Genomic DNA, 144179 nt, shown 5'->3' on the forward strand with positions numbered 1-144179 from the left:
CAGAAGGCGAGCGCTGTACTCGGTCTGCCTGACTGAAACGAGAAAGAGAAGACGGTTTAAGCCGTACATGGAGCGGCGGTTCTGGGTGAGACCTGGCCGAACAGCTAGCTGGTGGGACAATTTTGAAACCCAAATTGTATTGCCCGAGGAGTGGAGAGATAATTTTAGGATGTTGAGAGGGAGCCTAATACGATTGAGTAACATCTTACGCCCTCATATCGAAGGACTGACTACGCGGCCTGTACGTTGTACTACCTGAGCGACGAAGGCAGGATGCGCAAAACGGCAAACTCGTTTGGCTTGGCCCGTCAAACGGTCTCGAAAGTTGTCAGGGAGGTATGTACAGCGATCACGTACCACCTGGGTCCAGAGTACATCGCCCTGCCACTCACCGAGCCTGCAGTAGCGGACCTAACAAGTCATTTTTACCTCAACTACGGGATACCTCAGTGCATAGGAGCTGTCGATGGCACACACATAGACATTCAACAACCACGTTCAAATTCCTCTGATTTTATAAATAGAAAACACAGATACTCACTGAATGTCCAAGCTGTGTGTGATTATAAGTACCAATTCATTGATGTGGTGGTGAAATGGCCCGGCAGTGTCCACGACGCTCGCGTGTTTGCGAACTCCAACATCAGCAAACACCTGAGAGATGGCACCATTCCTCCGTGTCCAAAGGCTATTGTGGAGGGAGAAAACCCAGTCCCTGTGTTTTTGTTGGGTGATCCAGCCTATCCCTTGATGCCATACCTCATGAAGGAGTATGCAAGCGGTGGACTGACACCCCAGGAGCAGTACTTTGGACTGTCAATTTGTAAAGCAAGAATGGTCATTGAATGCGCCTTTGGGCGCTTGAAGGCGCGCTTTGGTGCACTCCGGAGACCTATGGATTTACATTTGGATTATTTGCCTGTGGTCATAATGTCATGTTTTGTTTTACACAACTTTTGTGAACTGCAAAACGAAGCAGTCGCGCAACCAAACGTTGACGCAGCTGTTCGCTACGAGCGAGAATTTCAGCCTCCAACTCAGCGCAGGCCCACTGAGTGCAACGAGTCAGAGGGGCGACGAATCAGAAGTGTGCTAACAAAATATCTGGATCCATGAAATTCAGTGCTTGTTTATGTTCCAATTGTTATTTCAAATAAATTACTATGTCGTTCTAACTGACTTAATGGGCTTGTCTAAATGTGTTTCATTATTTTGATGTTTAATAGCCTAAACAGTTAAGCTTTTACCCGTTACTGCTTAGGCCACTATTAACTCAAAACTCATTGAGCACCGTATTTTGTGCTGTAGTGGTTGGGGAATGTTATCTCTGTCCTGTTCAGAAATACGCCCTAGGTGGCAGCATAAGTAGCTAAGTGTTGTCTGAGTTGAATTGCACGGAGACTCTGGCTTGGAACTTTTCGTCGAATCACTTGAATTTAGCAATATCCGTAATGATGTGCGAAGTCGTCCTTTAATCCTTGCAATCGTATATGTCCTGAGAATTTTGTTTCCCACAGCTCACAATACTTTTTCATCTCCGTCGAAAACGGCTGCTGCTCGATCTGTCCATCATTTCCTCCTGCTAGCCATCTTTTCCTATGCTAACATTTCAGAAAAATTCTGGGCCCATAACCTGTTGTCAGAGTTGCATTGCACGGAGACTTGTAAATACCCAGTTACCGGTATAAACTATAGAGGGGAAAAATAAACGGAGGAATAAACTACTCTAAGACATATGCTGGTAGTGGGAACTCCATCCTAACGGACACCAAACAGAATGTATTTATGCGCACACACGATCATATATGACTCGTGTGTGGGATAGCAGACGTTTGCTTAAGACCGCTTTAGAGAAGATTGTTGGAGACTGGAAATAGGGATGTGCATGACCTACAACGGCGACCGAAAACGTCTTCCATTTGGGGTCTCCTCCAGCCGGAACCAGGTGTTCACTGATATCACATTACATTAGCCTAAACCCGTTGAAACAGTAAATGTAAGAAATGTGGACAGACAATGGGATTTGATCGAATGTATTCAATGACAGTAACACAAAAACATGACTTGAACTGATTTGAGACAGACAGACAGATATGAAAACATAACAAGAACTGATTTGAGACAGATATGAAAACATGACAAGAACTGATTTGATACAGACAGACAGGCTCAGATTGCCTGCTCACTCCTCATAATATTGGGGGAAAGGGTTCGGTTGTGCTGACGTGGAGGGGCTGGGAGATGGGTTCGTTGGAATTGGAGGGGGGATTGGAGGGGGCATTGCGGGGGTGTGCCCATATGGATGGCTGGAGTACTGGGGATATTGAGGCGGCTGGAACATAGATTGTCGCATCATTGCGAAACCGTCCACAATTGCATTGGTAAGCCTCTCTACAGTCCCTGTTAATTGTGTCATATTGGCAGAGAAACTCATTTCGGTGTCCTCCATTCGCTGGAGCAGCTGCCTTTTTAACGCCATCTCCTCCTGTGCATTCCGGGCCTCTTGCTCTCCGGCTGGAATGCGTCTCTTGAGCCTCTCGTACCTATGTGCTGATAGATATGCCGTGAGCCTATTTCTCCGACCCTGTGACTCCCCATCCAGAGGGTCCTCTCGGGTCTCAGGAGGAGAAGGGCCATTCTCCTATAAAACATCAGAGGTTAATCGTTAGGCCAATTAGGTCGTAAGATTTGTTACCAAAAAATCAGCCTTGGTTGCACATACAGCTCACAAATGTATGCTCGCGAGAAAAGAGCGGGAGCCGCAGCACATAGATGCGCAACAGATGTAACGTCAACTGATTTTTAACGGGTTCATGTTAACATACATGGAATAAGTATGCCCTCAATTGTATACAGTGGCGGCTGGTGATTTATTTTTTTGGGGGGGCGCAATCATAGACATATATAGACTATAGGCGCAGTTGGGCAGTGCGATTTAAATAGCACTCCACAATGAGAAAACAAAAACACAAGAGAGGTTTTGAGTAGAATATATTAAAAAACAAAAGATTTATTTCATGAAAACACAGTGCTCAACACTGTCCACTAACAACTCTCAACAAACTGTAAAATTGGGCATGTTAGGTTTAGAGCAGAATGGAAGAAACATTGGGTTGGGTTCCAGAGGTTTAAATATTGGGTAGTAGAGGTTTAGAGTAGACTAGATTCAGAAACATTGTGTACAAGTTCAAAACAGAGTAGATAAAATTTTTTTTTTAAAAACACAGGGTGTAGAGGTTTAGAGCAGAATATAGTGAGAAAGACTGAATGATACCAGTAGTTTAGAGCAGAATAGATTCAGAAATACTGGATTATACTAGAGGTTTAGAGCAGAATAGATTCAGAAACACTGGATGATACTACATGTTTTCGAATGCCAATTTGGTACCCTTCGTCCAACTGCTCTGCAATACTCAGTCTTCCAAAGAGGCTTAGCTTCAGGCTGTTAGTTAGATGGCTGCGGCAAGATTCGTGCTTCTTACATTTATCGTTAAAGTGCTTTAGATCCCTCATCCCCGTTGCAGTCCAGATTGTTTCAGTCCCATGACTTTGGAACAACAGGCAGGGAAAACAAAAAAACGCATCACTCACTGAACAACCAGCTAACCAGCTCCGGTTAGCATACAGGCTTGAGGAGAAGCTACGGGTGTACGTCCTCCCGCGGTCGATGCTCTGCTGCTGCATTTTTAAATCCGGACGTTCGGGTCCCATGTCTTTCAGTCTCTTCTTATCGACGTCTGATCGTCGATTCGAAAGTTTTCAGTCGGCATACTCACAGAATCAAAGTCTCTGCTAGCTATGTTGCTCTCGTAGATACGTGAGATGTATATGGGATGTGAGGGAATGATAAAGGTCTCTGATTCGACGAATAGTCCAGTCGCGTTGAAATAAAAAACGATGTCATTGGTCAGGGCGCAAAATTTTGCGCCCCAGGATCGAACTTTCATCCGCCAATGAGAAGATGTCCTTGCTCAAATGTTGCAGAAAAGTATGAGAGCTCCCATTGACTTCCATTTGGCCGGCGAGGAGGGGCTTATCTCAGTGATAACGAATGGCAATATATTATATTTGGTCACATTTAAGTGGTTGTTGGCAGGGGCTTACGGTCTCCCACACACATGTAACGCGTTAACACAGTACAGTTCCTATTTTAATTGTTTGGTATATAATGTTTTTTACTTTTTTTTTTTTTTTCATCTCAAAATTTTAGGAGGGGCGGCGCCCTTGCGTCCTGTATTGACGCACCGCCACTGATTGTATAACATGTATATAACCTTGTGTATTTATCAATAAATTGTCTTTGGCTCGCGTTATGGATGAAGTTTATTCCTCGTGTATATTTCCCTCTCTAGGTTATATCAGTAACTGGGTGTGTACAAGTCTCCGTGCGATTAAACTCTGACAGTTAATCATCAGTTCATCAACAGCTCATCATCATTAGGTAAAAGTCGTTTAAATGATAATCAGTGGTTTAACTTACCGCCGTGTCGGGATCCATGATGTCAGTTGTCTCAATGCCAGAGCCAAGTGCTCTTGTCGCCGGAGATCCTCCCCATATTTTTTCACAAAAATCGAAAATAAAGGAGAACAACTCGCCCATGGCCACGTTTTCTCCCGGAGTCTACCGCATGCCTGTATTTGACTCTAACTGCCTTCAATTTAGTCGTTAAAGCTGTTTTCGTCAGTTCCTCCAGCTTGTGAGGGAAGCCCTTCTCATTTCCAGCACTAGCTGCAGGATACTCGGCTGAAAAAAGTTGTAGTATGTCACTGTACTTTGTGACACAACTCTCCCAGTCTACGTTGTCCATGGCTTTCTGGGCTTTATAGTGTATGGTTAATCTGAGTAGACATTCCATCTCTTCGTCCGTCCATGTGAAGAAAGTCGCCTTTGATGCTGCCATTGTATACTCAGACTGTACTGAATTACCAATATGTATTTCTTTACCTCAGAAGTGTCAGTATCAGCTGATCGCGCGCATGTAAACAGAGCAGCGTGGCGGGAGGGAGTGGCAGGAGTGGCGTAACCATGACAACGATTGTCATGTACCCGTGTTAGTGTGGACGCAAACATTTTGGAAAACGATATGAAAACGCTAGTGTGGACGGAGATCGTTTTCATTGCGAATACGCGTTTTTGTATTTACCCGGGCTAGTGTGGACGCACCCTGAACTAATAAACTAAAAACGATATGTGGTGTCAGTACCCAGTTCAACCACTAGATGTCACTCATGTCATACCCATCTACAGCTACAGTTAAACAAAACATACAGTAGAATAGACATAATAATACACAAACATTCTCTTGTCAGAATACCAAGGATATGATTTAGAAATTCCAGGAATTGCAAACATTTGCAAACTCTGTCTGAAGCCCTTTAACAACCAAAGTAAATTCCTTGATTGCATTTGATTGACTACTGTGTGTTCTAACCGACGCCCCAAGAATACACCCTTTAAAAATATAGCATGGCAAATACAGTCCAACTATTTATAACCACTGCATCACCCATTCAACACTGGTCCTCCAAGACAGATATGGTGTTTTTCCTGGATTGAGGATTGGCCTTTCAACATGCAGCCGGATCCATCTCAGTCAGAGGCCGTCAGGTCACAACGCCAAATTCATCCACCTGCCTATCTTCAAGACTATGATCGGAGTGTAGGCCAGGGAAGGTTTACCTGGCGCTTGTCTTTTTCTTTTTTTTTCTTTTTTTTAAGGGAGATCGGCATTGGTAGGTTGGGGAGGTATATCTACCTAGATATTACGATTTGTTTTCTTACTTTTTATTATTCTTTATATAGCCTATATGTATGTGTTTTGTTTGTCTAAATGTGCTTTGGTAATATTGTTTCCCCTGGTCATGTCAATAAAGCAAATCTATTTGAACTTAACTGAACAGAGAGAGAGAGAGAGAAACCTTCACTTGACAGACTTGGTCAGTTCACCATTGCCCTTTTTTGGCATCAATATAATTCGATACATTGCGTTATACCCACACTTATTTATTTTAGTTGTATTCTTAAAATAACCAAGAAGGACAGTTTGTTATTGTTTTTTTTTTTTTTTTTTGGTAAATTAGCTTTTCATCTGCGTGCGCACGTTTTCCAAATTAGTGTGCACTGTACAGAGCTTGATTAATACCCCCTACTAGAGCCACAACATCAGGTTTCTGGCCTTCATTTTTAGGGATAATTGTTGGAAAATGAATCCTTAATTTTTTAAGAGGAAAAGTTCAAAATATTCTATAATCATACAACAAGATGAAAATGTTGTTATGATGGCCAAAGAATAAAATAAAACGTCAACTACAAATGAACTTTGCATGGAGTTTGGTCCTGGCTCAAAGGTCCAAAGATCCAAACAATAGGTGGCAGCACTGGCGTTACAGGGGGGGGAAGCCTGGGTTGTTCTCAAATTCCGTGGAAGCAGCGACAGTAGGCGACAATATGGCGGTGAAAATTGTCAAAATAAAAGGTCGCTACAAAGTTTCGTTTGAACAAAGAGTAAATTGTAACTTTTGCAGGGAAGGTCAGGTGGCAGTATCTGTATATCTACATTACCGTGTAATGTCATTCACATGTAAAAAGACATGTAATGCTAAAAGATACAGAGACAAAAAAACAAAACAGATAACTGTGTTGCCTACAAAGGCGATTCAGGACTAAATAACTATATAGTTCCTTGCAGTACTTGTTACCAGGATTTCCTTTCATCGACATATCAAGGATGCACAATTTGTTGTTTTGTCAGCCACACAATTTGAATGACTTCAATAGCCCATCACTGTATTACTACTTCTACTTCTCCTCCAAGACCATCACCTCAGTCACCCACTCTACTCTCACCACCTGTCTCCCTGATATAAAATCATGGATGCAACAGAACTTTCTCAAACTTAACTGCAATAAATCTGAAATACTCATCATGGCCCTAACTCTCTCACCCGCTCAGCCCAGACCTTTTCTCTCAACATTGAGGGCTCCATCGTCACACCCTCCACCCAGGTCCGCAACCTTGGTATCATCCTCCAACCCACCCTCTCTTTCCTACCCCACGCCAACCACATCACCAAAGCTGCTTTCTTTCACCTCAGGAACATTGCACGCCTCCGGCCCTCCCTGTCCTCTGTCGCCACCCTATCATCATTCAAACAAGCCCTCAAAACCCACCTCTTAAACTCGCCTTCACCTGCTAACCCCTGCTCCCTACCCTCCACTACATGACTCATTCCGCACAGCTTCTCCAGTTTTCTTTCTTACTAAACTGTTCTGTTTGTTTGTTTTGTTTGCTCCTCTGTCTTTCTTTTTTTGTGTCTTGTTTTGTTTGTCTTCACCCTATGTAAAGCGTCTTTGAGTACCTAGAAAAGCGCTATATAAAATTAAAGTATTATTATTATTATTATTATTATAACTGTAGGCTTACTGTATGTGATTCGGCTGGGGCTAACCATGCCCTGGTACCTACATAGGCGATCCAGGTGTCAATATCTATATATTTCCGTAAAGTTGTCATACAGATTTCATTTCATCCCCATATCAAGGATGCACAATTTGTTGTTCTTCAGTAGGCAGTTATTGTAGGCCAATTCTATGCCTACCTATGAACTCTCCGTCTCAGGCAGGTGGATTGACTCATGTACAGTATATGTTCAAAAACCTTTTCTCTTGTAGATACATTTTTGGATTTGTCATTTCCCAGAATTTGTTTGGAGAAACAAATCACTTTTTTTTCAGCTCAACAACACTTGAAGACTCTTTGTATTTAAAAAAAGGCATTTCAAGCTTTTTTTCATTTTGGTTTGTATTATATATTTATTGTACCTTTGGTAGCATATACAGTTTGATAGATTAGCATTTTTAATTCATTTTTCGTCCTTGTATAATGTAAAACGAATACATACGTTTTTACTTTTATTTGGAAAAAAATTACGAATGGCGGCGATATAGACATTTTCGTTATTGTCGCTGGCTACACGTTGCTTAGCAATGGTCAACATGTCAAAATAAACGTCCGGTCTAAAACTGTTACTACAAGACGCTCGTGAGTGTTGGAAATGAACGTAATTAATAAGGCAATCATAATTTGCATGTTTGACTGTCGCATGTGGTCTATTGACCCCTACAGGCATAATTGACATACACTGATCCTGCAAAAGTTATTAGGCTGAGAAAACTACCAATTGTACCCCCTCAATATAGGGGTCAAATCTCTTTTTTTTTAAGAGGGTGTAGAACAAGATTCTGAAATAAAAAGTGGGGACTTGTCGTTTGCCATCCACAGCCTGTCAAACGTGTGGCCTTTTGATCTCTGTAGGCCGAAGTGACATACAGTTATACTGCAAAAGTTGTTATAATGGGAAAACTAAAAATTGTACCCCCTCAATATAGGTGTCAAATCTCTTTATTAGAGGGTATAGAACATGATTCTGAAACAAAAAGTGGGGTATCAATATCAGTGTGTGTCAATTCGGCCTATAGAGGTCAATAGGCCCCGCCGCGCTCGAAAGATTGTGTAGTTTGTAGTTTTCCCAGCCTGATCCCAACTTTTGCAATATCGGTCTATACTCTATAGTACTACTGATCTACTAACTATTATCCCATGCTATTGGGAATGAAAATCCGTGAGATGTAGTGAGTATTTAGTTTTTACTTCATTGTGCAGTGACACAAGTGTCAAAGTAAGGTCGTTTCGTTCGTGCTGTTACACCGCAGTATTCTTGAGCTTTTACTTTGAATTTGACCGTCTCCCATCCAGAAATCGAGACCGGAAGCGACCTGCACTAATTTGGCTAGTTTCACGCTGCTAGAGCTACCAGTGCGCTACGACTAGCCACTGAGTGTGAGAGAGCGGTGCTGATTCAGGGAATACAATTTGTTTCATTGTTTGGAGAAAGCTCCTCGGTCATTCTTTGGAAGCTGGAGGAACGTTAGATTGGCACCGAGCTAAACGTTGGATTTGTCAAGAACACCTGTGAGAGTCGGCGCAGCAACCGTTTCGTCAAGTCAAGAGGCTTGCGAGCCAGTGAAGTTCTATTTCTTGACCCAACCCGTTAGTTTGCTAACGTTAGCGGTAGCCAAGCTAATTAGACTGCTAGTTTTGTACCAGATCCAAGAGGAGAGGTGCATCACATTTAAGCTTTTCGGTTAACAGTAGCATCATCTTCGGAATATAGACAGTAAATATTTCTCAATAGGCATGTGTTTGTTGCTGTACACTTTTAAAGTGTTTTGTAACAATTAGGGCAACTAGCTAACTGTTACTTGTTCCAGACATGCAGGTAACGTTACCGTTAGCTAAAGGTGGCTATAGAGCTTGTTAGCTCGTTCTGCAAATCTGTGTAGTGTTAGTTTTTAATATGAAAAACGCCACCAATGTCATAATGTTCATACAGCCTGTATGAGATTTTGTAGTCTCACAATATGACAAAGAAACTTGTTGCCATCCATAAATATATAATAAGCCGCGCTGTTTCAGAGCGTTATCCATGGTCCGGTGTTAGATTTAATGTTAGTCTGAGTGGAGACAAGCGTACAGGCTATTATTTGATGCTGGCTCCCCAGAAACGTTAGTTTGCAAGGTAGAAACCCATAGGCTTCGACTAATTGTTGCAGGTAAATTGGGGAAATTAGCTTGTTGGGTAACCGAATATTTTGTGTTGCCGAATGGATCGTATTTTTCCTAGTAATAACCCAAACCCCAGAAAGTCTTCAGCCAGAGCAATGTTATGTTTAGAACAGGAAAGTTAACGTTATTTTACTAAACGATTTCGTTAAGTTGGGCGCTAGGAGCACAGTTAACGTTTTTTTCCGCTGGTGTAGGTGCGTTAACACCATTGTTATTTATTTCATTGGATCCATCGAGGACGACATCTCAGCGGGAATATGTTATTTGGTTATGCCTCGAACCATTTGAAATAGCTAAAGCCAAATACTGAGCTTTTGGGAAGGACAATGGCCGCCAGACTTGGTCACAATCTATATCTGAATGGATTCTAACGTGTCTTTGACCTGCATATCTTGGACTCAAGTAAAAGCAGCCTGTTGGGTTTAATTTAAGCCACAATACCACGGAAACGGACAGTCGGACACCATGGGCGAGAGCAGCCTGAGCGACTCGAATGTGAAGGTCGCTGTAAGGGTCCGACCTATGAACAGGAGAGGTGAGTGATTGAACTTTGGAAGTCATTGTCTAAACATCCCGAACAGACATCGGTTACCCAGCTAATACACGATATCTAGTGCTTTTCTGTTTCCTGATAGCGTGTTCAAGTCTTGCGCGTCAGTTGGTGTTTATTGGTGCACATGTGCTAACGTTACCCTTCAGAAGAGTTGAAAATATATCGATCAGGGCTAGGTGAGGGTCACCCTGCCTCGTATTACTTTGAACCTGACATATCAGCAGCAGCAGCAGTTTGACGTTAACTCTATAAATAAGTGTTTGGGATGTTATGTGCAACACTTTGGGTGGGGCGTTATGTCTGTTAAAGTAAGATTTAAATCATTGTCAAAATTGTGAAGCCTACAGAGATTAAGGGAGCGTGTATTGCCTTGCCTATACAATTATACAACTGTACACCCTTTGCTTGACCCACTGTATTGAAAAACAGTGATGGTCATCCTACTACGGCGTTAAATCCTTTTCACCACGTCAGAAGAATCGTCTATTTTTTTGCCATTAATTAGACGGTATTAAAACCGATGTGATTTGTGAGTCTTTGCCGTGGGATAACATGTGCCTTGGAAAGGGTGCCTGCGAAGCGGAAAATATTGGCCTCAGTGTAGCCAAGGGAGTCACGTGTCGGACTTGAGCGTAAAATTCGGTCACAAGACCGCCACGCAGAGGTTTGTGCTGTCACCCATGTTCTTTCATCTGTCAGAGTGAGCTCTTGCCGGTTACTCTACCACGGTGTAAACCCAAACCTCTCCCCCCTCACCAGCCCTTCAAAACAAAGACTTGTATGAACAGAAGAAGAAACCATTCTTGATGGGTGAATTTGTTCATCCTTACAAAAACTGCTTCACTGTCAACTGTCAAAGCAAATGACTGCTAATCCCATGTAAGGTAGTGTATTCATTTGAACCACATAAATTCTTCTATTCACCACGGAGCACTCGCATTACCATGTTTAACGTGGGTCAGCCCTGTTGAGTTTAAATTTGCTTTCTCTTGCCTGTGGTTCTGCTCCCTCGGTCTTTTCGCCAGCCCTCGGTGTGTGCATTGCTGTAGACAAAGGCAGGAAGAGGGACTGAATGGACTATTTGCCAACGTTGCATAACCGAACATGTTCCCAGGGTTCGCCAGAGCCGGTGAACCTTCGAAGAAACACGGACAGATGTGTTCCCCAGCTACTGAGATTAATACGTCTGGCCAACTTGGAAAGTGTTTTGGAAAGTGAAAACACTTATTTTTGTTCCCCGCTCTCTCTCACACAGCTTCACTTTACTGACATTACAGAAATGTGTTGCAGTGCCTCCAAAATGAAAGCTACCACTAAGTAGGCCCAAGCTTAATCACACTTGATATAAAGTAAAGCACAGGCCTACTCTGTTCAGTTTGACAGTTATTCACACAGTACATTGGGATGGCTGTAGGAAAAGTTATTGTTGATGTTTAATCTCGCATAACACCATGATGTCATGTTTGGCTTCCTCATAAGCATTCAATTACACGGCCTTAATTCCCACAGTAGCTTGCAAAGTGTAGCCTTTGTATTTTGACTCTAACTACATTGTAAAACCACATTTAGGCTAACATGAAGCCACAGTAATTATGGGCTTTTCAGAGCCTTTGCTGCTCTCAAGACACTGTGGTGTGGTGTGGTGTGGTGTCTCTGAAGGTGGCATGTAAGTTATGTAATGAGCTGAGGGACAGTTGACGTGTTGACTACAAGGATCTCGCCTGCGTGCCATAGAGACGCTTATCCTGTTACCATGGTGATCAGGGACAGTTTCGTGTTGGCCTCCTCCCCTCTTATCATTCTGCCAAGGCCTGGCAGGAAACCACTGGCTTCTTATTGTGGCTTATTCACACTTTCGCACGTTGAGGTTTGATGCACACAGGGCTTGCCCTCTGCAGATCCTAGCGGTGGAGTCACGTAGGAGGCAGCAGGAAGCTTGTGTTTCCTCCCAGCCCATGTGGCTGGTCCTGCGTTCCGTGCTAGCAGGATGCACCCTCTTAAAGGGTTAACTCACTCAGCTGGCCTTCTCTCTCTCGCTTTTTCTGTGGCTTGGGTTGTGGGGAAGCTGCTGTGTGAAGTTGGAGATGATGGGCAAGTGGTTTTGAAAGTGTGAGAAGGAGGAGCCGAGCATTTCCTTTTCTTTTATTAATGTGATGGTGTAAACCTTCTTGGTTGGAGGTTGTAATGTTTTATGTGTTTTAGTGGTGTAATTGTGTGGCGAAGTTAGTCAATGGTTTAATAAAGGAAAAACCTCTCTTTCACTCTCTCTCTCTTTCTGTCTGTTTTAAGAATTATTTCATTCCACTTTCTCCAGCTCTCCCAGCCTCTGTCTTTCCTTCTCTGTAACTGCAGTTAGCACTCCCTATTCTTCTCTCTTTGTCATAATCTCTCCCCATCCATCTGCCCCCTTTCCCAGCCTCCTTCTTTCTGTATCTCTTTTGCCCCTCTCCTTCTCCCTCTCTATTGCTCTCTGTTTCACTCTGTTTTTTTTCTTGTCATGAACCCTGCTTTCTCTCTGTCACATCCTTTCTCCTTCTTGTCCCAGCCCCTCTCTCTTCCTCCCTCTCTCTCTCCCCCCTGTCTCTCTTCCTCCCCCTTTCTCTCTCTCTCCCTCTCCCCTCTCTCTCTCTCTCTCTTCCTCTCCCCTCTTCCTCTCCCTCCCCCATCAGTTTGTCAATTGCTAAGCTCATGGCAAGACTTGTTTTTCTGCTCCACACATCTGTGCTCCAGGGTGAAGTGTCTGCTTTACTCCAGTGGCATTTCTTTAGTTTCCTCCCACTCTGGCCCAATTAGTGCACCCTGTCACAATGACTAGTTAATGGGCTTTACAGTGGAACCACAACAATTACCCCCTCAAATGCCACTGAGGCGCTGTCCGTTTCTCTTGCTCATATAAAATCCCCTTGTGATTGCTCAGAGGAAGGGCTGATGAGATGGAGCCATATTTAGTTGTGCAGCTGGACACAACAATGATTAATGCTGCTATTATTAGAGCCTCCATATGGTGGAAGTCGCTCTGCAACGTGCAGATGGGTCCGGAGACAAGGCGATGCTTTCACCTGCTCCAATTAGGAAGATTTGGTAAATTAATCAAGATGGCTTAATCTGTCTGCCCTTGTCTTCACTAGTTCACTGAATGATGAGACACAACATTTTGCATTTAGAGCAAAAGAGTACTGATCATTGGTATTTCTAAACACAGATTCACCAAATGCTTGAAATCCCAAGGCTTACATGTCGTGTCATGTGAGAGGATGTTCTGTCATAATGTCAGTTTTGCTTCTAATATGCATACACAAGGGCCAGAGTGAGTCAAGTATGAATATTTTACTCCAGCTGAGAGCTTCCTAATCACTGCCGAAATCTGGGCAGAAAGCTGACGGTCCAATAAAACCTATATTTCTCTCTGAACTAAGTGACCGTATCTTGCGCAAGTCTAATACATTTCAGTTTAAACTAGAAGAAAAAACTTTGCTTAGAAGTCAGGAAAATGCTTTAAGGTTTGATTTGTGTTTTCAATGCTCTCTCTCTCTTTCTCTCCCTCCCTTTCTCTCTCTCTTCCCCTCTCCTCTCCTCTTTCAGAAAAGGACCTAAACACAAAATGTGTGGTGGAGATGGAGGGCAACCAGACAGTCCTGAACCCCGCCAACATGAACCTGGGGAAAACAGACAGCAGGTAGGTTTTCTGGAACAGCAGAGACCTGGGGGAATTCACCCTTCAGGTAGGCTGGTTGATAAAGCACATATCTGGGTAATTCAGACTCCAGCTAGATGTTCCTGCACTCAGGTACCCAGCGGGTAGACTTTCTAGGGCAGTGCAGACCTAGAAAACAGACTTCAGGTAGGCTGAGGGAAGCAGCACAAACCTTAGTTCAACACAGTCCGCAGGTAGGGTGTTTTTGGAGGTGTGGACTCTCTGTTCCTGCCCGTTCCTTCCATTTGAGCTCAGGTTTCATATCCCCATGTCCTGTGTGGAGAGCGCCCTGATTCTCAGAATACTGTGTCAGGGAAAGAGCTGTCTCCCTTCCTGCTTTCTCATGTTCAAAACCAGAGAACCCACTGAGTCGCTTAACCCTTCAGCAGAATTTTGAACATTCCGGTAAAATAATGCGTTCATCAAGAACGTACGGTTCTCAAATCCACACTATATTCGATGGACCCAGATATTCTTTACAACGTTCATTCTACAACATTCTAATCACTCCAGTGAAAGGTTAATGTGAGCCAGATCCAGTTCTGATCCGGTTCTGATCCGGTTCAGTGTCAGTTACAGATGTCACCATACCAGAAATGTACTAGTTGATACTAAGAACAGTGAAATTCTCGATTCTTTATGCCCAATTCGATACCACCGTCAAAAAACCAAAACAATAAATCCCATGTACTTCAACATGCACTCAACAATCAGAAAAAAATAAGGAAATAATAAATCGGCCGAAATTATGAGAATGGAGTGATCGGTCATGCTCAATGACTTAGAAAACAGCAGAGGCTGCACACATAATGTACTAACACACACAAACAAACACACACACACACCTCTATATACTCAGAGTGCAAGCAGTTCAAATGTAGTGACATGGTGATCGAACATTACACTACACTAATGTTATATTTTGATGACCGACGACCATAAGGGTGGTAGTGTACTCCTATGAGCTATGGTTATATTATGTTAGCCTAAACATGGTGTTCTTTGGTGATTAGCCATTGGTAAAGTCGTATGGAACATATTTGGCTACACAGCAATGCCAGCTGTCTCTAACAAAAATAATGGTAACATATATTTCAGGATAAGCAAAAGATGGATGGCACGTTGGATATGTTGGTAATGTAATTGGAACTCGCTTTGAATTATTTGAAAGAATCTGGATGTCTTTGAGGTGCTCCGCCTGAAAAGTTTGATAGCACCGTTTGCATACTAGTTTTTGCAAATGTATTATTAAACCGCCTCGAAAGCCTTCTTCTTACACACGACTTTTACAGAAGAATTGCGTCACTCCTATAATGCAGAAAGATGAATATTGGCATTGGCTTGGTACTGAAGTATCAGTTCTCGTGTCAGCTGAAATGTTTACCTGCTGAGGAGGTCATGAGGTCAGGGTTGTATTGGAGGTCAGAGGTGAGGGGTTACTGGAATGTGATTTCTTGGTGTTTTGGCTAGCCGTGGAGGGTTTGGGATTGGAAAGGAAGCCTGCATGTCCTCAAGACTGCTGGAAACTGTTGCTGTTCATAATTTTGAGTGCATGTCCATGGATGCCATCTGAACAGATGTGTTTTTGTGATTTGTTGTTGTTGTTTTGGCTAGCTGTGGAGGGTTTTGGAATTGAAAGGAGGTTTGAATAGTTTACAGGCTGCAGGAGAGCTGTTGGTGGCAGTGGGTTTGGAGGTTTCATTTTGAAGAGTTCTGTGGTTCTGAGGATGTTTCTGGAACTGTGCGCTGTTGTGTAGTTTTGGGAGTGTATCTATGAAGACTTTTGCTATAGGGACAGAGTTGTCATTTTGTGGGACTAGGCCTTACTGTCTGCTGCGACCGATCTGTTTTGATCTGTAGATGTGGTTTCCTGTGGTGCATTTTTTGTGTAGGACTGATTAAGTCGTTGGGTGGATTTATGCGTTGAGTTGTGCAGAGACTTTAAAAGCCAGAGGAACTGGGCTGGTTTGATGAGAGTATGCCCACGGACCAGTGCCAGATCCGGGCCGGATAAGTGCCGGAGCCGTGTCAGCCTCAGCTGAGCTCTGTAGGAATGCCTGTGATGTGGTCTGTTGCTGTGCTTTGTTTTGTGTGAAGTCATGCAGTCTCTCTTCCTCCCCAGCCGCACTGCCTCCTGCTGCTGCTGCCGGCAGCCCTGCTGTCTGTCCTTCCCAGCGTCAGGACATAACTCTCCCCTGTCTGACTTCCTCTCTTTTCTCCTTGCTCCGTCGGCATGGCAACACCGGCGGAGGTTAACCCCAGGTCACCCGCGGCCAAGGAAGCCTTTTTTGTTGGGGTCTGGAGAGAGGGTGTGTGTGTGGTATGTGCGTGGGTTTGTGTGACAGAGGGGAAGACGGGTCTAGGGGGGGTCTGAGTGGGGGGGCGGGGGGCACAGGTTCGGCCTCAGCATCTGTCGGTCGTAAACATCTCTGTTGACTTTTATGGGGCCAGACGTGCAGAGCACAATTATGTGTTTTTTGGGGTGCGTTGGCTCTTTTCTGTGGGTGTGCGTAAAGCAGGAGGGCCACAAAGGAGCGGGGCAGAACAGGTTTTAAACTTGGAAGTGAAAGGCCCCGCCGCCTGCTGCCCTCACACAACAGACACTTTAATTGCACTGCGGAGTTCATGAGCCCTGCGGAGCTGATGTCCCCAGGAACCCAGATGCCTCAAGAGGTGCAGTTCACATGAGCCACAGAAAGAAGCGCTGTCCAAACCTCCTCCCCTCCCTCCCTGTTGCTCTCTCTCCATCTCTCCTACCCTCTCTTTTGCACTCTCTCTCTTTATGTCCTCTTCTCCCTCTCTTTCCCTTGATCTTGCTCCCCCCCTCTTCCCCCCCCATTTCTCTGGCTCAGTGTAGACAGTAGTGCCCGCTCTCAACTCTTGATAGCATGTTAATCTTGTTTGACTATGAGGGAAGAAGAGGGCATGAAGTCAGCGAATGGACACAGTTACAGAAACCTGGAATAATAGTAACATTTAAGAATATCAATACCCATGGTTGTCTGTGAAAGGAAGAGAATGGTTGCCTCTCAGAATGCACTGTGTGATTGGAGCCATACTCAAAACTCACTGAGATCCTCCAGTGCCCGTCTGGGTCTTAGTGCCCCTTGGATTTGGAGTGAAAAACAGTGGAACATTTTTGTGGAATGCCGTTGGGAACATGACTTCCCAACATTTTTACGATCCCAGTAGGAGCTCTATTGACAGCTCCTTGTGACCTTTCCTGCCGTCCTTGTTTTCCTCCATAGCCATATCTTGCTCTGGGTCTGCTCACTCTAGGCATTGTGTTTTTTTTATAACTAGCAAGTCAGAAGTAGGCAGGAAGTCTCTGATGAGACATGTTTTTCTCCACTCCCTGGCCGTGTTCGTGTACCAAAGGTGTTGTTTACAAGTCTCTAAGTACTAATATGGCCATAAGGATTTTCTCTGTCAGTGATGAATCATGATGTATTGGTGAGGTTGGCACGGTATTGTTCAGGTATTTGACTATGAATGGTGAACATGAAGCTCCTGGTGGGGAGAGGCAGGCCTTTACAAATGACCTCATCATAGGCAGCATGACAGAATGGATATTAACGGCGTCGCTGCACCTGTGATGCATGTTGAAGTACAGATCCGATGTACACCTGTTGATATTTACCCATAACACCTCTGTGCCAACAGCCATTTAATCATGATTCATGGTCCGAGTGTAGACTGAGATCATAGTTATTGAGAGGCGTTAGTGCCAAGTTACTGTGAGCAGCAGTAGAGAGTTCAGTGGTGGTTGTAAAAAAGATGGCAGTGTGTCAGGGCGAAACCAAGAGCAAAATAAAAAGTACTTTCATGGTAATTTATTAATGTACTGGTTGGATGTAAGTGTTAAGTTACGTGTTAATGCAGAAACCCAATGGAGGCTACAGAAGTTGCACATAAAGAAATCCAACACTAGACACACACAATTGTACACATTTTGGCTTTTTTTTTTTTTTCTTGCAAATCCAGGCCATGCTTTCACTCTCTTGTAAATCAATATGTATGACAATGCATTGGGTGATTTTAAACGACATTTGAATAGAACATTTTGTGATGGAAGTGTACCAACGCCAAATCAGGTATTGCACATTAAGAAGGACCGGCACAGTGAGCCTGTCACGGGGAGACCTGTAGCGGTCAGGCAGCGGCACCACGTCACGCCCTGCGGCAGGCCCAGATCCTAAAGCTGGGGTCAGCTGACCTCAACCCCGCTCTGTGTGTTTCTCATTTACAGTCTCAGGACTGTGTGGAGGGGAAAGCAGACTGTGTGGCCTCCCTCCCTCACTACTTGCGTTAGTGCTGCGGGACTGCAGGCGCAGGCTCTGGCAGAGGCTGCCTAATTTAGGTCAAGTGTGCTGGACGTCATCTTGATCACGGCTGGCCGGGTGGGCCAAGGGTGGGCGGCGGCGAGATCTCAACCTACTGAGGCGGAAAGAAATTCTTTAAATGATGCCGATGGAGGCGGTGGCGGGGAAGGGCGTGGGTGGTGGTGGTGGTGGTGGTGGTGGTGGTGACGGTGGCATTAGTGCTGACGGTCCTCGCTCTCTGCCACTCGAACTCCCCCGTACCCTCACCAGCTCTGCTTGGCCTCCCCATCTGGTACGTCTGTCACGTCACACGGGGCATTATCGTGAGGTGTCAGACAGGATTCAACATCTCTCTCACACACACACACACACACACACACACACACACACACACACACACACGCACACCCCAATCACTCCCCAATCACTCCCCAATCACTCCTTGACTCATGTTGACAGCTGTCACTGTGGCAAATATCAAGAAGGCAACAAAGGGGCCATGCTGCAGGAGGGGATGTGTGTGTTTTTTTTCATTTTCATTTTCTTTTTCTCCTCCCTCCCACTCTTTTTGTTCTCGTTCCAAGCTGTACACGCAGGAATGCAGGCTGAAACCTCAGGCCGTGGATGCCAACACGCTGTGCCCTGCTGGGCCGAACAAGCCCACTGTGGAGGGAGGCTGGCATGTCTGTCTGTCAAGACTGACAAGTAATTAGATGGAATAAAATAGTAGACCCAGCCCTGCTATCCGTCTTTCTCACAGGGGTCATTAAGATGTCTCCTACATATCCGCACAGACTCTCTGAAGAGAGAACAAGGGAAAATGGCTGAATCAGGATTGTCAGACGGATTTGCGGAGAGCAAGCAACAACAGCTGAATCATGATGGTCAGACGGATTTGCGGAGAGCAAGCAACAACAGCTGAATCAAGATGGTCAGACGGATTTGACTCACTACCAACACTGCTTGGTTGATGTTGGTGGCTTGCTGTGCTGGTTTTGAATGTGCTGGACTCAGTGGAAACAGCACTGCTGCACACATGGGCCTGCATGCCCCTCCGTGCCAGTGGGAAGGGCTGGATTTGCCCCCCTGGCACTTAACGTGTCTGGTTACTAGTCCTTGCCGTCGCACTTGCCTTGTGATGTTATTGGTCGTGAACGCTCGGGAAATGGGGGGAGGGTTATTCTGAGCCTGAATGTTGAAATGCCAACATCTTTATTCACGCCAGTCCACATAACATGCATCAGATAATTAGATACTCCATTGATCCCTCCTGTTAATACCATGTCCTCCAAAATGCCATGTGTTTCCTTCTGGGACAGCTCCAGCATTATGTGGAGAATGAGAGAAATGTCATTTGCGATATTGCAACTGGGGTATGCGGCAGCCATTGCCTGCTGGCGAAGGGAGCCCCGTTGGGGGAGGGGGTTTTAGTTGCAGAAACAACCCTCTGTCTGTCTCTCAGTCTCTCAGTCTTGGTCCTGGAGCTCTCCAGCACAGCGTGATTTACATGATTGACCACATCAGAATACCAATAGAGGCCTTAATTGGCTGGATCTGGTGCAGTTCAAGACGGACTGACTCCTACTCTGGATTTGGTTGAAGACCCCAGACAAATACAACATCCATAACGAGGTCATAATACATAAGCAGGGCCAGTTTTCCCCCTGTAGCCTTCAGTTATAATATCTTTAAGTTGCTGACGTATGCTAAATTCCAATCTGTCTTGAGTAATTCCTCCTAATTCAGTGACGGCAGTGCTCTCTTGGTTTGGTTGAAGCCCCCTAATCATGCATAACATCCATAACAATACATAGTAGGGCCTCGAGGCATCATCAAGGTCATGGAAGTCGTCCTAAAAGTGCAGTCTGTTGTGGTGAAAGCAGATGAGCGGTGCATTAGACCTCCAGTGTTCAGCGGGCCCCTGGAGAAACACTGACAAACATTCTGCCCTGTCTTCCCCTCTGGCAATGCCAAGCGTTCCTCGCGGTGCTGGATGGTGAATGGCCGTAGTGTGGCGCCCGGGAGGGGGTGGTGAGGGGAGGTGTAGGAGTCAGCCTGCGGCAGCTGGCAACCAGACCCCTGGGAGGCGGAGATGGGGAGAGGGAGCGAAAGGAAGAAGGAGAGGGGGATGGATAGATGTGGAGAAAGAGCGAGAGAACGAGACTGTGAGGGAGGGAGAGGGAGGTACAGAGTGCAGAGCTATCCTAAATAAGCCAGCCCCTCTCTGGACTCCACTCGAGTGATTTAGGAGGCCGTTTTAAACGCATGGCGCCGTTAACTATATGCGAGCCAAGCATGCTGCCGCTTTGAATTCCCTCTCAGGAGATAATGCACGCTCTGCAAGAAACTTCACTGTGAAGAAGAAGAACGAAAGAATTGCGATAGGGAGAAAGAGAGAAGGCTGCGGAGGCCTGAGGCTGAGCTCTGAGCTCTAATGGCTCCCTCCTCCTCCTCCTCCTCCTCCTCATCCTCGTAAGATCTGGGTCATCTCTCAGTGATTGGTCTCACCTGTCTAACTGGCATTTGAGGGTAAAAACAACCACATGTTTGCACTCTGGCTGGGCTTAAGGCCCATAACTCTGCATACAGACCTGTCAGGGGCTCTGACACTCTGCCTACTCTATCTCACACACACACACTTTCTCCATCTCGCTCTCTGTCACACACACACACACATGTACACACACACACACACACACACACACACATGCTCATTCCTTCTCTCTCCCTCACACATCCACATTCACTCATGCTCACTCACTCTCTCTCCCCCCTTTGTTCTTCCGTTTTCTCTTTTTCTTTGTTTGGCCTCCCTCTTTCATTCCATCTGTCTTTGTAAGGGAGGTGATAGTTACCATTAATTACTTATTGAGGCTTGTTTTCAACTTTGAAATGGACTGTTTCCTGTTTTCAAATGGTGTTTTAAATTAAGGCTTTTAAAAGTCACTCTTTCTTTCTTTCTTTCTTTCTTTCTTTTTCTCTCTCTCTCTCATATGAGCTCAGATGTGCATTCTTTATTTGTGCAGTTGGCACAGAGGCATGTACAGGCAGGGCAGAAGCAACAGGCCCAGGGAATCTGTGGATCAGAACATAAACACACACACACACACACACACACACACAGACAGATATGTGCGCGCACAAACACTCACACAAAAACATCGAAACGTTTTGCTCTCAGCAATGCAAAGTGTGAAATTGATGAGGGAGGTGAAGAGCAGTTCGGGGTTGTGTGTGTTTGTTTTGGGGGATGAGCAGCTGCCCCCGTGTCCTGCACTTGGGCCCGTAGGTTTCAGCGAAGGGTGTCACAGTTACAGTCAAGAACAGGAAAGCAGCAGCAGCAGTACGGCTCACAGACACACCCAGCTAAGCTACACACTGATATTCTCCTCTTGAGTTCTCCTCTTAGTGTGTGTTTGCAGCCGTACTTTAACACACCCAGCTTAGCTACACACTGATAGAATTCTCCTCTTAGTGTGTGTTTGCAGCCAAACTCTAACACAACCTTGTGTGAAGCACAAACCAAACAACTACCCCCAGCGGCTACCCCTACTGACACACTGTTTTGTCTTCTCTCCGGACTATGGTGTTTTGGAGGGTTTCGGTGTGTTTCGGCGCTGTTGTGTTTGTGTGTGCTGTGAGATACGATCGGATGATTTGGCCGTGCAGGCTAGAGGCTTAACGTGATAGGACAAGGTCAAAGGAGCTGGAACGTGGACATGTTTGGGAAGGGAGTTGCCAAAGCAGTGACGGCAAGAACATGAGCTCATAGCTGTTAGTGTGTGTGTGTGTGTGACTCCTCTGTAAGTTTGCTCTCTTCTCTCCCCATCTCTGTCTCTTGGTCTTATTCCTATCTCTGTCTGTTTCTCTCCGCGCCAGTGTCAGTAGCTTTGTCTGCATTACTTGCTCGTTCTCCCTCCATATCGGTCAGGACACTTTTCAGTGGGTCTCTCTCGCTTGCTTTGTCTCAAATCCTTTGCTCACTTGCTCTGCTTCTACATCTGTAGAGTTTTTACATTCTCTCTCTCTCTCTCTCTCTCTCTCTCATTCCTTCTCGTTCTCTCTCTCTTTCTCATTCCTTCTCTCTCTCTCTCTCTCTCTCTCTCCCCCTTGTGCCCCACCCCCCTCTCTCCCTTGCTCTCTAACTCTGTCTCCTGCTTGGCATTGGGTGACTAGCTCTCTGGCTCACTCTGCACCTGTCGTCACTCAGACATGTTTCTGCTGTTGCTTGTTCCATGCAACTATCCCTGTTGTCTGCATTCTACATTTTCTCTCTCTCTCTTTGTCATGCGCGCGAACACACACACACACACACACACACACACACACACACACACACACACACACACACACACACACACACACACACACACACTCTCAGATACACAGGAGAGGCTGATGAGGTGGGGTGCCTGAGCTTCGGCAGTAAGTAATCTGGCCCTCAGGTGTGTGGCTGTGATCAGGCTGTGTAATGCTTCTAGTGCTGCCTCTTTCTCTGGCTTCACCCTGGAGCCTCTCCTCCTCCTCTCCTCCTCTCCTCCTCCTCCTCCTCTCCTCCAGCAGGCCTCTCTGCATTCCTTCCCCTCACCACCAGGCCTGTACTCCGCTCTGATCAAAGCCCAGGCAAATGAGTATTAGTCAAGCAGCCCGGCAGAGAAAAGAAAACACTCCTGAGGGTCATGAAAGTATGAGGGTCACAGACTGACTGAGGGAGGGAGGGAGGGAAGGAAGGAGTGAGGGAAAAGAGGGTGAGTGTGGGAAATGAGAATGCTCTGCTCCAGTACCTGTGTGCACGTGAGATTTGGGAAGTTAATCTGTGTGTGTGTGTGTGTGTGTGTGTGTGTGTGTGATGGAAGGGGTGTTGGTGCTTAAGTAATTGTGCAGAGTCCTTACTGTGTCTGTGAGTAGCCATGTCCTCCCTATTCCGCACTGAGAGATTCAAGCACCCCCCACACACATGCACACCAGTGGAAGATATATACACACACACACACACACACACACACATATACAGGTACACCTACACACACACACACACGTGTACACACACATACACGTACACACACATACACACATACATACATACATACATGCACACACACACATATACATACACACACACTCTCACCCACTCATACACGCTCATGCACTCTCCTCAATGAGAGATTGAACTCCTGCGTATGCACACACAAACACAAAATAACATAGTTGCTTGCACTCTCCATGACACACACACACACACACCAGTGAGAGATTTTACCATTACAAGCACACATCACTGTGGAAATTCATCCACCTGACACATGCATACTCCCGCTTACACATGCACCTCAGACATTGAACCACCACACACACACACACACACACACACACACACACACACACACACACACTAATCTCTCCAAGCCTCAGCTCCCCAAGATGGAAGTTCATCCTGACACTTGCTGCGGGGGAGAGAGTGTGTGAGTGTGTGGTGGGGGTAGAGTGTGTGTGTGTGTGAGGTGGGGGGTTGAATCCTGCGCTACTATTTGTGGAATGTGATGGGAGTCTTTGCCGTTGTGCTTATTACACAGTGAGAGCTTTGTGTGGCATGGCCTGATTTGAAACGACAAGCCCGGCCCGGGGTCATTGGAACTGAAGCTGGACGCTTTTGTTTCTTTATCACACTCATTCTCTCCTCTGTGCTCTCGTTCCATCTCTCTCTTTCTTCTTCTCTCCCTCTTCTGCGTGCTCTCTCTCTTTCACACTCTCTCTCTTTCTGTCTCTTTCTCCCTCTCTCCGTGGTGAACTTTAAGAGTGTCTTCTGTCTGCTGGCTCTGGTTCATGGTCGTAGCATGCTTCAGTAGCTTACAGCAGGACGTATGCTCCCCAGATGGGAGTGTTCTGTATGGTCTTGCAGACTTGTTTATGTGTGTGTGTTTATGCGTGTGTGTGTGTTTATGGGTGTGTGTGTGTGTGTGTGTGTGCATTAGCATCTGTGCAGTCATCACGGTCATCTTTTACATGACATTGTACATGTTCGGAAAGCAGAAGTAAGATGCTTATAATTAGACATCATTACCCATTGCCATTCTTGGTGGCTCTAACCTATAGACTTCAGCCGCCTATATGACCATTATGTGGCTGTATCGGATGGGCTTTGGTTGCAGTTGTTGTAACTAGGGCTGTAGGTCGGTTCTGGGGCTTGTTAAGATTAACTTTTGAGTAAATCAGGCAGCAAAATGGAGAGCAGTCTGTGAATGATTAGGTTTCTTCTACCCAGCCTACTGCAGTTTGTCAATACGAGCTTATATGGGTCATTGTGTTTGTGTTGCATGTAAAAGCCACGAAGTTTGCCCCTGTCTGATAAGAGATGGCCTGGAGAGTCCGCAAATGCATATTTACTCAGCTCCCTCTCCACCCGGCTGATAGTCTGTTTGCGTTCAGGCCAAAGTACATTTGATGACATGGACGGTGGAAGCACTGCAAGCTTGCAGGGTCCTAGCTTCACCCCCCTCTGTCTCCAGCTTCACCTTGGAGCCTCTCCTTTCTCCTCCTCCCCTCCTCCAAAAGGTAGCTTACTCCCACCTCTCTCACTTTCTTGCTCTCCCTAACACACACACCTCTCTCTCTCACATCTCTCTATCTCTGTTTTTCCTCTCTCTCACTCAATCTCTACCCGTCTCTCTCTTTGTCTATCTGTTTCCCTGTGTCTTTGGTTTATTTTTTCTGTCCACCAATCTTTCTTTCTTTTTCTTTGTTTATTCATTTTTGTCCCCCCCCCCCCCTCTATCTACCCCCCCTTCTATCTACCCCCCCCCCCTCCCCTTCTATCTATCTCTCCCTCTTCCTCTCTCTGTCTGTCAACCACCCCACCCCCCTCTCTGGAATGAAGTCACCATGATGCTCTGATATTTTCATCTAGCCTCGAGTGGTTGTCATTTCAGCGCTAGTCAGTTGCCTTCCGGCCTTCTTCATGAAAGCTGGTGCCATTATAGAATAAGACTTCCTCCACTAACAATGTCAAAGCCATCCTTGTGAAAAACAAAGCCCACACAATAAGAAGACACAATAACGGTTATTAAATATTATTTATGAACAGTTTGTCTTGTGTATAACTGTGAAATATCAATGCTGCAGAAGATTGCAAACAATCCTAAACATTCCCATATTTCTCTCTCCTGCTCTCCCTCTCTGGAATGTCTCCTCGTTCTGAACCACATCAGAGCTCAACCAAAGGTAGGACATGCCTTCATTCATTCATTCATTAATTCATTATATTATATATATATATGTGTGTGTGTGTGTGTGTGTGTGTGTGTGTGTGTGTGTGTGTGTGTGTGTGTGTGTGTGTGTGTCTGGCTGTCTGGCCAACCAGACATAGAGTTTGTCTGTCTGTCTGTCTGTCTGACTGTGTGTGTGTGTGTGTACTCGGGTATGTATGTTTATTCAGGTCACGCAAACCCTGGTAAACCACCTTATGTCTTTTCTGATCTCTCTTTCAGGTCTTCGCCTACGATTACTGCTTCTGGTCAATGGACGAGTCAGAAAAAGACAAATTTGCTGGTTGGTGTCTTATCCTTTCTATCTGTTCTTCCTTGACGTATGAAAGCGTGATGGTGCATTTGAGATTCTTCTCGCTTCGTACCCAGTGCTTCAAATCATAAGATGAGGACATCAAGCAGTCAGATTGCTTGTGCCTATAGCTACTGTGACTAGACGTGGCTCTGTTGGTGAAGTAACTATATGAGTGGAATGCGCAGACACCCACTCTTTGCCCTTTACAAATGCCCTCCAGCTGAAGGAAGATTAGGGAGGTGAAGGGGATTAAGAGAGTAATGGCACACCTTCCTGGAATGGGAGCTATTTGTTGTCTTTTTTTTCACTTTGAGAGCTGAGTCACTGCATCTGGTAAATACTCGAGTTGTTGATGGTACACAGGGCATTCTGACCGAGTGACCTTACACTATAGCGAGGACAACTAATCGTGTGTTTGTGTGTGTGTGTGTCTCACAGGTCAAGACGTGGTGTTTCAGTGCCTCGGAGAAAGCCTTCTGGACAATGCCTTCCAGGGCTACAACGCCTGCATCTTTGCCTATGGTCAAACAGGTGAGTTTTCTCCAAGGCAATGAGCCAAAAAAGTGTGAGAGAGAGAAGTCACCCCACCGGTCTGCCCTCAAACCCGAGTCTCAGAGAGCATAGCACCCTGACCACTACACAGTACACCAAAAGGCCAGGCGTGTTGCTATGGACATTAAGAGCACTTACTATACTGTTGTGACCATCACAGACAGGTCATATAATGGCCAGGCCTGTAAATGCCAGTTCATGCCATCTCTGAGTGCCTATTCCCCTGGCATTTTGGACAGTACAATCACTGACAGGTAGCGTCAATACCTGTCCGCCTTTTGCCACACTGCAGATTCTATGCTTGTACTCGCTGTACCCGTGGAGCAGGTCTGTTCTGCAGAGCTGAAGCGTCGGTCGACCTTTGGTAGTTTGACAAGTTTCTCTGGGTTACCTCCTCTCACGTTCTGACTCATCTGAGGTTGTGGTGAAGGAGGTTTGCAGAGATTTGCATGGTTAACCCTACACCCTGCAGGGGGACTTTCCCTAAACAGGCCTCCCCAAGCTGTGGTTTGGACTGCGCTGTGGTACTGCTGGATGGAAATAACCAAACTCGACTGAAAGGCAGGAAGAGGGTTAAGGATGGGTGTGACCAACAGACTTACTTTTTCCTACCCAGACTCGTCACCATTCAATTAATTGAAGTCTTTACTTATCTGATGGCAAGTAGAACATGACCTCAGGGCCTCTCTTTGTTGTCCATATCCATCCATGGCGCAGTTTCCATGTTTTGGGCCCTATGATGTGAGACAGCTTTATAGATTATAAGCCTGTGCTGACAGGTAGATCTTCAGGGGCTGGCTTCAGTGTTCCAGTTATTGTTCGTATCCATCAGGCCGTTTTCCATAGACAACGAGTGATTCAATGTTAATGTCAGTGTATTATGATACGGCTAAACACTCAACTTATCAGAACTGTGCTTTGGTTAGTCCTATTTTAATGCGGTGTGTGTGTGTGTGTGTGTGTGTGTGTGTGTGTAGGTTCAGGGAAGTCCTTCACCATGATGGGTTCAGTGGACCAGCCAGGTCTGATTCCGCGGCTGTGCAGCTCCCTCTTTGACCGCACGCTGAAGGAGAAGCGTGAGGAGGAGTGCTTCACAGTGGAGGTGTCCTACATGGAGATCTACAACGAGAAGGTCCGAGACCTGCTCGACCCCAAAGGGTGAGGAACCACTCCAACACCATCACTTCCCCCACCAGCCCTGGAGATCCTGACCTGTGTTGGACTGTGTCCTCTGTCTCACTTATGTCTTCCTTATGATGCATTCCTCCAAGTAAAAACTGATTAACATTGGCTGCTTCATTTTGTGGTTTTTAATGAGCTTACATAAACTTTGTGTTTTGTTGAATAATGGAAGTTATAAAAGTAAATACAATTGTTAGATACACTAAGTATATTGCCTTTGGATCCTTTCAGAGCTATATGCTTAGATTTAGATTCTTCTTGGCATGTAAGTCATGGTGGATTATAAACCTCGAGTCCACATATGACGGCAAATGTAACAGCAGGGAACCTCTCCCCAAGTTCATACTCTCAGCACATACTCCAGTGCATACAGTTCCAGGTGAAGTGCAGCAGTGCAGTGTGCGATGAGCTTGTGTTTGTTTGATCTGTGCTCTAGGAGTCGACAGGCCCTGAGAGTGAGGGAGCACAAAGTAATGGGGCCGTACGTGGATGGCCTTTCTCGGCTCGCCGTGGCCTGTTACAAGGTGAAGCTCACACACATTTTGAAAACTTGAGCTAACCAGCACAGAAACGAGAGCATTTTTCAGTGTTGGAATGAAGCATTGTATGAATTTATAGTTCCAGTCACTGACTTAACAACAGCGTTGAAGTAAAGTTTATCGAAATGTTTCATGGAACGAGCACTGGTCAGTAGTGGAAGTTTGTAGTGGGTAATGTCTTGGCTGTCCCTGTGCGGCAATATCAGCCAATTTAAAGGTTATTTTTGGAAGTGGTGTTTGGAAAGGATGAACTCTGATGATCAGCTGCATATCTTTTTCGTTCCTTTTCAGGACATTGAGTCTCTGATGTCTGAGGGAAACAAGTCTCGCACAGTCGCCGCCACCAACATGAACGAGGAGAGCAGTCGCTCCCATGCTGTGTTCAACATCATCCTCACACACACCCTGATAGACCTGCGGTCAGGGGTAAGAGAATCACACCCATGCAGACACACACATACACAAACACACACCCATACCCACCCAAAGAGTATCAGCAGCCTTCCCCCTCCCCACACACACTCACACACCCTCAAAGACCAGTTAGTGGTAAGAACAACACACATACTCTCACAGACAGTCAGGGGTAGGCAACACATGCATATACATACATAGTATTATTATGTATTAGTTTATTCTTATCACTGCTAGATGGTTCACACTGTCTCCTTCAGCCTTCTCTTTTCTGGGACTTTCAATGGCAGAGTCTGCGTCTCATACACACACATGCACACACACACACATGCACACACACACACAAAGGCATACGCGCCTCTCTCTTTCATTCTCCTCTGTCTCAGCGCAACCCCATCCCCCACTGCAGGAATAGCCAACGGTCCGTCCTGAGGATCCAGTTCCAGACCTAATCTCACATAAACTGGATTTTGCCTATCAGATGCGGCGCGGGCCCCTGATTAGCTGAGTCAGGCTGGAGGCACATGGGGTTTTATGTGCGCTGCTCAGCGAGCGCGTATCCAGGAAGAGCCTCCTGCCCCCTCGGCTCCGTCAGGGTTGCCAGGGTTGGGTTTCAGCGTGCGGCAGCACTCTCGAAGGCAACTGATGCCTACTTCCTGATCACGGTGCTGCCCACGATGCTGTTTCTGCCTTGACCTTAACTCAGGTCAGAGCAAAGGATCCTTATCCTCACATCAGCACAGCAGAACACACCAAAACTGCTGCGCTGCACTGGTTTCTGCAATAGCACCTGTCTTTAGAACCCAAGTACTTGTCTTACACTTACATCGATCAGAGTTTGTTAGTCACACCATGTTTTAGTGTGGAGCGCACATGAATTTAGTATATACTATTAAAGGATACTTATGCGGTGGCACCATCATAAGAGCCGTAAGTTACTAAATGGAGAGAATAGTTAAAAGCTTCTTGCTTTACTGTATGATTCTTTATAAGTCTGCTTTTTTATGGGTTAGAGTTTCTTTGGAACACCCATGTTGTTCTGTGAAACGTGCTGTGTGGAGTAATTTAATACACACTCACTAAGGACACTTATGGCACCATTGTGTGGTGGTACCATTATTTTTGTATCATAAAAGAATCGCTGGTGTCGTTGCATAAAGGAGCGCAGTTAAAGGCCTTTTCCTTTGCTGTGTGGTTCTCTGCCAGTCTGCGTGTTCTGCTTTGCTGCAGGGCCCTGGGGTGCTCGATCCCCACAGGAAAATCCATGAATAAATAAAGGCGTCTGCCCAGAGTCCCACGTCAGCCGATCCCTTATCGCTGCAGCGCTGTCACTGTCACCGTGTGCTTCTCGTTGGCCCCCCCTTTTCTCTGTCCCTGTCACCCAATTCTGCACGGAACAGACGAAACCTGTCTCCGTCAATAATTCAGCAGGGCGCTGGACACGGGGCCGCCCCTCGTTCCTCTCCCTCTACAGGTGCACCGCCACTGTCATGCAAATGCGAGGCTAAACATAACCCACACGGCCTTATCATTCACACAGCCTCTCCCTCAAAGGGCCGCTGTCCTGTCAGTGCCCAGACGCACTACGACGACGGTGGCGGCCATCACACGCAGAGATGAAGTGTGAGCGTGAAGACACTATGACACCAAGGGCCTGATGGGTAATGCAAACAGGCTGGTGAACGGTTAAGGTGAACACACTTCATAGGTATTTGGACAGTGAGACACGTCCTGTGTGTGTGTGTGTGTGTGTGTGTGTGTGTGTGTGTGTGTGTGTGTGTGTGTGTGTGTGTGTGTGACAGTCAACAGCTCCTGCACTGTTTGCCCAACGTATTTGACCTCCATTTCTCATCCGCAGTGACAGCACTCCGTCGCAAGTGCACGTATAAATGACATTGATTTAAAAAGTCATCACATTAAGACATGTACACACAGGTCAAAGTGCCCTGACCTCACCTTCTAAGTACAATCATAGGACGGCGCCCTGTGTTTGATCCCAGCTTGTGGCCCAATAGAAACCCCCTCAGCTTCAGCGCAGTCAGTACCCACCCCGCCAGACTCGCACAGTGCTCCAGTAAATTTAAGGGAAGTTGTTAATCTGCCCGGGCAATAAGTTTGATGTTCAGATGCTGACGCTTTCACAGGCTGCTGCAGCTAAAGACTAGCACATGCTAAAGGGCTCCAAACTGTCTTATTCTTAAAGGCCTGTGCATTTTTATGACAAATGTAATTTCATATTAACAGATGTATATAATGTATAGATGTAAAAGATTTCATTTAGATCTGTTGCATATTATATAGCAGATTTAATTCAGATCTGTTGCATATTATAAAGCAGATTTAAATTATAGATGTAATGTAAATATGTAATTAATGGTATTTTATAAATGTATTTATCATTATAAGGCATTATTATAAACAGGTGTGTTATTATGGTGAGGCATTTCATTCAGTTTCAGTATGTGAGAGGGGAATGAGCTACCCTTTCCCCAGTGTGTCTTGCGGGCGTTTTTTCCAACGGCCTCTAAAGCAGTAAATGAACTCCAGTCATATGGCACATGACTGCTAGGCTGTCAGCTGGACGTTGGACCCTCGTTCGGTCGATGATGCCGGGATGAGCGCATCGGCAGCAACAACACCACTCTTTGTTTTCAGCCTGTGACTCTGCAGTCTCTGCTCCACGCGCTTTCCTCCTCAGTCTCTTCCTGTCCCCCCTTACTCTCCTCTCGGCCCTCGCCTCCTCCCCCTCACCTCCTCCCCCCCACCTCCTCCCCCACCCCCTTTGCTTTGCAGCCCTCCTGTGGCTCATCTGTCTTCAACACTGGAAATCTATATGATGGATGTGTTATGATAAGTGATAGCGGAGAGTGTTGCTGGGGAAAGCTCAATGTTTCCTCACCGGAACGCACCCCACCCAAGAGACTGTGGCAACACTTTCAGAGAGGGAGAGAGCGAGAGGGAGAGAATTGGAAACAGAGGGAGAGGGTGAGAGAGTGATGGAGTTAGAGGTGGAGTGAGCGAGAGAGAGCTAGAGAGCAAAAGAATGAAAAGTGTGTGAGTGTTCGTGAGAGAGAGAGGGGAGATACACGAGGAGGTGTGCGTGTGTTTGTTTGTGTGTGTGTGTGAGAGAAAGGGGGGGAATACACAAGGAGGTGCGAGTGTTTGTGTCTGTGTGTGTGTATGTGTTTGTGAGTGTGTGAGAGAGGGAGAGCGGGGGGAGATACACAAGGAGGTGTGTGTGTGTGTGTGTGTGAGAGAGAGCTACAGAGACTGACAGAGTGTATTGTGTGGTGTGTTTTTTTATTTATTTATTTTTTATTGTTTACTGTAATTCATGTACACTCGTTCCAGCACAGCTTATGGGAATTTGAAAGAAGCATCAGAAGCAAAAGGGACTTGCTGTGAGTGAGAGATGGGGAGACGGAGCGAGAGGCAGAGATTGGGAGAGAGGAGAGAGGGAGAGAACAATGGTGGCTTGTTTCTGTGGTTCTGTAGTAGCCCCTCGCTCCCCATTGTTCTTGCTCAATGTAGACATGTTCAACGGAGTTTGCCTAACAAGTTCTTTCACATACATCAGCTGCCCCCGTTTCCAGTTTGGCAGCCCTGAAAAAGAGGTTGTGTCTCCAGCAGAGGGGTGCTTATGAAGCTGGAGCTCATCTGCCCTCCAGTCCCTGATTTGTTGCACATATTTCAGTTAAACACATAAAACATCTACAGCTTTTCTTGGAGAACTCTCCTTCTGCCCCTGGCCTGTGTTGGGGCCGGGTGTAGTAAAGTACGACTGTCAGATTCATTCATCTCCTCTTCTCTCCTACTCTCTTCTCCTTTCCTCTCTCTTCCTCTTCTCCTTTCCTATCTCCTCCTCTCTTCTCCCCTCTCACCCCCTCTTCTCCTTTCCTCTCTCTTCTCTCCTCTGCTTTTCTGTCCTTTCATCTCTCCTGCTCCCCTCTCCTCCTTTCCTTTCTTTTCTCTCCTCCTCTTTTCTCCTTTCCTTTCTCTTCTCCTCTTTTCTCCTTTCCTCTCTCCTCTTCTTCTCCCCTCTGCTCCTGTCTCTTTGGCAGACGAGTGGAGAGAAAGTGAGTAAGCTGAGTTTGGTGGATCTGGCCGGGAGTGAGAGGGCTGCAAAGACGGGAGCTGCAGGAGAGAGACTAAAAGAAGGCAGCAACATTAACAAGTATGACACACACACACACACACACACACACACACACACACACACACACACACACACACACTCTCTCTTCTTTTTTGGCTTTTCCTCAGAATTTCACAAACACACATGCATACACACACACTCCCACAAGCTCAGATCCACACACACACACACACACATGCGCACACACACACACACACACACACACACACAGACAGGCCCTCTCTGAGGCAGTGGAAGGCTTCTTGTGGATATTTCCTCATGTTGGCTGGTAACCCTGCCTCTTGTTCTCTGTATTCTGGTGGTGCTCTTTCAGCACTAACTTGGCCACCTAGACGGAAACCTCCTCAAATACTCTTCTGTGTGTGTGAGTCAGTGAACCACTGTGACTCAGGCTAAAGTACTGGCAGGGTGGCAGGGTGGCAGGTCTTATGTGGTGTTCATGTGTGGTCTCACACACACACACTTCTCTTATTCTCTGACTTACTCACCCTCTCACTTGCTTGTTCTCTCCCTCCACCACTCCTTTACATCTCTCTCTCTTTTCCCCCAAGGTCCCTGACCACACTGGGTCTGGTGATCTCGGCGCTGGCAGACCAGGGAGCTGGGAAGAACAAGACCAAGTTTGTGCCCTACAGAGACTCTGTGCTCACCTGGCTGCTCAAGGTGAGGACGGACTGACACACACACACACACACACACACACACACACACTGCATACATGCACGCAATGCATACACACACACACACACACACACACACACACAGACAAATAAATGCGTGTACTGATCATACACACACAAAATGTCATACTGTATACACACAAGCACACCTATAAACATGCATACTGATGCTCACCCTGGTACCATACTACCTTCTTATATGTATCTGTCTTCTCCCTCTGGTGTTGTAAAATATCTTCCCATCACTCTTATCCGTATCTACAGGACAGTCTTGGTGGCAACAGTCGCACGGCAATGGTTGCCACGGTGAGTCCGGCAGCAGACAACTATGACGAGACACTGTCCACTCTCCGCTACGCTGACCGCGCCAAGAGCATCGTCAACCACGCTGTGGTCAATGAGGACCCCAATGCTCGCATCATACGAGAACTCAGAGAAGAAGTGGAGAAGCTTAGAGTCCAGCTCACCCAGGCTGAGGTACACACACAAACACACACACACACACACACACACACACACACACACCATAGGGGTTGGGGAACCTAGTGCATGTATATACACAGTCACACACACTTAAAGTGAGCTCACTTTAAAGGAGATGAACAAGCTTTGTGAAATATATAAAAATGCTTATACCACGGCTTGGTTGAATTTCCGTTCTTAAGAAGGTCAGTTATCTTTTGATATTTGCACACCTGTGAAGCAGTCCTAGTGTTTGACAGTATTATACTTTTTTTTTCTCTCCAAATTTTGCAATTTGGTAGTGCTTAAAGCTTAAAGGACGATATCCCTGTGGAGGGATATTTTGTTGTTGTTGTTGTCAATATGCCTTTATAGCGCTGCAAGTTTTTGTCCTAGAGACATAAAAATAACACCCCCAGAAACCTTGAATCTTCTACTTTTTTAAAATATATGAACTGGCCCATTGTGACAGACTTATTAGTTGACAGACAGAAATACAAATAGCAACATGTAACATAGGTCTGAAAGAGCTTTTGGTACCGTTCCACTGCATTTGACCTAAGGACCACAGTGATGTAACATAGCTAAGGTCGAAATGGCTCAACAGAATGCTGGGATATGCTAGCTTGGCAATGAGAGGTATGGAACTAATAACTGGGTTTTGGCCGTAGCAACCATACATTGCGATTAGCAGGGCAGTAATGGACTTCACGGCGTTTGGGCAGTAGTAAATAATGTAATTAAAGAAAATTAATTTTTCTTAATTTCATCCCTTACATGATGAAAAGTCATGAAGATGTCACCTCCGACGGTTTATGATTAAATTGATATTCTTATTAGTAATAGGAAATGTAATATAGTAATATGAAATGGCTTTTAAGCATTTTAGCATACAAAGAATTGTAATGATGGCTCTCTGTGTGTAGTCTATGAAAGCCCCAGAGCTGAAGGATAGGCTGGAGGAGTCTGAGAAGCTGATCCAGGAGATGACCGTCACCTGGGAGGAGAAGCTAAGGAAAACAGAAGAGGTCGCTCAGGTACACACAGGACTCTCACGCACACACTCTGTCTCTTTCTCACCAACTCACACACAGTCACTCACACACGAAATGTTTCATGCATACCTACTACACACCCCCACACACTAAATAGCATCGGTCCCATGCAGACACATCCATCCTTACACTCAACAGAACTCATGTGACTTATGTTTGAGTTGCTGTGTGCGCGTGCGTGCGTGTGCAGTTAAAGTAGAAACATGTCTAAGAACAGGCTGCTTCTGAAGGCTGTGAGTCAGCATGACATGATGTAGAGATTCCCCTCTGTCGGTGTCTGGGGGTGTGTGTGTTGCATGTTTCTGTGTGTCTCTGTTGGTCATCGGTCGGTCTACTTTGTGTGTGTGTGTGTCTGTTTATGTTTGTCTATGTGGCTTTTTGCTTGCCTGTGATTGTGTGTGTGTGTGTGTTTATGTTTGTGGCTTCGTGCTTGTCTGTGAATGTGTGTGTGAGTTTACGCTTGTGGCTTCGTGTGTGTGTGTGTTCATGTATGACTGTGTGTATCTCCAGGAGAGGCAGCGGCAGCTGGAGAGTCTGGGGATCTCCCTGCAGTCCTCTGGCATTCGTGTCGGAGAGGACAAGTGCTTCCTGGTCAACCTCAACGCAGACCCCGCCCTCAACGAGCTGCTTGTCTACTACCTGAAGGTACAACCACCTGTCAATCAAGTTTACTTCACATGACGCTCACTCTCTCTACCTGAAATGGCATACGTGTTGTGTTGTCACGTGGATAAATGAACCCCAGCACTGAACGGTAACAAACTTAGCCCAGCACAGATCGTTATTTCATTTTAGCTTACACTATATTTTCACTGAAAAGAACTTGAAGCACCATGTCAAGTAGGCCAGTTCATCCTAATTAGTAATGTGCACTGCCTAGTTAGTATATGTTTGGTCTATTTGACATATACAGAGACACGCTCTCGCTCTCCCTACTGTCCGGCCTTCTCCTGTAGTTGCCTTGTGATCCTTAGCAGCCCTGTTCTAAGCCGCTGGTGCTTCTGGGACTGAAGGGTGTTGACATGACGTTCTGATCTGTTTCAAATCAAAGCCGCGTGTGCATGGGATTGGCCTGGCCTTTACCTTACACGCACACAAGAAGCTGATTGTTTTCCCGGTTTTCCATGAAATCCTTGCAAAAACTGTCCTCCTAAGAACTTTTTAAAACAGGACTTCCTTAGTATAATATTCAAAGCCTTGGACCCAAGCCTTGCGTTACGGCTGTATGTTTGGAAGTACTGTATACGACTAGAGTTTCGTCTCAGCCCCGTTATGAGTGGTGATCCAGCTAGTCTTGCCCCCCTGAGGGTAATCAGAATAATCAGACCCAGGTGTGCGTGTGCGTGCGCATGCGTCTGCGTGGTGTGGTAGCCTAGTACAGGACAGAATCCTTGAAATGGGACTTTACTGTTTGTGTGTGTGTGTTTGTGTGTCAGTCATGTGTTGTTGCAGGAGCTGCCTAGAGTGTGTTTGATCAGGGGCGGCTACCCCAAGGGAGTGATTGGGCACTTATCTGAAAGGCCTGCCTTGCTCTATGGTCTTAATCTGTGTGTGGTCAGCTCTGGCTGATGTTATGTTGACATGGTGTGTGTGTGTGAGAGAGAGAGAGACAGACAGACAGAGAGTGATTGGGTTGGTTCACACTGCAGTGAGTAGGGCAGTTATACAGAAGGAGGATTAGTCTCTGAAAGTAAAGTAGAGGTTTGTTGCATGTGTGGAATGTTTGCTTGCTTGTGTGTGTGTGTGTGTGTATTAGAACACTAAGCTTGGTTAGCTCAGGGCATTTCCCTAAAAGGGAAGATTGTGTGTGTCTGTGTATTACAACTCTAAGCTTACTTAAGTTAGCTGAGGGTATTTCTCTAAAAGGTAGAGAGTGTGTGTGTATGTGTATTAGAACACTAAACTTGCAGCTAGCTCAGCCTACTCTTGAAGCATTGTGCTTTCATCATAGAGGTCTGTTTTATTGGATGTGTGCGTGTTTACACGAACATTAAAGGTGGTTTGAAGTGTGTAGATGTGTGCACTAAAGTGGGTTAATGTGCTGTGTATGTGTTTAAGAACACACTTAAGTTAATATGTTATACGCTCTGTGTGTGTGTGTGTGTGCGCGTGCGTGTGTGTGCAGGAGCACACTAAGGTGGGTTCAGCTGACTCACAGGACATCCAGCTGTGCGGGATGGGCATCCAGGCGGAACACTGTGTCATCATCATCACAACCGACGGAAGCGTGCTGCTCACACCCTACCGCAGCTCACGGTGCGCAAACGCTGTTATCGTCCTCCAACTCCTCCTCCTCCTGTTCATCTTCAATAATTATCACCGTCCTCTTTAGCTCTGTTATCCTCCCCGTCCTCTTCTGCTCAGTTATTATCCTCCTCCTCTTCATCTTTAGCACAGATATCACCCTCCTCTTCCTCCAACTCAGTTATCATCCTCCTCTTCATCTTTAGCAGTTATCACCCTCATCATCTTTAGCACAGTTATCACCCTCCTCCTCCCCTTCTTCCTCTTTAGCACAGTAACCATCCTCCTCCTCTTCAGCTCAGTTATCATCCTCCTCCACACAGTTATCCTCCTCTTCCTCTTTAGCAGTTATCCTCCTCTTCCTCTCATATATCTCCCTCCTCCTCTTCAGCTCAGTGACCACCCTGCACCTCCCTTTTCCCCTCCCTATCAGTAGTGTCTTCCCCTGAGAGATTCCTGTGTTTGTTATCAGCAGAAGAAAATTAATTGCTTCCCAAGGATCTGATTATCCCTTCTCTGGCCCATTTCTGTGATCACGACCCATCAGATATCTTGGAGAGCATTTGGAAATGAAAAGCATCAGGGGTGATTGCTGTGATTGAGTGCTGGCATAAACTTCCAGACAAAGGAGCTTAAGTTGTTACTAGGACAAGCATTTGTCATACCAAACACTAGGGCATTTGTCTTTTTAATACTTGTTTTTAGTTGAATAGTTCAATTCTTAAATAGTTGTTTTTTGACCTTTAGTGAATGTTCATGACCGTGGATAAAGAAACGCAGCCCCAGCTATAGTTCACCTTAATGGCTCTGTGCATGAGACTCTTGAGACCTCCAGCACTCATCACTCTCAATTCTCTCGTCTCTTTAGAACTTGTATCAATGGTTCCCCGGTAACCAGCCAGCAGCAGATTCACCATGGCGACCGCATCCTGTGGGGCAACAACCACTTTTTCAGGTATGCCCATGAAATACTTAATTCATTCAGTCATTCATTGAAAGTAAATATGGCTGCCTGTGGGGCTGGTAGCCTCTCGTTATGAGACCAGTGCTTTTTTTTTGTGAGATGTGCAACCCTCTGTGTGTATTCATAATGCATTATATTTGACTACATTATTATTGTAATGTAAGCAGATGGGATTTTCAGCGAGCCAAAGTTCAACAGCTCTTATAAATCCATTGTCACTAATCATTAGTCCTATGAACAATTTACATATGAATACACTTCCTTTTCTCCCCATCTCTCTTCTCTTTGGTCCTCCTCTGGTTCTCTGATTATCTCATCTGATTTTTTCCTCTACTCTTTTTCTTTCTTCCCCCTCCCCCTTTTTTCTTGTTTCATGTTGTGTCTCTCTCTCCTCTCTTTCTTTCCTTTTTGTTATCTCTCTCCTGTGTCTATCTCTCTCTCTCGCCCCCTCTATTTATTTGTTCTCTCTCTCTTTCTCTCTCTCTCTCCTTCCCCCTCTCTGTCTGTCTCAGGATTAACCTGCCTAAGCGTCGCTCGCGGGGTGATGATGAGGAAGGTGAGGGCAACATGAAGAACAGCACCAGCAACGAGCAGCTGGATGGCGACGGCGACTCGGCCAGCGAGGTCTCAAGCGAGGTCAGCTTCAGCTACGAGTTCGCCCAGACCGAGGTCATGATGAAGGCGCTCGGCAGCAACGGTGAGAGGCGCTACAGTCACGCCGACGTGTGCGGGCTTAGATGGGTTTTGGTTTGGAGCTGATAAAAGGACATTCAAATGTATGTGGTTATTTGAAGAGCTACAGCTACAAGTTCTCCCGTAGATCGCGATGAGGGCACTGAGCAGCAACAGTGAGATGGACTGCAGTGACTTTAATTTCGCCACGCTGATTTCAGAGCCTAACTCCTTGTGCACAAATGCCCCACAGATGTTAATGGTGTTAAACTCTGTGTTGGTACACAAATGCCCAGCTTGTTTAATGCCACCCACTCGTCCCTGTTCCCAGAGGTAAACCAGGCAATGCCTAGCCCTGGAGTTTCACTTAGTTTTTTCATATAATGCGTTCATCCACATCCTGTACAACACAGGATGTGACTTAATTTGCACATAGGATGTGACCTCGCTCGCCTCGACCCAGCTTGTTCTACATTCTTCAGTCATTTGTTCCTATGCCCAAAGACAGAAGTAGGTTTGGCACTGGCCAGACTATGCTATGGCTTCAGTTTCCATTCACAACACTAGTGCAGTGAAGTTGCACACTACTCGCATTTTAAGGCTAATATGAGATTAGATGAGAACCTAATACTCGCGTGTGTAGGTCAGGTCAGGAATTATCGCACATTCTTTGGATATCCCTGAACAAGCAATCACAGCTAATGATTTGCCCATCTCAAATTAGAACTGGAGATGCTGAAAGTGCTTTATTTTAGAGCTGCTTACCCCAAAACTATTTCAACTTTAGCAAAGTTCTGCTAAACTTTCAGCAGGTCTTTAGTCATTCTGTATAGTCTTTATTATTAGAGATTATGAGTAAGACTTTAATGGTGGTGGGGAATATTGGTAATATTGCTAATGCTATGAGCATCACTTTTACTGTACTTCAACTGGTAACTTAGGCTCTTCCTGCACCTGCTACTACTACCTCCCATATCCCTACTATTACTACTGCGCAACTGCTACTACCCACAATAATAATAATAATAATAATAAATCTTTTGTGTGCGTGTGTGTGTCAGACCCCATGCAGGCGGTACTGCAGAGCCTGGAGCGTCAGCACGAGGAGGAGAAGCGCTCTGCTCTGGAGCGGCAGCGGCAGATGTACGAGCAGGAGCTGCAGCAGCTGCGCAAACGCCTGCACCCCGATAGGCAGAGCACAGGCGGGGGCGGGCAGATGCCTCCCTCCCAGCAGCCACAGGGGGCGCAGTATCGCAGCTGGGAGCGCCTCAGCCTCGGAGGGGGGTCGTCGTCCGCCAGCGCCCAGCAGAGGCTACGCCAGTGGAGCGAAGAGAGGTGAGGTTGGGATGACCAGATTACAGGGTAGACTACAACTGCCACTTGGTCACGCCAGCATAGCATAACCTAGAGGAGCCGTGATCTGGGGACTACTGGATTACAGGGCTGGACTGTAGAAGTAGTACTTCAGAACACTAGTACTCGGGGGGTCGAGGAGATGTAGATCCTGGGGACTACTGGAGAGGTGTGCTGATGCTGATCACTGGGCTGGAGTACAGAGGTGGGGCTTCACGCTCCTATCAAAAACCATTGAGAGGGCAGCTTCCAAACAGGTCACAGAGTTCCTATCAAGGAACAATCTCCTCGATCCAAACCAGTCTGGATTCAAAAGTGGTCACTCCACCGAAACAGCCCTGTTGTCTGTGACAGAGGCCTTGAAAACAGCTAGAGCAGCAGCTCAATCCTCAGCTCTCGTCCTGCTTGATTTATCAGCTGCGTTTGATACAGTCAACCACCGCATCCTTCTGTCCATACTGTCAAGTATGGGCATTTCTGGCAAGGCGCACTCCTGGTTTGAATCGTACCTCACTGGGCGCTCGTTCAAGGTGTCATGGCAAGGTCAGCTGTCTGTACCTCACCACCTTACCACAGGGGTGCCCCAAGGCTCGGTGATGGGACCACTTCTCTTTGCCATTTACACCACTTCGCTGGGCCCTATCATCCGCTCGCATGGTTTTTCCTATCATTGCTATGCCGATGATACTCAACTGTTTCTGTCTTTCCCTCCTGAGGACACCACTGTCTCGGCGCGGATCTCGGACTGTCTTGCTGATATATCCACATGGATGAAAAACCACCACCTTCAGCTGAACCTGGCCAAAACGGAACTGATGGTCTTTCCAGCCAAACAGGCCATCCACCACAACATCAGCATCAATATTGACTCCTTGTCTCTTGTTCCATCCAAAACAGCAAGAAACCTCGGGGTCATTATTGATGACCAACTGACCTTCACGGACCACATTGCCTCTGTCTCTAGGTCCTGCCGCTTTGCGCTATTCAACATCCGCAAAATCAGGCCGTACCTAACCCAGTATGCCACCCAGCTGCTGGTGCAAACCTTGGTGAATTCCCGCCTTGATTACTGCAACGCCCTCCTAACGGGCCTGCCGGCTTGCGTGGTGAAACCACTACAAATGATCCAGAACGCGGCGGCGCGTCTGGTGTTCAACCAACCGAAGAGGGCACACGTCACCCCCGCTTCTTATTGACCTCCACTGGCTGCCTGTAGCTGCTCGCATTAAGTTCAAGTCACTTATGCTTGCCTACAGAGTGCTTGATGGTTCTGCTCCCACCTACCTAAATGCTCTTGTAAGGGCAAATGTTACACCCAGGATGCTGCGCTCTTCTAGTGAGCGTCGTTTGGCAGTGCCGTCTGTGCAAGTACGGCAGTCCAGACTATTCTCATTTGTAGTTCCACGTTGGTGGAATGAACTACCCAGCACTACCAGAGCAGGGGCGTCCCTCTCTACCTTTAAGAAGCTCTTGAAGACCCAACTCTTCAGAGAGCACTTCCTGTCCTAACTGGCACTTCGACTAGTGCATAACTTGCAATTACAGCAGTTACATTTCTGCACTTCTTTCTTTCTTTTTTATTTCATTTTGTTATATTTCTTATGTAAAGTAGTATTTATTTATTGTTACACCAGGTTCTATTGCTCGTAGCTTGAATATTCTCTCCCTTGTACGTCGCTTTGGACAAAAGCGTCTGCTAAATGACTAAATGTAAAATGTAAATGTAACAGAGTGCTAGCTGTGCAGTTGGGTGGGGAGAGGTGTGTTAGGCGAGTAAGTAAAGTTTGATTCTACAGCACATTTTAACACTATAACACAGCATAAGATATAGTATCGTAACGGTGTTAATTATCGGACGGTGTGTGTTATCTGCAAACGTTCGCGTTGTCATGTTAACCCATTATTAAACTGAGCATATCGATTGTTAATCCATTATTAAACTTAGCATTTTGATTGTTTAACAGAATGGTCGATTTTTGACACTGTCCGATAACTGACATAGCTACGCTAGGCCTCTTGCCCGTTGTAGATCAGTGGAGTGGCGCTGGAGCACACTAGCATAGTGGGGAAAGGAGAGGGCAGCTTAAGGGAAGTCCATTTTCACAAAGTGAACGGGTACACACTAGGACCAGCATGGCACCATCAAGCAGAGCACATTTCCTTCTGTAGCTTCCCAGCAGACTCTCTAGTAGACGTTAGAGCTCTGCGGTGCAGCCTGGTCACGCTAGAGCAGGAGTGGCCTCACGGTGGAGGGGCAGAGAGCCTGTGGGGCTGAAGCTAATGGCCTCATTAGCTCACCTACATCATGCTGTGTTAAGCTTGTGTGGAGGTAGATCATGCGCTGCATTAACTCAGTGCGGCCATAGTGTGCCAGTTGAGCAAGATCACAAGGCAAGCCATGTCAGTCTAGAGGAATGTCAATCTAGTGGAGTTCCACTACATCAGTAGAGCTTATCAGCACAAGTAGAGGCTGTGCTGTGCTGTATCTTACTGGAACTGTAGCTGTGCAAGACAGAACTACACTCAACACACTCATAATAGGACTGCAAGATTCATGCAAAAGTTCCATTATTAAAAGATTGTCCCATGTGTGTCAGCCTTAGAATTCTATAATATTTCAGTATTATTGACTTATTCATTACTGACAATTTTACACAGCGCCGTCCTCCTCTGATCATAGATACCTATAAACCGTCCCTAGTTGCAGTCACGATATATCGTAGCCTGTTGATCTTGGCCGGTTACACATCAGAGTGGATAAGTATTTTGGCTAACAAGTATGTTGTGATTGCCCAGAAGTTAACAGCAACATTAGCACCAGGAATTCTCGCCAGTATAAACAAACTAACTAGCCAATGAAAAGCCGCCAGAGGCACGACCTCAGATTGGCCCGCCAATAAAACACAGCCAGAGGTATGACCTCAGGTTGCTTGGCCAATGAAACGGCCTCCTGCTGACCCTTGGCTGACTTGTGTGTGCTCTAGGGAGGCGGTTCTGACCCGGAGCCTGCGTAAGCTGCGCGAGCAGATCGTTCGGGCCAACCTGCTGGTGCAGGAGGCCGGCTTCATCGCGGAGGAGGTGGACAAGAAAACGGAGTACCGGGTCACACTGCAGATCCCCGCCGCCAACCTCAATGCCAACAGGAAGGTCAGTCGCTGCCCTTCTCTCCAGCTCACACATGCACACTCGTGCACACATGCACTCATAAACACACGCGCACACACACACACACACACACACACACAGAGTCAGGCATTCATGCGCTCAGATATACATATATTCATGCAGTCTCTGACTCCCACACGTATGCATACATATACATACACATATAAACTCTTACACAAGCTCACTACCACACTGCCACTAACTCACACATGATCACACACACTGTGCACTCATGCACTCTTAAGTAATACACTAAAGCACTCTTTCTGTCAGTCAGTCAGATCCAAATTCCCTTACCCACACCCACCCACATGCTTGCTCTCATATGGGCACACACACACATTCTCCACTGGGCAGGGCAAGGAAAGTGTTGAAGCAGAGTTTCCATGGCCTTGTCCATGAAGTGTCCACATCCTTATTTATGTGTGTTTGGTAGGAGACCAGAGCCTCTCTCTCTCTCTCTCTCTCTCTCTCTCTCTCTCTCTCTCTCTCTCTCTCTCTCTGTACCAGCCTGCCTCCTGACGGGAAGGGCTATATAAAGCATGCTGCATATGTGGTGTGTGTTGGATCTATAACTCATCTGTAAACAAACTGCATTTTGTGTGTGTGTGTGTTGCTGTGTATCTTCCTTGCGTTTTGAAATTGTGTTTGAATTATGTTTTCTTTTTGTAACTGTGGATTTCTATTCTTTTGTGTGTGTGTGTGTAGCGTGACGCGGTGCTGAGTGAACCGGCCATCCAGGTGCGCCGTAAGGGGAAGGGGAAGCAGATCTGGGCCCTGGAGAAAATGGAGAACAGACTGGTGGACATGAGGGAGCTCTACCAGGAGTGGAAGGACTACGACGAGGACAACCCTGTAAGGAGACACACACACACACACACACACACACACACACACACACACACATTCACTTGTCCCCCCTTCAGCCTCGTGTTGGAGTGGACAGGTCACATAGGAAATGTATCAGTTTGATTAAAAAGCAGGATGCCTAACACCCTTCTACAGGTCCTACCCTTTTTCACACCCTCACACTTAGTCACAATCTCTTTCTCTCACTCACTCACTCTCTTTCTTTCTCTCTCTCTCTCTCTCACACTACTTATTCACTCTGTATTCTTTCCCCATCAACCACTTCATGCTTTTCACACCCTCTCATTTCAATAACATTTGACTACAGAACAAAGGGCCTAGTTTGCATTTTACCATGGGAAACATCAGTAATTGTAATACGTTCTGTAAGAGTGTGTCTGGTAGTTTGCCTACACTTCAGACATGGAATAAGTTGGCTTTGAATAATAACGGCACACAAATCTAAAATATATCTTATCATGTGTCCAAGGCTGTTCTGCACAATCCAAGTATCAGTAATTCATGATGGAAGAATAAAGGAAAGTCTTTACCTTTCCAGGTGATGAGGTCCTACCTGAGGCGAGCAGACCCCTTCTTCGATGAACAGGAGAACCACAGTCTAATCGGGGTGGCCAACGTGTTCCTGTCCTGCCTTTTCTATGATGTCAAACTGCAGTATGCTGTGCCCATTATCAACCAGAAGGGAGAGGTGAGGGGACTGGACTGGACTGGATGCTTGGTCATAGCAGTGGAGGATCTGGTTTAGGAAATAAACTGTTGTAAGAGGTTTTAGGCGTTTTATGTCCTTTTGTAAATTGAAAGCTCCTGTTCATTGTATTTGTGTAGCTCATTTCTTAAAAATGAAATGATGATTAATGATTAAAAACGAAACTATCTTGGACACCTGTCAGCATTGAGTTGCATATGAGTATGTGTGCTTGGACCCGGATGATTTCTTTTGGGATGATTATATGCATTTTGTGTGGGAGCGTGTGTGTGTGCGTGTGTGCTGTCTGTCGTGGGGATGCATTTACATTCTGTGTGTGTGCTGTCTGTCGTGGGGATGCATTTACATTATGTGTGTGTGTGTGTGTGTGTGTGTGTGTGTGTGTGCTGTCTGTTGTGGGAATGCATTTGCATTTTGTGTGTGTGTTAGGTGGTGGGTCGTCTGCATGTAGAGTTGGTGCGTGTAGCGGGGGGCGTAGACGAGAGCATGGCGGGAGGAGACGACAGCGACGGCAGCCCAGATGGGGAGCTTCAGGAGAGGAAGCTCGTCTGCATGGTGAGTGAAAGTCTGCATCACTTCCTGTACAGTTATGGACTTCCTGCCAGATAGTGATGTTCTGAAGTGTGCTTCATTGTACTGTATATGAAACTGCCAGTTAAGTAACTCTTGTGAATCCATATGTTATATGCTATGGGCCACATTCCTTGGCAAGGTTATTTATATTGCTATTTGTATATGCTAGTCCAGCTTTAAAGGTACAGTCCTTAAGTATAATCCATTACACTCTTCGTGTATCTGTCCATCCAGTGCGTACGTTCAAAAAATATGTTTGTCCTGGATCTGGTAAATGGAAAGTAAAGTGGCTTGGACTGAGCCATACACTATTCTAGCCAATCAACTAGTTGCTTCAGGAGCATGGGAAGAAGAGGTGTAATTTGATTGGCTGTTGAGTTCAGATGTCAACAACATTTTGCCTGAATCAAAGACTCTGCCTTTAATTAGGTTAGATGCTTTCATTTTCAGTCTCCTCCTTCCTTCTCATTTCCTCTTTTTTCTCCTCTTCTCTCTCTTGCAGATAAAGATCCTTCAGGCCACAGGTCTCCCCCAGTACCTGTCAAACTTCGTGTTCTGCCAGTACTCATTCTGGGACCAGGCGGAGCCCGTCATCGTGGCCCCGGAGGTCGACCCCTCAGCCTCCTCCCCCAACAGCAAAGACCCGCACTGCATGGTGGTGTTCGACAGCTGCAAGGTCAGAGTTTGGTTTTAGTCTCATTACTGTTGTGGATTTCATTTTGAATTGGTCTTGTGTGTAAATTATTGATCAGTGTTGGTCATGTGTGTAAATTATTTAGTATACACATGCAATTTATTTACGTCAATAACCTGATTGTTCACTTGCTGTTGCGAGACAGACATCCATTGACGTGCCTAAGTGTAGCACCAGATGTTTGGTTTGAAGTTTTTTTGAAACGGTAGAAAAGTTTCTGGATTTCTGTTAGTTTAAAAATACTGCAAACTTTGTCGGGATGTGAGCATGGTAGGTGGCCACCTCCAAAGTTTTGAATTACTACAAAAAAAAACTAAGAATATCAAAAGCAAAATCTGCTGGTTATGAACCCCATTCATCTGCCTGCTGTTTCGATGGCTCTGGGGGGGCTGACTCGTTTGAAGTGTGTGTGTGTGTGTGTGTGTGTGCGTGTGCGTGCGTCTGCATGTGCGTGTGTGAAGTTGCGCTCTCTTGATTTCATTAGTGAGATGCGGTGAGGCGGGGTGAGTCAGTGCTGCTATGTGCTGACTCAGTTCAGGGAGGGGAGGGGAGGGTGGGGCTGAGGGGATGACAGGAGGAGCTCAGCTCAGTTGAGTTGAGTGGGGAGGGTTCTGCTCCATCCTCCCTCTATAAACATGTTCAGACCTCTGGCAGCCGGATGGGAAGGGTTGTCTTGTTCTCCAAAGAGATCATTTAGATTAGATCACACTTCTGTTCCTGGAGAGTTGCAACACAGTGAAAGAATATATTCCATAATTACTGAATGGAATTGAGAGCTAGTATCACACTGACGATTCAGCTGGATGTAACACCATTTCTGTGTGTGTGTGTGTGTGTGTGTGTGTGTGTGTGTGTGTGTGTGTGTAACAGGAGGTGGCTGTGGCAGTGACTGAGGACTTCATTGAGTACCTGACGGATGGGGCGGTGGCCATCGAGGTGTTCGGCCACAGGCAGGCGGATCCTGGCAGAAACCCCGCCCTCTGGGACCTTAGCATCATCCAAGCCAAGACACGGACGCTTAGGGACAGGTGGGCTCTACAACACGCAATGTAACACAACACCAACACAACACAGATACCATTCTGACACTGATGTGTGTGTGTGGTTCCTGTGCAGATGGAGTGAGGTCACCCGTAAGCTGGAGGTGTGGCTGCAGGTGCTGGAGCTGAATGAGGTTGGCGAGTACATGCCCGTAGAGGTGGTGCCCGCCAGGGACGTCCGCACAGGGGGCATCTTCCAGCTCAAACAGGTAGACCTCCATCAGTTTATGACAGCAGCCATCCTTCAGCCTCCCACAAACATCCATCAGTTTATGACAGCAGCCATCCTTCAGCCTCCCACAAACATCCATCAGTTTAGAACAACAGCCATCCTTCAGCCTCCCTCAGTCCACAAGTAAACTCCTCTAGGAATGGGAGATGTGGGGATGCTGTGTACTATTATTGTTTTCCCTCGTTGTTACACATGACTTACACATAGTTTACAACATTTAAATATTCCTTCTCTCTACAGTTTTATTTTTTTTTTGAGTGGGGGTTGGGGGGCTAATACTGTAGAGGCACTAAAACATTAGGTGTGATATTTGATCAGTTTAACCTCACACCACTAGGATGGACCACTTTTGTCAGGCCGAGTACAAGTATAAATGCTTACATTTGTGTACTTGCCGATATGAGACCTTAATAATTTGCCTATGCCAGAGTTCTATGAATTTCTCCTACCCAGTTGTTTCCAGTAGGCAAGTCTGATAGGGCAGCAATAAGTGTCATAAAATCCTGCACCAGCTGTTTCCAGTAGGCAAATCTGGTAATGGCGTAACAACTCCTGACCTGTAGCCGGGCTGACCTTGCGGCGATTTAAAAAGAAGTGGAGGCAGTGTCTCAGATGTTCTTTAGAAAAATTGCAAATGTTTAATGGCCAGTTGCAACAGGCAAACACGCCAGAATGGATAAAAAAAAGAAACAAAAACTCCAAACAATAACTCTCAATAACTAATTCAGCTCCAAAATGACCAAGTAACTCTCAATAATCATGAGTCAACTTAACACTTGTCACTCTCAACTCTGGCAGTTTCACCTATGTCGCCAAGAGGGGTTGGAAGTTGTTCCCCTCAGACTCATCGCTTCAAAAGACCTGTTCTGCGCCAGTATTTTATTACCCCGGCCTGAACCATTACACACATCGCTAAAAATCAATTATCACTACCACTAAACAGTCATCCTAAATATTAGGGGTGGGGGAAAAAAATCGATTTTTCGATTTCTCTCGATTCTCTTTAGAACGATTCTGTCTCGATTCAGAAAAGTTCATAATCGATTTTTTAATAAAAAAAAAAAATTAATATATTTTTTTTTTTTTTTTTTTTACACATTCATTTTGTGTTGAAATGCAAGCTGCATCGATTATTGCATTGTTCATAGAAAGTCATAATTGTGACAAGGAAAAACTTTTTCTCTAATAAAAAAATAGATCTGTTGATTTATCAAACACAAAGTAGGAAGTGATTTGAGACTCTAAGTAGCAAACTCAAATGTTTTAAAAATTGAGATGCATCGATAATCGTTTTATCGGTTTAGAATTGATAATCGATAATCGGTTTAGAATCGAGAATCGGTTTAGAATCGAGAATCGGTTTAGAATCGAATCGTTGACCTCTGAATCGGAATCGAATCGAATCGTGAGGTGCCAAGAGATTCCCACCCCTACTAAATATCACTAAATACCTTCTCTATAGCAATTCCCACGGGTTTACACACCGAAAATCATCTACAGCCTTGAGTTTAACATAATGTTGCCATGAAGTGGTATCAGAGCGTGATATCGGGAATTTTTAGTATATGACCCGGTATCAGTGCATCCCGAGGCCACCTTTGACACAGACACAACACTTTTCTCCCTCTTTCATTTGAGATCTTAAGTGTGTGTGTGTGTGTGTCTGTGTGTGTTTTGTTGGTGTGTGTGTGATTGCAGGGCCAGTCACGGCGTATCCAGGTGGAGGTGCGGTCGGTGCAGGACTCTGGCACTATGCCCTTGATTGTGGAGGCGGTGCTGGGTGTGTCTGTGGGCTGTGTGGAGATCCAACAGGCTCGGCCCGCCAAAGGCAATGACAACCAGCAGGTTGGCACACCACACACTCACGCCAGATTCTTCTCTCTCTCTCTCCACCCCCCTCCCTCCTTCCCTCTCTCTCCCTCCCTCCCTCCCTCTCTCTCTCGCCATCTCCAGTAGTAATAGCATATCGTTTTCTGTTAGTTATACATTGATGAGTTATACAATCTCAGTTTGCATTAACCATCTGATTTACACACTGAGATAGTAGTTACAGCATATTTTAGTTATCTTAGTAATTAATAGTATTTAATGGTAAGGCGGGCTTACTTAAGCAATATAGTACGAGTGCGAGTGGGGTAGGTAAGGGAATATCCCTTACCTACCCCACTCGCACGAGTACTATATTGCTTTTATAAAACAATTTTATAGTCAACCAATTAACATTTAAACACGAAGTTATTGATAAAATTTTTTTTTTATTTCGCCATTGTTTCTCCGCAAGAAAAAAATAGTTCCATTGTCAACGTCTTTTGGAATTATAAGAACTTTGAATTAACGGTTATCGATTAATTGTATCAACGCGCTATAGAATGTTTCATTGCGGAGTGATTTATTATTAGCTGTGAAAAGTCCGAGTTGGGATGTCCTGGGGTATTCCAGGAACCAACTCACGGAACGTCTCTTGTCCAATCAGAAACAGCTAAATAATTAGATAGAACCCAATTGTTTTATAACTTAAATGAACCATCTGATTTAAACACTGGTGTGAACGCATGATTGAAATAGATCATAGCCTGCAAATATTTAAATTCATAACATCAGCATCACTAGGTGTGACTATATGGACCCAAACACACTTGCTGTTTTAGTCCTTAAGCAAAACCTCAACCACCCTAATGCTGAATGAAGCAGATGTTCAGTTTGTGTATGATTCGGTGCTGCAGACTGCCAAGTCAACCCTGTATCAGACCAGTAACATCAGATCACCTGACTTGAGGAAATTTCCCCCAAATCTTTTGTTCATGAAGTTTGTCTGAAAATAAGTGTTCCTGTGTAGGTCCACGCCAATCGCATCTGTGTCGTAGTTGCATCATTGGATTTCTATTGCTTTCTATTTTACTATTTAACTTTTCTATTAATTTCTATCTTATGATTCACTCAGATGCATTTGGTATATTTAGCCATCATGCCACCATCTGACCGCAGCCACGTGGTTGTAATCAATGTGTTAGATATGGCTGGTAGATGAATGTGTTGGAATTGGCTCTTAACTCTGCCTCTTGTTTGCTGTGTGTTTGTGTGTGTGTGTGTGTGTGTGTGTGTGTGTGTGTGTGTGTGTGTTTATGCTGTGAAGCCTGAAGGCGATGAAATGGACAGTTATCAGGTATGTTTGTTTTGTAACTCACCACCATAGTAACCTACGTGTATTGCAACTGCAGGTCACGGGGGAAGGGGTGGTGTGTGTATATGTAAATAATTAAGGGTCATGTTCCCAAAAGTGTTACAGTAGCTCATGGTAGAGTTGCTACTTGGTTCAGATACAGGGGGTACTCCTGGTAGGATAATGTTTGACCTGTTTAGCTACAGTAGCTCATGGTAGAGTAATGGTAGTGTGTATAGGATACAGTAGCTCATGGTAGAGTAATGGTAGTGTGTGTAGGATACAGTAGCTCATGGTAGACTAATGTTTCACACTGTTTGTCTTGCAGGAGCGAGACCTGGAGCGGTTGAGGAGGCAGTGGCTGACGGCCCTCACCAAGAGACAGGAGTACCTGGACCAGCATCTCCAGACGCTGGTCAGCAAAGCTGGTGAGCAGGATCACTCTCATACACACACACACGCGCGCACACACACACACACACACACACACACACACACACACACAGACATTATAGACACATGCACACAGGCACAAGCTCATAGAAAACACAAATACACACTGGTCGTAATTGACAAGTCAGTGGTGTCCTAACATGGCGGAAAACCCTGCCACAGTGCTCTGTCAAATCTGTCTTGAGTTTTAATTTGTAATTGAATAAGTGGTTGACTGAATTCATGTGAGTCTGTGGTTTTACCTGGTAAAGATGTCCATATGTGATCCATGTAACAGCTGTATCATCTGTATGTCAGAAAAATGCTTATTGTGTGTGTGTGTGTGTGTGTGCCTGTGTGTGTAGATAAGTCGGAGGATGATGTGGAGCGGGAGGCTCAGCTGCTGGAGTGGCGTCTGACGTTGACGGAGGAGAGAAATGCGGTGATGGTGCCCTCTGCTGGCAGCGGCATACCAGGTGCACCAGCTGAGTGGTAAGTCAGACACACAAAAGCTCTGTGTGCATGTCAGTGTAAGGTGTGTGTAAATTGTATCCGGTGTGTGTTGTCGGTCAGCCCATTTTCATTGCTCTGTCATTTCCCTTGAGGAAGAATTGTCTAAAAATGCAAAGCACTTCAGTTTCCTTTGAGATATTTAAGAGTCATTTCAATCAAAAATGAATCTATTAATTTCTACTTCCACATTTGATTTTTTTCAAATGTCATTCAGTTATGTAGGAAGTGAAAGCAGCATGCTACCATGCCATTTGGAACAGTGGGATCGTGATGGAATTCCCAGACATTCTGAGAGAATGGAGCGTCTGTCTGTCAGTCACCTCAATCCCATTAGTCCCATTAGCCTCTATTTCATTAGGAGACAAACCCTGTTGACTCTGCTGATCGAAGCTGAAAGGCTGTGACGAATGCATGCTGTGATACTTGACTGTGGGATTTTAAAGGTCACAAAAAAAGAGTTGTGTGTGTGTGCTATTGTATAACTGATAATGAATTGTCTTGCGTTGACAGGGTGCCACTTCCAGGGATGGAGACACACATACCCGTACTGTTTTTGGATCTGAGTGGTAGGAACTAAACATTCTCATGCCTCTGAAAATACCTTGTTTTATCATTGAGGGCTTTATAGATGGTCTTGGAACGTTTGTTTGTATTATTCATTGAAGTCTTGCCACAGTCTATTAAAAATCATTATTACAACATTGCAAGTGTCGTACTAATCTTTAGTGATGTGTGTCATTGTATGTTGGTGCAGCATTGAACTGAGTATTGTGCTATTCTCTGACGATGAATGGCACTTGACCTGATAAAATGTGAGTTGTTTATTTTCCTCTCCCCAGCGGATCACATCAGCTCCCAGGAGAACCTGGAGGCCCCCGAGGCTGGGGGGTGGGACGCCATGCTCAATGGGGAGGATGAGGACGACTTCTTCGAACTGCTGATTGTCAAACACTACGACGACGAGGTGAGGACATGCAACCTGCCTTCATTTAAACTGTGTGTGTGTGTGTGTGTGTGTGTGTGTGTGTGTGTGTGTGTGTGTGTGTGTGTGTGTGTGTGTGTGTGTGTGTGTGTGTGTGTGTGTGTGTGTGTGTGACGCTCCCTAGTGAATTTTGACTTATTTTTGAGAAGTAATGAGGCAGGGTAGTTTGCTTCCTTCAGCATTAATCTACACACACACACACACACACACACCAAGATGTCAACAATGAATGAATCAAAGTTGAATGAAATTTCGGTCATACTAAATGTACTCCTCACCTATTTGAGTACATCAAGGTCTTCTCACTCCCACTCCACCTTTGTCCTCTACAGGCCAAACCCTAATAGATACGCTAACTCACTGTTCCCCTGTCCCTGCACGTGCAGGTCTTAACATCTACTCCTCACCACTCCTCTGTGGCAACATCTCACTCTTCTAAATCCATCTCTGCTCTTGTCCCACTGACTCACGTGTGTGTGTCTCTCTCTCTCTCTCTCTCTCTCTCTCTCTCTCTCTCTCTCTCTCTCTCTCTCTGTGTTCCTCAGGTGCGTGCTGAGGCCTCGTGGGACTCCACGGTGCACGAGTGTCCCCAGTTGAGTCGCGGGGCGTCCCCAGAGCAGCGGGTCTACCTGACCGTACGCGCCGTCGTCCAGGTCAGCCATCCCGCAGACATGCAGCTGGTGCTGCGCAAACGAGTGTGTGTCAACCTCAACGCACGGCAGGTGAGCTCTCATAAATGCACAGACGCACACACGTACACACACACAAACACACACACACACACAGCCACCCTGTAGACATACATGTGTGTCAGCCTGAACACACAGCAGGTGAACTTAGGCTTAGGACACACACACACACACACACACACACACACACACACACACACACACACACACACACACACACTCACACACAAATCTGGTGTAGTCAGACATGCATGTTTGTGTCCAACTCTACTTCACTAAGTATGACAGGTGTGGCCTCTAGTTACCTCCAACACACACAGACAGGAGCATCGCCCACGCGTTCACACAGTGTACTTTAGTCATACCGCCTCCAGCTGGTTTTGAGCTGATATCAAGTGAAAGATTGGGAAGACTTCCTGTGGTTATGACGCTTCTGTGTGTGTGTGTGTTTGTTTGTGTTTATACAGCAGGGCTTTGCCCAGAACTTCCTGCGGAGGATGTCGACGCGGAGCACCATCCCGGGCTGTGGCGTGACGTTCGAGGTGGTGTCCAACATTCCTGGAGTGAGTACGGCCTCTCCGGTCTGCCATGCAGAAAACCGGACTCGCCATCTTCACATGGTTTAGGGCATTTCCTGTTGTCTTCTGCTGTTAAGGATTGCAGCTCGAGACGTCTGGTGCAGTGGTTGAGAAGAATTCAGACAACATGTTTTATGGCTTTCAAATATTCTGGGATTCCGACATTTTTATCATCAATAACACGACAAAAGGGAATATTCTCTCTGATGTGGTCCTATAATGTAAAGCACACCAGATGGACTCATTGCAAACATGGTTTCTGGTGAAAGTATTCCCATTTCTTTTAATCAAGTATTTTCTGTTGAACTGAATTATTCTCCCTGTGCTTGTCAGCCCTTTTGGTCTACTTTTAGTTCTTTTAGTTCTTTATTTCTACTGATCTCTCTTAATATATGTATGATGTTTTGGTCCATTGGTTACTCATTATTGTCATACCCTGCTATTAAATGCTGCTGTGTAAATTGTGCTGATGTCTGTTGCTGTGTCTGTTGCTAGTTCATTGTTTATAATGAATAGTGCCATGTAAACTATTCTGTTGTCCTGATGCCACTCTGGCCCCTCTGGTGCGGTCTTCCCCAGGATGCCCAGGGCTCTGAGGACCGAGAGATGCTTGCCCGCATGGCTGCCAGCGCAGAGAACCCCAAATCCTCCGACAACGAGGCGGCCATCGAGAAGTACCTGCGCAGCGTCCTGGCCGTGGAGAACATCTTGACGCTAGACCGACTGCGGCAGGTCTGCACCTCGGCCTCACGGCACACCCGTCATAGTGTTCCACTGGCAGAATGGGCTACTGCATGCCCAGGCCTCTAGAGTGGAACACTTACTTACACGGACACATAGACATGCAGGGTTATCTGTCAGCGGCTCCTTTTCCAAGAAACACCAGTGTCCTCTAGTTGTGTTCCTCTAGTGCATATCCAGTAACTGTAGATCCCTATATGGATCTTTCTGTGGGGTGTGTGCACTTGTTTATGTTTGTGTATGTGTGCTTGTGTGTGTTTAGGAGGTGGCTGTGAAGGAGCATCTCGCCACTAAGGGGAAGGGGAGCAGAAGAAGCCTGAGCTCGCCCAGTGTGCACAGGGTAAACCTCTCCGCTGTCTCCTCCTCCTCCTCCTCCTCCTTTATTCTCATCAGTGCCTTTAGCCTCTGCTCCATACATCCCAAAGTGTTGTTATACTTACAGAAATATGGCTCTGTGCTGCTTCCCTCCTCTCTCCCTCAGCTCTCTGGTAGCAGGCAGGACCTTTCTCTCAACTCCTCGCTAGAGGACAACAAGGTGAGTGCTAATGCAACTGTTTAAGTTTTCAAAAGCGTCTCCCTGTGGATGTGCAGCTGCCATGGCACGCGGTAACGAAAGATGCGTGATCTAGAGCTACCATGGCACGCCGTAACGAATTATTGTGTGCTGTGGTGTTGAGTTCATAGTCTCTAGTGTGGTGTGTGAATTATTTTAAGTGTGAATCAGGTGTGTATGTGTAGGTCTTTGTAGTGTGTACAGTGTGTCTGTGTGCACATGTGTCGTGCAGTACCAAAAGCCCCTTTCCTTACTGTGTGTTGTATAGCAGCTGCTGGCCGTGTCCTGACGGTGATCTCCTGGAGGCCTCATGCCTGTGTGCTTCTGTTTCCCTCCTGTAGAGTCGCTGGGAGAGCCAGCAGGACATCTTCATGACCTCCCCCCAGTTCAGTCGGACCCTCCCCCGACCCTCCGCGGCGCACAACCAGAACCAGAGTCCGCCCCAGAGTCAAGACTCTGATCAAGGTGAGCAACATGAGCCCTGACCCCTCCTCTTCAGGAGAACGAACGAACTACACTTGCCACCAGTAGGTGTTATGGCAGTATGGGTCCTATTGTTGTTTAACAGCACATTAGAAGCTAGTGTACCAGGCCTGACTGCAGTATCCCATAGTTACTGTGTGCATTTATATATATATTTTTAGGTTATTGAGTACCTAATACTGCCCTTTGAGATGTGTGCTCTAGTATTTTACTCAGAGGTGGAGCTAGAGTGATCAGTTAAATGGTCTGGTTAAGTGCTCACCCTGGAGAGTAGTCACGGTAGTGCTGTCAGAACGGTACCCCTCCCTGGCCTTAGTCTGTCCTTCTCACATCATCTGCCCTGAGTTCTTTCTGCCCCCTGGCACCGGTCGTAGCTCTTTCTACCTCTCCTCTCTCTAGTCTCTTGCCTCTAGTCTTCACGTCCTATTTCTATGGTTCTCTGCCATACAATGGTTTGCACACTGTTGATGCTGGTATGTCTGACAGTGGGGATTCACAGTAATTCATGTTAATCTGTAGCTTTACACAGACGCTGAGCAGAGCACAGACTGTCCTGTCCTGTAGTTTTCGCCTGTAGATGACCTCTGCTTTAGCTGTGTGTGTTTGGAGGCTTCTAGCGTTTTCTCTCCTGTGCTCGCCTTCAACTTCTGGCTTTAATCTTCGCTGTCGACTTCTGCCACTCCTCTCCCTTCCACTGTTTCTTTTCCTTCACCTTGTCTTCCTCGATCTCCTCCTGTTCCCTCTCTCTCTTCCCTCCTCTCCTCCTCTTTCTCTGTTTACTCACTTCTCTCCCTCCTTTATATCCTTCTCTTCCGTCTCGTCCTCCTTCACTTCTTTCCCTCCTTCTTCTCTGTTCCCTCGCCTCTTCTCCTCCTCGTTCCTCTCCTCGTCCCATCCTGCCCACCCACCAGGTCTCTTAGGGATCGCTGCCTCTTTTCTCCCCCCAGTGAAGGCTGTGGTGCCCCAGATGCCCAAGCTGCTCAAGTCCCTGTTCCCCGCCCGTGACGACAAGAAGGACCTGCGCCCCTCTCCCCACTCACAGCAGGTTGGTGTCCCTAAAGCATGCCATTTGATCACTTAGATTTACATTTAGTCATTTAGCAGACGTTTTTATCCAAAATGACGTACAAGGGAGAGAACAATCAAGCTTCGAGCAATAGAGACCTAGTGTAACAATAAATACTATTTTACATAAGAAATAGAAAAGAAAGTGCAGGAATGTAACTGCTGTAAGTGCAAGTTAAGTACTAGTAGAAGTGCAAGTTAGGAAGGGAGGTGCTCTCTGAAGAGTCTTCAAGATCACTTACACTGCACTGCCCCACAGGGAATAAAGGACACAGTCCAAATGCTTTGTACAGAATTGTTCTGATGGCATAACCTGAAAGGGGGTCGTTGTAGAACCTTCTTTGGCACCAGATCCTCTCCTACAGTTTTTCACCAGTTTCATAAAGGATTGTCGTTGATGACCAGGGGTTTATAAGGTGGAAAATATTGTTGATAAAATGTAATGGGTGGCATTTCTATGCCGTGTAAAGAGCAATCAATTCTGCCATTTTGCAAACTGGAACAGTCAATACAGTCATTCATTCACAGGGCATGCATTCACTGTTGATTTTAAACATGACTTGGATTATCCAACCTTTCAAGTAATTACAGTGAAAACACAAATGATTTTTCATCGAGTGAAATTGTCATTAACAGCCCTGCAACAAGGTTGATGCTATGTTAGTGATGGTTATGTGGGCTGTTTCCAGTAAGATCCATTTCTGCTGTAATTTCCATACAGACAGATTCATCACTCCCTTTTTTTTTTTTTTGTCTCACTTGGCCGTGGTTTTTTATGACTGCGTTTGGCCGTGAATACTAAATTCACTGGCAGCGGCACTCTCCCCATAAACTGCTTAAATGAAGAGACGGTTCTCGCAGTCGGTGAAAGGGCAGCTCTTTTAAAGAGCTATTTTAATCACAAAGCCACAGGAGGAGAGGGTGAGAGAGAGAGGGAGGGAGACGTTACGGAAGATTTCCATGCATAATTTCCACTCCGTAGAAACATTTCCCTTCTCTTGTTGCCATGTGAGTCTTAGACCCACTGGACACGTTTCTGGCCTGTCAAATCACTCTCCTTTAGAGGAAAATGCCGCTTACTGCCCCTCAAAGCCAACCTGCCCTTGTAAACGAGAGCGCTTCATTAAAGAAAGAGGAAATCTGTTTTATAGCTTCAGCCCGTCTGTCCTTCTCTCACTGAATCATGTTGAGACACTGACTCAACCCTCTTTCACAGCATACGCCCCGGATCATGATGCAAACCAGTGGCAACTCGGATGATAGCAGAGCCAGGCTAGAGCCGGTAAGATACACACACACACGCACCCGCACGCACCCGCACACCACTCCCCTGCTCTTTCCAGCTGTTTGATTGTGTCTTGGTGAGCGCGCTGGAGGCTGCGTGGGGGTTTATCAGTGCACTGCAGGAGCATGGGGGTCCCCCTTTACTCCACACTCTGGGCTTGCATGCTCTCATTCCCTTCAACCCATTTTGGGCCCACATAAGGTTCAAAGAATATCATACACATCATACATCATCTGTCAGAGAGAGAGAGAGAGAGTGAGAGAGAGTGTGTGGTGGAGAGACAGATGATGACCGAGTCAGTGATGCACATATATTCCAAGTGTTGAATGATGGTGGTCACACTCTGCCCTCCTGTGTCTGAGTGTAATTCCCCCCCCCCCTCTCCTCTCCTTAATTCCCTCCCCACCCAGGTGGCTGTGCCAGGCAGAAGCCCCGCCCCTGAGCGTCAGTCGGACAGCCCCGAGGCCCCTCCCTCTTCCACGCATGACTCTCAGCATGACACGTCCCTCAGCCCCATCAGTGAGGCCTCCAGCGGCTACTTCTCCAGCAGCGTCTCCACGGCGACCCTTAGCGAGGCGGCCGGCACTGTCGCCGACGCCCCCGCCGACCCAGTAATCCCCGCTCTCCACCCCTCTGTCGCACTCGTAGAAGCTTCCGGGCTAAAGCCCCAGAGGACTGTGGGAACGCGGGAGTCCGGACCCGCTGACCGCAACGGTGTTGCCTCTCCCCAGCAGCAGCAGCAGCCCATCCGGCCGTTGGGTCAGAACAGCGCCGCTCCGAGGATCCGGCAGTCCGAGCCCATCAGGGCGGTGAGGGGAGAGGACACGGAGGAAGGAGGGAGGAGAGGAGGTGTCGGAGGAGATGCTCTGGAGAAGCTGGAGATCCTGTCAGACGAGGAGGCAGGGCAGGAGGTGGAGCTGCCCGCCTGGATGAGGGTGGGTGAGAGTGTGCTGCTGGGAGGAGGAAAGACGGGCACCATCAGATATGTGGGCAACACCGACTTCTCCGAGGGCACTTGGGTCGGCGTGGAGCTCGACACGCCTTCAGGTGAGCAGAGGATGGAGCAAAGGTCCGAGACCAGATTGTGTGTGTGTGTGCAAAGGTCCGAGATCAGATTGTGTGTGTGCGTCATGGCTGATAGTGTGTTGTTTATATTGTGCATTAAATTCAAATGCAGAATGTGCATACTTCCTTGAGCGGTTTGTTTTCGTGACCTCTGATGACCTCTTGTTCTCGTGCAGGGAAGAACGACGGTTCTGTGGGTGGTCGGCAGTATTTCCGCTGTAACCCCGGTTTCGGGGTTCTGGTGCGGCCGGACCGGGTGTCCAGGCGCGAGGGAGGTCGAAGGCTCACAGAGAACCGAGTCAGCGGAGAGTTCACCCGCCATGCAGTCCTGGGCCGGCCAAAGATTGCCCCCGAGGCCGCTGCCCAGCGCCGAGAGAACCGCAAGTCCTGGAGCAGCTGAGCACGTCACGTTAGGCCTGGTGCGGTCTGGTCCGGTCCATGAGGACAAGACCACTGACACACCCCAGCAAACCCCTGAAATAAAGTCTGCAGGATACCTGCCACCCCCCCTGAAATAAAGTCTTCAGGATGCCTGCCACCCCCCCACACACAGATTCTTGTCATCATCCCCATCACTCTTGAGGTCATGTCTGCTGCTGTCTCCTGTATTCCTGTCCTGCCTATGCTGTGCTGTGCTGTGGTGGGACACCGCCCCCTCTCCTCTCCTCTCCTCTCCTCAGCAGCGTCAGCACTCTCCTCCCCCGGGAGCCGTACAGGCCGTCCTTGAATGCCGATGCGTCTGAATATCAATGAAAACGGAGCGGTGCAGCCCGCCCGTCTGGAGCTCTCCTTGAGTTTGACCGCTTTAGAGTTGGCTACAGATCAGCCGGCTGAGCCCTGTTAAATGGGGTTCATGCTCTCCTCTGGTGAAATACCCCCCCCCCCTCTCTTTCTTTCTCTCTCTGTGTCTCTACCGCTCTGTGTTGGGAGTCGACTTTCATGTGGGTCTCTTTTGCAGACCCACTTCCTTGATGATTATGCATGACATATCCCCTCCTGAGAGGAGGCGGATGGATCCGGAATGTGCCTTTTCTGAATCAGCGATTTTTACTTCAGATTTTAACTCCATTAACCCCCCCCCCCCCATATCTTCGTGTGAGAATGCCTTCCGAGACAGCCGCTGACCTGGGTGTCGGACTGTGTCGGACCCGGCCCGGTGTTGCTTGCCGTCTGGGTTCTGTGAGTCTGGTGTGATCATCTCAGGGAGCCGTCTTGTCTGAGAGCTTGTACAGAAGGTGCCTGTTCTAAGAGCATGGGCAGTGCCCCTCGTCACCCAGGGGGATCCTGCCATCACTGTATGGGTGAAGGTGTGAGTGCGTACGTGAGAGTGGATCGTCATCTGTTTTCAAGAAACAGATGGAAGGGATTTGCACAGTGATAAGGTCATGTGGCATTGATGGACAGATGTTATCGTAGTTTTTAGAAAAAATGGACAAAGGGATGAATCCCTTATATGAGAGAAAATAGTATATATAAATATTGCACAAGAGAGAATCCTGTCCTTTTGGAATGGGATTGTGGGAGATGTAGTTTTTGGTGTTGTGCCATTGGGACAGGTCGGTTATCAGTACTGCGCAAGAGGACTACAGAAACATTGCTGCTCACCCTGAGAATATCACGTTTGCATGTGTGTGTAACATGTCTTGCTCATGACCCTCATTCAGTGGTTGTGATTTGGGAAAGTTGTGTGTTTGTGCGTGTGTGTGTGTGTGTGTGTGTGTGTTTTATGTTCACCACTACTTTTATTTGGAAGTGTCCTTCTGCATGTAGAGACCTAGTCATGTTTGTAATTGAAAAAGAAAAAAACCTGAAACACCGATCTCATGTCTGAGGTTTCAGAAATTTTACAGCTTGTTCATTGTTATTGTAATGCAACAGAATTCAGAGGGATTGTAAACCAGAGGCCTCTCTACATGCAAGCCCTCTCTGTTCAGATGCTCAACTGGTGGCCTTGGCAAGCAATGGACAGACAACCCTGAGTAACCAAGCCACAGTTGCTTGGTGATCCTATGAAGGGTTAGATTGCCAAAGGCCTCAGTCTGGAGCAGACAAGTGTAGTGGAGAGAATACAACCCGATGGGAACATCAACCATTTGTCTCAAATGTGTGGCCTAGTCTTCCACCCTGTAAGGAGTGTTCATGAGGAAGCTCGAAGTGGACCAAGAAACTGCCTCAGCAACTGGCAACCCCTCCTCCTCCGTTTTGATTAGTGGTGTTCCTTTTCCCCCGATGCTCATTCCATTGGAACAAAGGCGCATTATTGGAAAAGATGAAGGACAACGACTTCTGTGCTTGAAGTGCAGCATGTCGTCATTAAGGACTTTAACCTAGTAAAATTCCATTACTTCATTTGTTTTTAATGATCTTGGGATTTATGATGCAATATGAAAACTTTACTAAATATATTTTAATGATTGTATTTGAACAGATGTAAAAAAGAAATGAGAGCAAAATGAAAGCCCCTGTACTGATGTCATTTGCACATGATTTATTTTAGCACGATTCCAATTAATGACATTTTTAGTAAGAAGTTAACATGGACTTTTATATAGTTATTTCATGCTGTGATTTGAGGAAAACTAGAGCTATTGTCCTTTTAAAATGACAGAAAAAAAATCTTCATATCTCTGTCCAATTTTCGAATGCATGTAAAATTCTCGATTTTATTTATTTTCCCATTTGCTGATGTTAACGTCACCTGTTTTGTTCTTGTGCTATTATTGCCTGTTGCCTCTCCAGCTCCGGTAGATTTTTCCTTCACATTGTGTAAACAGACTGGATACAGATGCTAGTGTAGGGGCAGGAGAGACCTTTTGATCTGCTTGTTTGTGGTCCAGGCATTCTCTGCATTAGTGTAGGCTAATATCACTTTCTGTTGAATGTGCCTCGCTCGTTCGTAGAGCTGAACAAATGCACAAACACCCCGGCCTTTGTACTTCAGAGATCTTAGACAGTGGGCAGATCCCAGTTTAAATCTAGTTTAAATCTTTTTTTAAATCTTTTTTTTTGATAGTTTGTTTCCATTTGGTGCATCACAAAACAAACAAAAAAACATATGGAACTGTTCATCTGCACTTAAAACTTGGATCTGGTTTGAATTTTTGGTTCCAGTATGGTGGTGCATTTTAAAATTAGGTTTTACTATTATTTTTTTTTAGTATTTTTGAAAGCTTCCTTGGACTTCCACACTACCCTTTCCCACGTGCAGTAATCCAAGGGCCATTCCGCTACCCTGTTGTCAGGTTGTGCTTTAGTCCCTCAGTGCTTTTGTAGCAAACCCGGTGCTCTATAAGGTTTAATGGCAGTCCATTCTGCCTCTGGCCTTTACGACCTCACTTTACCTCAGAGCACGCTGCAAGCTCAGTCTCCTCTTCTGGGCTAACAGGACCGCAGTAGCGTGGGGAGAGTCATGTTCTTATACAGCATGCAGTACTGACAGATTTTCTCCTCTGCCCAACCACTCGCTCACTGTCTGACCGACACAGAGTGATCTCTTTGATGTTACATTGGCAGACCTTGCTAGATACTGTGCTCCAGTCTTCTCCAGAAAACTGATACTACAGCCATACGGTGACCCGACTCCCCAGCCCTACGGCTGCATGGAGAAGTGCAATTTACCCTCTTCTGGGTTTTAATGTGTTACACTGCTGTCTAACAGAGTGCGTACAGGTTCACAGTGACTAAAAGCAAGAGTGAGGGTGTCTCAAAATAAAGTTACTTTGTTGACTATATCATGAACCCCCTTACACACACACGTGCACACACACACAGGACTAGAGCAATATGAAAAGCAAGCACAGAAGTGGCCTTCCCCAAGCCTGTTCCTGCCCAGCTAAAGCAGCTGTAATGCTCTGCGCCGCTACGTGGAGACCGCTGATGGTTTAACCAATTTAACAGAAGGATAAATGAAAGAAAGCAGAAAGGATTTTTTTTTTTTTTTTCTTGCTCTTTGCACAACTGTCTGATGGGAGCCTCTAACTCAGACACAGACTCTCACTACTTTAACCCTAACACCTGTCTGTCTGTCTGTCTGACTGTCTGTCTCTCTCTCTCTATATGACATGAGGGGTTGTCTTGCGTCACGTCCCCCTGGCCCCTTTAATCTCTGAACAGCGTGTTCCTTCTCATGCCCTAGCCCTGGGTCCTCATATCAGATCATTAATCACTTACTGAAGTTGTCTGATCTTGTGCTGCAAATGTATTTGGTGTGTATTATTGGGTGTTTTCTGTGTGCCTGTGTGTGTGTTTCTTTTTCCCCCCCATGTACAGTCGTATACGGAGACTCGAATCCTGAGCACAAGTGTTTGATTTTTAATTTAATTATTTGTAATTCTACGCTGATATCCAAAGAATAATCATGTATAATAATTCATTTATAATTTTCTTTTATATTGACTGTACAATAATCTCTCTGTAAAGGAAAATAAAGAAGTGCATTGATTTACAAATCATTATTAGTGTGCCATGTGATTTCTTTGAAGTCAGACAGTGTTTAGGAGCCCAATCAGTTCAATCATTCAATTGTAAGGGCACTAGACTGCATGTATTATTGGCCATAATGCATATAACCATGTACATACTGACAACCCTGCTAGCACCTGGCAGATTTGGCAGTGGGCTTAAACAGATATTTATCCTTACTTAAAGTAACACTATGGAGTTTCTGGAGCGGCCAGCTAGGGGGCTACTTTCTGCTGGACTATTCAGTAACTTATTTGCTGTCTTGCTTTGTTGCACTTGCTTGATGTTTGACTGTTAGGAAAGTTGTTGACTCGCTAGTTTGTCATTTGTTATTGTGATAGCTATGTTGGCTAGCTTGCAAACAACTTTCCTAACACAGTCAAATATCAAGCAAGTGCAACACAAGACAAAGCAAGACAGCAAATAAGTTACTGAATAGTCCAGCAGAAAGTAGCTCCCTAGCTGGCGGCTCCAGAAACTCCATAGTGTTACTTTAAGTGAGTTTGTGGTAATGATAATGTAGTTTATGAATTATGGTATTGATCATCCAGTCTTTGCAATGCATGGATACATTTCATTTTTAAAACACTGGCAAGTGACTCAGCAGTCATTGATGAGTTTTTATTCTCTAGAAGATACAATACTAAAATAAACACAAAGTTTAAAAAAAAAAAGTTTCGAAAAAAAACAAAGGATAAAGTAACAAAGCCATATAGATCTTATACTACAAAGTAATTACAGAACAGTCTACTGTCCAAAAAAGGCACTAAATTCTGAAATAGGAGAAGATACAGGACTTAACTATTTCAAATTGATACAACAATTTTTATCCATTTCACCTCATAGAACATCTGTTAATATATTTCATATATTCACATATTCAACAAGGGGCAGGAAACCAAGACGGCTGCGTTCTATACCCCCGTGTTGTCAATGGCAAACTACCTCCTTCAGGATTGGAGAGGGGAGATCTCTACGACAACCTTGTGTGACCACTACAAGCATTCAGGTGTAGCCTATCGGGAGTCTTCTAGGCTGTTACTGGTCTGCAGCCCTGTTCGGTTAAGTCTTTACGTCTAGAGACATTGTGTATATGCGCAAGCGTGGGCCAACAGTGTCCAGGAAGAGTAACGAGTGATTTTTATTTCCACAGACCTTGGCTACCTACCTGTGCAGGTAGACTACATGCTACATACTGTGCACGGCAACCATGCACTTACTCTCTGTTTTTAAAGTGTCATTAGCAAGCGAGCTGATGTGCCTACGCCGTCTATATTTAGGTATAGCCTATACAAGTTTCACAGGGTTAGTTATGTCTCATGATTGAAGGGAAAGTGAAATAGCTAGCATTTTATAATGGTAAGTTTTGCTCTAGCACTGTAACCTTGCGGAGGGGAAAAGCCAGATTTATTTTAGTTTTTATTCTTGTTTTTTTTGGACATAGCTGTCTGTGGTTTTCCTACAGAGCAGTCTAGAATGGCTCTAGAATTTACTAATTTCATTAATTCCAAAGTCCCAAAATTGGCGGATTTACCATTGAGAGAGCCCACCAGGGTAAACGCAAAAGGCAGATTGTGCATACATGATAATAAAAAATACAAAACAGATAAACATGAAAACAATAAAACATGATTATTTTAAAGAAGCGTTTGAAACTGGAAATGTGTTTCAAACACATAAAGCATTTCTTGACAAAATAACAAAGGTTCATTTGATGCTATACACTTCTGCTTGGCAGAACTTTACACAAAGAAAGAAATCAAAACGTATAATATTTCTCTGTCTCTTGATTTAGAATAGCTTTCCTTTATAGTCTCTTGAGATACATTTGATATAGAAGTAAGCATTAGGTTAGCAGATACTGATAGCAGAGCATTGCGGAGTTCTGTCTAGCTCTGAGGGAAAGGAAGTGGTGCACACACCAGCTTAACCATCATCCAATACATAATGAGGAAAGAGAAGGGATAGATTTCTTAAAAAGCTTATCTAGTCATTTTCCGTTCACATTGAAAGCAGCGTCCTAAGGGTCAAGGGAATCCGCTTATGATACAGCGGGTGGCACTGAATAACCACAGCCTGGCCGGTCCCTGTCCCCGTCTCACCCCATCAGTCAGACCTACACTCATACTTTGCCAATGGGCACGCTCGGTTTCCGTGCCAACATGATCCGCCTTGGCAGACCCCCCCAGGAGAACACTATGGACAGCTGTGGAGCGAAGCACGTACACGTGAAATGTGGAAGATCCGGGGCAAGGGAACCCAACGTTCTTTCGCCAGACCTGGCCTACTGATTTGTATTCTGACTCCAACACACCTGCCTGTTATCCTAACACACTTCTCGAAGGCCTGGATAGATAAACTGGGACGCAACCAAGCTCTATGCAGGGGGTGCAGAAAGAAAAGAAAAAAACTCTCTTTGGCTTGACCCCATACATGATCCCTTATAAGGCTCTTATTTTTGAGTACTTCTCATTCCCAAAGATCTGATTTTGACGGCAAAAGTGAATTTCAATTAGGGGTCTAGACAGAACTTAATGGTTTTGCACAGTACTCTTTCCTGGCAAACGCTTTCCTGTATCAGAAGCTTATCCATTTAGACCACAAAATCCCATCCACTCCATATCCTGACACTGCCAGACTATATCGCTGGTCAGTGTTCACTGGGATTGTAGTCAGGAAACTCTCAGTTGAGAAGAGCTGAGTCTGTGAGCTTTCTGACCAGCCAATCAATGAGCTGAGGAGGTGTGCTGAAATAATACTTTATAATCTCTATGTAGCAGGTCCAGACCCCAATCAACACAGTGATATATGAGGCATTGGTAGGTTATAAGATCCCCACACCACATCTGCCAACATCACTCCAAGCGAGCACCTAATGACAGCAAACTAATGTCAGGTTTCAGATAGACTCTCCTGCCTAAGGATGAGCACTCTCATAGTGAGATTGGAGGGTCTATTTGTACTTCTGTACTAAAGTGGCAATCTAGGGGGCGAATTATAAAAAAAAAAAAATAGCATATGTTGCCGTTATTTCTTTAACAATGACAAAAAGGCTACGGTAAATGTTTAGTGTGCTAAATACATTATTTAACACAAGTAGCAAAATGCAAGGACACACAGGCCGAGTGCTGTCCGATAGCTTTTTATAACCAGAGTGGACATAGCAGGTGACTGTGAACCCTCATCATCTCACACTCTGGCCCATTAAATGGAATCATACACAATCACTTTGGGTAAAGCCAGATACTTGTGACCCGTCAGCAACACAAATACACACACACACACACACACACACACACACACACACACACACACACACACACACACAGCTTTCCTATTCCTCGTCACTTGGCCTTTTCCATCGCCTGATTGTCAGGAAGCCGATTTCTCCCAACTGCACTTTGAGTGCAAGAAAGAAGCACCTTAAAATCTGCCTGAAAATCACCTTAAAATCGCCCATACCACCTTGAAAAAGCTCATACCACCTTACCATCGCTTATACCACCTTGAATTAGCTCATACTTCCTTAAAATCTCTCATACAATCCTGACATTGCTCATATTGCATTAGAATTGCTCGTGCTACCTTAAAATCTCTCAGTCTCCCTTAACATCTCTCACACCACCTTAAAGTCCCACTGGTTAGACCACTGTTAGCATCACACTATTTGCAACTGAAGAGTATGGCCTCTTCAACATTTGTACTGATAACAGGTTATTCTACAGCAGCTGTCAGAGAATATATTATTGTACATGACTCTGTGAGGTTATCTGTCGTGTGAGGAACTGTCTAAATGTCTAAGAACTCTGAAAAAACAGGACAAAAAAAAATCCCAAATGATTAAAACCGTTCAGTGTGGTACTGATAGAATACTCGCTGAATAGTGGAAGAACCTGTCGTATATGAACAGATGACAATTGCATTGATCATGCAGACGATCTGATTTCCAGTTCGCTTCTTGACCATTCATAGCCATTGGCATCTGGGGGAGAATCTAGATACACACTGCAGGAGTGGGGCATCTATGCTAGTGCCAGTTAGCACTGAAAGAGAACCATAGGGAGGGAGATCGACTGAGAGGGACAGCAGCTAAGAGGTACAGAGGTGGGTAAGGGGCCGTTACTGACTTGTCGGGGCAAATGCGCCAAAAAGAAAACGCATAGGCAACGTGGCGTCATACCCCAGGGGAAATTAACAGGTTCTGTGATTATTAGAGTATTCTGATTTTAGTTACACACAGACAAGAGCATATATGTTTCTGTTTCACAGACACTGAAAACTGCAGAGGATGTCTATTCTCACCTCTGTCTATAGGGGGCGCCCTATCACAACATGAGCTGTAAGGGGATGGTGTTTTTCGGGGCGGGAAGCAGGTAATGTCAGAAATGGCGGTGAGTCTCTACTTATATCATTATGTCTGTTTTTTGTTTGCCTTTGTTTTTTTTTGGTCATCGATGTCACCAACACCACCTTCCCCCTACTCATCTTCACATCACACTTTGACAAACACAGACTCCCTCTGTCTCCCACTCACAAGGTCTTCTCTTCCACCTCCATCTCTTCTTCCTCCCTCGCCCCCACCCCCACCTCATGCCTCACCCTGTGCCCCTCAGCAGTGTCTGCTCCGGGGGAGAGGGAGAGGAGGGGTGGCGTGGTGTGGGAGAGAGGGGAAGGGAAGGGAAGGAGGTTTTTTTGGGGGGTTGTGTGGGTAGTGGGGGTGGGGTCAATAGGACAGGACGGGTGGCTCAGTCGTCATCCAGCACCTCAGTCTTGATGTCCCCGCTGCCCGTGGTGGCGTGATGGGCGAGCGCCAGGATGGAGTGGTTGACGGCTGCCATCTCCACTGCCAGCGTGATGGGGTCCTGGTGCTCCCCGCCGTGGCCCGTGCCATCCTCCTGGAGGGGGGAGGGAGACCAGGAGACAGCGGTCAGTCTGGGGCCCTCTGATGACGCCTGCTGCTGCTGAGGTGGCTGCTGCGGCTGCTGCTGCTGCTGCTGTTGTTGTTGTTGTTGTTGTTGTTGTTGCCCCTGCAGCCCTCCCCCGAGCCGCCCTAAGGGGGCGCCACCTGCAGCTGCCCCCCTCTGGACTCCCAGGCCCACCCTGCCCGGGCTGGGCCAGGGGGAGAGCCAGCTGGGGAGCAGAGTGGGGACCTAAAACCGCAAGAAGGGGAGGGGTAGGAAGGGTAGGGGTGAAGGGGTTTTTATTGTCACAACCTGTTTGCTCTCCAGAGATTAACTGATGCCACATCTTTAACCACACTGGTTTTGGTCCAGTGCTGCCATACGGAGACCAGCGTGGTTACAATGTTGTCCCTAATAAACTTTGGAGCATTAACTGCTGACTCTCGTGCCTTCTTTTGCTGTAATCAATTCGAGTTTCCCAGCATGTTTGGCTGGGTACATATGGGACAGACATGCACTTTTCATCTACAAAACACTTCGGCCCTGCTTTACTAAAGTCACAGAAAACATATGTACTGTAATGGTTTAACAATGCATCGCTAAACGTCTTATACATTGCTGTACAAGTAAGATGTTTTTAACCCAACTTTTGTGTGCACATATAGGCATGGGTTTACAGCCGTGACCACTTTGGACAGAAAACTGAGAAACCGCAAATATAAAAGGACATTAAATGAATCAGCCTTGAAATACAGTATGTTGTTGAGATGCAAGAAAAAGTCAGTTACAAGGGGAAACACTATATCAGAAACTATTTCTTAGAAGGTTAATGTCGTGAGAAGACATGAAGAGGCAAGCCAGAAGAGCAACAAAAGTCAACAGTGTCCCGCCTTTCAACCCAACCCTCCAAAACCCAACGTCTGGATAGTGAATGTGTCTGATTAACTCGGCGCTCTGATGTTTAGAAATATCAGAGGCTAATCGAAAAATTGCCTGCATCTCCATACTCTCTGAAATGAATGAATCTGCTATTTCTCTGTCCCTGCATTTTATGTGTGTGAATAGAAGTCACAAAATGCTTATTCATGAGGGGACAATTTGGCCAAAACAGACTACAGGTGAGTCGTTTGCTCATTAGGCTCATCACAAAGACAGCATTGTCTGCATTTTGCAAGAAGATCAGCTAGGATGGGTTATGTGGGATGTTAAGTCAGTGCATATTTTAACGCATGGATACAATTCAAATGATTATTGTTTGTTATACATGTGTAAGACATAAACACGCATCAACCATTTGTAGAAACAGGGCCTTTGTGTTTGTAACTTTCTCACAGTCTCTTGTGCTAAGCTTTCACTGCGTGTAAATACGGCAGAGCTATTGTCATGGAGGTCTGAAATGCAAAGAGAGGATAGAAAAAAGGAATTAAAACAGCCAGGGTTTTTATTCCATGCAGTAATTTCTTGGTCACCAGCAATGGATGCAGAACAAAGTCAGAGTGATCCTCGGGGGAAAGCAAACGTGAGGAGAGCACCAAACAGAAAGGAAATCAGGGATGTTGTCAATTTGATTCAGGATTCTAGAAAACCATCAGGAATTGATGTCCTCTTAATCTACTGGGGGAAATGTTTTAATTAAATAAAATTAATTTTAATTTATGTGAATCAGAACTGAATGGATATCTTACGAGTTATAAAAACAACCAGTGATGTGCTACCACTGGCTATGAGGCACTTTTTTCACGAGTTTTTAATTAAGCAAGTAAGAAATTCGATTTCTATCTCTATTTCTATTTCAATCAAATTGACATCATCCCTGTTGAAGTAACCTAGTGGTGTGTTGTCACTGCCCACAAAGGTATACTAACGCTTAGCAAAGAAAGCATCTCCTTGCTAAAGAGAATAAATGGCAATGGTACAGATCATTTTAATTGGGTAAATTTGTAAAATGGTGCATATTTCTGGTTGTGTTAATCTGGTGAGTATATACATGGTGCATCATTTTGGTTTTGTTAATCTGGTGATTTTTTGTTTTGTTTGGTTGAGTTAATCTGGTGAGATAATTTTTTTTGGTTGGGTTAATCTGGTGAGATTCTTGGCATACCTGAGTGGGAGATGACAGGCCACCTCTGCTGAAGCCAAACGCTCTGGCCACTGCTCTCTTACCAAGATAAAAAGACCACATCACAGGTCAGCGCCGTTGCAACAGGCAGCAGATTTCTCATTTCAGACAAACGCTGGTGTGATTTACAGTAAGGGAGTCGCTAAAAGAATGCGCATGACTCCACACCAATAGAAGCTAAAGGAGCAGTATGTGGGCCTACTGTTTGTAAATGCTTACAGACTTAAAGTCTCAACTCTAAAAGCATCATAAAAATAACATAGTGTTCTCACATATTTTATGCATTCCGTTTGTTTGGCCAGAAGAAACCAAATGTCATCAACAAAAAGAAAACAAATCTTGTAAGGAACAAGACAAACTCAAATGTACAATATTACTATAAAACGCAGTCTTTGTGAATTACGTTATGGTTGCTGTCTGTAAGCATTTTTGTTTACTGTTCAGATACACAACCCCCCCCCCCCCCCCCCCATACTGCACCCTCAAACAAACGAAAGAAGAGCGAGGAGTTGGTGGAGCCTTACCCCGCCCAGAGCTTGATCCGAGGCCACCTGCTCAGGGTAGTCGCTGCCATCGATGTCGTCGCTGTTGGAGTGACCTCCAGGGCTCTGCACATCTATCCCATGAGTGTCCAGGATTGCTGCTTCTTCGAAAAAAAACAGACCTCGCCATAACATATCTGAGCACTGACCAGCAGGTGGCGCTCACACTGACCCAACACTGAGGTTCTCCCCCCTAGGGGGCTTCAACTTTACCTATGTTGGCTCTCCGCTTGATCTCCTTCCGGCGGTTGGCGAACCAGTTGTAAACTTTGAGGGACGTGACCCTCTCGAGGTCCGACAGCTTTTTCCCTGAGAGGAAGAGCAAGAGAGAGAGGTGACCATGGCGCCGAGTCTGGCGAATGGAGCATGATGTCGCTCTATCTGTCCTAGACTGGGTTGATCATTTCATTCTACATCTATTCTGAGAGGAAGCGGTTGTTGATCATTAAAAGGGTGTCTCTAGTTAACCCGGTTGTATATATCATTTTGCAGGTCCTCTCTTGTAAAGAGAGAATGGTAGTGTGTCATTAAAATTAATGTGTTTTTATTATTTTAAATCCTATGCATTTTACAAGAGTGGTAGTGTGTTATTAAAATGGATGTGTTTATTATTTGGGGAGAAAATGGTAGTGTGTCATTAAACATGACTGACTGAGAATCTCACCTGGCTTCTGAATGACGGCGTTGCAGGCATTGGCAATCTCCTCCCTTTTGGCTTCGTCTGGGTACTGATTATCATTAAAGTAGCTGGAGGAAAAAGAACAGGCATCGCACTCAGGTGAGCTTCTGGAAATTTCTATCCAGGACAGGTTTCCTTTCGGAGACACTAGGCTCCTGCCAGTCTGCTGTGCCCCTACCTTTGTGTCAGCTTTACCTTCGTAATGCCAAACTTGATCTTTGAGGCCTTTGGGTGAATGTGGGTCAGATAAGGACCTGTGCTGCCCTTGACTACAACCACACTAAATACGCAGACTGCGCAGGACACAAAGCAAACTGATATGAATATTTGAATGAATATCTGTGAAGGCTTTACTGAAAGCAACATCAACATTAATCATTAACATCAATGTAAAATCATCCTCTAAATTTTGGCATAGCACCAAATTAGTTCCCTTTTTCAAATTTCAGACGATTTTGACTAATGTGTTTCTTCGATTATCTTTGCACATTTCAAAGGTATTGACAGGACTAGGGCAAATTAACTGTTTGTAAGGACACAAGCAGAAGAACCTTTGAGAGCGTTAGACTGTGCCCTCTCTCAAATGGCTAATCCTAGTTTGTGCACTTGTGCCCTTTAAGTGCACATTAATGCACTACACTTTTGTGAACTGTCAGAATGGCTGACAACACTTAACTTTGAAGGAGTTAGATGGGAGAAGGAACAATGTGAAAGAGGAACCTTTTTGCCACTCTTCTAACATGTTACCAACACGGACCACCATTTTGACGGGTGAAAGTAACAGGAAGACCCTGTAGATGCTTTCATCCAGTGTGACTTCCATTACTGTACAGATCTACATCTTCATCAAACGGACTGCTCCCCTGGACACCAGACCCATAACCTTGGTATTGTTAACTAGCACATCGCTCTACCAGCTGAGCTCCAGGTGTAGCAGTGGCAGCCTCACCTCTCCATCACGGCCAGGCACTCTTTCCTCCAGGTGAAGCGACTGCCCCTGCGCAGGCGGAAGCTACCGGGGGTGGAGCCCAACGGGGGCGGAGTTTGTCGCCACTCCACGATGTCCTCCAAGGCCAGTGGGGCGGGGCGCATGGCCAGGGTGGCACCTGGGGGTTGAGTCAGAGACAAAATAATGTTTAAAAAATAAAAAAATAAATAAATAAATAAATAAAAATAAATAAAAAAAAGACACACACACATACACACACAGAGGTACAAAAAACACCCCCACACACACACACATACCACAGCACAGCACACGTTGAGCAAACACACGCAAATGTGCTGTATGCTATGGAAGGGGGATGATGCATCTCTTCAGAGGGGCGTAGGGAGTGGTCTCTATAGTGTCCATGGCTGGGGGAGTGGGCAATCACTCATTAGCGCCTGAATGCACATAGGCTAACTGGAGCAATGCCCTTTATTCTGTCAGGGCAGCAGCATAATACAGCATAATCAGTCACAGCTGCAGAGAAGCCGATTTGCAGATGAGGGCTTTGATTTCTACCCCAAAAAAAAACAACTGAAAGAAGCTGACCTGGGCATGTTTTTGACCCAGTTTTGTCAGAGCCACCTGGACCCTTATCGCTCTCACCTTGGCCTGAGCAGAGTGACAGACTGACAGACAGACAGGCAGACAGACAGACGAACAGACAGACAGACAGGTCTGCCTCAGCTCAGCTCTGATGAGCACTATGATGCAGCGCAACGTCTCATCTCCCCGGGAAGACTCCAGGGTCACCCCTCGCATCTCGCCACATCCTGTCACAATTATATCAATCACAGCGAAGCTAAGTCTGCCTCCTGCCTCGTATTAGGACTCTTTTATGTCTGAGGGCTGCTTGAACGCTTGCCAACCCATTCCTGGCTGAGCTCCCTGCTTTAACAGGGTGACATTGATCAGACCGGAGCCTGGGTGTGAGTCACGTTTTAGCTATAAGTGGGGGAAGGTTCCGCAGAGGCAAGGTCACCGCCTACCCTGCCAATCCTCAGACTCAACACTGCAGTGGTTTACCCACGAAGCTCAGGAGAAGGCAAGAAACTAAAGGGCCACACTTTGTACGCATGCTAAGACATTTCTGCTGGTTAAACAGGCAGCCGTAGATCAATGAAATATCCATCCACACAGTGACTGGGAGTCTAACTAACACACATGGCGGCTGAAATACACATACATACATACACACACACACACACCCACACAAACAGAAAAACACATGAGTATGAGCTTAATGGAATGATATATTTAATTAAAAATAAATCTGCTGTATAATGCAATGCAGATACAGGGATACTTTATGGATATTTTATATATAATTTACATAGTGACCTTTGGTCAGTAGCCTGTTAGTATACATACATGTGGCCACAGTTTTTACATCCATTTTTAAGCTGAGAGAGAGAGATCACCACACCCCCATCCGGTCACTGCAAGGCACAGCTCTCCACTCTGGCATATATATATATATATATATATATATACAAAAAAATAAAATAAAATAAAACTTGGCAAGAATCCCAGTCTATGTCCATGCTTAAAGACTGCACCTCCCCTATGCTCCATAGACCAACAGGGGGCGCTGTCCTCCTATGGAGGTAACAGGAAGTGGAGCAGCACTGTGGTGGCCTGAGGTTGATTACGGGTGGAGGCACAGCACAGACAGACACAAGGACACTGATGGATGGGGTTGGGATGAGTGCTTTTAATCATGGATTTACTAATCGGTTGACTGACTGATTGACTGACTGATTGATCAATAACTAATAATGGATCGATCGAGTCGAACAGCTGAAGAGGGGCTGCCCAGGTGGGAGCAGGGTGCTGTTGTCGTAGAGATGGGGGTGGTGGAGTTGTTGTTGTTGGGCATTACCAGGCGTGGTCTTCTCCAGCTGGTACCAGCGGAAGAAGGCGCGTTTCTTCTGTTCGCTGAGGTCAGAGCCCTGCTGCAACAGCCAGTGGGAGATACGACTCTGACTGATACCTACGGTGGGGGAGAGGGGGAGAGAGGGAAAGAGAAGGTAGATGGGAGGGAAGAATGCATGGAGAGGTAGAGAGAGAAAGAGAGAGAGGGGGGTAGAAGGAGTAGGAGAAGGAGAGAGAGCAAGTCCGAAAGAGATGGGGAAGACAAATATGCCAAGTAGGAGGGGGGAGGCAGTGCAGATGCACAGGATTTGAGAGAGAGGAGGAGAAAAATAAGGGAGGTGGGAGCAAAGGAGTGGGGGAGATAAAAATGAGAGGAAGAGAGGAAAACATGAGACAAGGTAAAAATATAGCTTCCCCAGCTAACGGAACACACCAACAGTGACATCAAAGCATCTATCTCCGTTCAACACATACGCATATGACTGTGATGTACACTTGTGTCAGCTAAGCAGATGCTAGACCCTCAACTGTTTCTACGGTAACACTTTTGTAAATGAGGTGGACAGAACCTGTGGGTAAAGCAGTGAGTGGGAGGCCTACCTACCTGTGACCTGTGAGACCTACCTATATGTGACCTGTGACCTGTGAGACCTACCTATATGTGACCTATGACCTGTGAGACCTACCTACCTGTAACCTGTGAGACATACCTAACTATGACCTGTGAGACCTACGTACCTACCTGTGACCTGTGAGACCTACCTACCTGTAACCTGAGAGACCTACCTATATGTGACCTATGACCTGTGAGACCTACCTACCTGTGACCTGAGCCACCACTGCCTGAGAGATCCGCCGGTTTCCCAGAAAGGCTTTAATTTCCTCCTTGATTATGGCACTGTCCCTTCTGTGGACCAATTACAAATCACACGACAGACAGACAGACACACACACACACGCTCAGGATTACACGTGATTAATTCTTGGGATGATTCAGAAGAATTTTTTCTCAGTTTGTGTCTTGGAACGTGAGAGAAACTGGAAGTAAAATAACTGCTTGAAAGTGTTAGTGTGAGATTGCTGCTCCTGCTGAGTAGAGCAGGTGGCTGCTAATGTCTCCAGTACACACACACTGACTTCAGACTCGCTCCAGAAATCCCTGCCACCTGCAGTCAGTGAACTGCACATCTGGTTTAGTTTATAGCCCACTGTTTTAAACTGCGAGCCAACGTGCTTCAACAAGAACGTACACTGCTGGTCATGGCATCCATTCTCCTTCCATCTGCTTTGTTTCTTAGAATGTGCTCCCTCCCTCCCTCCCTCCCTCCCTCCCTCCCTCCCTCCCTCTCTCTCTCTCTCTCTCTCTCTCTCTTTTTCTCTCTGCACATTATTAGCATTAGCTCACATTAGCATGTCTGTATGGTACAGTACAGGATATGTTCCCAACAGAAATGAACCTCCGGAGACAGAATTCTATACATAACACTAATCTGGAATAGACCAACTCATTTTAAAAGGCAATCTTTTTTTGTTCATTTGTGTGTGTGTGTGTGTTTTACGGGGTGTAAGAAAATATCGATACACTTGAGTATCGCGATGTTATGTTTCGTGATACTATATCGATTCTCAAAAACACTATTGAATTCTAATTAATAGTTCACATGCAATGATTCGTGGCAGACAGTGACTCATTTTCCTATGTTCAGATTGCGCAAAAAGTAGTGCTTTGATGTTGGATGTTACAGGGACTGTGATAAATGCAAATACAGATTCAACTGTATCATGGTACGTATCGCAGATGTCAGAGTCTTGCCAATACACAGCCCTAGTGTGTTTGCATCTGCACATGTGCATCTAAATATGTAATATTATCGCTGCAATACTGCTGTCCAGGCTATAGGCATAACACCAGGCTTTGTTTACGACACACTGACCTACAACCTAACATCCCCTTCACACCTTATTTTAATAAGCACGCAGGCTACAGAAGGACCATACACCTCATACACAGTGTACAACGACTCCATGTTTTCCTCTCCTTCAATCTGATACTAATACACTCTCCACTCATTAAAATATCCATAAGCCCTCAAAACTCATCCACTGTACACACTTCACAGCAACTCTGCATGTAGTCTTCACATTACATATTCATCAGCTGAGCTGGAGGGCAAATGAACGATCTGGTGTTGTTTCCCTGGTACCATTATTCTACTGCTGTGAATCTGTGCGGTCTATGAGAAACATGATATCATGCTCTAATCCACAAGACATGGCCCCGTTCTTCTCTATAAGACAGCTGTCCACTGGCCTATTAGGTGTCAAGGCTTGACTGTGTGTGTGTGTACCTGTACTTCCTAAGCTCCTTGGCTGATAACTTGTTCACTGATATATGCTTACGATTGCTTCTCAAAAATAAATAAATATATAAAACTTAAATTTTCTACCAAGGTGAAGTGAAACTGATTTCTGTCCAAATGTTGCATCTTTTGCATTTTCTACTACAACAGGGTTTGGGGAGAGAATGTGAAGAGTTTCGCACATATGTGCGGCACACGAAAACCTACGTAAACCTGGCCAAAGTGGACCTAACATTGCAAGGAGCCAGCTCTGGAGTGGATCGGCCAGATGAAGGCCAAAGCAGAACTGGATCTAGCTCAGAGGTAGCTGCTGTGGGACTGACCTCATGAGTTCCTCCACCTTGTCTTCAATGTCCAGTTCTTCCTCCGTGGGCTCATACCCGTAGGGCCGTGGCGGGGCGTTGGAGACGGGGTAGCGGGGCGGAGAGAGCTTCCCGTTGGCCATGACTGCCAGGCTGTCCCCGCGCCCGTTCTGCGCGGAGGTGGGCACCGGCAGGGGGATGGGCATGGAGGGGGGCGGCAGCGTGAGCGGCAGCGGCGGGGGCGAGGTGTCGTAGTTGTTAGCTGAGGATGGCGAGAGGGCGGCGCCCCGGTAGGCCGTCTGGGTGGCCGTGGAGGTCGTGGTGGTTGCTGCGGCGATGGCGATTGAGGCATTACAGTTGGCGGAGGCGAGGCTGGAGGTGTTGGCGCCGGACGCGGCGATGCCAGCGGAAGCGCTGCTGTTGTTGTTGTTGTTGTTGTTGCCGGCGGCGGCGATGCTGTTGGCGAGCGCCGGCGTGCCGTTGTTGGCGAGCGTGGAGGAAGGGGCCGGCCGGCGGCCGAACTTGTCGGAGTGCTCGCGGTCTAGCCGCTCCAGCGTGTCCAGCGCGTGCAGGATCTCCTGCTTGGTCATGCCCGTGCGACGCAGCCGCTGGAGCAGGTCGATCTGCTCGATGGTGTAGCGAGGCTCGTCTGTGTAATGAGACATTCTGCACAGACACATGACGAGAAGGGGGGAAAGGGGAAGAAAAAGGGAGATGGAAAGAGATAGAGAGAGAGAGAGGGGGAAAGAGATAGAGAGACAGATGGAGTGTGAGAACAATAAAGAGAGAAATAGGGGGAGAGATGGAGAGAAAAAGATTGAAAGAGAGACATGGAGAGAAATGAGAAAGATGGAGAGTAATGAGAGACGGAATGGAAAGGAAACGAGAGATCAAGGGTGAGGTCAAAGACAGAGGAAAAGAGAGATAAAAAGAGGATAGAGGAAGCGGGGATGAAATGGAGGGGGAGAGAGAGTCAGAGAGCAGATAGACAGAGAAAGTGAGAGACAAAGATGCAAAATGTAAAAGGTTAATTTTAGAAAACTCTTTAAGTTATGCAGGAACATAGTGATGTATCTCTGAGAACCAGAGGATTGGGTTCATATTTTTCCTCTACCCATCCAGTGTCAGCTGAACCTACTGCTGATTAAGGCCTGTGCATAGAGATCTGAATCATGACCACATGATCTGTAGAAGGGAAAACAAAGATCAAACCAACCACAACAAACTCCCTGCCCTTAACTACGGAAACACAGAGAGACCAATTTTAGCTCTAGATCAGAGTATTGATGTTATGTTCTTGAACCGACAGCAGAACAGAAAAAAATCCAAATGCACGACTTCTCTCTCATGTACAAAGTAACACATACAGAGAGGCATTGACCTCACAACATTGCAGTGTATGTGCCTGTGGTTAATCAACATCAAGGGCCAACTGTGTGTCTTACACAAAGTAGGCCCCGATTTTTCTTCTCATATTGCACACAAGACTACAAATAGCTTAGTTGTGATGTTGAAATTGTAAATGTGGTCTTTATGTACCCTGCAGCTTAGTGAGACTGGACTGTTAACAGTCCCCACAAATATACATGCATATATATACCTGTCCACGCAAATTACATTTTTGAAGTTCTGTACACCAGAGGTCTGCAGATTCCAAAAAGGGGATATACTAGGGCCCTGTGATTCGGTATAATTCAATCGGGAAAACAGAATTAGTTAAACGCGGAATTGCATGGAATTTGACATTTTTGTGAAAGATGTTGTCAGAGACAGCTAGCCAAAGTTAATGAAATGACAACTCGATGAATCTTATTATATCAACCTCTCGCGTTCGGTGGTTTTAAAATATAGTTTGCCACATTGATGGCGAACTGACGCATCCCTATGCATTGTGAACCAAACAAGAAATACGGTCACTTGCTGTAGACTGACACAGGAGACTAAAACTGGCCATTGGGGCAGCGTCTGAATATTCTTAGAATAACCATAACACTTACAATGTACATGTCGACTTTGCACTGAGTCAGTAAGCCACTTGTGTTCTGATAGTCTTGCAACTGGAAACCAGCGGGTAATCTTAATCAAATTAAATTAAATTGAAAATGATAGTAAATGAAACTGTAATTGTTGTCTTCAAGGTTATACTACCCCTATATTACCCTATATATACACCCTACACTCCCTACCCCCTTAACAGGATAGGTCTATCACCTAGACAGATAACAAATGTGTGCAAAAGCACAGTCGCCCATGTCCTGAGGACATCTATTGATTGGACATCAAATTGATAAAGCCAAATCTAGAAAAAATAAGACAGAAAACACAGAATCTGGCAAAAAAAAAAAAAAGAAAGGATATTGGCAGAGAATAAAACTGATTTCAGAGGGCCCTAGTTTACCTAGAGATGGGTTTTATTTTTGTGGTTGCAGTTTACCATCCAGTGGACTGATTTGTCTGTGAGTTCTAGGCTGTCAGGTTAGGACTCTCAACAACACCTAAAACAAGAGTCAAGGCTGGGTGGAGTTCCCCTAAAACACAATGGCGAAAACACAACATATCTGTCAGAATAGTCCTCTGGACTGCCTCAACCCGGCTCTTGCCCCCAAAACTGCTCCAGGTGCCTCGCACCTCACCCTCCACCTGCCTTATTAAAAAGAAAAAAGGAAAAGAAAAACATTCACCTCTGTCATTTCTCCCGCGGGGAGTTCTCTCTCGCGGAGATAAAAAGTGGTATTCAGCTGACCTCACGTTTGAATTAATACATTAAAGCCATGTTTACCTCACTCCAGAGCTGGTGTGTATTTCACATCTGTTATTAATATATAGATATTTTTTGTGCTCGTGTGAGGGTGTGTTGACCATTTCGACTCCTTTGATCGTTTTCCATTGCGCCAAAGCAGGGCAGCTCTAGCCGGGCTGAGAGTGATGTGGCACACGGACAGACTATTACATATCACTACATTCTACCATGACAACAGGGCCTTTGGCATGCTATTGTATGATATACAGCATAAATGCATGCACAGGCTGCCTATGCTTTAACACTCTATCATACAGTGCAGACACACACACACACACACACACACACACACACACACACACACACACACACACACACACACACACACACACACACACACACACACAAGGGCCCTTTATCCCACACAGAATCACATCTACCCACAGCCTGCGGCTCCTCAGAGATTTATCTCCTGCCTCCCAACCACCCAGCTCCGGCAGCATCCGCCCTAGGCTGCCCCCCACCCCGCCACCGCCACCACCGATAGCAGCGGCTAGTATCAGTGAACTTCAGCAGGCTTTTTTAAGCACGGCAGAATAATCAGACTTAGAGACGGCCGAGAGGGGTGGGTTGAGGTGGCGGATAGGGTTGACTTGAAGAGGGGGGGGGGTGGAATGGCAAGAATTGTTCCCATCTAAGACAGCAGACTGAAGACAAAAGTCTAGTTTTTAAATCTCCTCCTCCTTTGTGTCTTTGTTATATAGAGAGCAAAAGGGAGGATGGGGCATGAGAGTCTACTGTAGGGTCTCCTGTTCTATACTGTACTGTGCTCTACTGTGATATGCATGCACAAATGTACACAGCGTGCCATGGATGGATGAGCACTGTAAATGAATACGACACCTGTACATAATCCAGGCTGTGTTTCTGCCAAGGCATAGTCTTGTACTTCTGTCTGATAAAAGTTTAAGAATACGTCAGGAGACATCCCATTTGTGAAATTTAACATCATGCTTGAGGGTAAACAGCCAGCAGCCTAAAAACAATGTGAAATTGGAGTTCATTACGGACAATAATATTAAACAAGCAAATTGCTTTTGTCGTTAATTTAAATTCAGGTTTACTTCAGAGATTTAGTCCCTCAAAATCTTCAAACAGCACTTACCACATGGGCGGCAACACATTCAGCTAAGAATAGTTTGCCTATTTTAACAAGAGAACACATTTAAATGCTTACGTATTTACTTTCAAATATCTCACTGCAAAAAGAGGTAAGGTAGCCTAGATAAACATATAAACACATACCATGCATAAACGCATCACTGACAAACTGATATTCTAAAACTGAATTTGGTGCACATTAGTCACTTCTATCCTGTCAAAATATATATTCTGTATCCCTGTAAATGCGCATTGTATTTGTTATCTTCTTGTTAATGTGGCATATTTACATGCTCCTGTGATATATTTAAGGCTTACAGTGTGTGAGATTATACTAAAACTATTTCTACGTGTTGGTTTACAGAGAATCAAGTGAAAGACCGCCACATGGAGCAATAAGTTTGAGTTGAGTTTACGGAGTTTTAAGAGATGTACAAGATTCAGTCGGAATGATAAAGTTCACGCAGGAGCTTATCACCTCTCGGCTGAAGAGAAACGTTCTGACATTCACATACGCAGTTCAATCTTTTAAACTCAGTCGCAACAATGTTGCTTAATCATGGATCCCCTGGAGAGCTGTAACTAACTAACTCTTTAACAATGGGGCCTCAGTTGAGAACCTCAATTCTCACAGTTCAGCTATTAATCTTATCTTGTCCGTGTCCCATGGTGATCTTTCTGACCTAAAAAGTTGTAAGTTACTGTCACTGCTGGCCAGTGCTGGCCCTGTCAAATTCCACACCAGCAGCGACACCTCAGGGTAACAAGCCTCTTTTCTTAGAACTGTGAAATTAGTAGATGTTTGCTGCTTGAACTGAACTGCTTGAAATGAACTTGAACTGAACTGCTTGTTGATGACTAAACTTGATTTTTCTCTTACAAGTGTTAGCACACCAGCAAGTAAACATTCAGCAGGAAAAGTGACACGCGACAACATAGTGTTTTTTTTTTTTTTAAATGACACCTTTCCATCTTTAGCCAGTTTTCCTACAGGTGTGCATATTTTTAGCTTGTCGTGGCGGAGAAAAACACAGCCTTGCACTTGAATTCCTTCAGAGTTAGATGCAGCAACAAGGCTAGGTGACATCTGTTGCCAGACCACCTGCGCTAAAATAACACTCTCTTTTTGTTTCGTTGGTGTTGGACTTTGAAAGCTCTTGTCAGTTGCTTGTGAATGTAATGCCTGAGGTATAAGCTTAGCTACTAATGTACACGAATACCAATTTTGATATAAAACAGATATAAAATAGAGACTGAGCAGCCAGGGTAAATGGGATTTATTTATGACAGTGGCAGTAGTGAATAGAAGAAAACAACACTGGTGTATTAAATTAAAAAAGAAAAATGGAAAAAAGCCGATAAATCTGTCGCATCTGTTCCATCTTTTATAACACGTCTTCCCCTACAGCTGTTCGCCATATAATGTCAATCATCTCGACAGGAACAGTTTAGCTCTGCTGACAAGCGCTCGTCAGGTTTATTCATGCACCTTTGCTCAGCAGAATCTCTGCTGAAAGATTTCCGCTCACTCCAGCCTGCAGTATAGCCGCAGGCCTTTGAAGTTCCGAATGAATAGATGATTCCCAATCCTTGGGCTACGAGTTGGAGTCTTTCCTCTATGAAGTTTATCATCACATAGAGATGATTACTAGTATCCTCGGTGTTTTTATGTTGTATTGTATAACATAAAAATCACATAACAAACTGAGATTCGCTTATTTCATATCACGTTCGTTCAAAAATGTCTTTAACTGCTTATATTTTGCTGAATACATTCAGCTCAAAATAAACTGCAAATTGCTTCGTAAGTGAGTTATCATCATTGCCTAAACGGAAGGAACGTATACGGTAACGTTATTCAGCCTAAATGTCATTGAGCTTATGCTTTTAAGAATAATGGGTCGGGAGAAATGCTAATTTAACAAGACTCATGGCATACAACACAATGACCTTCAAGATGAACACTAAAAGCATAATTCCTGTCATGCCATCTGATTTTGAATACACTGTGTCCCTAACAGCAGCCTGAAATAGTCAGCCTAAATACTGGTGTGCCTAAAACTACAATTACAAATTTATTTTCACGTAACACGTTCTGAACACACAACTGAGTAGAAAATCGATTCACAAATCGCTTGTTTGACTATATGTAAATTGTTACAAAATACATGTTAGCACTCATGATAAACGTATATCTTTATGTTTACCACATCGTTTAACATCACATATCTCAAGTATGCAATCTTACGCATATAAATACACCTAAAGCAACAACGTCAATAAGTCATTTGGTGCACAAGTTCTGCAAAGAATGCTCCTTTGGAAAGTTGTGGAGCGTGCCTTGGACTTGGAATAAAAGTTCACGCAATGGGATGCGGTCGCAGCCGCCATATCTTGGCAGAGACGATAACGTTAACGTTAGGTAGTTCTCTTAAGTAACGTTAGGGGTTATAGATAGCAGTCCCGCCAACACAAGTACTTACGTGGGTCTTACTACTAAAACCCTCACGAGGATGTGATTCGGTTAGATATTAATGTATCAGAGTGAAGAGACCGCTTGTTCTGTAACAAGTTAAAGCTACTTTGCGAACTAGCAAACAATAGCTAGCAAGGTATAGCTCACCTAGCTCGCTAGCCAGCTCATTTTGCAACCACATATTTGACGATTGATGCAAAATATTTTCATGATTGACTTGGTTAGCTACCTAGGGCTAGTTAACGTTGTCTTGCAAGACACTCTATACGTTATAAAGACTACCCAATTAAATATAAAGCAACGCTTGTATTACAATTCACGTCGCATTTCGCTACCTGTAAATTATACAATTTGATAGCTAGCTCACTAGCTAATGTAATAGCTTTACTGTAACTAGATCTAACGTTACTGATGCCGACCTACCATTATGTGACAGTTCACTTTCCGTTAGCAAGGTAGGGAACTTTGCTAACTAGCTAGCTAGCTGTCGCAATACTGCACGACTTTGAACTGTCACGAACTTTTAGGATAGGAATTATATATGAAGCTTGCTTGAATCACAAACAGAATGCATAGTTAATGCTTACTCATTTGCATATAACGGATCCCTGTCAGTTGCATTAGCTAGCTCGCTGGCTAGCCACCATCAGTGATACTTCAAGCTAACGCCAAATCACAATTCTGTCTAGCGTGCTAGCGACAAAGCTAGTCATTACAATATTTTGTAAACCCTTGACAGCGTTGAGAGAGTATCAGATGCCTTGAGTGAACAAAAGCAAGCAGCGCTTGTTAGTTGTGTAAACAGACAATTAGTACGTATCTGGTTTGCAAGACAGGGGTCAACGCAAAATAATAGCCCGACTTGTTTGCAGAGCCCTTCTTGTTCGCTTCATAATTTGAGCTGGCGTTATAGTCTTACCTTGATCTGTGAATCTTGGGCCTCTGTCCACCACAGCATTTAATTACTGGGCTATGTATTGGTCCTACTGTAACTGTTTCCCCTGATTCCCGACACAAATATGCACCGAGGATTTTGTTTGCTTAGCTCGCCCTCGCTGTCCTCCTAAATTGATTTCATTTCGATGCGAGACAGATTTGCCTTTGTCTGACAGACAGAAGCCATATTGATATTAACAGTAGGCACTATGCGGTTTCATGGGAGTCGTAGTTCCCTTGGCATGAAGAACCGGGAAAGAGGAATGATAAGTATGAAGAGACTAGCAAACCCAGAGCAGGGAGCAGTCCGTCAGTCTACTTGTCCACCTTCTCTGCGATTTGTCTGCTTTCTTTTTTTTTTTTTTTTTTTTTTGCTGAAACTACGTTTGCCTTGATGATATTAGGCATGGAATATTGATGCGATATTACCTTACATTAAAAACTATAAGGGAGAACATGCATGGGAAATACAGTTGATAAGTCATATCTAGCAAAATATTTCGAATGCAAGGTTTTATTAAGTGTTTGAGAAATGTTGCAACATGTCTGACACGAGCGCAAGAGATGAGTGATGCATTCCAGTACAGTAAGCATGATGTAAGAAGTCAAGAAGTCTTGAGTGGCTCGAGAACTAGAATGACCGCTCCTTAGCACACGAAGAACTTAAAAATATAAGGCTTAGAAAAAATATTCTCTAATTAATTTTGAAATGGCATGGGCGCCATCTAGTGTTTGCAGATAACAGAAACCGTCTATAGTCTGTACATTTATTATTTACATAATATGGGTGTGGCAGTCGGACGTGTGACACATGCTACTTCCAAAACATAAACTAAAATGGAGAGTGGGTTTCCCATCCAACACTATCTAAACAAAGGATGCGTAGCTTCTCATCAGCCTACAGTAGACTAATGTGTACAAGGGGCAAAACTTTTGGTTCTATTCAGTCGACTTTTCGTTATTTTTAAACGTGGGCTCACTTTGAAGCAAGCATTGTAGTGCAACAGGCTTAACATTTTATAGGCACTACTGAAGATAGCGATTTTTTATTCATGGTAGAATTATGCACCTCAGCAACTCCTAAAGCATTTTTTGGGGCATTAAGAAACTGTTATGAATTGTCTCAATTTACTCAATCATACCCGTAGGCTGAATACAATCTCACATATTCAGGCTATATACCATTTAGGACATAAATTACATTTGCACATTTCTTGTTGTTCAGATGTACATAACGGAGAACTAGATGGAGCAAGCAGGGTTATTCATTTTATTATGCAGTGATGTTTGACCTGTTAGGTAGTTGCAGGTAGGTTGATGAGATGAGTTTAACAAATTTCCATATTAAAAGCTGAGACACAACATGCTAGACTATGCCTCTGGTGTTGTTATGGCACAGAGTTAAACCACTTTTAATGGGGAATAGGGAAGACAAAAATCCCCATTAGAACATGGATTCATCTCGTATTCATCATGCATTGCTCTGTCTTAATATGTACAGTAACGTGTCCCCTACAAACAGACGATTGGATTGCCATATCAACACAAAAGCCAGGGATGAGTCCTAAGGTACGCTATCTGATGCCCTGCATCATGCTCCTTTCAGCACCCAAACCAGAAGCTTTAGACCAGCTGCTATGTTGTCATTTGGAATGACATTCATTTTCCAGCTTTAAATGTCACAGCTGTCTTCCTCTATACTTTAACAGCCTCTGGTTGATGGACCAAAAGAATACAACCTTGGCTATTGGGTTTCGACAGTTAACAGTGAAACTGCACTCTTTATGAACACGCAAACCAACAAAAAATGTCATGTCAGTCTCCAAATCCTTACAGTTGAAGAGTTACTGATGGAAGTAATGCTTACCATGTTTGATACAACACAGGAAGTAAAAAGGTCAATCAATCAATATATTAACGACTCTATCAATCCAACAAATCAGATCGATAGGCTATTGGATTTTTCAGTGAGGAATTATGGAAACCATGAATGCACCACATTTCATTGTTTGTATGAGCTTTCGCATAACTATATACCTGTGCAATAAAAACAAAAATAAAAACAGTTTTTTTGTGTTAACATCATGTTATAACAAAATGCCATTCTGTTATAACATAACACCATCCGATACAACATTTGTTATAGATGGTGTTAGCGCTAGTTAGGTGTCCACCCATGAGAAACATACCATCTGCATGAACTGCAAAATGATTTTTGGTGTTACAAAACTGCTAGGTGAGGAAACACGAATCAGATAAGTCATGAATCATAAGCTTCATCATAAAATCAAAACAAAATCTTGCAATGTGGTTCCACGATCACCTTAAAACACAACAGAGAGTATCCATTTTCTGTCATTCTACCCAATGAACACATGAGTATACAATGGGGGGTAGGATCAATATGGGATAAATTAACTGAGAGGAGATTGAATTGCTTTTGTATGTGACTGTAATTAAAATGTTTGTGTTAGCTGTGACATTTCATTGATTTTGTTCACATTTCTAGGTTGTAGATAAATACCTGTCTAAAGCTGTTAACCTGCTTGTCATTTAAAGTGCTCTCCGTGGCTTGGGTATTAAACTGTACAGTTAGTCTGACAAAGTGCTTTGTACAACCAGGTTTAAAATCGAGTTGAATATTCAAAACCATCTACTACCAGACCAATACTTCTTGTGTTTAGCTTGTGCTGTGTCCAACCAGTTCAAACACACTCAACACTGAAATTAAATATTTTATCGACAATGAAAAATGATGAGAAACATACTCCTCGTTGTACTATTTCTTCCATTGACCCTCTTCAGAGATGACATCTCGGAGGAGGACAGTGCAAACTGGCTTATTGATTTGACTATATGTTTGGGCAGATGTTCCCACTCATCTGTCTACGCTGGTCTCTGCAAGGCGGTTATTCATGATGCCTAAGGCGCCAACACCTCCAGAGAACTCATTGTGTCGGCTGCTGGAGCCTGGGAGACAGATGTGCCCGTTGGCCGTCTCTGATAGCTGTTTCTGCATGATGGCCAGGTTCACCTTATTGGCGGCGAGGAAGTCCTTCATGGAGATCATCTCCCCGGACATCCTGCGTCCGTCGGTCTCGCTGTCATTGACAGCGTCCGTGTCGATGGAGATGTTGCGTCGCATCCGGTGGTTCCCTGGCATCACAGCGTTCCTGCGTGGGCGGAAGGCCTTGCGTGGGCAGTAACGACACGGTACCTCCATCTTCCTGAGAAGCCAGTTGAGCACCTGCTTGATGACGATGGAGATGACGTTGAAGAGCGAGTAGATGCAGCACACGCCCATCAGGATGAAGAGGAAGTTGCCCAGCCTGTAGGCCATCTGACTGCTGTACGCCGCCCTCTGGCTGCTCACCATGTCCCCAAAGCCAATAGTGCTAAAGGCTACAAAGCAGAAGTAGAGGGAGTCCAGGTAGGCCCAGCCCTCCACAGCCGAGTACATGGCTGAGGCACAGCAGGAGATGACGATGGCCGCTACGCACAGGATCAGCATCACACAGTACACCGACGGCTTCCAACCGGCCAGGCTGTCTGACGCCGCCCCCCTGACCATGGTGGCGGGGTTCCTGCTGTCCTGGGGCGCCACGCCTTTCCGCCGGCGCTGCAGCTCGTGGAAGGACTTCAGCACATAGGCCAGCACAATTATGATGCGCTCCAGGAAAAGGTTAAAAAACAAGATGGTGGCTGCACATCCAATCAGGCCATAAAAGATCAGGAATATCTTCCCTCCCACAGTGGCTGGAGTGGTCATCCCAAACCCTGGGTAGAGAGATAAACTGGATTAGCCTGTAATCTTTAATAACACGGGGAGTAACCCACTCAATGATCTTCCCTTTGAAGATGTCTCTGCTGGATCAGTGAGGAAATCCCCTAATGTGAGATTTGTGACACTTGCTGTGTTTTCTCTACCCTGTTCTTCAGCACTACAAAGTAACCCTGGTTGCCCCTGGTGACAGCAACTAATTCCTTTCTGCATAAAACAGCATCCATCTCTCATTGCTCAATCACTGAAATGCAAATAGCAGGGTTCTTCTCTTCTCTGCCAGTTTCCCTAAACAGTGTGAAAGCATTCTTTAAATGGTCTCCCTCAGCCAAAGTACCTCTCAAGGGACATCTTCACAGACACCATGGTAATGCAGAGACCGCATTAAGGATGACATTTATCAGCACGTTTAGTGGTTTAGGCCTTTCAGCAGGGCTTTCAATGCATGAAAATGCCATATGATTTAAGGGCTATATGATGAATCAGGGCTGCATGTGTCCCTCACTTATTTCATGGCTTTTGTGATTAACAGAACTGTTGATATCGCCCTCTGAGTAAAATATAATAATATCTGACTTCCCTTGAATCTTATATTAATTCTGCAAAGCTGTCACAGTTGTAAATGTAATATCACAACTCAGAATGTCTGACTGCTTAAGGCATTAGAAAGATCAATATAATTTCCCTTTTATTTTGTATATACGTACTGAAATTATTAATGAAAAGCATAACTACCTAAATTAAGACAAGTAATGGCTTAATCTCTTACAAATGTCTCACACTCTAATCACCCCATATTTTGTAGCCTATTCCTTAATTCTGTTTTGTTGATTTGGAAAGATATTCAGCTTCCAATTATATGCGTTTACCTGTATGAGAAACAGTTATAGTCCCCTTGAAGGAAAAGTAATTGTTCTCAGATTGCAAATTGGAATATTCATACGATTGACTTAATTAACTCCGTTATACAAGACGGCTGTGAGGCTTATCAAACCTTGATAAGAGACGTAATTCTGAGCTGATAATGAATTAAACTCAGTTTCACAAAAAGAGTACTGAGATATAACCAATAAAGTGCACCCAGCAGGTGTTATGCCGAATGTGTAAAAAAAGTCTACGTAAAAATAAAATGCTGTTGCACGTTGCCTCTCACCAATGGTGGAGACCACCGTGCCGGCGAAGTAGAAGGCGCCGGTGAAATCCCAACGAGGTCGGAGCATGTCCACACGGATGCCAGCCACGTTCGCCTCCTCATAGTGTCTGAGAAACTTCTCTAGGTCGCTTTTGGTCAGGTTGTGCCTCTGGCTGAACTGCTCAAACCTCTGTGCCCACTTCTCCTTAGCTTGTTTTTCTTTTGGGTGCTCAAGTGCTGAGAAGACAGCGGCTCCACAGAGCAAGTAGATGATGATCAAAAGCGCCAACATCACGAACCTTGCGTTATCTTCATTCACTGGACCAAACCCACAGCAACAAGCACTGCGAGATGCCATTATGTTATTAAAGTTGAACAGATCAAAAAGAACCTCCACATTTTCTGTATATACAAAATATGCGAGCAGCTTCCCAACGATGCATTTTCCCAACAACCTGTCATTGCGAAGTCGCAGCTCTAAAAATCGTTACTTTTCCATGAGTGTTTCATGCGCGTTGCAGGGGGTGTGGAAAGGGTATGAAAGACAAATCCCAGTTTATCGCAAGAAACAGTATTTCCTCAAGATGGCTCATAACAGTCATTTAAGGCAATTGTAACCGTGTACTGTAGCCCAAATTCCACATGAGAAACATCTCAATACCAAAAACGGGACCACAACTACCTTTCGCATCCAGTAACAACAGCAGGAAAAATCCTCGAAGTAATTAGGTGGCGATAGAGATAAGGAAAAGCCGACCTTATAGAATATAGGGTTTTGGACAATTGTCACTCGCGAAGTAGCCTCCGTTGTTGCTGCTGAAAGAGAAAATTAAGGCTGCAAAAAAACAGGCACCCTTACATCACATCCTTATTGCACAACGGAGTTAGATGTTTTTCGAATCTTTTAGGAGAAAGTGCGTGATTCTCTTCATCCTGATAATCCTGGACACTTTCAAATCGTGACCATTGGCTCCTCTGAGATAGAAACCTTTCAGCAGTCTTTTCAGTTAAGGAAGCAATCAACGATCGTTGCATGTTGCGCCCGTTTCTCTCTCCCCAGTCCAAGTCGTATGATATATAAGAAAAAAGGACCGAACAACAACCATATCCATTCACTGGAGCTAGTACACCAGGAACCACTCACACCAGACTAATGCTAAACTGAAGGACTTTACTCTTGGTGAATAATAAGGCCACATGTTGCACGTTGAAAAAATGATCAAGATATCCTATAAAACTGTGATGAATATAGAACGAAGCACTCAGCTGTATCCACTGTAACAATGTTCTTCTAGTGTGTTCCCCCTTATGCTCTAACGCAAGGCGGATAGCAAAATAAGTTGTGAAGTTGACCGATATGATTGATGCTCTCGTTTACCTGCTCCTTTCAGCCAGAGGGGGGTGCTACACAGCTGAAGGCAAGATGCGCGATTCAACATCACGGAACAACATTGTGCTTAGGTTTGCACGAATCCCCAGTGTTCAAACTGAAATATATCTTCAACGTTATTAGGGTTCCTCCGTCAGGAGGAAACCTATTGTTATTGTAGGTATTCTTATTATTATTCTTGTGCCATTGGAGTCAATGGCAGCCCCTAGAACCGTATGGTAACTTTTTCTGAAATTTGGCACACTCATTAAGGACAGTCCCTACTTTACTCACACCAAGTTTCATGTCTCCCACTAGACCACACTAGCGCCACCAACGGGTCAAAATTGGACTTTTGTTAACACTGTAACTTTTGAACCGTTTGACCGATTTTCAAAAATGAGGTACCATTGGATTCCTTGGATCAAGACGAATACACACACCCTATGGCGTCAATTTCCGGTTATATAGATTTTCCGCAATTTCCGGTTTTATCAAAAACATCAACTCCTACAATTTTTGTCAAATCTTCTTCAAAATCACCAGAGATGATCTTCAGACCAAGCCTCACAAAAGTTCTCCAACAGAATTTTGATCCTCACAACCGTTTGTCCGGTACAGCCACTGAAATTCAGCAGAAAAGATGCCAAACAGGAAGTAAAGTCATATCTCAGCAAATCTTTCAGATATCAACACCAAACTTGGTAAGCACGTGGGAGACACTACAACATGTTCCCATGTGCAAAGGCAACTTCATATCTTCAAAAATGATTGATATAAAGCAAATTGCATTAATCGCTAACGCTAAAACAATGCTTTACACATTTTTCATTCAAAAAGTGATACTCTGATTCAATCACAAGTTCATATGAAGACACTTGAGAATGTTTAGTACACAAATCTGAAAAAAGTTGACTGTAAGATGAAAAGGAGATTTTTGGTGAATATTTGAAACATGCATGCTTGGCTAATTGCTAGCGCAATTCCCAATGTAATGTAACCGGGTAGCTTTAGGACCCAGGAGTTTATAGGCAAGCCCACGGCTGACAGGCTACATTTGTTAGCTTTAGGATCCAGTAGCTTCTAGACAGCCCATGGCTGACGTGCTGTTTTCTTAAAGTGGCATTATACAGTAATTGTACATCAGGATTATAGTAAGATTCATGTTTTTTTTTTTCAAATAATTCAAATGAACCATTTTTTTATTTGTTGTGATTGTCTGATCAAAAATGACTAGGCCTTTAAAATGAATGTCCAAGACTGTAATACAGAATTTTATGAGTGAGATGGTAAAGTTGTTAGAGGTGACATTTAATGCAATCAGTTGGTATTGATATGAATAAGTGTGTATTTTCTTCATAAATCTGTCGTTTTTGACCGAAGACAGAAGTGTTATTTTGTTAATACATTGTTAAATACAAAACATACTAGTATTTATGAGATTGAGATTTGCACTAGTTGTATGTTGAAATTGTTTGTGAATTTCCCTTACTTTGAAATCATCTGAGTGGTACAACCTCATTAAAAGATGCTTTAAAACTAGAAATCATAAAGAAACTGTCATAAAGACAATACACAGCATGAGGGTTTAGTAAAAGTGCATATTAGCATCAAAATGTAGTTAAAGTATTAAAGTAAAACTGGAGTAGAAAGTGCAATATTTCCCTCTGAGATGTAGTGGAGGGGAAGTAAAGCAGCATAACATGGAAATACTCAAGTAAAGTACAAGTACCTCAAAATTGTACTTAAGTATACTACTTGAGTATATTATGTACTTAGTTACTTTCCACCACCTGATTTAGAGTTCACCATTTGATAATCAAGCTGTGGATGTCTACAAGACATTCCAATCATTGTTGGACTTTAAAGCATCCTCATGACATATAATGCAACAAAATGATGTGGGCAGTGAAACCGGGAAAAGCCTTGGTAATCAGGGAGGCGTGTTGATAGCAGGTCAGCTAATTAGTGGGAGGTGTTTGGATTGGAAGACAATTGGCAGATCATTAGAAAACAGTGTGTGAACATCAATGACTGTATATAGCAGCCATTTTGATATAATCAATTTATCAGACTAATTGTTCTCTGAGGAATTGTGGGTGAAGTTAATTTGTAGGTAGCTACCCACTGTTGTTATGATGGGCATGATTAGATTGGCCTATTGGTGTGCATGCCTGTGTCTGCACAGTAACCTTTTGTGTGTGTTTACCTAGATGTTTTATATATTTATTTTTTGTGTTGACGTGATATAAAATGGTAATTTTATATAAGGTTCATGTTAACTTTATACTTCCACTCCACAAGGTTTATTTATTTTCAGTGGAAGGGTGATTGCAGTTTGTAGTTGCTGTGGAACTGGCCATTGCTATTTCGACCTGTCAGCGCAATTATGACTAATTGTCTCCGATTAGTTTCCTCCCGATAGGAAAGGGGGAGTAATAGATAACCAAACATGTGTTGCTTACTTCCTGGCCTGAATGTAGTGGTTTATTGACCCCTTAAGCTTATTGTCAAATAAAGGAAGTATTTGTGTAGCAACTTTGTTGTCCAAGACTTTCTGACAGGACGAGTGGAGATTGGGGTGTGGGTAGTTCATTGGGGTCTCTCTCCTGGTACAGGGGAGTGGCGTCGTCGTTTACACTAGTTGGATAGGCCACATTAGGATTATTTACTATTATGATGCCAGAGTTAAACAGCCTGCATGTTGAAGTTTCCTGTAAAAAGACATGGATGTTTTGGCTTTCACCTGAAACAGAATTTGAATCATGTACTTCAGTCAAGTGGAACTCAACCATTCCTTTCAAAGCTAAAATCTATCCCAGTTTTCAGCAACCATTGTCTGTTTGAAGCCAATAAATGAGGTACTCTGCGTCCTTTCGGTCAAAAAACATCAAGGTTCTGCAAACCTTTTGCTTTGGATATCATGTCATGGAAAATTACTTGTTGTGTACATGTCAGTGTCTATGAAAGACTATGACTATTTCCAGCATTGTAAATCTACGAGAGTAGCAATAGCCCTGAACTCATAAAGAACAGCATTCCATTGCAGTCTGTCTCCATTTATTATTTCATGGATTCAAAATACATGATCTCTCTATAGAGGAAACAATGCTGAGAATACAGCCGATGGCAGTGATGAGGGGGCCAAGCAGCCCATAGTTGCCATGGAAACTTGATGTGAGTACGTCAAGTGCATGGCTTTAAGCATTCACAGCAGGCTTCATGTCCATTGACAAAAGATTGGCCCGACATATGTTCACAGCTCGTGTTTGGAGATTTTGATTGGCTATAACGGACAAGCGGTTTCGGAAATCTGAAATTTGGTTGATATTGGACAGAATTTGTGGCCTGTTAATATTTTTTTAAACCTTTTGATAAAATCCAGTCTGGCCGCCACATCTATTAGGTTGACACGACAAGTTGCCATGTCCCGGCAAACACATGAACAGTTGTAAGCCAGTACATATTTTTGATTTGTGCAGCACTCTTTAGTGATCAAATGACGCAACATTAAGTAAAGTGTCCTCCCCTGAGTATGACGAGGTCTCACCTTATTTGTTAATAGTGCGAACAAGAGACTTTAAGAGGATACAGCAGATTTTGACAGGACAGGATTTAACAAGGCAGTCATCAATGAGTCATCAAATACAGTTTAGGAGGAAACGGCAAGATTACATTTGAACCTCACAGTGATGTGTAATGATTTACCACAGCATATCATGAATGGGAAACAGACATAATTCATATCATTAATAATAACTGTTCATTTACACTGCCAAACATGTGTGTCACATTTGGTAGCAGTCTCACAGCTTGAGCTGGAAACAGATTCCTCTCATCTTGATCCTGGAGATCGATACTGACTGACCTTTTCATCCAGCGCTGTAGAACTTCTGTATTTGTTGTCAAAGTCCAAAATAGTTACATCAAATGTCACAAATCTCCTTGCGGAGGGAACATGCATAATGGATGGGCAGTTGCCAACGCCATATACAGCAGCTCAAACAGCTGCCAGCTGTAGAACAGACCTGACTCAGAAAGGAGTCAGACTCAGAAAGGAGTCAGACTCTGGAGTCTCCAATGGTCTGGGCTGAAAATCTGAGTTCTATGATTTAATCATAACAGAAATTACCTAAAATATATACCTTACTATTTAGCTCACACAGTTGCATTTGGTTGGCTGATGTTGGCTCATTGTATTGTTAATGTGGTATGATGCAGTCCGTGATTCAGTGTATTGTTGATGTGGTATGATGCAGTCCGTGATTCAGTTTCAGTTTCGCTAAAGGTTGTTGATAGTTAACATTGCATTTCAACTCAACAGCCAACCAGATTGCACCCCTCCCTTCTGTGCTCCTGAGGCACCGTGTTGATTGTTTAACATTTACAAAGCCACGACTGTGTACGAACACCAGAGTTTTTTTTTTTAAAGATATATTTATGCTTTTTAGCCTTTATTTGGATAGGACAGTGAAGTATTTGGACAGGAAGTGAGGAGGAGTGAACAGTGTTGCCAACTTTTCTGTAAGGAAAGTAGCTGTTAGCTCTCCCAAAAGTCGCCAGAAGTCGCTAGATGACGTAATAAACAAATTTGCATAATATGCAAATAAGCTTGCACATTACGCAATCTAGTCAGACTAGCCGCGCAGGCGCTGTGTGAGTGGAGAGGAGACGATGACAGCCCTCGCTGTACTCGCGGTTGTAATGTGAACTGCAGAACGGGATATGTGAGATGCTTTTTCAGTACTTTGTCGACACAATAATCCAATAATAATGACAGAAAAAAGTCGCTAGATTTGTCGCTAGTCGCTTTTTGCTAATAAAGTCTCCAAGGGGGTCTGGAAAGTTGCCAGATATAGCGACAAAGTCGCTAAGTTGGCAACACTGAGGTGGGGACAAGGGCGTCACCAGCATTGTGAGAGTGGGGGGGACATATTTTGGCGGGGGGTCTGGGGGTTCTCCCCCCGAAAAATTTGAAAGATGTAGATGCAATTTCCCGCATTCTGGTGCATTTACCTAGCCTGACGATGTCATACTCATAATTCTAGTCAGAATATGAGTCTGAGACCGCTCCGTTGGGCTGTGATTATGGGGCGTGTTTCAACCGAACTAGGGAAAAAAAGGCCTCTTCGCTCAATTGGATAGGCCTACAACCAATCAGAGCAACGTAGTATGACCATAACGTAGACCATGGGGCCAGCTGATACATTAAACTTTTACCGGATCCCGTAGGAAGGACGGCAAAAACATCTTTTCGATCGACAAATGCCTTGATCGCGTTTCTCTGTTCCTCTTTCAAAATGAATGTGCTGTCAATGTCTTCTAAAACAGACTCGAATTTCCACATTTCAGCTCTCCAACGGCAGCCATGTTTGTTGAAAACGAATTCACCCCAAAAGCTCTTTGGTGACGTGGTTGATTACGTTAGGGTTGATCATCTGTCCATCATCGTATAAAGCCCGCCCTGACAATTTGATTGGTCTATATCTCCTCACAGATTTTTGTGAGGAGATAATTTCTCCCCAACGGAGCGACACCAGACCGAACTTCCCGACCAAATAATTTGTGGGCGTGGCTAAGTTCGTCTGGCATCCAGGCTAGCATTTACCATGTTTTTAGATAAAAAATGATCTCTCTCTTTCATTGTTTTTCCTTGGAGTCGGCATGGTCTGCAATTACTGACTACTAAACATAGCACAAAAAGTACGGAAATTGTGTTTGGTAGATTATTTCTTTGTAACAATGCTTCTCGGCAATACATCTTATACCGTTGGAAAGCCTGTTTATTTCCCTTTTGAATGGTGCCACATTTGTAAGGAACATGCATTTGGGGGATGAGCAGCAGAGCTGAGTATGTGGGTTGCGCCCATGACAAATTTGCCAAAATTGCTAAATGCTAATTGCTAAATAGTTTATTCTTATGTTGGTATTCACTCTTGTTTTGAGTTGTTTAGTGGATTGGATGATTGAACTCTCGATCAGTAACAAGGAACAAACAAGACATATTGGCAATTTTACACTTTATTCATTTAATACACCCTCAGGAGCCTCAGGAGCGGGTGGAAGATCCATACGTAGCCACAACAGCCTGGCACCACCTCCTCATGCTGGTCACCAACCTGGTCACACATTGCTGTGGGATGGCATTCCATTCCTCAACCAACGCCCTGTTCGAATTGGCTTAAAATGCTCCCTTCCTTCCTTCCTTCCTTCCTATTAAGAGAGCAAGGACTGTTCGAATTGTCTTAAACCCTCTCTTCCTCTCTAGTAAGATACCTTGAAATACGTCACATAACGGTCATTTTTTAAGAGAGCATCTGAGCTGCCTTGCTGTCTTATGGCGGCAGGTATTACCCATAACTCTCTGCGCCATTCCCTAACCGGAGACAAATTTAAAAAAAGATGGCGGATGAAATCGTCGAAGTTCCACAAAAGTATTCACCGATGTACGTTTCTTTGCTTTTTTTGGTAATTTTTTAAAAAAGTTACAGAGAAATAAACAGTGTACTATGTACTTATGTCATGATTGATTAACAAAAATAGTCTGTTTCGTTAGCGATGTATCCGTTAGCCAGGTCGCTAACAGTAGCTGCTAGCTAGCAAATAAGCACACACAGGATGATGACACAGCGTCATGTTGCCGTACATCCTATCTTAATAGACTGTTCGAAATCAACGGTTTTTGAGATACCTTCCCCCGAAGGGACCTCTCTCGTCAGACACCTGTCCAACTAGAGATCAAGGATTAGACAGCTATCTAAGAATCCGAACACAGCCCAAGAGTCGTTGCAGATCAGCCATCGTGGTTGTGTTGGTCACTAACACGTACAGCACGCCCAAGCTGATACCAAAAGTGTTCACTTGGGTTGAGGTCTGGACTCATGGCAGGCCATTCCATTCTCTCCCTGATAGTGTATTAAATGAATAAAGTGTAAAATTGCCGAATATTTCTTGTTTGTTCCCTGTTACTGATCGAGAGTTCAATCATCCAATCCAACAAACAACTCAAAACAAGAGTGAATACCAACAGGAGAATAGGAGAATTTTGGAAAAATTTTCATGGGCGCAACCCACATACTCAGCTGTGCTGCTCATCCCACAAATGCATGTTCCTTACAAATGTGGGACCATTTAAAAGGGAAATAAACAGGCTTTCCAACGGTATAAGATGTATTGCCGAGAAAATGTCCTTACTTTTTGTGCTTATATATTTATTATGTTCTGGTACTGGGTAAACCCAGACCGATCTGCAATCTTAAATAACATTGAGCTTGGTCTGGTGATAGCCAGGATAATGTTTTGGTGTAATACACAGAGGACTGACAATGACAACTTTGGCACTTTATTCTCCATTTAATGAGAGCAACATATTTAAAAGGAGGATTTAAAAAGTCGTTAGAAAAACTAGCATGTTAGCTAACGTTAACTCCAGATTAGCTCACAGTTAAAAAACAAACCACCTTCATTTTTTTTTAAGCTACTTGAAAAAAACATCATCGCTTTCTGCCTGAAACAGACGCCTAGGTCTGAACACGGCCAAAAGCACAACATATTTCAGACCCAGAATAAGAAATCAACAAATGCTGTTCCACTTGTAATGGGTAAATAAAATATGGTATTGCCTAGTGCTAGTTGTAGGTAAATAGCTTGCTTATCTAGCTATAATCATTATGTTTGCAGAAGGATCTTTGTGACATAATGCTATTATAGCCAGAGAATGTCTCATAAGGGTGCTTTGGCCACTAAAGGGAAAACTTGGACAACTCTGACTTACTTTCCTCTTCCTCGGAAAAAAAACACCTTATGTCCGTCTCGTCTGTTGAACAGCTAACGCGATCAAACGCTTGGATCAAAGAGTATGGGAGTTGAATCTGGTGCGTGATGTGTAGGAAACCAGGAAAACGCGGAGTGGATTTCTATTGCTATGGGTATTTCCCCTACTGATAAAGTGGAACGGATTTGATTGTGAAGCAATGGAAAGAACGCTGGACTAGTAGACCAGTCACGCACTAATATTTTGATGGCAAATGTGGGGGGGTCCAAACGACTTTCTTTTTTTTAAAGTGAGGGGGACGTGACCCCCCCCCCCCCCCAAGTTATATTGTGGCGACGCCCATGGGTGGGGAGAGGATTGGGAAACGACATCAGGCCGGAATCGAACCTGTGTCCCCGTAAATGGGGGGCTTATTGGCTCGCGCCACAGTGCCCCCCAACACCAGAGGTTTTTTTGAGCGCAAACACTGAAAACAGCTCAAGGACTGTGAGGAGCAATTCGATGAATTACACAAAAAGTGTATGGGATAAGAATCTCGGACTGTACAGTGCAGTTACATTTGGATTACCTACGTTTTGAAAATGACAGAGAATATGTAGGACAATGCAATGACAAAACACGTGGAAAAATGTGATGCTGCCTGGCAACATGTTAAATGTTTAAAAGACACATTTCTGTCAAATTACTATTTTTTCCTGTCTTTTTATTTTTAGCCATGTGTTACGTGCACGGCTCAATGCAGGAAACATAAAGGGGAGGCCACGCAGAATTTATAATAATAATAAGTTATTTATGATACAGGTTTATATTTATATAATAATTGAACCAAAAAGTGTGGTGAAAGTCAGTGTTGTGAATAGTAACCTAAAATGCAATGCAAAGTCAGTCTAGGGATAATACAAAACAAACGATGACGACGACAATCCAAAATCCAACGCGTATCCAAAATCCAATCACTATCCAATGACCAACGATAACCAAATGCCGGGAAAACCAAAGCTCTCCCGACTGCCGGCTGGTCAGGGCTTTTGTATCCCAGCCAATCAATGACACACCTGTCCCCAATCACAGAGACAGAGAGAGAACAGGCATGCAAATATCACAGGGCGGGCCTAGACCCGCCAGGGTCGTAACATACTGTATGTCCCTCTGTGATCACACAAAAAGACAAACAGATTCAGGGACACACACACCCTGTGCTTTGGTCATGAATGTTGAAAAACCAAACCAAACCAAATTCCCCTTAGGTTTTTAAGAGGACACACAACTCTCTCACCTCTCATATTGAGAGACTGCCCCTCCCCCTACAACCCAATCCATTTATTTTCCCTTTTTTTCTATTTCAGTTAGATGGGTCTCTGAAGTCATATTTCAATCCTCCAAGCAATCTAAGAAATTACTTCAATAAATTGGCTCGAAAATGAGTGGTTGTGGTAAGTCCTGACGTATCTTCTCTAGAGACAACTTGACATGTGATGATTGGAGCCTGTTTATAATGGCATCATTTTCAAAGGATTACAGGTCTATTGCATCTCCAGCATCCCCAGTGAGAGTGTTTCTCCCATCTCCTTGCATTATTTTCTAAGTGCTGCACATAAAAATACAAAATCAACATGTTACAAACACATTTTATTAGTTGCAACATACAAAAAGAAAACATACCTTTGTGACACACAAGATATACTTACTATACTTACTTATACCTAACGAGTCTTGTGTTTACGGCATCACTACATTATTATCAACACTACAGGAGGTAAACAAAAACATTTTTAACTCCATTTGACTGACAGATTCCTCTACTTTACTAGACAGCGTCAGCAGTGGTGATATGATGCCTGCCCGACAGACAGACAGACAGGAAGAGCCGATGGCAGTGTCTCAGACATATGTCCCTCTCTCTGACCACTCAATATTGTCCTTGAGCCATGCGGGGGATGCCACAGCTGGACTACCTCAGGATGGGACCCATATGTTGCCGTGAGTGTCCGGGGCGTGGGTGTACGGAATGTTCCAGACCCAAGGCTGATCTGCAGGCACAAAAGCACACATAGGACATGAAGCATGGTAACGCGTCAGGGTTAGGTGTGAGTATGTGTGTGGTTGTGTTTATGGTTGTGTGTGTGTATATGTGGTGTGTGTGTGTGTGTATGTGTAGGTGTAGGTGTAATGTGATTGCTTCAGTTCGAGCCTCAGTCCTAGTCTCTTGTTTCCCAGAAGAAGCAACAAACAGGTAGAGGCTAGCGACACAGAGAGAGTGTGGCGTGGTATACGGCAACATATACTTTGTGCAGTCGAACATCATGATGCTTCATGGTGAAAAGACTATACTCAGAGTACGTAATGGGCTCTCTCACTAAAGTGTCAAAGGCAGGGACTTCTCACATTGACTGTGATTAAAAAACATGGGGAGATCCTGGTTATCGTGCTGCACAGGAATAAGCGCCAAACAAATAACCCTACTAGCCCAGCGGCTACACGTCCCAATGGGATTAAGTCATGGCTGAGAAGCAGGATCACAGGAAGCGCTGGCACAATCCAGTGTCCATGGAAACCAGCAGGAAAAATAAATAGATTGAAAACAACAAAACCTCATAAACAACTGCTGAGCTTTGTGTACCAGGAGATTTCATAAGCACATTACTGGAGCAACTGGAAGGGAAAAGCCACGCTGACTTGTGGGTCTGACTCCGCGTGAAGTAGATAGCAATGTTCAGCTCACTGTTCAGGCTTTGGCCCTTTTTAATCATCTCCTGGGAGTTATGTGTGAGGAGTCTAAAAGCTGTATGTGAGTCAGAATAAGCTGTTACAATATCATCAACTCTACAGATAGATATCAATCAGTAGCAATATCATCAATTCTACAGATAGATATTAATCAGTAGGAATATCATCAATTCTACAGATAGATATCAATTAGTAGCCTCTGTGTGTAGACAGTCCTGCAGTGTGTGACGTTTGGAAGCTCATCGTAGCAGTGTATGACATCCAGATACACTTTGGAATTTAGTGGACCAAAAATGTCTTTCTCAAGCTCCATTAAGTAGCGACGTCAGCCTCTTGTTAAAAAATACCAGGCATTTCCATAACAACCATTTCCCATGATTAAAAAGTCACTATGAAAGCTTCCCACGATTTTTTCCCCCCTCAAAATCTAATGCACTGCAATTAGTAGCTATTTTGAACCGAGGGCAACAAGCTATCTATTGATGGACTTGCATGGCATTTAAATGTTGATTCAATTCCGATTGAACTGAAATGCCACTGGTCCTCCTTTCGCTCTGACTGATGTTCTGTGTGGGTGCGTGGCATGGCAGGTGGTCTGGCACCATACCGGTCAAGGGGTGTCGTTAGTCTGTGGTGTGGAGTGCTGACAGCGGTAGATAAGCGTGGGTGGGTGGGGTAGCAGAGACAGAAACACACGTGTGCTGTCTTTTTTTTCAATCCCACCCCATACTATGAGGGAACACCTCAATGGACAGCTCCTATTGTCCTCTTGTGTTCACAACCCCCAACAGCGGTTGACCAGAGGTGACCAACACATGCAGGAGTGGATCTTGGGCGCCACAGGGGATGGCAGGAAAGGCTTGTGAGAGAATGGAGAGAATGAGGATGGACCTGATTGAAAGCTACTGCTTACCCCGTAATTAACCCACTTCGGTAACACCCCCCACACCAAACCTGCTCCCCCACTCCCCCCCCCCTCCACCCGACTCCTTTCATCCAGCTTACGGGTTACCAGAGACTCTGAACAGAGTTAAACGCTCCAATTACAGAGCAAGCCGTGACTCGCTACCCACTGATTCTAGCGGCCTGCTGAGACATAATAATCATGCCATACAGTGATCAGCACCTCAGCAGTGCGGTGCCTTCCATACGGCATATTACTATGTCTCAAATCAACACAGTTGGACGTTTACAATAACAATGACAATGACGTTGGCCTTGCACACGTGATGTTCATATTTCGGCTCCGTGCACTACTGGTTGTGATGGTGGTTAAGCTGTTGTTAATTATTATACCTGCAGGGTTTAATATTTGCTTTACAAAAGGTGCGCGCAAACACACACACACACACACACGTCGGCGGCATGAGACGTGCCTAAGAGACACAGGCATGCACGCTTTAACATTTCTCTGGTGCACAGGAGAGCAACAGCAGTAAAATCAGACGGAGGAAAGAGAATAGGCTAGAGAGAAAGAGGGAAGCCGGTTAGAGGAGTCTAAGATGGCAGGCAGTAACAGCAAGTCAGAAGGACGAAAGAGAGAAAAAGATGACATAAAAGATGATATAAAAATAGTAACAAATGCTGATAACACAGAGGCTGGAACCTCAATCATTTTTCACAAGGCCATTGTCGAACACCTATTCCCCCATCTCTCCTCCCCCACCTCAGCCTTGGAAGACAGTACTGTCCACTGTACATTTTCCTTTTAATTACGCTGAGAGCTTCAGGCTTTAGTAAGCCCTGCATACCTTCCTCCCCTGGCGTCTCATCAGCATGCTTCAATGGGGAAGGTGTTGACTGGCACATGATGTCTGGACACGACAGCATTCCTTTCGCATTCCCTTGAAGTAACTTGAAGAATGCTAAAAAGTGGGAAAGGGGCTGAGTGGGGGAGGGTGTACACTCCTGTGCCAGCCATTTGGTGACGTCCCATGAAGTCCCAAATAGTGGAATCTATGTCTACCTACTCTGACCTCCGAGAGTTTAAAGGCATGAAGTCAGCTGCAGAGGTTCTTTGTTTCTGATTGAAAGGCTGGGTAACATTAGTTTTGCTATGTTTTACAGAACCACTAGGTCAGTATTGTTTTGTCCCGCTTGCTAATATTTTGCTTCAATGTGAGAAAGAGACATCCACTTCCACGTCGCATGAGGCTGAAATGTTAGACCCTCTCCACCACCTCGGGCACCAGACACTCTGGAATCCACCATATTTCTCTTTCGATTAGCCAGCCGAGTTGTTATGGTGCATTCCATTGGAACTGGGAAGTTGGAACTTGGTTCCCAAACCTCTGCCCGCTCTCTTCATATTCACACATACTGATGCAAAAAAAACAAAAAAACATTAAAGCTCTACGTTGCCATAGAAACGAACGTCCCTCTGCATGGGTTCATAAAGTGATGACACCCTCTGTGTCGGCGCCGCCATCACTGACCGTGTGATTAAAGGTCAGGAACCAAGTCAGGAGGGCGAGGCCAGCTGACGCTGTGATTACTGTTTATCCGCCCAATGGGCTCTCTCTCGCTCCGCAATTAGAAGATGCTGCAATCAGATCGCTGGGACGAAACTGCACTAAAATCATATACCTTTCATTCGCCAATTCTGCTGAGGGGGTCTGGGAAATGACTACAGCTTGTGTGTAGTTCAAAACCAACTCTGGCTGTGTCAAAAGATCCCAGAGATAAGATGAGAGCAAGTCAGGTGAAACAAAAGAAGGCATTGGAAGAATGTTCTAATCAGAGACGGCGTTCTCTGGAACGCTCTCTACATGGGTGTCGCTATGACAGCACTGGCTTTGTTCCGACTTCATTTCAGTGTTCCAGAACCCCTCATTTCAGAAAGCTTTCAACCATTAAGAATTAAATACCAAGTAAAGTCCCCGATTTCCATGACATTTCCACCTGTCACTTACCTTTCTTAGATTTAAAGAAAAGACTCGAAGTTTGGCACACAAAAACCACTGCTCTTCATTTTGAAATAATGATTTCAATGTGCTGCAATTTGCCCCTTTTGAATTTGCCACTTGACTTTTCCAGGCATTACATTTAGTTCTGGACAAAGCCCAACAAATTTAGAATTCACATGACATTTGTTCATATATTATTTTAGCAGTTGCTTTTATCCAAAGCAACCAACAAGTGAAACACAGGACATAGTCATGTTCTAAACATACCAAAGGTGCTCTTTAATAAACTGATAACTTCAAGTGGTAATGCTGGACATTTCTTGGTTAAAGGTGAACTCAGCTATTATCCAAGAGGCACCACACCTTGACAAATAGGATGAGCGACATTCATCAAGACTGACAAGACATCTTACCACTAATTCATTACTAATTTCGGCTGCTCGTTTAATAACTCGTCAAAGTCAGTTACATAAACAGGGGCCATGGTACATAAATACCATCAGGATGCAGAAATCAACAGCAGTGGAAGGAAGCTGGTTTTCCAGAAACATTTCCAAAGATTTGCTGATGATGCTCAGAACTCTGCACCCGAAGACAATGTGCCCGAGAGATGTCTTTCTCTGACAACGAAATAAACTTCAACGCTAAAAGACGAAGCACTCTCCTTCCGGAGCGCTGTCGAAAGCAACCTTCAGGAGATCAGCAGGAGGTGTGTGTGTGAGTGTGTGTGTGTGTGTGTGTGTGTGTGTGTGTGTGTGTGTGTGTGTGAAGTTAAGGGGTGAGAGACAGATGTGTGAGTCACTCGTTTGCTTTTTCTCTTCTCTGTTGGAGGAGAACTCTCTTGCTCACAAAGACTCATCTCACCCCATGGGGGTGAGTTCACCCCATATGCTACCGCTCCGCTGCGACGCAATTAACATCGAGATGCACCATGCGAGGATGCCGATGAGTCTGACAAAGACAAGGTGAGGGTTCAACATTGCCTCGACAATAGTCTTGCCTAGAGGTCTATTATCATGACGGGAGCAAAGATGTGGCCCACTATGGCTTCATGGAATATACATTATTTCCAGCCGGAGGAACAATGTACAAAATCAAGGTACAAAGTAAAAAAAACAATGAGATGTGTGTTTTAGTGTATTGCTACTGGCAAGGCCTTGCTGTATGAGATTTATTCATAATCTCTACCTACAGTACTATATTATTAGAGATGTCTTTCATTGCTCAGAGCAACAACAAAAAAACTGGCTGGCTGGAGATCCCAGGGGCGTATGGATATGTAGTCTTGTTGGAGGGATACGAGTAGCAACAGACAATACAAAATGAAGAGATAGATGAGAGAAAAGATTAGTAGAAATACTTACCAACGAAGATAATACTTTTATTTCATAGATATTTCAATGCAGATAGGAATAACTCACACACGCACACGCACACACACACACACACACACACACACACACACACACACACACACACACACACACACACACACACACACACACACACACACACACACACACACACACACACACACAAAAACTAGATGATCTAGATGAGCATAATGATGTTCCTGACAGTCTTGACAATCATTTAGTTACCTTTGCTGGAGTAGCGCTGAGGTGGCAGGTCAAAAGGCACGGGGAACCCAGAGGAACCTCCATTAACAGAGAACACGTTCTTCTGCACACGGAACGTGCTCATGTTCTACAAAACAAGCACACAAAGACATCAGACGCCTCACTGATGAGAGACATGTCATCAGATAAAGTCTGGATTTATTAAAGTTCATGTTGGCATTGCAGCATCAAAGGGAGAAGACTAGAGAAGAAGGAGGCTTACGAGAAATTATTTAGCCTAATTATTAACACAAACTGAAAGCACAGTGCCACAGTTCAAATAGAAGAAAACTTTTTCAAACTAATCTCTCTTTCTCTGTGAAATTTGTTGCATCATGTCTCATCACAGACAACAATTTTGCAGTGCTCTGAACACAGAAAATAAATCACAGTAACAATGGGACAAAACAGCATGTGGGCAATATGACAAGGAAACGTTTCAGATGTGTGACAGCAGGGTGTTTTCAGTCATCCCTGACCAAATGGTATGAATTCTCTTTTCCTAGGATGAGTCATTTCTGGCAATATTAAATCAACGCAGCTCTAACAGGCAAATAATTTGAGCATTCAAAAGAGTGTGGTATTGCTGGAGCATGTTGCTTAACCATGGGCAATAGTAAACACACACACACACACACAATCCACCCCACCGCACCACACCACACACACACACACAATTATGTCCTGCAGCTGTGTTCCTGGGGGAACCCTGGAACCCTGGGGGAACCCTGGCCTGTGGCATAGGCGACAAAGGTGGTTATCTAGGATGCAAATTGCCAGAGGGGTTACAAACTTGGAGGCCTTATGTCAAAACATGATTTAAAAAAACTCATTAATTGCCTTTATCTCCAGCAGGGTTGACTACTGCAACGGTCTTTTCAAAAACAGCTTCAGCTCGTACAAAATGCAGCTGCCAGAACAAAAAGAACTGACCACATGACTACTCCAATACTTAAGTCCTTACACTGTCTTCCAGAAGTCTCAGAATTGACTGCGGCTTGTTAATAGATCACTAAATGGGACAGGACCAAATTACCTCTCCGATATTCTTCAACTGTACACACCTGCTAGACCTCTCAGATAACTGGACAAATATCTGTTGGTAATACCTACTGTCAGAACTAAACATGTTGAAGCAGCCTTTAGCTGCTATGCTGCTTAGCTCTAGAACCAACTTCCTGATGACATCAAAGGTGCTCCAACTGTAGCCAGTTTCAAATCTAGACTAAAGACTCAACTGTTCTCAGATGCTTTTTGTTAGCTGATCGAATGCACTCTACTTTTTAGTCATTCAGTTTTTCGATGTTCTTTACAACTCAACAGTTATAATGCACTTTAATTCTGGAAGTAGACCTCTAGTCATTCCTGACAGGGAAGTGATGTCTCAGGCTTACAGTTAAGTCCTATTGGTGTTCCTCTATGTAGGCTCTATGCTCGGGCTAAGCTCCATCTTGGGCCTGTGTCTAGGCTCTCTTGGGCTCTATTAAGGATTGTATTCGGGCTATTGATCTTAGGCTCTATATTCGGTGTTCTGAAAAAGACTGGCTGGCGTATTTTAAGGCTCTTGTCTCGGGCTAAGCTCCTTGTCGGGGTCTTTAACTGACAATGGCTATCAGGCTCTTTTGGGCTCTATTACAGATTTGATTATGGATTTTATTCAGGCTATTGATTCGCTAGTCAGCGGTCTGAAAGAGCACAGTCCGGGCTACTTTCCACAATGTTATTTTATTCTATTTTATGCACTTTGTACGTTCTATTAATTATGTTCTTTACTTCCTTTTAGTTATAGTTTTATATTTTCACTTCGTCTTTATCTTTCCTTTGGATGTTCCTTTTGTTCTTATTTATGTAAAGCACATTGAATTGCCTTTGTTTATGAAATTTGCTACATAAATAAACTTGCCTTGCCTTGCCAAAGGTAGGATTGGACAAGAACCGTTCTGAGGCAGGACTTTGTGAAAGGTAAATTGTATGTAGAACCTTCCTCATATAAGGAACCTGATGGTATGGCTAGATAGTAAATTCAATCCAGGCTGGTAACTGCCATAAACCTTACAGAACTCTCTATAAGATTCTACAAGAATCTGTCAAACAGCTAGAACATTGAAAGTTTTCTATAACAAGCTGGAGACCTCAGGAGTGGAACGCCCCTGCACTTTTACCCTGCACTGTAGGGGAGTAAACACACACACACACACACACACACACACACACACACACACACACACACACACACACACACACACACACACACACACACACACACACACACAACCACACACACACACAGCATGCTGTGATGCCTGGACTTAACTCGCCTTAGAGCAGGAGTGGCATAATTTGTCAGCATCTCGCTGTGGGAGCATCCTGGCAGACATGTGGAGCGCCGTGTCGCAGAGGCTGGTTGCTAATGGATGACTCCCAGCCGCCAGAGCACATGTTTAGTCCAGAGGCTTTTCAGCAAACAACAACGTGCCAGTCTCAGTGTGCCAACACTACACCAGCCATCACACCCACTGACACTCTCCTGGCTTCACATGGGCACATCGTGGGCAGGGGCGGTTTTAGCAAATTGGAGGCCCTGGGCAAAGAACAATTTTGAGGCCCCCCCCCCACACCATAATGCTGGGTCTTCACTGATCACCATTGGTGTTACTCACATTAGGTCTCATTCTCTAACGCAGTTAAGAACAAGTTTAGAAGAAATTTCGGATTTAAATAATTATAATAATAATAAATACGAGGAATATTTGTATCATTAACAATTGCGTTTCACATTTATAGTCATGATTCTACAAGGCATTGTGATATCCTAAAATAAATAAAAGCACTACACGAACACTGCAAATGTAAGTGAATAAATAAATAAGCACTAAACTCAATCACATGGATATAGCCATAGTGGAATAGAATGGACACATCTACATTCTGCAACAGTACCTCCACCTCTGCACCGTTGAAGTTAGGTCTGCGTTTACTCGACCGGTGCTCGCTTTCCGCTTAGACATGATTTTGATCAGCCTGAAGTTGCTTTCGCATTGCCTGTGGATTGTGCACACGTCTCTTCAGTTGCATGCCATAAGCTTACAGGAGCTGGCGGGGCGCTTTTGTATGAAAACTCAGGTGCACGAGAACGCGCGTTCAATTTAAGAATCAGTACACAGCTAGAGACACTTTAGCGGTTTAAGAACACATTTCCAGGCGTTCATGAATCCGGCGGAGATCTTTTCTTTGGTTGGTCTTTTGAAGTCTGTAAGAAGATATTTAAGAAGACACTTAAGAAAATGTTCGAGAACGAGGCCCATTGTTGATATCACTGCTCTCGTTATCATCCAGCTGTGGTTGAGCAGTGATAATGACCATGGCAGTCGTCAGTGCAGGTGTCAGTGCTCAGCATCACTTGAAACATTATCAGATGAACTTGAAACATTATCAGAAGTTTCTTCCACTTCCACTTCCACGGATGAATTCCTTGATTGGAAATATTGTGTTACCTTAGGTAATTTCTCCCTGAACTTCTCATCCTGCCTTTTCCTCTTTCTTTTCTCACTGCCTCATTTTCCCGTGACAGAAACGTCACGTGACCTGGAATCATTTGGTCCATGATGGATTTCAGATAAATTGTATGCTAAATGTATACATAAAATAAAATAATCGTGTTTTCATGCTTATTATGAATTGTCATTTGTTTGCAATGACAAGTGATTCATTTTAATTCTTAATTTTTTTTAAATAAAATCGGAAGTACGACGAGGCCCCCCTGGTGGCCGAGGCCCAGGGCAAATGCCCGCCTTTGCCCAATGGAACGCACCGCCTCTGTTCGTGGGCACCTGTACTGGCATTACTGGGCACCTGGGCCACAGCTCAGACCCTATGCTGAGAGCGAGGATGACAGAGATGTGTCTGAAGGCAATTTCGTTTATCTCTGAATGGCTATGACGCAGAGGAACATGGAGCTGCTTTTTATACCAGTTTGGCAACAAGTCAGGAACAGAAGGTTCTGTTGTGGTATAAGAAAACCCTGACCAGGAACTGAGACGGATTTCAGCTCTGAGGCAAATGCACCAGCCCGATACACACCCACACACATATTAACACATGTACACACACGAGCACACACACACACTCACACAAAGTCATGGTTATCTTCACCTCATCCTCCTGATTAATAACAACCTCCATCTTAAATGTCTAACTCATTACATTTTGAAAATGTGCTTTTCCCTAAAGCAGTCTTTCACCTGAGAGTGCCTGTGTTGAGGGCTTTGTACAAACGAGGCAGACAGCAGTGCTCCGATGCCAGGGTTTGGTCCTTCCGGTAGCCACAGAAATGGCTGCAATTTACAATGTTGGATTGTAGTGACAATGTTGTGAAAACACTGAAAATCAAAATGATCACTCCCCTGGAAGCTACTCATCAACCCATACCCTCCAGTTTTTTGCCCTCATACCCCTCCCCCTGCTTTTTCCCCCCACCTCACACAAATATGTATAAACATTTTTGGTGAGAAGCGGCGTATCAGCTGTATAATGACAAGTACATGACAACTCAGTAAAGTTTTTCTGTAGAGCGCTTTCCACAGACATGAATCACAAAGTGCTTTATAAGAGTAGCTTCAGCAGTCGGCAGTCTTCAGCTGCCTTTTTAAAAGAGTCCACAGAATCAGCATACCTTAAAGGCGTGGGCAGACCATTCCACAGTTTAGATGCTACGACCATGAAATCTCCATCACCACCTCTGCAGCAGGATAAATCAACAACAGAACTGCCTTCGTGAGCATTTCACTAGGGTTTTCAAGCAGGCACCTTCCTTCATTAGTGTTTTGTTGAATTAGGCCCACAACACCTCTAGAAGGCTAGAACGGTGGTGTCTGGCGTCTCAGACCAACCCCCCCTCAATACTTATGATGGGTTGGGACACATGCCACTACTAGAAACAACAACAGATACACCTCAATATTTCACATATCTCAAGTGTTAAGTCAGGTTAATTCACAACCCCTAGTAGTCTGTGAGTGCCTCAGCCACAACCACTGGCTCACTTTTTCAGCACCCTCAGACAACTCCTTTCAATTTCCTTTGAATGACCCAACAGAAGTGTTGTGGTTGATTTGACTACAAATCATCTATTACCTATCTCCACTGGTGTGTGCTTGCCAACCTCGTTGCTTCGATTCCACTACCAGCATATCCGCATACTTTAGCTTCTTCCTTCCTTAGCTTCCTCAGTCGCATCTTCAAAGGGAATCCTTAATTCAATAAAGTAAACAATGCGCTCACATTCAGAATACAAAACCATGTCCAGTCTCATAGCAGTCACAATACACTGTGGAACTTGAAGTTGTCTTTCTAAATCAGCCAGCAATCTCTAATCCTGCGCTATGCCCCATTTGCCAGTACTGTTGGTAAGTGCCTGGTGTCCACTTTTCTGCCCCTTTCACACAAAATACATGTTATTGTCCCTGTCATTAACTGTTTTTATGCCTCCACCTGTAGTGACCCTGGGTCAGGCTAGTTTTACACCCAGACAGAATGTGTTTTAATGAGCCAAGATCCAAACGCAGTTTCCATCGTCACCCACCCACTGACTAAGGTTCTGCAGAGTTGAGGTTCTGCGGAGTTGAGAGGTCATTGTATGTGGCTCCAACGATGAATGTGATGTGGTTAGCGCTCATCTCATCTCATCTGGACCTCATGACAGTTCATCCATTGCCCTTGCTTTGCTTGAGAAGCCGATGTTGCTCGACTAGTTTCCTCTTCTTCCTCTTCTTAGTTGCCACCTGCCTCCTCTCAAGCAATGTAGCGTTACCCCATGCTTTCCAACTGTCACCTAATCTAAACCCTGCTCTTCAACTCTGTATTTGCCCAATGATATCCCTATGCTGTACTGTGCCCTGTGCATGTTGAACTGTTTCTCGTGGATTCCACTTCTTCCCTGTTTTTACCGTTGGAGCAGTGTTCTTGACCACGGGATCCTTAGACTGTAACAAAATTATCTCCAGGCTAGTCTTAGCATATTTGAACCCCTACACCAAGAAAGAACATTAAAACAATGTCGGAGATCTTTAAGATATAGGCAATGCACTTCTAGCCCAGTGGCTTTACGTATACGTTCAGTCCTGCGACACTTCCGTTTCAGACAGCGTCCTTCAAGTGTTGCAGATGGCCCTAGTCTTGACCTTCAAAGGTGCCAAGTTGGCAGTGCTCCTTAAATGACTGCATTAAGAACTCAACAACAGTAAGATTTGTATTAAGATCCCAGCAAAAAATGCACTGAGAACCGATTAGCCTTATTTTGAGTAAAGATGCGAGGATGCAACATTCTTTTAAGACACAAAGGGTCAGCATTTACAAAGAGATAAAAAAAAAAAACATTCACGATCACTGATCAAAAGGTCCTCACAACAGATATGCTCAATATCTAATCCCGGAGGAAAAGACCCATGTCCAAAGCATGGCCACACGTATCACATGTTGCTTAAAATGAAAAGATTCAGTAATGTTAAGAAATTAAGTGGCCATGCATTTTGAAGCATCATCGATATGCAGGTTAAAATGTCCAACTATGATCACTTTACAGTAGAAACAGTTCTTAAGGACCTTCAGGGTGGTCTTCAGTTTCAGAATGGAGGGTACAGACTAAATTAAGCATGACTGTTTGACTGCAAGATGTCCTTCTATAACAGGACACTAATTACAGCTCTGTAATTGCCTTGGCAGCAGTAGCCTTGGTCTTGTTTTCAGATTATACTGCTGTGCACTAAACACAGACAAGAGATGCACACAAGAACTGCATGAACTGAGTCCTCACCTGTTACATATTTTTTGTCGAAAAGCAGTTAATCAATCTGAACATGTCATGAACCTGCCCCTTCACTCTTCAATGACAGACATTTGATGGACAGTTTTTAGCAGGGGAAAAAATTATGAAATAAGTTTGTACTTGCATCAGAACTTCTGGTAGAGACTACTAGAGAGACACTATGGCCGGCTTGCACCGTGTCCTATTTCATACTCTCCTTTCTTTCCCTCCTCAGGGCTGAGAACTGAACCAGACTGTTGCTTAGCAACTTTTGAAGTAATTCTAAAGCCTATCCTGACAACAAGGACAAATTACCCTGTGAGTAGGTGAGGATAACACAAAACCATTTCCCCCTCACACACACACACACACAGAGACACAGACACACACACACACAAAGGAGAAAGAGGAGTAAATATGTCCCCTGTGCCTCGCATACACCTACACAAAACCAAAGTCTTATTTTGAGTCTTAAGTGGAAACCAGCTGACAGGCTGTCACTTCACTGCATGACAACGCACACTCCAAAGACTGAACTGCCTCTCTGTTCCTTGGTGAAAAAGGTCTTGAGCCTTTCGAAAGACACAATCCCAACAAACGACTAGTCCAGTCAGTAAAGCTCTGCTTCGCTTCACTGTTTGAAAAAAAATCTCTCGGCCATTAAAAATCAGTTTGAGAATATAAAACACACACACGCACACTCACACACACAGTGACAGCCACAGTTAATTAAAGTTGCAGTTGGGACTAAAAAAGAAGAAAAAATAGAAAATGTTCAGTTGAGGTGGAGAAACTTACAAAGGCGGACGGCACGAAGAGAATTCCTAACTCATATGAGCGGACCATCACTTGCGTGTTGTTCTTCTCAAGTCCTCCCCAGGCGGCTTTGGACAGGTTGGCACTGAGGCGGACGAGAGAGGTAGTACACTGTTAGAACAAAAAACACTAATATACACCAGGCTTACAATTCAGATAGGGCTTTGAGGCCATTTTGCTGTTAGTAGCCATCTTCTGGGAACTGCGGCTGAGTCAGATATGAATGGGAGATTGAATTAGCCTGACCATTAAGCAAAGGGACCTGACCATCAGTCATGTGTCTGTGCTTGGGCAACATGTCTGTGCACACTTTGGGAGAGGCTTCAGTGAGAGAACTAAAGAGACATATTTCAGTCAGGACCCCTCTGGTGTTGTTTGGCAAGCTCAGTAAGCCAATTAGCATGATTGCAGACCGGCTTAAATGGACTAATTCAGAGAGTTAATGGTGGTTGGTGAATCAGCTTAGTGTCAGCTGATGAGGACTTCTGCCGCCCGCATGAACTAATGCAATGCTTGATATTTGGCTGTTGAACTTCAAAACTGCTAATGAATGTCAAAAAGTATGACCACACCTTTGAGACTTGCTATTCTGATTTAGAGAGGAAGTTTACAGCTGTGAAGAAGAAAAAGAAACCTCAAAATTATTTATAAATTTCGGTGAATAGCTTCTTAAATGTGCTTCTTTTTCTTACCCAGACAGCATTGTGACGCCCACCTGTGCCCCCTTCAGAGAGAGGCTTTGCCCTGCCAGTGCACGGGCAGGGGCTGAACCTGAGCCTAAATGCTTTATTGTCTGCAGGGTGGGGCTATAAAAGGGTTTCTCTCTCTCTCTCTCTCTGATGAGGCACTTCTTTTCGGTACTTGTAGGCACTATATTGATATTCTCTCTCACACAGGCTCTTTGACTTCTTTCTAAATCTGTCCCCCTTTCTATTTCTTTAGCTCTCACTTTCTTATTAATTTACCTAACAAATTGATACATTCATTCACCCATTCATGCACGACATTGAACATTACCTTTTTCATACCCCTATTTTGTTGATTGTTAATATTGGTAATAATAAATTCGTATTATTGAATTTAAACTGTCTTGTGTCTTGTCCCTCATTATGTGACGGTAACCTAACGAGTCTGCCGTTACATAATTTGGGGGCTCGTCCGGGATTTGAACCCGGGACCTCTCGCAGAAAACACTTCCTGTGCCTTCCCTGTAAAAACACACTGAAGCAACAGAGGCCACACATTCTCTGGCCATTTAAGAGTGGTCGCCACTCTCTCAAAGTGAGAAAAATATTTCTCCACGTCTTTCTCTATAAAGGGTGGTACAAGGCATATATTCTTACTGACATCAAAACCAGGTTGTTGATGGGCAGGAGAGGGGGGCTGAGATGGCAGTTGTTTAAGTTCAAGATCAAGCTTCTTTAATGTCAAAGCATGTTCTCGCTCATGCTCACGCTCCTCCATCTCCATACGCTTTAGCTGGAGCTCATGCTCGAGTTTGCGAACCTCTAAAGCCCTTTCTGATTCAATCTCTTTTTCTCTAAGAAACCTAGCCTCCCTCTCAGCCTTCAGTTTCTCAAATTGTAACTGATCTGAATCAGATTCCAAAACTCCTTTAAGTATAAGCTGGCTTTTTATAGACTTAAACAATGTTTCTTTCAAGCTTTTCTCTAAAGTAGTTAAGGCCAGTTCATAATGGTCAGCCACTGCACAGAGTTGCACCTTAGTTAAATTAGACAAACCTTCCTCAGACGGCTGGGCAATAAATTCTTCAGGGGTTGCCATTTTAACTCAGTCAAACTCACAAACCAGTACAGCCCTAAACCCAGTTCACTCAGAAGTATAGCTATGTGCTACCTATTCTGCCACAATAGGAATTTAAAGAAACACAAGCTATGCTACCATGCACAGCAACGGGCTACCAAGCGGACACAAAAACAAAATCAAAATTTGAGGCACAAAGAAAATTACAGACTAGGCCACTAGTTCTCTTTCACACATGTAAGCTACACACACAGGGGTTAAAGCAAAAAAAAATCCTGAGCCTGAACTTTTTTTTGTGTGTGGGAGCGGGGGTATCGTCCTGTGGCATGGACACATTTGCAGGGTCAAAAAAAAAAAAAAAACATTTAGAAATGAATGATTGCAGATTATGGTGAGACTTTTGAAACTGCAATCCCAAGAAAGGTCAGCAATAGTACTCCACCTCACTACAATATGGTACTAACACATGTAGCATTTACGATTTCTTTTGATATCAAGTTTAGCTGCTAAGCTTTGTCCTTGAAAGGTTACAAGATGACCTACAATCACAAGGTGACATGTTATAAGGGTATGGCAGTGGAAGAAGATTTGATTTGTTACCATTTAATTGAGGATATATGAAAAAGGACAGCGATTTACTTTTTAAACTGTTGCAAGAGTGAACTGTAGATAATAATGTAGTTTTATATTGCAACATTTCCATAATTACTTTGATCAAAAGAAATAATCGTAAATTAAATACTAGGAAATTAATAGAAAATATATCAATAAAATAAATAACAAACAAAACATTAAAATGTTACAAGAACTGGTAACTAATGTTGGGAAATAAATACAAAACAGGACTTTGTCCATGTAGCCTACTTGTTGGTGGCTTCGTCGACATTTAAGGAAAACATGCAGTTTTTTTTTAGCTTTTCCGAAATACGTCTTTTAAACTCTGGTGTTATGCCGTGTGTGTTAAAATAGCCGCACGCTGATTGGATATTGACAGTTTAGTGAAACACACGTCACACACACGGTCAGTTATTGATGCCGGTACATCAGCTGAGGATGTTGCTCCCGGTAAAGGCGTTGTGTGTTGGAGAGCTAGTTGCATATATTAGCTTTCTCGAGCACAAAGTACAGAAGCAAGCACCTGCTTCTCTTAACTTCTTACACCAGCTACCAAAAGGCTTACTGTCCTTCCCTTCCCATCTCTTCTATCCATGCCCAGCGCCATTTATTTTCATGAACTTACTTTCCATCCTACTCTCCTTTGGTGTGATGTCTCTCTACTCGGGCAGCTACGCTAGGCAGAGCGATAGAGAAAAGTCTGAAGCACATTTTCCCAAGACCCGCCCCAATCTACTTCTGATTGGCTAATAATGTTAATTTGAGAGCGGGAGAGTTGTGCTCCTTTCATTCTATTGGCAGACGAACTCATAAACTCGAAAGTGATGGTGATGATATCGAGACGTGTTTTTTTTTATATAAGATTTTTTTCGCAGCCAAACGCCGCATGCCGGAAATCCGGAATACTTTAATCCCTGCACACAATGGCAAACAGACTGTGATACACAAGCAGTGCACCACACCAATGAACTGGTAACTAATAACCAGAACCAAGTAGACACAAATCTACAAACAGATAACTGTTTACCAATATTTAGCTTAGCTAAACATCAAGAACGTTAAAGTTCAAACAAGCACTCACTAGCTCAGTTTACTGCTTCTCAAAAGGCAAAGTTACTGAGAACAAACAAGCCAACGGAGACACCTCCAAACAAAGCACAGTAACTTCCAAACTAAGCGTTTTTCAGCTACAAGTTAACCAACTTGCACTGCAAACGCAGACAGCAGTAAACTAATTTACAGACTAACAAAAGAAAAGAACTCACCACATCCGCAAGCACGTACCAAAATACTCCCATGCATCCATGTGAAATCGTCCATTGATTGCCGGCGCTAATTCCCACTGAAAAGGTGTGTCTAATAAGGCAGTCCACTGGCGTCCTAAATATCTAACCAAATAAGCTAACTGTCCTAGCTAGCTCTTCTGAGACGTGCTGGCCTTGAGGCGACCGGATAACGCTAAACTCGCTACAGACAAGCTGCACGAAGCGTGCCCCTGACAGAGTTATTTAACAACAACTTCGGACCAGGATTGTCTCAAAATAACAAACTAAAACAATAAAGAGAAAACAATAACCAATGCTCCGACGGAAAGGCAAGGCCCAGCTGGAGCACTCTTCCTTAGCCAGAGACTGCACGAAATTACTACTAGCCAATGCAAAACAGACGTTCTCACCTGAACTCACGAAAGTCTTTGATCCGGATATTTTTTTAACAGGTATCCCGGACGAGTCCCCAAATTATGTAACGGCAGACTCGTTAGGTTACCGTCACATAATGAGGGACAAGACACAAGACAGTTTAAATTCAATAATACGAATTTATTATTACCAATATTAACAATCAACAAAATAGGGGTATGAAAAAGGTAATGTTCAATGTCGTGCATGAATGGGTGAATGAATGTATCAATTTGTTAGGTAAATGAATAAGAAAGTGAGAGCTAGAGAAATAGAAAGGGGGACAGATTTAGAAAGAAGTCAAAGAGCCCGTGTGAGAGAGAATATCAACGTAGTGCCTACAAGTACCGGAAAGAAGTGCCTAATGAGAGAGAGAGAAACCCTTTTATAGCCCCACCCTAAATACAGGTGCAGACAATAAAACATTTAGGCTCAGGTTCGTCCTTCCCGTGCACTGGCAGGGCGAAGCCTGAAGGGGGGCACAGGTGGGCGTCACACCATCATATTATGTGAAAAAGGAATCACATAGTCAAGTGAAAATATTCTCCAACAGCTCTTCACAATACTCTCAAATAATGAATTGCTATTATTATTAAAATTAATAAACATGTTGTAGTGATGTGGCATTTTACAGGAATAAGTTCACAGAAATAAAGCACTTCAATGTACATGTGAGAGAACATAGTGTTAATTATGCATAAACTGCAGTATACTGCCCAAACATACAATGGTGCTAGAAAGTTTGTGAAACCCTTTTTCTGAAAATCTGCATAAATATGACCTAAAATGTGTTCTGCTTAGCCATCACAATTGATAAAGAAAAGTCTATGAAATATTTATTCACAAAAAAAACTTTTTATCATTTAAATGAAGATCACATTTTAGGTCATATTTATGCAGATTTTCACATTTCTAACACCACTGTATGTGCCTCTAGTGGGGTAACTATGGTTACCTACTGGAAAGGAGGAAGTGAATTGAGAGCTACTCATGTTGTTTGGCATGTCCAGGCTCTTTTTCTCATAAAAAATGAATGAATACAAAAAATGTAAACATTTTCCAGCTGTAGGTCTCTCAATCACTTGCTGTATTTTTGCCTCAAATGATGTACATGATGGATATGACTGAAAATCAGAGGTCCATCTGTCAAGTGAAAAGGACAAATAAATGGCTGAATGAATGAATGAATGAATGAATTAATTAATTAATTCATTCATTAATAACTGAAAGGCTCATAGACTAAATTAATGAATTGCTGAGGCAATGAATGAACAGGCCCATGAATGTTCTCTCCCAAGAGCTGTTTCCCAACCTGGCCAGCAGAAAGAGGGTGAGAGAAGCAGAGAGTGAAGAGTGGAGACCCTCAAAAACCTCTCCTGTCTGATACACACAACATGAAAGAGAATACGTAGTCCAGGCCTACACAAACACACTCTCTGTTGTACCTAATTCCACCCCAACCACACGCACGCACACACACACACACACACACACACACACACACACACACACACACACACACACACACACACACACACACACACACACACACACACACACGTATGGTCAAAAAAGAGAGAGGTAATTGAAGCCCTCGCCCCGCGCCAAATATCCATATACTTACATTGCCACCAACCCCCCGACATCCCCGGCCCACCCCTATAGGCACATAGAGTCAAATGAAATTCTGAAAATTCTTCTTCCTCTTCTTTCTGGCCACCTCCTGCAACGTATCCAGGGCCTTCTGTCTGGCTGCATTCATTTTCTTAACATGTTTGAGATGTGTCTGCCTTTCTTTGGCCAGAGCAGTAGTCTTGGCCTTCTCGGCACTTTCACATGTAGCACTGCAGCCATACTCCGCCTGCCTCTTCTGCTTTGCCTCCGTCCTCTTCCCTCTGTCGGTCTTGTCCCTTCTCCCTGCAGCCCTAATATTCTGGCAGAGAGTTTTGTCAACTGGCCCCATGTTGATGTCATCTCTTTTAAACATGCCAATGCCAGTCTTGCCCCTGGACCTCAGCACATATTTCACAGTCTGCACTGCATCAAAGGTGGAGATCTTCATGTTAGATCTTTTAGTGTCAGTTAGATCTTTTAGTGTCTAAATAACCTTACCAACATGCCAAACAAAAGATTAACGGGACTACAAAAATGTAGCAAAATAGGCTGTTCTGCCCTCTGCTTATTCAGGTCAGCAAATGTATATTGCTTGTATTGTTGTTATTGGACTTTTACTTTGACATCATTCAAATGTTCGTCTCGTGGGAATGGCAACAGCTGTTATCTAGAAACATAGTTATGCTATGTTATGCTAAACACGTAGTGAGAACAGTACATAGACTTTACTTATCCACAACGAAGTGCACCTGTTGGTATTACAAAAGGACCACCAGTAAGACTGAATAAAATGTTATGAATATCTCAGCATTCACATAAAACGAAAAAAAAAAAAAACGATCCGGTGTCACTGATCTGTCTCCTCGTCTGACGTCCTGCCTGCCTTTCTGCCGTTCTCATTCTATGCTTATCAATCGGTTTTGCTATCCTTGTTGATTTATTTTATCTGTATAGGTGTTCGTGTTGTTCAATTTCATATATTAATTTAAAGTTGTCCAATTTCAAGTAACCCATTCTTCAACACTATCTGCTACCTTATTTTCAAACAGAAAGTAACGTTAAATCTCCATTGCAACAGCTTTCGAGGGTTTGGGAAATAATCGCTGCTGATTTGCTTATTTCTTATTTACTTGTTTGGTGGAGGCAATCCAGAATTACTGTTGATAAAATTATAATATAATCAGCCCCCCCCCCCCCCCCCCCACCCAAACTGACGTGAAAAAAGCGTGAGGCGCCGAAAAGCGCGCTGTTTGCATCCCTGACACACACACACACAAGACTGCCAACAATTGTATTTATTTTAAAGGCCTTATGGCCTTGTCTATAATATATTATCTCAGACAATGGATGAAGTACGTTTTACTGCATCCTGCAAAGCAAAGCTAAATCATTTCAGCTGGTGTAAATCTGTGACCATCTCCACCCTCTCCTCCCGTTTCTCTGGCCAGTGGGGTTTGGCCAAGGCCAATAGTGTTTAACAGGGAGAGTAATAAGACTTCATATGAATCATTTGTATACTATTTTATACTATCTATTTTTCACTGAATTACCTTGAGAGAATAATAGTGAAGCTCTCCTAGATTTAGGCCTTTAAATATGTCAAGATTAATCAAACTAGTAAGTCTGTATGATGTGAGGTGCAATTACCTGTTATTGTCATGTTTTCATACAGGTATACCATGTTTTTCTACCAGAAGTCAAAATCCTGCGCAATTATTTTCACTGATCTCCCACCATGAGAAATAGTTTTTTCAGCGTGAGACTCCAAGGACGTTTCCCTCCTCTCCACCACAGCCTGTGTCTCTCACGCTTTACTAAAGGAAGAATGGAGTGGCTCAGCACTGTCATTTATTTTCCATCATTTCAGATATCTAAAAGGAATTTTCCATTTTTCCAACCACTGCCACTTTTATGAAAGAATTAAGGGTAGTGCTATATGCATGTGTCAAATGGCAAAGTATGCATCTGTAATACCTCACTGCATTTTACAATCCTCAGTCCATATCCACTGCATTTTAACACCGAAACTAATCTTTACTGGAAAAACACTCTTCCGAGATCATTCACACTTCACATACAAGGCTAATTTTAAAAGAAGTTTCCGGAGCGGAGGCGATAACCATAAGATCCCTGGATCAGAGTCCACTGCGTCAAACGTCCACTCAAATTAAACTTGACATGAATAAACAAGGATTAGACATAAAAGTGCCATGGTGGAAAATGGATATGATTCTAGTGCCTGGCAATGGCCAATGAGACGTGCCGCCATGTGACTAAGCAGACATAAACACACATGGCAAGGGGCTAAGTAAATATATACATGCATGACTCACATACACAAGCACACGCACACGCACACGCACACACAAATCCTTTCTGTAAGCAGACTGTAAACACAGATATCTGGGCAAATAACATTACAAAACAGGACCCCTTAATTTATACCTTCTATTATCCTTAAAATGGTGCAACCCCACGAACACTTAGAACCTGGAACAATGGTATCTCCAAAGTGAAGGACATTATAATGAAAAAGAATTCATTTGAATGCGAGACCTGTTGACATTAGTGTGCTTTGTTGATATGATTTGTTATATGAATATATCTCATGTGAGTAGGGGGGGGGGGGTTATGGCATGTTTGGGATATGTTATGACATATATGCTTAATAAGAATGTATGAAATATTGTAATCCCAATTTAAACCAAAAAAAAAAAGTGCGAAATTTAAGCAGATTTGTGCACTGATTAAAGTTTTTTTAACGGGTTAAAACAATTAATTTGTCCCTTAAAGCAGCAATAAGGAGTTCTGTTCCAAAAACTTGCAAGCTAACTACTTAAAAGGCAGGCAAAAACCTTGCAAACACCATTAACAGCCCAACCGACACTGATAGAAGCTTGCAGTATAGCTGGCAATGTCATGCTGTGAAAGCTTTTCTTCCATTTTTGCAGGGTATTCCAGCCTGATATATAGAACTACATATAACTACACAAATTGAAAAGACAGGTGTTTTTCTATCAAAATGAATTTGAGGATGGTACCAACACTAGTTGCCTATAAAACCATACCTCAAAAAGTGTCAAACTGTTGCATAGTGTTATTTTAAACAGTGAAAATGTACCCCTTAAATAACTGAAAAGGTCGTCTTTCTTATCTTAATTTAAACATTACATTACACATACCGTTCAATATTCCTGAAAGTATAATATGCAGTAGACATAGTTGTGTAAATAATCGTTTTTTTCTCTCTACTTTTACTTTTACTTTTTGTCTTTACTTTTACTGTTACTAACCCTTAAATCATGACTATGTGGAACTGTTTACAGGCACAAAGTAACTGCTTTCTAACAGTTCACAGCTTCTGTTTTGATTGTTTGTATAAGCAAGACACACAAAACACTCATTGTTTATATTGCTATAAAACATTGCCATTTTTAAAGCAGCAGTAAGGGGTTTTGGTCTAAAACTAGTTAGCTAATTACTTAAAAGTAATGCAAAAACAATGCAAATACCACCAACAACTAAGTTGGCACTAATAAAAGCTTGCTAATGTGCTAACTAGTGTCGAACTGTGCTTTCGAAAGCGTGCATTTTAAAAATACATCAATTTCCCACAATACTCTTGCTTTAGTTTTCACTCTAGTGTTTGTATATAGATATACAAAAGGGTTCACTCTAAGTAGGCTATGCACAGTCAACCAGAACCTTGTGTTTGAAATAAACCTTGAACTTTACATTTAAGGTATCCGTCATATTGATTGCCTTGATGTGTAAACATGTAACTCCTTTATAATCCCTTCAATTTTGAGGAGCTCAGGAAAGACCTCAATCATGCCTTATTTCACATATTTTAGGACATTGACTTTAACAAGTAACTAAGGGCTTGGCTAAACTCAAAGTAATATTAAGGGAGCCTGTTTGTAAATAAAGCACTTTGGGATAGTTTCAGGGGCAAAGCAAAGAGAATTTAAGTGTTTTTTTAAGTGTTCTGTTTTGTAGTGTAAGTCTATGTAGCTTTGATTGCACCAGTCAACTGAAGGTCAGAAGTTTTCAGAAAGGCTTCAGAAGGTGTCCCCCCCCCCCTTCTTCTTCAATCTTCAATTCTTCAAGTTTTGGTTTAAATAACTGCATCATGTTAGGGCCAGCTTCTATAAATGTGTAGCCACTAATTATACCCAGACACTGATTGGCACGTATATTTCAGCAGTGTCATGCGCACCATTTAGCGAACAGATGGTTATTCATAAAGCTGTTCTCCATAACAGCATGCTCTTTCAGCAGGGGTGAACCCGTAAAAAAAGAGGAAGGATTAACAGGAATTAATTAGGGCCACTTGAGAGTCTTTCAAGTGCCTGTGGGTTGCGATCTGTAGTCAAGTCTTTTTGCAACTTCCCTCACAAATACTGCTGACAGACTGTCTATTTATGCATACTAATACTGCATACTAATGTCTCAGTTCTCTACTGGCTATTTGCAAACTGAGTGGTTTATAAGGGATTGATGACATTTTGGATTTCAGCATAAATGTTGGACACTTTTTTCATCTTCGACGGAGAGACAGCCAAAGACTGCATGAATAACTTTGCCTTTCTGATATGACAGTATGAACTGAGTATATATACACACCCCTTCAACAGCCACACTGTTTAAAAGTGTTTGGGATGGACTGTACTGAAAGGATCCTATTCTTTGGGGAGGCTGCTGAAAAAATTCTGACAAGGCATGCCTTGAGACAGGAGACAAAAATATTACATATTCTGTTTGAAAGATATCCATTCATAATGTGAGCACAGTGGCCTCTTTATGTAGTTGCCATGAATATTTTACAACTCCTTAGTTACAGCTTGAGGGAGAAGCCATGTGTCTTTTTTTGGTATTCTTTGTCCAGTAAACAGTGGCATCCTTGAGAGGTTATGATGCAGGATTATGGGTTGACATTGTATCTACACATCACATCAATACGGTGTATACATACATTTTTGATAAACTGTATATGATGGAGTCACTTACCTAGTGACTACGAACCAGGCAAGCTCTGTAAAGTCTGGAGAAGCCCTCATGTAGGTTTTGATGTGGGGCATCGCATGGCTTCTTCCTGTTGTCTCTGCACTCCACCGACTGAAACACAACAGCCACTGTTAGTCACCACGACAACACTCCAAGACTACAACTAACCTTTATCTCCCTGACAACACTCCAAGGCTAACCTTTGCCAGTGTGACAGAACTCCAAGAATAAAGATAACCTTTGTCACCATGACAACCCTCCATTTTACATGACTGGCTGGGACATGTCTTTTCACCTTTCCATAAATCAGCAGTATCTGTGTATTCCCTAAGTGCTGGTGTTAAAAGGCAGACTATTTCACTGAAGAGCATTTTCCTGACTGGCAGGATGAGACCAGCTGAATCACGTAGGTGAGTCAATATACTCGTTGAACTATTCATTCCCCTTATTCTTTTATACAGTTTGTGTATGGGCAAGACTACAGAACGGCTCTATACGGTAAGTCCTTTATCAGTGTTGGTGCACTCTGCCATTTGAAAGTCTTCGCTATTTGAAGGGTTGTCTTAATTAGCTGTAAAAACGGCCCGCAGGTGAGGACACCATTTTAGAAGGACAGAAATGAGCCAGTAAGGTGAAGGAGGTCCAGATGGGCAACTTTTCATCCGCAGGAGGTGACATTAGCAAGACAACGCTATCAGTCCCATCAAGAACCACTCTATTCAATTCAATTTTATTCTATTAATAACATTGTCTCTAGGTGCTTTACAGAGCCCAGGGCTTGAACCCCCTCAGACACACAAAGACGGGCTGCTGATTAGATGTGTCAAAGGAAAAGGGGGTTTATACTACACAAAACTACAGTTGTGCTAAGTCATATATATGTTTATGTGTACAAAGCTTTAGTGGATGTTTATTGCTATGTAATAGGACAGTTAAATTGGGGGCTTCACACCTTGCAAGGTTTTTAACAGGAAACTAAATATAAAGGTAATCATCTGTTCAAAATTTGAAGCCTCCAGCATGAAAGCTTTGAGATAATAAATAACGAATATCAAACTTTCCCCTCGTCCGTGAACGTGCCAAAAATGTCAAGGAGGTGCTATGTTCAGAATATTTTTTCTCAGAAAGTATGTGATATGTCAAGGTGATGTAATGTAATGTCACACTTTATGTGGTAAAGACAATCTGAGATGGTGGAGCAGAAGGCATTTGTCTGTTTGTTTGTTTGATTTGAGGTGGAATGACCCAGTGCGCTAAGCTACTAGACACTCACTGGAAGTAGTTGTGAAGCCAGAGCTGGCGCTGGGCTGTCTGGATGCTGTAGGGCAGGGAGCCTCCGGCTGTAAACACACACACACACACACACACACACACACACACACACACACACACGGGTGCACACAAACACACACACACACACACACAAACATACACATGCGCGTGCACACACACAAAGATTACTACAGGTGAGACGCCACTGAGGCATAAGCACTGATTATAACTACACATATAACTACTTTCTGTAGCTGAACTAGTTGAGCAAGATTTGAGCAACACCAAAATCACGGGTTTGATACCCAGGAAGCTGAAAAACATATACCGTACTGTGAGCCGCTTTAGACATGAGCCTCTGCTAAATTAATAACCGTAAATGTCAAATGACAAATTAAGCAAACATGGATACCTGGGTAGCCCTCCAGACTCCTCCTCACGTCGTCCACCGAGGGGTACACCTGAGAGAGAGAAGCCATGTGGGCATGAACACACCCCTCCCTCAGAGGCTCACTAACAGCATTCTTCATCCTTCTCAAGGCTGATCATAATTATACGGTTAAATAATCACTTTCTTGTCTTGCACATATGCACTGATTGTTAAGGGTATTGACACAGAGTTTCATTATTTCTACTGAAAACTAAATCAACACCATCCAGGCACTCACTCGCACCAGCCAACAGCCCTGGACACAAAAGCCCGGCTGGAAATGGCCCTTTGGAGAATCGAGTGTTTTTCCAACGGACATGTGATGTGCTTTTTTAATTTGCATCCATCTGCAGCGAGAATCGAATGTGTTATTCAGTTTCTGAGGACGCTTTCACATGATAGGCTGACTATGAGACTCAGGGAACTGAAATAATTATAATAATGAGAATAATAATGTCTGGAGTTATAATGTGAATATTAAATCTAATACGTGTTCATCAGGTGAAATTAGAGTGATTATAGTCCAACACATTGAGAAACAAAACAACAAACAACAAAAATGAAATGGAACAGAAATGGTCTTTTACACAACTCTGAGGCATCTGAGGGGATTATACATGACAGGACACACACATGAACACACACACACACAAACATAAATACAAACACACACACAACCAATTACTGCCCGTGTGAAGTCCAGCTCTAATTAAATGGGGGAGTTGCCATTAAACACAACTAAATCCTGACAGGCATTCTGGGATTTGTGACGGTCGCAATGCGACCGCACAGGAGCCGCACACTCCTGCCTCATTATTGCAACCACTAGCGCAACCAAACAGACATGGTTTGCACACACACGCACACACAAACACACATACAAACTTCCACAAAGGTGAAAAAGGTGGTTGTTTTTACAAACATGTAAAACATTATTATGTATTGCAGTTATTTCTTTGTTTTAAGATACGGAGGAAATACTATGTTTGTCTCAGGGTCGGTCTTGTCATTGTGTATTGGTTTTTGTGTCCCCTCTCTTTTTAGAAATGGTGCTGGCCACCTTCTATATATGTTCATTGTTCTGTCTAGGAGGAGTTAAGATTTGTCTTGTTGTATGTGCATTTATGTTGACCTTATGACTGCTGTTTGTTGTCCTCTCTTTAAGGTGAGGCTTAGCAGGTATCTTTAATAGATTTGTACTACTGAATGTTGTCCTCTACTGCGTTTAGAGGCATAGCAGGTTTCATTCCCAGAGACTGCTGATTTTTGTCCTCTGCTGATCTAGAGGCTTAGCAGGTCTCCGGGATATGTTGAAGGGTTAATAAAACGTATATTTTTGAACCCTCATTTTGTCTGAGCTTTTTGGGCAAAACCCACATTGTTGACGGCAACCCGAGGCTCGGTCCGTCACAGGATTCACGGGAACATTCAGCAGCATTTTCAACACCACTTACTAGTTATCATCATTAGCCAAACATACCACTATAACCACTAACCATTAGCTACTTCATTGGTGATACCGCCAAGGTTAGTTATCATCATTAGCCAAACATACCGCTATAACCGCTAACCATTAGCTACTTCATTGGTGATACCGCCAAGGCTTGAACTATAGTATGCGGCAATAGTAATAAAGCTAAAGCTTTAAATACTACTACTTGTGGACTGACAGCAAAAATCTATAGTTCAACTATGTACACTGGTGAAACTATACTGACGTGTTGGTCTGTCTTTCTAATGTCTGAGGAATTCACCCATGCTAGGATTTCTTACAACAATTAATTAAACATTTCAAAAGCATGTTACAGTGCAGCTGGATGAACTCATAAATGTAACAATCACATCACTCACTAATTAGTTCGATATCTAACTTAATGAACTGATTATCACTCAAACTAGCTGTGTAGTGGTTAATTATGTGTATGCGTTTTTCTTGTGCGTGTGTGTGTTTGCCATGAACCAGTTACTGACCAGTAGCATGTGTGTGTGCGCGTGTGTGTGTTTGCCATGAACCAGTTACTGACCAGTAGCATGTGTGTGTGCGCGTGTGTGTTTGCCATGAACCAGTGACTGACCAGTAGCATGTGTGTGTGTGCGTGTGTGTTTGCCATGAACCAGTGACTGACCAGTAGCATGTGTGTGTGTGCGTGTGTGTTTGCCATGAACCAGTGACTGACCAGTAGCATGTGTGTGTGCGCGTGTGTGTGTTTGCCATGAACCAGTGACTGACCAGTAGCATGGGCGGTTCTGGCCTGACTGATTTCCCTCCTCTGCCCAGTGTGGTTAGCGTGCGCTGGAACTCTGCGGCCAGCCACTTGGTCTTGTCCAATCCCATGGAGCCGATGCTGGAGAACTGACCAATCACAGGCCAGGCCTCCTCATTCGGCACAGGCCTGGTGTGCTCATTTAACAGCTGTGGGGAGGTGGGGGTTGATGAGATGGAGAGATGGTGGGTTGGGGGGAGTTGGGGGTGTGAAGAGAGAGAAAAGAAACACATTTGTTATTCAGTGTCTCTTCAGTGACAGACTCACTGGCTCATTGGCTCTGGCTGCTGTGATTAGGGGGAGACACAAATAGAATCAGTCTGGGCTGTTGGGTGTGTGTGGGTGTGTGTATGTGTGTGTGTGTGTGTGTGTGAAATCAGCACCTTCCTCAGTCGGAGATGGCCCCACTTCTCCATATCAGATCCCACATAACGCCCAGGTGTTGAGCCAATCAGGTAAACGCTGCATACAGATAAGAGGACTTAAGCACTGAACACACACACACACACACAAAACCTCTTGAAAAAATATCTTGAATATCAATAATTAACTATCCCTTCTACACACACACAAAATCACAGAGAGGATATGTTTAACATCAATGATTAACTTTCTTGTCCACACACACACACACACACACACACACACACACACACACACACACACACACACACACCTTCGCTCTCACAGAGAGGACTCGTGAGCTTGGAAGAGAGAGAGGTAAAGGAAATAGCTGCCATCTCAAAAAGATTGCGGTGTGCCTGGAACATGATTACTGTCTAAAAGCACACGCCACACAGCCCAGGTCACATATCACACCATGTGACAGGTGGATACAGAGCCTTACACTTAGATGACTGGACTGAATTTAATGTGACAATGTGCCTTTAACAGAATTACCTTTAGATCTTTCAATGATGTGCATAGACTTTGGGTCCATCACTTTGGACTAACTTCCAGCGCTCTACACATTGACTCATTGATGTGAGACTCATTGGGTCTTATCTGACATGCAGGCTACAGCACTAAATGTCAATGGGAAATGGACTACACAGGTGCATAAAAAGAGGTACATTTATACAAAGAAATGCATAGCCTAACCACAACCTAGTGGGATAGATCAGGACAGAGTGAAGAAGGCACACACATTACACACAAACAACACACACATTACACAGAAACAACACAAACATAACACACACCCCCCGTGGCAGAAGTCCTACCTGGTCTCTGAGAGGTCATGCTCTTTGATGCGCTGGATCCACTCGCTGAGCTCGGGGGCCCGGTAGGCCTGCAGGTACTCAACAAGGTCCCTCTTGAAGAAGGTTGGAGACTCCCCGGCAGTCTCAGGGCTTCCCTCAGGCAAGAGTGGGTACAGTGGGCTCATCCACATCCTGAACAAATGCATGCCCGCACACACACACACACAAACACGCATACACACACACACACACACACCTCATTTACATGCATGCACATGCCTCCACTTGCCATTTAACCACAAGTCTACATCTGATCTGTATATATATGAAAGACAATATGTGACATTAAAGGTCAGCGTCTTACATATTCTTATGAATATTTTTCCATAAATTACTCAAAACTTACTCAAGAACTCAAAGAACTTAAAAATGCATAGCCTAAATGTCAGCAAATATCCATTATGTATGTACACACATTTTAGGCTAAAACACAAACGCAGTATGTGTATCCAGTGTGTCAGCTAAGTGTACTGTGTGAGTATGAAGCCTGTATAATAAAGCTATTAAACTAATAATAGCTAAACTGTACACAAAACAGGAAAATTATTCAAATTAATTAGTATGATGAAATCTTCAAGTGTATACAGTTTATGACAAACCCAAGGTGTACTTGTGTACTGTGTATCCAGTGTGTTAGCGGGGTGTACAGTGTGAGTGTGTATCCAGTATCAGGGTTTAAAGCAAAAAAAAATCCTGAGCCTGAACTTTTTTTACAATCACAAGGTGACATGTTATAAGGGTATGTCAGTGGAAGAAGAGGATTTGATTTGCAACCATTTCATTGAGGATATATGAAAAAGGACAGCGATAACAGTGAACTGTAGATAATAATGTAGTTTTATATTGCAACATTTCCATAATTACTTTGTTAATAGAAAATATATCAATAAAACAAATAACAAACAAAACATTAAAATGTTACAAGAACTGGTAACTTTAATGTTGGGAAATAAATACAAAACAGGACTTTGTCCATGTAGCCTACTTGTTGGTGGCTTCGTCGACATTTAAGGAAAACATGCCGTTTTTTTTAGCTTTTCCGAAATACCTCTTTTAAACTCTGGTGTTATGCTGTGTGTGTTAAAATAGCGGCATGCTGATTGGATATTGACAGTTTACACACGTCACACACACGTCAGTTATTGATGCCGGTACATCAGCTGTGGATGTTGCTCCCGGTAAAGGCGTTGTGTGTTGGAGAGCTAGTGGCATATATTAGCTTTCTCGAGCACAAAGTGCAGAAGCAAGCACCTGCTTCTCTTAACTTCTTACACCAGCTACCAAAAGGCTTACTGTCCTTCCCTTCCCATCTCTTGTATCCATGCCCAACGCCATTTATTTTCATGAACTTACTTTCCATCTTACTCTCCTTTGGTGTGATGTCTCTCTACTCGGGCATCTACGCTAGGCAGAGCTATAGAGAAAAGTCGGTGTTTGAAGCACATTTTCCCAAGACCCGCCTCAATCTACTTCTGAATGGCTAATACTGTTATTTTGAGAGCGGGAGAGTTGTGCTGCTTTGATTTCATTGGCAGACGAACTCATAAACTCGAAAGTGATGGTGATGATATCGAGACGTGATTTTTTTTATAAAATAATTTTTTTCGCAGCCAAACGCCGCACGCCGGAAATCCGGCACGGTGCCGGAATACTTTAATCCCTGCAGTATGTTAGCCGGGTGTACAGTGTGAGTGTGTATCCAGTGTGTTAGCGGGGTGTACAGCATGAGTGTGTATCCAGTGTGTTAGCGGGGTGTACAGCATGAGTGTGTATCCAGTATGTTAGCGGGGTGTACAGCGTGAGTGTGTGTCCAGTGTGTTAGCAGGGTGTACAGCGTGAGTGTGTGTCCAGTGTGTTAGCGGGGTGTACAGTGTAAGTGTGAAGCCTGTAATAAAGGTGTGAGGGTGAGCCCTCTGGGCGAGGCTAAACTGAGGGGCCGTTTACGCGGAGCCTGGATTGCCTGAATCCGGAAAGAAATGTTTCCGGATCGGCCTCTCGTTTACACGAACCCGGCGGATTGGGTCACTGAGTCTACAGAGTGAGTAGATTCGAACCTGCTAGCGGATCTGTGTTTGTGTAAACGCCCAATCCGCACACTTTCTAACCCGATGACGTAATTGCCCCACCTGAACGCCTCGCAACCTCAGCCTGAACCCTTATTAACCCCGCTGTGTCACTTCACAACAGCAACAACATCAATTAAATGTATATGATGTGGCACCGCCGTGAGTGGCAGCCTGTTTTAGCAGCTCTCCGTTTTTCTACTTTTTTCCCCCATCTTTTCGCACCTTTTTCGTGACTTAAGTAACACTATGTAACAATTCTACCTTAAAATAACAGCTTGACTTTTTTAAAATTTAATACCTGAATTGGTTGCCATGGCGCAGCGAGTGTGGCAGCCTGTTTTAGCAGCTCTCCTGCTAAAAAGGATTCCTATTCCTATTACCTTGCTGCTATAACACCTGAATTTCCTGATTAATAAAAGTTTATCTATCTATACTTTAATCTATCACTGAATCTATTTGCATCAGACCATTGTTCTTAAAAATGTCAGCAATATGAGCAAATCTGAGGTGAGAAGATTTTTATTATAGACGGAAGATTCAAAACGGTAACTTACACAAACGAGGGTTATGGCGAAGTACGCGATTGTAACTAGTCCTGTTTGAGTGCTGTGGTAACAGTGATTTTAGGTGGTAGAGAAGTCGTTCAGCAATCGGAAGATTGTTAGTTGGATCTCGACTTCTGACTTCTCTCCATGACGTCTTTACAGCAGATTCAACCACTCTGCTCTAGCGTTTTCGTGTAAACGCACATTTTTCTTGACACGGTTCCGTGTGAACACGATAAAAAAAGGTACCGGATCCAAAAATGTTTCCGGATTCAGGCAATCCAGGCTCCGTGTAAACGGGATCTGAGTATCTGATCGGTGATAATGAAACAGCCCTCTAACAGGGCCGGACTCCAGACAGGACTGGATGAGGAGCTGCCCTGAGAGCCTAATCACATTCATTGAGTGTCTCATATCCTCTTTTAATGTTTGCCAGATGAGGGGGCGCTGCTGGGTTTAACACACAGGAAACACTGAGTCAGTAAGAGAAAGAAGAAATGGAAAACAAAAGGAGCTTCGTGTTCGACAGACACACTACACATCATCCTCTGCTAAAGTGGGTAGGAGTGTGTACCTGTGGGTACGTGTGTGAATGAATGGGTGTGTGAATGTGTCTGTGTATTTGAGATTTGAGTGCATTTCTGTGTGTGTGTGTGTGTGTGTGTGTGTGTGTGTGTGTGTGTGTGTGTGTGTGTTTGTGATGAGAAACCCAGTGTGGCTTCTTTTTTCAGTGATATTAATGGCTGCTGCCAGCGTATCGGTGACAGAGAGCAGCACCAAAGAGGCTGCTGTGTGTGTACTGCTCATTATCCAGCCCTACATACACCATCATTACACTTTCATGAGGCGACACCGAGTCCTAGGCGACACTGACATGCTGTGCAAAAGACATGACCTTGTTTTGGTTGGCCCTGGGTCTCCAAATACACAGAATTATGACACAGAATTATTCCCCTCTGTCTGGGGTCGCCAGCCATGTCAAGTGCTTATTGCGGTCTTCGTGTGGGATCAGATAAATGTGTAACATGGGGCAAATTCATTTCACTTAACTTGACTTGACCACAGACATCTCAGAACTATTCTCTTCTCACTATCTGTTTTTGCTAGACTTTCAGACACCATAGGAAATCTAACATGAGAAGTTAATCCGGCATGATCTCCTTCCAGCAAATCAGGGGGGAAGTATAACTGTGCCAGTGTCTGATGCTGCACCATTCTATTTGGCTTAAATCAGCTTCTTTTCAATTTCCTGTATGTTGTCATGGCAACCGCCAGATAACGTGCAACACGCACCATTTCTGGATATGAGACAAACGCTCTAACTCTCATGAGGCGATTCATCCGGGGGGCCATGGCGGACTCGAGAAACGTAGGTGGGTGTATGGGGATACGCGGCACGTGAGCCCTGTCTGCGTTACCATGTGTGACCCTGATGGCCAGTCTACGGCCTCCCTTTGAGAGTACGGTCTGACAAAGCACCACCAGGCCTGTCACACACACACACACACACACACACACACACACACACACACACACACATCTCTCCTAACTGCCGGAGATGGCTCTCACCCCTGTGTCTTCTGGTACCAGTCGGCGCGGATCATGTTAGACGTGAGGATGACGACCCGGAACCCCTCCACATACCAGAGCAACATCATCTTCCTGAAAGGGACATTTCATACCAGGATTATAAGATGCCCAATAGAACAACAGCTGTCTGAACACACAACATTGATGACTTTTACTTCGGTGCCAAGACTGACAAACAACCAACCCAATAACAACATTCACCACACACCCATCACACAACATTTCTATGAAGAGACCAAAACCTCTGGGAAAGCTGACACACAGGTTGGAAAGGATTATGGCATCGCTCTCAACGGGTGTTTATTGACTTCATTAATTAACACTTTCTGGCTTGGGGAGTGGGAGGCGTGGGTGTGTTTGTGTGTATGTGTGTGTGTGCTTGTGGTGGGGGGTAAAGAGGGGTAAAGAGGGTGGAGGAGTCAGGGCGGCTAAGACAGAAGGTATAAAACATTTGTTGCTCCTGAGGGATGCTGCTGCTTCCATCTTGTGCCCCTTGCATTAAACATGCAGGACATGAAAGGATAAGACAGAAGAGAGAGGGAGAGAGAGAGTGGGAGAGAGAGGGAGAGCAAGAGTGAGAGAAAGAGAGAGAGACAGGGTAGGGGGAGGGAGAGAGAGAGAGAGTGGGAGAAGAGGTGGTGGTGGTGGAGGCCATTAATATTCCATCCTACTAATGCTCTGAACCTTTCCCCAAACTTCACCACACACAGCCAACCCAGTGGCGCTTGCTGAGCACAAAGACCATGCAGAATACTAATCAGAGTAAATGCCCAACCGGTCTCCCCAACCAGTGCATTCCCAACAGGTCTATATGTGCATGAATGATGGTTTTGATTAGGCCTTGTTTTTTAACGTCAATGAAGTGGAGGCGCACCTGGGCGCATGGGGATGGGGTGAGATGAGACATGTGGAGATAATTACTGTCAGACAGCAATTACAGCACCCCCAAAACACCCCCAAAAAAACACATCCACGCTTTTTACATGCAAAAGCATAATTATGAAAGGCTATGATAAGCTGGTGTACACTCGTTCTGCTCTAAGCTATTTGCTAGGCTGGTTGCTAGGCTTGGTTGGGCTTGAGAAGGATTGTGTGGTTGAAGCTAAATGCATGAGGGAAACAGTGCATTGTCTAATGATTGCTCTTACAGCCAGCATTATTATCTTATAGAAACTCCAGCATTATCTCCAAGATGGTTGCATTTTTATAGCTGTCTTTTGGATAGGTCACATGTAATGAACAATTTCTATGAATTTCTTACACTAAGTCTTTTATTTATGTGAAAACCAAGACAAGCAGGAAAGTGAGTTTAGAAACTGGTTTACATATTTCACGATTTAGAGATCCATCACTCTACCAACTAGATCCAATGATGGCAAAAACCTTGTGTAGCTAAAGTGTCAAATACAAATCTAATTGAAGTGCAGGATGATGTAAATGTTTTAATACTCAGAGGAAGAAAAAGAACACTTACGTGTGATGTGTGCCAAAGGCAATATCCAGTTTAGCCTGTCAAAACATGATACCCAAGTCAATTCAATTTGATTGACAATTAACTTTGCTAATTTTAGAAGGCCTTTTATTTCTCACAATTACCTTTGCATTCACTAGAGTTAATTCATGATTTCATTTCTGTGACTGAAAAAGTGGGTATCCCTGAGGATTTATCATCTTAGGCCTGCTACACGTCTCATTTATGCCACAGTAACACACACACACACACACACACACACACACACACACACACACACAGACACACAGACACACACACACACACACACACACACACACACACACACACACACACACACACACACACACACACACACACAGAGGGACCGGCCTCTGCTTCCCCCTGGCAGTCAGATACACACACTGCACTCTTGCCTTCCGGTGGGAGAGGGGGAATTTATATTCACCATCTAATTTCTTCCCTCAAACAGATTGATTAATTGTACTCAACCTGGCAGAAGCGGATGTGGGCATATGGCTGTGCCTGCTGGATTAATCGGGCCTTGGACTCGCGCTTCTCGCCATGAACAATCAAGACAGGTTTATCACTGAGACACAAACAGATGAGCCCATGTGAGTGTATTTGTCTGTGTGTGTGTGCGCGTGTGTGCGCGCGTGTGTGTGTGTGTGTGTGTGTGTGTGTGTGTGTGTGTCTTGAGAACGAAAGAGCATCACTTTACTCAGAGGATAGTCTTGCCATCGATAATTAAGAACAACAACAACTACAAAAATAATTATTCAAGATTTTGTGTTATTTGCTTTCAGTGCATAAAACATGTCCCTGTTGATGTTCCATGATGTAGTCAGTGTGGTGCAGGTGGATTCATACCTGAACTCTGGAGGGTACTGTTTCACCATCCAAGGGATATCAAAGCAGTAGTTGAACTGCAGAAGTAGATAAACATGCTTCATTAATGCAGACACAACAAAGACTCCCACACACACAGATACACCAGAATCAATAAACGCTGTTTGTAGCAGTAAGCAATACTATACCTGCACGGACTCCTTCAGAGTTCCAAACATGGGGGAGAGAATTTCTAGATACAACACACACACACACACACACACACACACACACACACACACACACACACACACACACACACACACACACACACACACACACACACACACGCGCACAAAATAACACAAAACGTCACATTAATATGATAAAACTCCAGCGTGAATGAGTATGTATTTGGTGCATCACAGACAACTATTCCAATCCTTAACATCATGACACAGTCCATCTCCCAATCTACTGCCTAGTGTACATCACTTCACAGCCTGTCTTTGAGTCTACAGCCTGGTAGTGTGGCAGCCTGGTAATGTACCTCTGATGTGCACGGCTCCAGTGTTGTACTTCTTGTCCAGCCCCACCACTTTGTTTAGATAGAAACGGTACGTCTCAGTCTCCTCGTTGATGCTGGTTTCGAAGTAGTCTGGAGGCTCGTCGATGTAATAGGTCCGACCGTGGGGGCTGGGTGGCCGAGTATCCTCTTTCTTCACCCTTTTGGGACTGGACTGGACTGGGGCTGCTTTTTTGGGTTGGGCCTGCTGTCCAGCTTGGATGCCCTTGTCTTTGTTGTCGTCGTCGTCATCGCTGCTCGACAGGGCCCAGCCTGCCCCTGCGTTCTCCGTATCACTCCCTCTCTTCAGGCTCGGAAACGGCATTGGCTGCTGCTGGTTGGCATGAGCTGTCTGCCTGGCCTCCGAGCCCATTACTGGGACTGAGGGCTTCTCCTTCTCCTTCCTCACCACTAAGGATGGCTCAGATTTGCCATCGGTGGTGTCTGTGTTCGAGTGGAAGAAAGAATCAACCTTCCTTGTTACTGGTTCCGTCTTCCTTGTGTCTTGTTTAGGGGGTTCTACTCGTTCTGTTTTGATGTTGTTTGTTTGGGATGGCGGCAGATCATCATCATCATCACTACTGGAAAGTGTCCATTTGCCATGTGCACTCTCCTGAGACATTCTTAAACACAGCAAAAACACACAAACAAATAAGTAATAAATATATAGACAATGCTGTAGTTAAAACATGCATGTCTAATGCATGCTTACGATATGCAAGGAAGAGACTGGACATCAATTATGTAACTAACCCTTGACCCCTGAAGGCTGTAGAGCGCCAGTTATTACCCCATTGAATTTCAAAACTTCAAATTAATCAGAGCCTTTTCTAACTATGACACTTGAGTTTGCAAATCACTGCAGCTGCAGTCATCACCGCAACTGCATCTGCACTCAGACCGCAGCTTATCTCAGGAATGTGCAGATATCAGATCAAGTAATATGGGTATCCTAGCTAAGTCAGATAACTACATGAGATCTCTGTTGCTGCACATCTATACTATACTGGACAAGAGAACTGGTAAGAATTTTCATTAGCCGACCCACTGTTTAAATCCTACTTGCTTGTTACATGCTACATTATAGCTATAGCATTACTGCTGTATGCAACATTGGCTGCATAAAAGAAAGACATTTAGACTTACTTTAGCGGCGGTAATACTGATTTACTACCAGCAAGTTCAATTGTACACGTTTACATGGAACACAATGCTTATGAGTTAGTGGCAGTAATGTGAGTTCATCATTGTTCAGGCAGGAAAGAAGGACAAGAAAACAAAGCAGCTGAGATTTAAGCTCGACGTTTTTCAGTTGACCACGGTGCTCGATTGTCCCATCACATGTGTTCAAAGGCTACTTTGTTGTGTATTTTTTTGACACAGGATGTCACTCTGTTATTCTTCCCGGCAAACGCTGAAGCACCGTTATTGGTCCTACTCAGCGTTAAAAAGTATGTAATGTATCGTCTGACGACTTACTTGCTTCGTGTTAACATATGTTTCCATCATCAGCCATTTTTAAAGTAAATTTTACTGTCGATGAATGCGAATAAAAACAAGACATTTGTAGTGATCTCCCCGTGCCTTTAACAAACGCTTTAGAGTGGCGCGAAGTAAGGAACCAATCGTAATAACGGATAGTCCAGACCCACCTTTTTAGCAAGACATTACTAACCAATGGAGTCAAGACACAGAGTTTCCATGGCAACATCAAGACATTTGGTACACAGGCCAGGTACCCAGGCCATTGATTCTACCAACGTGTGCGATTTCGAAATGTTTTCCACTTTTAGTTTCTGTCAACGCGAAAAAAACAGAACTGATGTGGATACAAAGCGTTTTGACGAGGTAACCAACGTGTAACAACACTTGCATATTTAGTTTTTCTTTTTGTTTGCTGATTGTTGTAGCTATGTTTGCTCTATGTGCTAAAAAACCTGTCATGTCCAAAACAAATGAGTTGAGCCAGCTCACTGAGCCGTCTTGACAAGGCTCTTGGTTGACTGTGTTATCATTAGCACTAACTTACTGAGGTTTGTGAATTTAACTTGTTATGGTGTTATTAATGTATTGATTCAGTGGTAAGATATTATATATAAAACTGTGAGGTTAGGCTACGTACTAACTGTTATTTGTGAAGTATCAGATTTACGATGTAAACTGTCTCCATGGTTTGTATTGATAAAGGTTTTCCAACTGTGTGACGTGGACAAGAAAGGTTACTTGAGCGGAGAGGACATGAAGCTGGCGGTTGTCATGCTTTTTGGATATAAGCCATCAAAGGTGAATTTTGCTCTGCCTTATTATTTAAAGTTTATGGCAAGTGATACCTCTTGTTCACGAACTCTGAGTGACTAATTATCAAAGTCTGAGTGACTAATGTATGCGTCGTTTTTTCACTAGAAGGCGCCATTGCTCATTTTTGTAGATGGGCGAATAAGTTGTTCATATTCCAAGTATAGGTTTCCATGTTAATGCCTTTATTGTCTTCCCTCTCACAGTCAGAAACTATTAACTTAATGGCCAACTACACATCGACAGGTATGAATCACTAAACTGATTTAATTTACTGCTGTTACAATCTCTACACATCTTATATGCATTAGTTTATTTTTCATTGTCATTTTTATAATTGTATGATTGGAATTTGTAATAATATAATTTGTTTTGTCAGTCAGCGTTTTTTAACAGTGCAGTTTTCTATATCAACTGTATTAAGCAGAATGTATTTATTCATTATACACCTCTTCTTCTGGCTTTATTAGTTGTGATTTCTTTCAAGTGACTATTTTGGGAAATTGATTAAAACAGTATAAAGAGAGAGGGAGAGAGAGAGGGTCATGGCCATGATCTGTGCCCCTGCAGTAGGCCTTTGCCTACATTCAGAAACTTACCTCATGCACACCTCATCTTTCCAGACAGAACATCCTCTGTGTCCTCACACAGCATATATATATATCAGATATCCTGGAGGAGTGATGTGCACACATAGTCCAGCAGTGTATCCAGTGCAGTAGGCCTAACCTAGCAGCCGCTAGCTCAAAGTGTGTTTATGTAGGCTATATTTACACATGCTTGAAGCGTAGACATTGTCTCACTCTCATTCAAAGCCAGGCTTTACTTTGCATCATACATAGCATTGGACATATTCAAATTATGGGCACTGTAGATATACTGTAGCCCATGCTGTGTTATTTTTTATGCATAGAATCTGTTTACACATTCATTATAGAGTTCAATCTTTTCTTGGCCTTAAGGTATACTCTTGCATGCATTACAGTGCTGTATTCACCCTGCATAGTGTCAGTTGGTCACTTAGCAGGGTAAGAAGCTGTGAACAGCCACCTATGGTTTCATCTATGCTATTGTATTGGCTTCAGCTGTTTCAGTTCATACCAATTTTTACTATGTGGTGAAAAATAAGCCTGAGCTTGAAATATGCTATTTGATAAATGGTTTGAAAACATCAGAATTGATAACCTGGACTAATACATATTTCTAAGAAATGATGTGTGCGCCCTCAACCATACAATCTCGCAACCCCACAACCACAATTTTTTTTTCATTATTAAATTACAGGGTTGGTCCATTTGAAGTGCAGTTAAAGGCCTTGTAAATGCACACTGTAATGGTCTTCATTGAGGTGTTAGAGCCAGGTTGCTCTCGGTGATAAGCTCCATGGCAACCATAGCAATGTCGTGCTATTCCCTAATTTTGTTTTAGGTGCTGAGAGAAATCATGTCTCTTAAATGAGATGCAATGCTGTACGAAAGGAGGCTTGACTTAGATTTTGTGTAATCGTTTTATGCACTGCTGGTAATTAAAGAGGACTGACAAAAGGCAGTAAATAATTTCTGGCACGGAACATGCGCGGGCCCTCTGACAGACAGGAGCGCTGAAGAAAACGACGATGAGAAGGCGGGGCTGAGGGGCGCCAGTTGGCGAGACCTTTTTTTTTTTTTTTACGAAGGGAGACATTGAATGGTTGAAGACCTAGATTAGGAAGTAATTTGTCTCTTGTTTTCTGCCACGAGCAAATTGCTTTTGTATACTGGCCCCATAGGAAAGCAGAAGATAATCTAGTTAGGGTGGCACGCTTGGTGTGAGGAAACACTCCACCATTAAATCTCGCTCAGAGCAAACGGAGAATTAAATTGCTCCTCTTCTGGATTTCATGTGATTACTAAATTAGTGATGGTGGGGAGCGAGTGGGTTGAAGAGTGGTGAGACGTGGGGCTTGGCTAGACTGTCTCTGGCTCTTTTGGCAGACACTGATAGAGAGAGAGAGAGAGAGAGAGAGAGAGAGAGAGAGACGGAGCACATTTACGGTTCCTTAGTGTACCCTACGGTACTCAGTGTCTGCCTTTGTCTAACCTACATTTCTGCCCAGCTCTCTGCGTCTGTGCCTCTGTGTCTTCACAGCAGTGGGGGACTATTTAGAATCCTGTGAAGAGCAGGCATAACAAATGGTTATGACTGCAATTATTTCATAATGTCTGAGGCCTTAAGCACTACCCTACCATATACATATACATACACACACACACACATATATATATATATATATACTGTATATATATATATATATATATATATATATATATGTATGTATGTGTGTGTAAAACTGTGTGTTTGTCTGAATTCATATCGGTATGTTCTGAATTACTCATGTGCAGCAATTTGTATGCGTGCTATAAGCATATTGCATTTGGAAGTACATTTGCTAGTACACAAGACACATGTGTTTACGGTGCACATAGTTTTTACACACAACACACACTGGCATCAGTGGAGAATGGATCGCAGGGCTGAAACTAATGTGTGAATTAACTGTACCAAGCAGCTGATGAAAAAACTGAACCCATGCATAGGCAGCATTTAGAGCATAGGTGTCAGGGAGAGTGAGAGAGAGAGAGAGAGAGAGAGAGAGAGAGCAGGGCAGAAAGGGAGAAAGAGTGTAAGAGAGAGGGATAGAGAGAAGGTCGGGATTGAGGAAAAGAGGGAGAGACAGAGGTGGGGGTAGAGAGAAGGGAGGCTAGACAAAGAGAGGGACAGGAAGAGAGAGAAAGTGGGGGATATAGAATGTGAGGAAAGAAAGAGAGGGTGTAAAAGGATGTCTGCTTTGTATTCACATCTCGTCGGGGGCGCAGCAAACATCCAGTAAAATATTGTTTGTATTCCAGCTTCAAATAGTTTGCCCCTCCTCCCCAACCTGTGCTCCGGTCGCCTGCTGATTGGAGAGGTGTGACAGAGAAGAGATGGCCACTGACTTTAAAGAGCTCCACTAGACGACACAGCATGTGTTAAATGTGTGTGTTTAGTATGTTAGTGATTTAACATATTTGTGTGTAGGTATGACAATATGTGTGCAGGTGTGTGTAGTTTGTGTGTCTTGTGTGCAGGTGTGTGTAGTTTGTGTGTGTGTGTGTGCATGAAGGGTGTGTGTAGTGTGATTGTGTGAGGAGGGTGTGTGTAGTGTGTCTGTCTGAGGAGGGTGTGTGTAGTGTGTTTGTGTGAGGAGGGTGTGTGTCGTGTGTTTGTGTGGGATTTAGATGTTTCATATGTTTGCATGTTCTGGTGACTTTACATGTTCCCGTATCCCAGTGTGTGTGTGCGTACACAGGTGCTCTCTAGTGTATGCATGTCTCGAACTTGTGTAAGGTTGACTGTGTGTCTGTGTGTTCTACCATGTATAGGATTGATTGATTGTGTGTGTGCGTGTGTGTGTGTGCTTGTGCTTGTGTGTGTGTGCTTGAGTGTGTGTGTTTGTGTGTGTGTGTCTGTTTGTGTGCATGTAAAGTGTGTTCCCCGGTGCTAAGTGACAGATGACGTAGACCGCTGGGTGACTCATGCTGGAGTTGGGAGGAAAAGAGAAGCAATGAGCAGAGAGGACAGAAGACAGGAGAGCAGAGGAGAGGAGAATGAATCAGAGGGTGGGAAAGGAGATGAAAGGAGTGGAGAGGACAGGAAAGGAGTGGAGAGGAGAGGAGAGGAGAGGGGAGGAGAGGAGAGGAGAGGGGAGGGGAGGGGAGGGGAGGACAGCAGAGTGGAGCGCGAAGGAGATGAATAGAGTGGAGGAGGGGAATGGAACTAATGGGAATTACCTCCTCTCCTCCCTCCCTCTCTCTCTCTCTGCCTCTTTTCTGACTCCTTTCCACCTTCCTCTTATCTTCTCTTTTCCCCTCTCATATCTCTTTTTCACTGAGGACCTTTCCTTGTCTTTCCCCTCCCCTCCTCTCCTCTCTTCTCCTCTTCCCTGCTCTTCTCTTCTCTCCTCTCCAGTTCTTCCCCTTCTTTCCCCCTCCTCTTCTCTCCTCCCTTCCTTCCCCTCCTCCCTCTCCTCCTCTCCTCTTACCTGCCCTTCTCACACTTTCTGGCTTCTCACTTCTTTCCTCTCTGCTCCCCTCCTCTTCTCTCCTCTCCTCCGTTCTTTCCCCTCCTCCCATAACATACTTTCTTCATTCCTCCTTTCCCCCCTTCTCCTGTCTCCTCTTTACCGTTAATCCTACTCTTAAAACAGACTGACAGACTGACATGATTTTTGGAGGAGTCTACCCATCACACATCCTTTCATTTACTGGCAGGACACTCGTCTGGCATGTGCAGGGAGGTGTGTGTGTGTGTGTGGTGTGTGTGTGCTTAATTCCAAGGTGGCTAGTAGACGTGTGTATCTGCATATGCCAGATTTGTTTGATGTTTTGTGTGTATGTGTGTCTGCCTGATAATATATGCTTATATGTGTGTACCAAATCTGTCTGTGTGTGTGTGTGTGTGTGTGTGTGTGTGTGTGTGTGTGTGTGTGTGTGCGTGCGTGTGTGCGTGTAAGTGTGTGTTTGCACACATATTGTCAGTGTAGACTCCTTTGCTACGCTGCAGTATTCATTCGACAGCTGATGGAATTATTGTTAGCGTTGAGTCTGTTTTGCATGCTGTCTTCTCACTTAATACATTTCCCTTTAATCTGCTCAGATCTGATGAATCCCTGTATAGCTGACACTCTGACCTTTCGCTAAGGTTGTTTTCCAATGAATATTCTCTGGGCCCCTGTAGCAAATACTTAGTCTGTCTTTTTTTTATATATATCTTCAAGATACTCGAGCACTAATCCTCGTGGCTGTGTTGATTTAATCCACAAATTATGCAATTGAAAAGCCCTGGCTCCCAGGTGCAGATGCTTGTCGGTAGTCAGTAGTGCTTTGATGGCATCTCCGTGGCTGCTTGAGTTTGTTTGCCACTGGGAGCAATGGAGAGGGAACCAGTAAGCCTGGCCGTGGGACCTGTCTCTCTATTAATTACTGTCCCCATCCCCATCCCCGTTTGGTTTGCCCAAGTCTTCGTACCACATACACACCAACACATGTTTTCACACGCACACACACACACACACACACACACACACACACACACACACACACACACACACACACACTGAGCTCAGTCAGTCTGTGGCCGCCCCTCTAAACCAGTCAGGATGCAGTGGAGGGCTTGGTGTGTGCGGCGTGGCGTGGTGTGGTAGGGTGTGGTGTTGGGCTTGGTGTTTGGCAGTTCTCAGAGAGAAATACATGACTGCCATGTAAGGAAGCACAGGCACTTCACAGGAGAGCAGGAGAAACCCATCTCTTTGCCCTAACTCTACTCTCTCCCCAAGTCACTGAAGGATGTCTGACTTTCTTCACGTAAATGGTGTTTAGACAAAGATCTGTGGTCAATTGTTAATAAAAGTAGTTTATATACTCTCTAACTCTCTCTCCCTTTCTCTCTCTTTCTGTGTGTCTCTCTCTCTCTCTAACTCTCGCTCCCTTTCATTCTCTCTCTTTCTCTAACTCTGACACTCTCTTTCTGACTATACCCAATCTCTCTAACTCAAACTCTTAACTCTGATTCTCTCTT

General features: G+C 44.3%; 5 protein-coding genes across 11 annotated transcripts in view; 2 read left to right on the forward strand and 3 right to left on the reverse strand.

Moving 5' to 3' along the window:
• The first annotated feature begins 8802 nt into the window (after positions 1 to 8802).
• kif13ba (kinesin family member 13Ba) lies at positions 8803 to 63305 on the forward strand. 2 transcript variants are annotated; one of them, XM_012836822.2, is made up of 40 exons: positions 8803 to 10161; positions 13762 to 13855; positions 25401 to 25413; positions 25680 to 25740; positions 26191 to 26283; positions 27282 to 27462; positions 27923 to 28010; positions 28317 to 28451; positions 32501 to 32613; positions 33147 to 33258; positions 33540 to 33752; positions 34664 to 34774; positions 35303 to 35437; positions 36918 to 37048; positions 37905 to 37991; positions 38513 to 38697; positions 39734 to 40007; positions 43010 to 43172; positions 43899 to 44045; positions 44599 to 44748; positions 45196 to 45321; positions 45842 to 46015; positions 46904 to 47061; positions 47150 to 47282; positions 49004 to 49150; positions 50439 to 50468; positions 50794 to 50893; positions 51263 to 51389; positions 51921 to 51976; positions 52250 to 52374; positions 52938 to 53114; positions 53549 to 53644; positions 54239 to 54391; positions 54663 to 54740; positions 54882 to 54935; positions 55295 to 55418; positions 56348 to 56481; positions 57718 to 57783; positions 58197 to 58833; positions 59028 to 63305. In XM_012836822.2, exons 1-40 carry the CDS (start codon positions 10092 to 10094, stop codon positions 59249 to 59251), a joined length of 5475 nt encoding a protein of 1824 aa, XP_012692276.2. In that variant the 5' UTR covers positions 8803 to 10091; the 3' UTR covers positions 59252 to 63305. The 2 variants fall into 2 exon arrangements, with proteins under 2 accessions (XP_012692276.2, XP_012692279.2); XM_012836825.2 differs by having other exon boundaries at positions 56384 to 56481.
• Positions 63306 to 63751: 446 nt separating this feature from the next.
• On the reverse strand, positions 63752 to 85122 carry hmbox1a (homeobox containing 1a). 4 transcript variants are annotated; one of them, XM_012836716.3, is made up of 10 exons: positions 84375 to 85122; positions 77100 to 77744; positions 75238 to 75323; positions 74424 to 74534; positions 72503 to 72659; positions 71539 to 71621; positions 71088 to 71183; positions 70857 to 70975; positions 70315 to 70371; positions 63752 to 68462 (listed from the first exon to the last, which is right to left on the reverse strand). In XM_012836716.3, exons 2-10 carry the CDS (start codon positions 77741 to 77743, stop codon positions 68058 to 68060), a joined length of 1758 nt encoding a protein of 585 aa, XP_012692170.2. In that variant the 5' UTR covers position 77744; positions 84375 to 85122; the 3' UTR covers positions 63752 to 68057. The 4 variants fall into 4 exon arrangements, with proteins under 4 accessions (XP_012692170.2, XP_031435742.1, XP_012692169.2 ...); XM_031579882.2 differs by having other exon boundaries at positions 70857 to 70978; XM_012836715.3 differs by having other exon boundaries at positions 70857 to 70972; positions 84375 to 85065.
• Positions 85123 to 86825: 1703 nt separating this feature from the next.
• On the reverse strand, positions 86826 to 90619 carry kcnk13a (potassium channel, subfamily K, member 13a). Its single transcript, XM_012836766.3, has 2 exons — positions 89326 to 90619; positions 86826 to 88168 (listed from the first exon to the last, which is right to left on the reverse strand). Exons 1-2 carry the CDS (start codon positions 89660 to 89662, stop codon positions 87270 to 87272), a joined length of 1236 nt encoding a protein of 411 aa, XP_012692220.2. The 5' UTR covers positions 89663 to 90619; the 3' UTR covers positions 86826 to 87269.
• A 9440-nt stretch (positions 90620 to 100059) lies between these two features.
• tdp1 (tyrosyl-DNA phosphodiesterase 1) lies at positions 100060 to 137877 on the reverse strand. 2 transcript variants are annotated; one of them, XM_031580616.2, is made up of 16 exons: positions 137769 to 137877; positions 136275 to 136912; positions 135934 to 135977; positions 135767 to 135822; positions 135389 to 135485; positions 134900 to 134934; positions 133405 to 133497; positions 129186 to 129356; positions 128346 to 128424; positions 127929 to 128111; positions 125681 to 125729; positions 125270 to 125336; positions 124000 to 124107; positions 113300 to 113402; positions 105682 to 105787; positions 100060 to 100477 (listed from the first exon to the last, which is right to left on the reverse strand). In XM_031580616.2, exons 1-16 carry the CDS (start codon positions 137783 to 137785, stop codon positions 100404 to 100406), a joined length of 1920 nt encoding a protein of 639 aa, XP_031436476.1. In that variant the 5' UTR covers positions 137786 to 137877; the 3' UTR covers positions 100060 to 100403. The 2 variants fall into 2 exon arrangements, with proteins under 2 accessions (XP_031436476.1, XP_012692140.1); XM_012836686.3 differs by lacking the exon at positions 137769 to 137877 and adding an exon at positions 137436 to 137659.
• Positions 137878 to 137999: 122 nt separating this feature from the next.
• The window catches only part of efcab11 (EF-hand calcium binding domain 11), a 57909-nt gene continuing 51729 nt past the window's right edge, over positions 138000 to 144179 (forward strand). For both annotated transcript variants that reach the window (XR_004165161.2, XM_031580849.2), the window contains exons 1-3: positions 138000 to 138137; positions 138477 to 138572; positions 138791 to 138830. Coding sequence is in view for 1 of the 2 variants with exons in the window: in XM_031580849.2 (XP_031436709.1) it covers positions 138066 to 138137; positions 138477 to 138572; positions 138791 to 138830 (208 nt within the window). In the remaining variant the exon portion in view is untranslated. The remainder of the gene's footprint in view (positions 138138 to 138476; positions 138573 to 138790; positions 138831 to 144179) is intronic.

The sequence above is a fragment of the Clupea harengus genome, chromosome 14 (assembly GCF_900700415.2).
Source record: "Clupea harengus chromosome 14, Ch_v2.0.2, whole genome shotgun sequence".
Lineage (NCBI taxonomy): Eukaryota > Metazoa > Chordata > Actinopteri > Clupeiformes > Clupeidae > Clupea > Clupea harengus.

Bases quoted from the DNA above. Each gene is read 5' to 3' on its own strand.
- kif13ba (XM_012836822.2), top strand. From the start codon at position 10,092: ATGGGCGAGAGCAGCCTGAGCGACTCGAATGTGAAGGTCGCTGTAAGG. The intron at 25,741-26,190 runs GTTGGTGTCTTA...TGTGTCTCACAG, and splicing joins AGAAAAAGACAAATTTGCTG to GTCAAGACGTGGTGTTTCAG. The intron at 47,283-49,003 runs GTAGACCTCCAT...GTGTGATTGCAG, and splicing joins GCATCTTCCAGCTCAAACAG to GGCCAGTCACGGCGTATCCA.
- hmbox1a (XM_031579882.2), bottom strand. From the start codon at position 77,743: ATGTCTCATTACACAGACGAGCCTCGCTACACCATCGAGCAGATCGAC. The intron at 74,535-75,237 runs GTAGGTAGGTCT...CCCCCACCGTAG, and splicing joins AGTGGTGGCTCAGGTCACAG to GTATCAGTCAGAGTCGTATC. The intron at 72,660-74,423 runs GTAATGCCCAAC...CTCAACCCCCAG, and splicing joins GCTGGAGAAGACCACGCCTG to GTGCCACCCTGGCCATGCGC.
- kcnk13a (XM_012836766.3), bottom strand. From the start codon at position 89,662: ATGGCATCTCGCAGTGCTTGTTGCTGTGGGTTTGGTCCAGTGAATGAA. The intron at 88,169-89,325 runs GTGAGAGGCAAC...CTCTCTACCCAG, and splicing joins CACGGTGGTCTCCACCATTG to GGTTTGGGATGACCACTCCA.
- tdp1 (XM_031580616.2), bottom strand. The intron at 134,935-135,388 runs GTTGAGTACAAT...ATGTTTTGACAG, and splicing joins CCCACATCCGCTTCTGCCAG to GCTAAACTGGATATTGCCTT. The intron at 113,403-123,999 runs GTAAGTGACTCC...CGTCCGCCTCAG, and splicing joins GCCTGGTTCGTAGTCACTAG to TGCCAACCTGTCCAAAGCCG.